The sequence below is a fragment of the Eulemur rufifrons genome, chromosome 25, assembly GCF_041146395.1.
Source record: "Eulemur rufifrons isolate Redbay chromosome 25, OSU_ERuf_1, whole genome shotgun sequence".
NCBI classification, from domain to species: domain Eukaryota; kingdom Metazoa; phylum Chordata; class Mammalia; order Primates; family Lemuridae; genus Eulemur; species Eulemur rufifrons.
The window spans coordinates 149,020-290,662 of record NC_091007.1 but is presented as its reverse complement, the minus strand read 5'-3'; the positions used below and the strand labels follow the sequence as shown (position 1 = coordinate 290,662).

Genomic DNA, 141,643 nt, shown 5'->3' with positions numbered 1-141,643 from the left:
AATTAGATTTATTTAAGTTGATGAGTGATAATACGTCATTGGTGTGGGAATGGCCTCGCATATCTCCGTGTGCAAAAAAGCAATTTTGGTAAACTGGAATCATTTCTGATCCGTCCCTAAGTCTGTCCCTCATCCAGAGAGCAACGTATGCTCTCCCTTCTTCCTTGTGTCGTTAATCGATGTAATAAAGCCTTGTTCTTAATTACATCACGGCGTATTACAGCCCAGCCCTAGACGCAGGGCACCCACTTTGGTAACAGCATCGCGGGTCCGATAGACCGACTTTCTCGTTTCGATTGACAGATACAGCGGGCGTCTTTTCCCCTGCAGACCCAAGTAAGGGTTTGTGTTTTTTATTTTTATCTCCAGGGCTGTCAGCTAATAACAGAGTTGTTGCAATTACAGGCTCTACCTGAAACTGTGACCGTGCGGCTGAAAACCTCTCTCGGGAGAGCCGGGTCGTAAACGTCCAGGTTTGACAGCTGAATTTCGTCCACTTATTAGATTTATAGAACATCTTTTCTTATATATGTTGAAAGAGTGCCCTGTTGTCTCGACAAGAGCTCTATAAAGCAAGAAGTCAGGGGAGAGAGCGAGAGGGAGAAATGAACGAGAAGGAAATGAGGCTACTTGAGGCTACTTTTCACCTGAATTTGCTCACTGTCATCTCGGGAAATGAACAGAGGCCAAAAACTAAGATGGACAGAGGGCAAGTTCAGGAGGGAGGACCCCGGGGAGGGTGTGGACCTTGAGCCGCTTTCTTCTGCGTAGACCTGGATGAAGCTCTTGGATTCTGCAGCTCGGGGAAGAGGCCTAGAGTACAGGACGGGGCAGAGAGAGGGACGTGGGGTCCGACGGACGGGCCGGGCGCCCACCCTGCCAGCTCTCTGAGGGGCTGGAGCTCAGAAAATGGAGCCCACACGTGGCACTGTGGACGGTGAGCTCAAAACGCGTGGGAGAAGGGACAGCATATCCCATATAAAAATAAATAAAAATCAACTGAAACACAACGATGATAGCACCGATCAAGATAAAAATTCTTTTTTTTTTATTTTTTTTTATTTTTTTAGTTTTGCAAGTACCCTCTGGAAGTCCAGTTTCCATTTTCCGAGAAAGGGAGTCTCTAGGCCTCTCGTCTCTGCCGGGACCTGCCTCCCTGGGGGCTTCTGCTATCCCTGGTCCTTCCAGAACTTCCCGCCGGGGTGCCGGGCCCCCTCCCGGCCGGGTCAGCCCTCTCATTTCGCCCCTGCGGGTCCTCTCCCGCCAGGACACCCCGTCTGCCACCCGTGGCCGCGACGACTCCGCGCCGCAGCTGTACCTGTCACTCAGCGCCATCCACGCTGCCGATAGCACCGTTCCCATGGCAACTAATGTACTTCATCCAGGGGACACGGAGGGTTCTCAAGTCTAAGTAGAGTGAAAATTGGAGAAAATGAGGAGTGAAACCAAACGCAGGTGACAGGCTGTGCTCGTGGAGGAGGGAGGTCTCGTATTTAGCATAAGGGACACTTTGAAGGGCAGCTCCGAAGGCTTGTCCCGTTGCGGCTGTCACTTCCCAGGTCAGCCCTGTCGCTGCCACCGTCACCGTCACCGAGTGCACGCAAGGACTTAGCTGAGTCCCGGGACAATTGTTCTCTCCAGATATTTTTCTCTTTCCAGATTAAGACAATCATTATAAAACCTCTGCAAAGTTTTAATCTTGTGATATGCAAATTACTGAGGGTGATACAACAGAGGGCCGAAAAATAACTGTCGTGCTCAATGATCCATTGTGTCTCCAGAAAATATAGAGAAAGAACAAGAAAGTCGCTACAGCTCACGGTAGGCTGACGTGTGACACAGAAGTGTCACCTGAAGTGACAACACTTAAACGCAAGGAACTGACTCCACGGCAGGGGCAAGTAGGAAAACCCGGCATCTGAACCACCCACTGGAGTGTCCGCAGGACGTGTTTCTTTACAACGGCCTTTGTGCACCTGTCTACCCTGCAGGGGGAAATAATTACAATTTAGAGCATCCATTATTCAGACAAATCACAGAAGCGCAGGTTCGGTGGAGACCTTGGAAGACCATCCCATTCTGTCCCCTCCTCTGGGCGGGATTGTGTCAGGGTGTCCAGGACAGACTGGCTTCTGTCGGGATCCATCGAGATCAATCACCCATCGGAACAGATACCCAAACACCCTTCTGGGTCCCCGGGAACCGTTCAGTCCGTTCTCACTTCTTAAAATTTTGATCCAGATGTTTGTTTTGTTTTAAACATAATCCCAGCCTCTGTGAATTCTTTGCCAAAATCTTGTGATGGTCTTTCCTGCCGCATTTTAACTCAACACTTTCTTCTTTTATTCTCAGAAATGTGGGTAGTTTCTGCACATCGGTTTTTGCCCATCACGTCACGTATCTGCAGGGATCATGGAGTCTCCACGGTTCATGTAAAACATCGTTTTATGACAAAGGAAAATATCCACAACATGTGGTTAACTGAAAAAAAAATAAACTCAAAAAAAAAAAAAAAGAACCTTAGCCCAACCTAAACTTACACTGTATAAAAAGTTAATTCAAAATGGATCATTAATTTAAATGTAAAGCTATAAAACTTTCAGAAGTAAAAGTAAAAGGCAGTCTTCAGGAACTAAATCTGAGCAAAGAGTTCAGAGACATGACACACATGAACCAAAAGAAGAAAACTGATAAAGTAGGACTCATCAAAATTGAAAATTTTGTATTCTGAAAGTCCATGTTGAGAGGACAACACTCATACTACGGGCTGGGAGTTACTAGTTGCAAACGTCACATTGGACAAAGGACTTGTACATGTAAATATATACGAAGAACTCACAAATCTCAATAGTAAAGAAACAACCCACTTAGGAAACAGTTCACTGCAGAGGAGCTAGGATAGTAGTAACCACATGGAAAGACGTTCAACACTACTGGCCACTAGAGATGTGCAAATTAAAAAGCACAATGAGATATCACTACTCCCCCATTAGGACATTTAAAATAAAAATAGTCATAACACCAAATGCTGGTGAGGATGTGGAGAAACTGAATCACTCGTACACGACTGCTGGGAATGAAAATGGTGCAGCTACTCTGGAAAACAGGTTGGCGTTTTCTTGCAACACTGAACAGGTGCCTCCCAGGTAACCTAGCAAGTGCACTTACTCTGTGGCATTTATGCCAGAGAAGCGGAAACTCATCCACTAAAAAAACTGTCCTTGAATGCTTAAAGTGGATTTCTTCATAACAGCAAAAACTGGAACAGCATAAATTTCCTTCAGTGGGTGAAGGCTGTACAAATCGTGGTTCATCCGTAGAACAGACTGCTCCGTAGCAACAGAAAGGAAAAAACTTGTGACACAGCCCTCCCGGTTCATGGTCTCCAAGTTTCTGAAAGATGGAAAATATTAAGAAACGAACAAATGTGTTTATTTAAAAACACATATGGGTAGCTGGGGGGTTTGGGGGGGGTCTGTCTGTGCAGGCTCCCAAAGCCCACCTGAGGTTTCTCTGGAACCCGAGGACATGAGGTGACGCGAGAGTCCCCGAGAACAGCGGCTGGAGAACGCACCTGCCTTGGTTCTAGGGCATGTCTGTCTTCTCCGGCCCTGTCTCTGGCTCTCCTGGGGGGCTGGTGGGGGGTCTCTTGCTCAAACCGGGGGCTCTGGCGCTGTGCTCTCAGCTGCGACCCCACTGCAGCGGCTCCCTCCATCCATCCCGCCATATGACAGCCAGCACCCACCCTGCCACACGGGCCACACAGGCCACAGGACCCCATGCATAAATAACCTTCCTGTTCAGAGCTGTGTCACTCCTGGCAAGGGACAAATGGCATGTTTTCCACTAAGTGCACAAATATCGTCAGCGTTGCAGACATTTTCTGCGGGGAGACCAGTGGCAGAAAAGGCACACAAATGATACCCAGAGACTCTCTTGTGAGACGTGCTCTGAGAACCAACGCTCTCTTCCTGTCATGTTTGCACGTGGCTCTTTTTTTTTTTCTTTTTTTTCTTTTTCTTTTTTTTTTTTTTTAATTTCTTTTCTTTTTTTTTTTTTTGAGACAGAGTGTCACTTTATTGCCCTGGCTAGAGTGAGTGCCGTGGCGTCAGCCTAGCTCACAGCAACCTCAAACTCCTGGGCTTAAGCGATCCTCCTGCCTCAGCCTCCCGAGTAGCTGGGACTACAGGCATGCACCACCATGCCCGGCTAATTTTTTCTATATATATTTTTTAGCTGGCCAGATAATTTCTTTCTATTTTTTTTAGTAGAGACGGGGTCTCGCTCTTGCTCAGGCTGGTCTCGAACTCCTGACCTGGAGCCATCCACCCACCTCAGCCTCCCAGAGTGCTAGGATTACAGGCATGAGCCACTGTGCCCAGCCTGCACGTGGTTCTTAGAAATACGTTGTCACTGTGGCTACTGCTACTGAACTCATCGGCAAAGCAACCAGGCGAGGGTCCCACCTCGGGTGACCCGCAAGGACAGGCCAGGGACGGGACTGGAATGAAAACACCAGCTTGTGCAGAGGGTCCTTTGGTTGCAGAAGGATTAAAAGAACCACAGAGCAACGTCTTAGAGCTAAATTTCTCTCTTGCAAGCGGTGGCTTTCAGAAAATACGTGTCTGAAATCCTTCAATGGAGAACAACAAAGCAGATTTGCTCTGATCTACCAGGAAGAGCCTGTCGGTAGCTCACATAGACGCTGCCCAGCACTTCCCAGCACCACGCAGCTGTGATCACCTTCTGTGCAAGGCAGCCCTTGGAAACGCAGTCGCCGCGGAGCGGAGAGCACCACCAGACAGCCATATGGCGCCCCCTCTCCCACTGCGGTATTTTTATTCAGAAATTTCCGGGCAGGCCCTGGTTTTTGGCTCTCGGATTCCTGAATCTGTCTTGTGGGGCCTCCTTGCCCATGGTGGAGCTTGGGAGCTGCCTTTGGATACAGGGAAAAATGATTCATAATTGAACCAAAGAGATTCTTTTAATGAACTTGCCCCAGGGGATACCGGGCTCTTTTTATGAGCAAATTTAATGAATCATAATGAATTTCATCCCGTGAAAATGATGTGTATACACCATAAAGGAGACACAGAGAGGACCAGCCCAGACGCACATCAGCAAGGAACACATATGGGCACAAAATGTGAAAGGTAAGTACTTTACGTGGATCTTAAATATTCATAATGAGGTTCGTAAATACAACACACGTGATCTCCAAAGTCATTTTCAGCAGCAAAATGATAGGTACAAATTATCACAGGACTTTTCTGTAAGAGCTCACAAAGCTTTTTATCAAGCTTTGCTTTTGAGAGGAAAGGATTTCGTTCCTATAGGATGTTAGTCCAGTGTGGACTCCCCGATGACGCCTCCTCCAGTCCCCTCACTGGGCTCTCCCGTCTAGAGTCCCCAGCTCGTCTGTCTCTGCTGTCACAGCGGAGCACGCGTCCCTAAAATCAGGGACATCCCAAGTGCAGCGAGAGCGCGGTGGGGTCTCCCTCCCCGGCTCCTGCGGTGGTGGCCCCAGTGTGTCCCCCTCCCCCGGTTACCTAGACCTCATGCACACCTGGCTCAGTCCCTCCATGGCGTCCCTGGGACACACAGCTTTGGTGGGTGCCTGGTTCCACGGGGTGGGCGGGACATGAGATGAGCCCGAGAAAGGGGTGTGTCAGGCTTCGGGAAGGGCTCCGGGGTCGGACCCAGAGCCAAAGGGAGGACGGGAAGATTTGGGGAGAGGGCGGAGACACAGAGCTGGGGAGATGTGGTGGCATCTGACAGCGCAGAGCCCACCCTGGGGCCGGGGCCGCTGCTCCACGCCCCCACCTTCGGAACGAGCCCGAGACGGGCGGTCAGTGACTCAGGTCTGTTTCCCCACAGACGGAACCGGGGGTGCGGGTCCCGGGCGGCGGCTCAGGAAGCAGACAGCATCCTCGAGTGGGGACGTGGTTCAGGGACCCTCACCTGACACTGCTGTGACCCGCGCAGACCGATCGCGCTGTGGCATTTCTACGATGCCCTGTTCTGCTCGTTCAGGCCGACCTCAGGCCGCGCCAGCCACGCCGATGGCATTCGTCGGTGACCAGAGAAAGGGGGCAAATGCTTTGCTGAATCTAAGGACACGGACACGGCAAAATGAAGATGTATAAGTCGGTAATTTTGTGACTGTTCGTGTAGTAAATAGCTTGTTTTATACGGAAGAGCCGATCATATTTGATTTTAAAAGAAAACAACAGTTTCTCGCTTTGCCCATTAAATAAATGTTGATTTGAAAGGAGATAGGTTGGAAGGGTTACGAATTGCAGGCGTAAGTGGGACCCTTGAATACCTCCTGCCAATCCTGCTAAAAGCAAAGGGAACCCACTGGAGTGTTTTAGGAAATGGATTGATGAGGGCAAATCTTAATTTTAGGACGACGGCTGTGACTCCCTGAGGGGAAGGGTGTGCGTTTAGTCGAGCTGGCCAGGACACAGCAAATATCTCCACCACAGCATGCAACCGCTCTCCCCAAAACCAGCGCCAAGGACCTCCCAGCTAGTAAGTTGTCACCTTCTGGCCAGCCTAGCGGTGTGCCTGGTGCTTAGCGAGCGTTCAGTAAATGTCTGCTGAATAAATGCACGTACATCTCCGAAGAGATGCAAGTATTAGGAACAGGAAGCAGAAAGAAACAGTAAACAGCACGTGTTTGGGGTGGGATGCTGTCGTGACAGCTGCGCTCACGGGGAACTGTGTACCACACCTTAGCCAAGATCACATGTGGGGCTGGGCGCGGTGGCTCACACCTGTAATCTAGCACTTTGGGAGGCTGAGGTGGGAGGATCGCTTGAGGCCAGGAGCTTGAGACCAGCCTGAGCAAGAGCGAGACCCCGTTTCTACTAAAACCAGAAAATATTAGCTGGGTGTGGTAGCACACACCTGTAGTCCCAGCTACTCGGGAGGCTGAGGCAGGAGGATGGCTTGAGCCCAGGAGTTGGAGGTTACAGGGATCTATGATCACACCACTGCCCTCCAACCTGGGCAACAGAGCAAGACTGTGTCTCAAAAAAAAAAAAATAAATAATAATACATAAACCATATGTGGACTGATGTGATGTGGGGAACTAGAGGTGTTTGCTGTATACCTCATTAAATAAAATAGCTATTAAAAAGACAAATAAACAGAAACTCTTAACATCATTTTAGACCTCCGTGTACAGCTACCTCTTCACAAACTCATGGCCTCCACCTGCCTTGGAGAACAGATATCCAACAATTACCGGTGGTAGCAACACAGCGTCCTTTGTACCAAGAGTGCCGTGCAGGACACGTAGCTACACGTTCCAGACAGGATCAGCGAACTCGAGGAAAGTAACTTTGACTTATCCTGAGCCACGCTGTCCCCACAGGGGCCACGCACGTCCACGGAGTCCTGCTAATCAGCATCTGAGCGTGTTTTTGGAGCCGTGAGGAGCATCTTGGAGAACAGGTGAAGGCTCAGTCCTTGCCCACTGGGAGCTTAGGATCTGCGGCTTAAACTACTCCCATTTGTTTGGCGACTGACTGTTTCTCTGACTTTTGCCAAATGCATCTACACGTGGAGCGGATGTGACAAGTGGAGTGTCAGGCCCTTTCTAAACAGCCAGGGAGAAAAGCCGAGCAGGAAACCACGGAGCAGGTGCCATAGCGACCTGCCGTAGCGACCTGCTGGGGACCGCGGCGCGCTCCAGCCCAGGTTTCCATCCATCAAAAGCCCGGCAGGTGCTCCGAGCCACCTGTGTGTTTCTTCCTTTCCCTATAATGTCACCAGCCGAAGTAATTGTAAATGAGTAATGAAATCAAAAGGTTTGCAACCGGGCACCCCCTAGGAAGGGAGTCTCTGCAAATCTGCTCCCCTCCCGCACTCGTCCTTGATTCCACACAAGCTGCTTTGAAATGTGAGTCCCTGTGAATGTCACATTTATCAAGAGAGAAATTCGGGAAAGGGAGTTATTTTGGGAGTAAATTTTGCTCAAGAGAAAGGCTGTCGTATAAAGTCTGCTCGTATCAAAGACAAGATTCATGTCAGGACTTTGTTCTGTCTGCGGCTGGAGGGACCAGGTACAAGGACATCTTGAAGGGCTGCCTTGCCCGCTCCTTGCCGCCCGTGTCTGGCTTGCAGGCATTAGTGTTTCTGTACTGAGCGCCCCAAAGCTCAGCTCGCAGGACGCCCCTTCTCTATGGAGAATTATTCCGAGCATCACAGCAAATACAGAAAACTACATAATAAAGATGCATAATCTAGTATCATTAAAAACAGTAATCGGCGTCATTGCTTCAGTTCTTGTTATTCTGAAGGAATAAATCGGTATAGTTACAGCCTAAAACTCCCATATACACCTCCCCAATTCTTTCTATTTTACCCTTCCTGAAAGATAGCTGTTATCGTGGATTTGGTACATAATTAGTGCCAATAATGCTCTGATGTTTGCAGCGTCTGTGGACGTATATACCCATGAATAGTAAATTAAGCTTTATGTAGTTGGCAGAATACTATAAGTGTCATTTTGTAGCTCGTATTTTTCATTCAACTTTTTTTGTGATTTATCCACATTGATACGTTCAGCTCTAATTCACTCATTTTAACGACTGAAAAAAAAACGCCATTATAAAAATGTACCAAAATGTTAGTATTCATCCTGCCCGTAAACACGTATTTCCAGCATCTCTCCATGACAAGCAGAGCTGCAGTGACTATTCTTATGTGCGTGGGGGTTTCTCTAGGGGACATTCCCACAGGTGCAAGTCCGGGGTGGTGAAGCGTGCACCGTTACTGTATTCAATATTGCCAAGTTGCTCTCCAGAGAAGGGAAGGACCCGGCAGTAAGCTCTCAGTAAACAGCTGTCAGGCTGACTTGTGCCCCGAGCAAGCAGACACCTCTAACTCCAGCCTGGGCAGGTGGCAATTCTGACTTAATCCATGATCTTTGCCGACCTCTGCCCCCAGAAGGAGACTCTGACCTGAGGCTAGAATATACTTAGCATTGCCTGAGAGGAAATGTTTAATCCCAGTCTACACGACGTGGCAGACGAGTGATTAACCGGCTGATGTGTATCAAAAACTAATCTATCTGAAAGTCGGCCCACCTTGTCACACAGTTGCGCTGCATTCTGTAAAGTTTAATTCGATTGTCACTGGCCAGCCTCTGGAGTTTTATTAATTTAATGACGTTTACCAATTTAGTGACAAAATTAGATGGCCCTGGCTGTCTTGGAACAAGAGCATCACGCTTTTGAGTGCAGCCCCCAGAGACCCACCTGGCCGTCCTGGACCCTCCCGGGCAAGAGCTCACATTCCGCGCAGAGCCATGCGGGACGCAGAGCCATGCGGGACAGAGGGCAGGTACTCTGAGGGGGCCGGGGACGGGGTGGGGGGCAGGGGACAGGCGCCGTCCTGACACCCTGGGATGAGGCTCAGAGCCCTGGCACGGAGCAGGGCGAGTCCCCCTTCCGCCGCACAAACGCCACCCCGCGATTGCCACTCTCTGTGCCCTGTGGAGCAGCTATGTGACCTCTTTAGGCCTTGGTGTCCCCGTCTGTGAGATGGGGACACAATAATACTGACTTCACGGTGTGTTGTGAGAACCAGGCGGGCCGGGTGCTCATGGCTGTGCCTGGCACAGGGCACCTGCTCTCCCGTGTTTTGCTCCACACAGATGTTTTTATCTGGACCGATTGAAAGTTATTCTAAAGCGAAATCCTGGACCAATCTCTGCCTCTGTGGTGCCCAACAGATCTTCTATGTTCCCTTGTCAAACACGTACCGCCTGGCATCAGCTCCCGCGTTATCCGGAAGTTTTCATATTTTGCCATTTGAATGCTCACGTGTTTATGAAGGACCGAACCCCTGGGAACAAGGGCGTGTGCGGTAATTGCTCAAAGTCCTCTGTAGCCCTGAGCGGAGTCCCCGGCGTGCGGAGGGACTTACCGACTGTGTTGATGTTAAGATCCAGAGGATTCTTAGGAAGTGTTTACGGATGAGCACAGGTTGGCAGGTTATTTCAAGACAAAGACGTGTAAAATTTGCTCAGTCTCATTTTTAAGGAGAGAAGAACATTTTTAACAGGAAAAGAAGAAAATGAGTTAATTTCACTTTTTAAAAAACAGAGGCGAGTTTGTGTGTGTGCACACTCGCCTCTCTGATATTGTTATTTATCAACATAGCACAACCTTAGGCTGGAACCGGATAGTCGAGCGTTGCCAACGGTGAAAGGTGGTAACATCATTGAAATTTTTGATGTCAAAATGTTCCCCCTTTATTTAATGCGGGGTAAGCCAACAGCCCTTATTACGGGCCATAAACAATAGCAACAACAACAACAAAAAAAAACTATAAAAATTAAATTGTGAAAACTAAATTATTTATGTGATTTCATCTGTGGGATGTATTTTGCGCCACGGAGCCTAGCTTCTTTCCAATGTCCAAAGACTATTAGGGACTGTAATATTCTTCAGGGGCTGTAAGATTTATCAACTTTTGCAGAACAGGATGGGAGCCAAGGAAGGAGATTAAGGGAAACTGGTGAAATTAATCAGGGTTTTCTCTGTGTCCTGGCCAAGAGAAGGCAGTCGGTTATTAGTCCAGCATTTTACACAGTAGGAGCACAGTCTGACCACGACCATATGTTGAATTTAAAATTACACGTTAGTCTTTTCCAAAAACAATCCCATAAAAATGTCAATGGCTTTATCCACTAAAAAGGGGGCTTTACGCACAGAGAGCGAAGGCGTGTTGGTATTCACGAGCTCCCTGGGAGACGTTACGCTCCAACCCTGCCGCAGAAGCCAGACTGCCGCTCTGCAAACCAGCAGTGATGGAGCGATGAGGGGGAAGGGTCCCCAATACCTCGCTGCTCCCTTCCCGCAAGAAGAGCCGGCACCTGCCCCGTGCAGAGTGTGGAGGGCCCCGTCAGCGGCTGTGAGATATGCACCTTTGCTCTTCAGCTGAGGCAATATCAAAGTTTTCTGGAACAGAGAGAAGCCATCATTCCGGTCCTAATGCAAAACAAAAGCATCATTGTGGGAGCAATTTTGAAAATGTATGAACTTCATAAAATGCTCCATTTTCCACGTTGTGAGTCCAGTTGCACAATCGGAACTTCACAGCTCAGGAAAACTACCCATTAAGTCCTCAACCATTGACGCCTACTTCTGCAATACCAGCAGAGAATAAAGTGTCTGCCCCGCAGAATGTTCACCGACAATGAATGGAGATAAATATGTCACGTACGTGCCGTGAAAATCCAGGGGATGAGGTAGCCAGCAGGTTCAGAGGTATTTCCCATGAAGCTGTTACACGTTTACGTTTGTTGCTAAAACCATGTTTTAAATTTCCACATGATGAGGTTTAAAAAGAGTCTCCATTAGGGCTGCATTCAAAGAGACCGTCTTATATCAGTTAAAAACAAAAAGGAATATAAGTTTGCTGGTTAAGGGTTTATTTATTTTTTATTTTATTTATTTATTTATTTAATTTTTTTTTTACAGAATGACTCAGTAGCTCCAATGCACTTCAAAGGAAAATAAACATTAACAATAAAATGACACCATAAACTACTGTGGTGAGCTACAGATGGTGGATCTCCCAGCCTTTTATTCAGGTTTCTGCATGGAATAAATGTGGGTGGCTTGAAAGGAAAACCAGGCTTTGCTGAAAGACACTCGCTGACCAAGAGCCCTACTTGTTTCTCCGGACAGCCGGAAGGACTCCAGTGGTCTCGCTCGAGGACACAGCTCAGGAAAGAGTCCTTGACCACGCGGTTCGACGCCTTCTATTCGTGAAACCTCTTGGCGGTGAGGGAAATCTGTGTGAGACAACAACAAACGGTGATGAAAAATCGCTGGTTTCCATTGTAACTCGAACGCTGGGAAGACTTTGTGCATTGACTCCTCCCTGTAAAATCCTTAGTGGTGACAACATCACTTACACAGCACATAACTATCAGAGGGAACAAATTCACTGCTCTTGACGGGCAGTTGGTGGCTCCAACCTTTCGGCTTCTGTGACTAACGCTTCCATGAACATGCGCGTGCAAATACCTCTTTGAGGTCTTGCTTTAAATTCTTCTGGGTATATATTCGGAAGTGGAGTTGCTGTATCATATGGTAACTTTACATTTAATTTTTTTTGTGGAATCTTGATACATATTTTTAAGGAAGGAAAGTTAGTTTCAAAAATGTGTGTGTGATTGCATTTTTGGCAAGACGTGTTAAAATATTATGAACAAATATACACGTGCAGCATGCAAACGGTTTCCGTGGGGACACAGTCTCCAGCGCCGGCTCAGGAGAGAGGCCGCGTGGTCCCCTCACCTGCGGCCGTGCACACCTGACCCGGTCGCCGGCTACCCAGCCCAGCGCCGCACCCACGGTTTATCTCTGGTGGCCTCTCTCGCCACCGTCCCTGGGGTGTGAGTCACAAGAGGACCTGCTTGTCCTCTGCACCCCAATATCTGCAGCGGCTCTTGAGGCGGGAATTCCTTAATCACTGCTGAAGGAACGAGCAAATATTTACAATGGTTATATCAGGTCAAAAACAAACAGGAAATTAAGGAAATGGAACTTATTGCCTTTCACTTTTAATTCTATGATGTTTGATTTTTGACATCTATAGCAAGTATATCATAATTTTTGAAACTTTAAAAATGACAAATCGTAGATGTCAGTAACCCCTTAATCCAAAAGGTGAACCCGTATTAGGGTCTTTCGGGCACTCTCAGGCAGCTCGGGGAGCTCCGAGCTGTGCCCCCAAATCCCTTACACTTCTTGAAAATATGTGTAGCCCGGGCTGTGCGGGTCCTGACCTAGGCTGGGGCTCACCTTCCCCCGACTGCGGGAAGGAGAGAGAGGAGGGAGGAGGGACTGCAGTGTGTGCTCCCAGACACATCCCTAGGTCCCTGCCCTGGCTCCCTGAGGCTCTCAGGACCACCTGTGTGACCACAGACAGATGCTAATGACGCTGCGAGGTGGTGTCAACAGCCACAGGGCAGGCGGGCAGCAGGCGGCTGCTGACAGGTAGAAACTTCCTTTATGTGTCCAGAAATGGCTGGCAATAGGAAGGCAGCCTGCACAAAATGTGCTATGTACCATTCATTGAGTCGAGGTCCATTTTAATTTACCCTGTGTCTAGAAAGCTGACTTTGCCTGACCGTGGAGAACCGGGTTGTATGGGTTGGTTCTGTTGGGAAAAGCTCTGTAGGGGAAGAACAAGGGTTGAAATTTTTAACAAAGGAAAGGTTCTGAGAAAGGCCAGGATGACATCCTGTTGTTCTGGGATCCCCCAAAAAGAACACGGTGCCGGCCCTGCCGGAGGCCCGGGTGGTTGCTCGTGAAAATCGGAGCTGTCAGAGGAAGCAATTAGACCAGCGGGTCAGGGCAGGGGGCGCCTCCGCCCGCCAGGCACTTCTGGGTCATGTGTCACAGCCGCAAGTTGCAAAACAGGAAAAAAAGATTGGCAAATGGCAGAAGTAAGGCAGAAGTCACGCTCAGCTCCCTGGAAGGCAACAAAACGAACAGCCACGGGACCGAATAACTTCCATTTTTTGGAGGGACAGATCTGAAAAGCAAACAAACAGAAACAGGGACTTGGCAAGTGGGGAGCTGGGGATTGGATACTCGGCCAGGGTCACCTCGGAAGACTGCAGTGTGCCGACAGCCTGACCTTGCTGGACCGGCGTGAAAACTGAGCCCCGGGGTTCCCTGGCAGTGGGGGGGCTTCTCGGCGTTGACTTCTTGAGACCAAGGACTGGAAGGTGCCTCCTCCCCGCCGGGCAGGTGTCCCTGGTGGGCCCGGGTCACACATCCCGCCAGAATCACAGAGGCCACCGTCTGCCCACGAGGCCACAGACCACCCTCTGCCGCTGGTGCCCGTCATTTCCCTGACGGGCTCTGAGTGCTTCAGGGAGGCTATTCTCTTGTCAGGAGTAGCCTGTGGAAGCTTCCAGAACACCAGGGCCGGGCAGTGCACGTGAGCACACACCTGCACTCACAGGGAGCGAGGCAGGAGCGTGTCCAGGAAGGGGACACCCCCCTCCACCTCACCACAGAACGAATCGAGGGTCTGCTCTCCACGAAAGTCCATCCCCTGTGCGTGGTGGGTGGCCCGTGCGTGGTGGCCGGGTGGCTTTGAGAACAGGCTGGTTGGTGTCGGTTGGTTCTTCTCTTCCTCTGGGCCGGCCGGCGCTCTCCACCTCCCTGCAGGGTCTCTCTGGGCGTGTGTGCTTCCCTGGGGACACAGCTTTCCTCTGGCTGGCCAGGCTGCTGAAGGACAGTCCGTGCGGGTTTAGAATCACGTGGCATTCGTGTACAAGACACCACACTGGGTCTTGGGGAGAGGGTCGAGGGGAACGTCCCTCACCAACACGGTTTCTTAGACCAGGCCATGGTGTGACCATCTTCCTTGAGATTCAGCTCCCGTTTCCAAACATGGGATGTGGCCAGCAAGCGGGAGGTGAGCTGATCCACCAGCCTGATTAGGTGCGTTCTGGCTTATTTGAAGAGGTGTCTGTTTCATCTCAGCCCTTAAAACACACAAGAGCAGATGGACAACATAGCAAGACCCCATCTCTGAAAAAAATAGAAACATTAGCCGGGCGTAGTTGTGCACATCTGTACCCCCAGCTGTTTGGGAGGCAGAAGCAAGAGGATCGCCTGAGCCCAGGGGTTTGAGGCTGCGGTGAGCTGTGATTGTGTCACTGCATTCCAGCCTGGGTGACACAGCGAGACCCTGTCTCAAAAACACAAACAAATAAACAAAACCACACACACAGAGACACACACAGGAGTTCCCCACTTGCTGAAGATCAGCTGCTCGGAGCTGGACCGTGTTCCTGCGACTTTGTTTCCAGCCGGTGCACAAAGGAAGCGTGCAAGAGAGACAGCTCCTTCCAGGGGCTGCTTTTCTCTTTAGATAATTATTGCAAAAAAAACCCCTCTCCATAGCCTCTCCACTGAAGAGCACTTTGATACACATCTTTCCATGTGCAAACTTTTGTCTGAGCCGTCACAGTCTCCACCTAAGCAGGTCTCCAGGTATTGTGTGCGCGGCTGAACGCATCTGATACGGAGCACACTGGAGTTATCACCGCGGGCTCTGAGTTGGCATCCAAGAAATGACATTTGGAGTGAAGACGAACCGTCCCCTGAGCTGACGTCTAACGATGGTTCTGATAAGGTCTGGAATCGTCTCGCCCTCCCTGTGTGCAGAAATGTTTGTGTAAAATCAGATCAAATAAAAGGTCTCTCCCGGTTCCCTCGGCCAAATCATCTTTCACTTAGCGTAGTTAAACAAATATTGTCCTGGCCGGGTAGGATTTAACCTTTTTAAATGTGCACGGAGAGTGTATCTGTCCTTTGTTGGAAAGAGAACGGCACTTCTGCATTCGGAGTTCTGCCTCTCCGAGGGCTCCGCGCTTCCCTGCCAGTCTTCGCGAGAGAGACCTCCGTGTCCCCGTCCCGTGGTTTAGGTTTGGGTGGAAAATTAGGCAAAGACAAGCGGATCACTTCCCCAGGTTGCCTGAAGCGCACCCGCAGTGTTGAAATCTCTCTCACAGAGGAAACCGCCAGAACGCTCTCCGGTTTGGAGCTGGACCAAAACGTGCCAAACAGGACCTCAGGAGCCATCTGGCCGGGACACGAGATTCGAGGTGACCTTGGTTCCATCCTGCACGAGAGGCCTTGGCCGGGGAAAATAAAGGTGGGAGGAGGAATGTCCTCACCTAAAGAGGCTGTGAAAATGAAATACGATAATGAAGTTTAAGGGCTCACCCCGGTGCAGGGACCCCTGGACGCAGACCCTAGGTTTTCAGGCCCCAGAAGCACACCCCGTTCGTCTCTGGTCCGGACTGGCAGCCGGTCCTTTCTGTGCACCATCCTACTCCTATAATTAGAGACTTGGGTGTTTTCATTTATCCAAAAAGTACCTTATTGGCACATTATCATACGATCCCACTTATTTGAGGTCCCCGGCATAGTCAAATTCACAGAGAGGAAGCAGCGTGGGGGGGTCGCCCCCGGCCTGGGCCGGGCGGAAGGGGGTTAGTGTCCGCCGGGGCCGGTTCAGTTTCGGAAGATGAGAAGGTTCTGCAGGGGGGTGGTCGTGACGGCCGCACAACGTGAACGTTCCCAACACCACTGAACTGCGCACTCACAGATGGCTGAGACGATAAGTGTTACACTGTGCGTATTTTACCATAATTGTAAAGTACTTTATTGGTTCACTGAAAGGTCTTTACGCCCACTAGATCGTAAGCCCCGGGAGAGGGGGCAGAGTCTGGCTCATCACAGAGCATGCAGACGTTGCTTAAATGTATTCACTGTGTGAATTGGTAATGGGCGTGTAATTGTTTAAACCTAAATCTGACACCTTCTCCAAACCGGGGCTCCTTCCCCACCCACAGAGGGCAAAATGCGCTTTTCTGTCCCAGCCCTTCCTGTCCCTGCCCGGGACTTTCAGACCAAGTCACTCAGAGGGACCGGCTCAGATGCAAACCCAGGTGTTGGGGGCGTCTCCAGGAAGCGTTAAGGGAACAAATTTCGGGAGCACGGTAGCGCCGCCCAGCCCTGCTGGAAGTACCTAAAGCGGACATGTTCTCTGTTCCCCTCCAGGAGCTTGTGGCATAGCAGAAACCGGCTGTGGAGGGACGACTTGGGCTTTGCCGTGGGAGCCCGGGGCGGGGACCCCGGCTTCACGCTCTCTGCGGGGCGACCTGCTGGCGGCCCTGCCGGGGTTTATCCGTCTCGAGCAAGCGAGGGGTAGCGATGCCGCCCAGCTCACCACCGTGGAGAACCGTGTGGTTTAACCAGCGGGAAATCAGGACACGGTGTCACGCCTGGAGTGTTGTCAGCACCAGGTCGTGGTGACTGTGCACATGCACATACGTGTGCGATTACAATGGAAAATACCGGAAGGAAAAGAACCAGCCTCGAAGAGAGTGGCTGCTTGTGGGTCTCGGTGCCCACCTGTCCCTGGCAGCCCCTGAGTCCCGGGGAATCGCTGAGTTACTTTAATTGAATGATGAAGGGCATGGCTGAGAATGGGTTTTACAGCCAGTTAGGGCCAAGGCAAGGATCGCACAGGAAAGAGAGTCTTTTTAGTGCAGATTTATGATGCACTCAAGACACATAACTTATAACAGGACTGGGAACCTCAGCTGAGTCGCTTCCTTCGGAAACCTCTGGTCCCCCAAACGGGTTTGCATTGAGCAAGGAGGCCGTGGGTCAGACAGACCAGCCCAGACCACGTCCGCGAAGACGGATTCGGGGTTCCCCTTCACTGATTCGCTCTGCAAACCTCGAGATGGCCTCAGCCTCTCTGTTCTCAGCTGTTCTGATGTAGAAGCCACGCCAGCTGGCCCCGGCTGTCTGCAGAGAGAATCCCTTCGAACTCCGAGCACACAGTTCACTTGTTCTCTTAGGGACGCTGATCGGACTGCACAGTGACGTGTGGTGGCGGGAATGGCGAGTTGGGGCCACCGGCCAACCGCGAACCCGGAGAGGCCGGGCGTGTCCTTCCTCACGCCCAGCTGCATGCATCCGGCCTGTGTGCTGCAGAGTCCCCGGGACAGAGAGAGAGAGAGAGACCCCGTCTGCCGGCACGTGAGGAAGGGACTGAGGTGAGTAAACAAGGAGGAAAGCCTCGTGCTCCATGAGCCACGCGGCTGGGATGGGAGCCCAGGCCGGGCCAGGGAGGCATCTCTGGCCCGAAATGGCACATCCCTGTCACAGACAGCTGGGACAGTGGGCAGCGATCACACCCTGGTCTCTTCCCTCCCCACACACTTGATTGTAAGTTATTCTGGCAAAAGCCAGGCTGCGGATAGGGTCTCTCCCTTCCCCCCCACGAAGATGTAACTTCAACGGACACATCTCAACCCCTCTGAGAAGGTGCTGACCTCACCGAAGTCCCAACCCGAAGGCAGAGCCCGGAGGCCAAGAGGGTTTTGTCGAGTTGGGGGCAGGATTCCTTTGCCCGTCCTTCACTCATAAGGACAATGAGTGAAATAGACATTAAAATGGTCTCTCCCATGTCCCTATGTCACCAGACACAGGGTGACCATAGCGACAGGGGGCCTGGAAAAGTTGGGGGGTGAGGAAGGCCGGAAAGAGAACCCTCAGCCCTGGGGCCGGGACGTCGAGGCTGAGTTAACTGTTTCAGGGAGCATTTGTGGAATCCAATCAAATAAAGGACAGCATCATCCTCTCCTCCTCACCGGCTAGGAAACAGCGTCCCTTACAAATTCTAGAATTGCAATGGCAAACCTTATTTTGCCCTTTTTTGGTAAAGTATCTTGCTCTGGGACTCTTCTATAGTGAGATGAGAAGATAAATTGAATTAAAGAATTGTATAAGAGGCCGGGCGCGGTGGCTCACGCCTGTAATCCTAGCACTCTGGGAGGCCGAGGCGGGTGGATCGCTCAAGGTCAGGAGTTCGAGACCAGCCTGAGCAAGAGCGAGACCCCGTCTCTACTAAAAATAGAAAGAAATTATATGGTCAACTAAAAATATATAGAGAAAAAATTAGCCAGGCATGGTGGTGCATGCCTGTAGTCCCAGCCTCTCGGGAGGCTGAGACAGCAGGATTGCTTAAGCCCAGGAGTTTGAGGTTGCTGTGAGCTAGGCTGACGCCACGGCACTCACTCTAGCCCGGGCAACAAAGTGAGACTCTGTCTCAAAAAAAAAAAATAAATAAATAAATAAATAAAAAGAATTGTATAAGAAAACATTAGTTCCTCTTGCTGGATCTTAATTTTGAAACAAAACACTGAATCCGTGGGACGTGAACACTGTTTTTCCTCCAAGCAACCGCTGAAGTCCAACAATTCCAAACCCACACTGAGCCGGTGGGTCTCCGCATTTGGGCGCCACACCTACCCTGTCATCTTTTCCAGGACTCTCCCCGGTTTCTGTGAAAACAGACAGATGCCCGCGACGATCACAGAACAGAAACCGCAGGAAGGACAAGCTGAGTCAGAGACCCCTTCGCCATCCTCCGGGATTGCTGCTTACTCACCGGGAGAGAGAGAACCAGGGAGCACAAATCTTTGCAAACTGCCCTAATCACAAGCTCGTGTCAAGCAGATACATTGTGAAATGGCTTCTTTCTTAGAGTAGGAATAGATTTACAGCCATCGTTGGAATGAATACACTGGAAAAATACAATGTAACCTGGCCCGGGCAACACAGCATGGAGCTGAAAGGTCATTCATCCACCGACTCAACAGCTCAGAGTCATGAGACGGAGCAGAGGAGACTGAACCCAATATTCCCTTTCTCCAGCGCCCGACTTCCTTCCTTCTCTCTGCTATATTGTTCATTTTGTCTTATTTGCGATAGGTACAGCACAGCCTGCATGCTTTCCAGGTAGGAAAACGCCCACTGGGCGGGTACACGTTAGCTCTGCTTTTAATTATTAAAAACACTACTCATGTGAGAGCTAAATATTTATTAAAAAGATAGAAAAGGAACGAACAATGAACAAATGAGTGAACAGATGAATGTAGTTGATGAAAAACATCCTGTTTGATATTCTAAGAGGCGACTGAAATTAACATAAATCTTAATACATATTTTGGCACAATGAGATATCATCTTACCCCAGTCAGAATGGCCATTATTAAAAAGTCAGAAAATTACAGAGAGTGGCCAGGATGCAGAGAAAAGGGAACACTGTTGGTGGGAACGTAAATCAGTACAACTTCTGTGGAAAACAACGTGGAGATTTCTCAAAGAACTAAAAGGAGAGCTACCATTTGACCCACCAAGCCCACTGCTGGGTGTCTACCCAAAGGCAAAGAAGTCATTGCAGCGAAAGATGCCCACACGCATGTGTTTATGCAGCACTATGCACAATAGCAAAGATACGGAATCAATCTAAATGCCATTGAAGGACGACCGGATAAAGAAAATGTGTTATATGCATCTACATGTGCATGCATGTGTATGAGCACACACACGCACACACACGCACACACATGCACACACATGCACACACAATGGAATATTCTTCAGCCAATAAAAAGAATGAAATCATGTCTTTTGCAGCAACAAGGATGGAACTGGAGTCCATTACCTTAAGCAAAATAACTCAGACACAGAGAGTCAAATGCCACTTGTGAGATGTGGAATAACAGACATTGGAGACTCGGGGGCGTGTGAGGGTGGGAGGAGGTGGAGGGTGAGAAATTACTTAACGGATACAACGTGCGCTATTCAGGTGGTGCTCACAGTAAACGCCCATGCGTCACTGCTGGGCGATATATCCATGTAACAAAACTGCACTTGTATCTCTTACACTGATACAAATAAAATAAAAAGAACTGTGATTCAATCCCTTCTTATTTTTAGGACAGAAAAATCCAGATGTGGGAGCCCACATAGGTGTTGCGTGGAATATATCAACATTGCATTGCGCCAATGGCTCTCAGGCCCTTTTCACTAGGCTTGACGTCACGAGCAGGCACAGGCACACGCAGAAGTCCCTGAGATGACGCCTCCTTACGTGCCTGGCACTTAAATGCTTTCTATTCAGTTCCTTCCTTCCTCCTCCTCACTGCTAGTACAGGCCCACTGAACTGACTTCACGAGCCCCGTGGGTCAGGACCCACGATTTGAGAAACATTCCTCGAGGTGACAATGCTGACCTGCGGGTGGCCACAGACACAGCCAGCCGCAGCTGTGGTGGCCCGTTCACCAGCAGGGAGGCACGAGGCCCCCTTGACGCCGATGTCTGGTCTGAGCTGGAGTGGACCGGGAGTGTCCAGTTCATGCGGGGAGGGGACAGGAAATGAGGAAGAAGATGACAGGGATGGACGTTTGTTGAGGCCGCCATGGCTCCCTGGACACCCAGGAGAGGCTCAGGGTGGGGACAGACTGTTTCAGACCACGCAGGGCTGACGTGGGCCACTGGAACTCGGGCAAGTCCCAAGACAGCCGGCATCTGCAGGGCTCTCCTGGGCCCCGTCTCTGCCCCAGCAGAGGTCAGTGGGCTCACGTGACTACAGCCACCGTCCTCAGTAAGTCTCTGCCTCGTTTGTGTCAAGTTCAGAAATCGGCCCTTGCCTTTCGTCGGAAAAACCACATTGGGGCGTTAGGAGACGCTTCGTTCTGCCCTGAGACTCCCGAGCCATTGAGACCCCGGACGTGCCTCTCCCTCTTGCTCTGTGACGGGAAGTCGAGAGGGACCCCTGGGAACGAGGACAGGCTGGAGCCACGGGCCACGCCTTGAGGACCAGGAGTCTCTCTAGGGAGGCGAGGGCCACCCTGCTCACCTGTGCATACACGCAGCGGCCACTCTGTGGATGCAGACGTCGCCGGGAGGCTGCTGTTTTGAACCACCAATTTCTGTGCTCTCGCTCCGGGTCGGAATGCTCAGAAGGAAGACAATTTGGCGTGTCTTGCTGTTTATATTCCTGTGCAAACCATGTGGAGGACGACACTTTGACAATTTCTTGATCAGATCACTAAGAATTGAGACCAGGAAAAACGTTTCTAGCTTCCACAAGAGCCCTAGTTTTAGGAGCTTAAATTCAGTGTTGATTCGAGGTAAGTAAATCGTGGACACTTTCCGAAGGTGCGTTCGCTCCGTCACGGTTCCCAGCTGCTCAGGCAAAACCAGGCGGCAGCGGCAGGGAGGCCACGGTCAGAGGCCAGCGCCAGCTCCCGGCGGTCACCCGGCGGGGGGACAAGGACATCGCCAGCTTCTGTTCCTCATCTGGGCTGCAGTAATCAGACTTCTGAACTTTATTTATTGGATTTACTGAACACCTCGGTGAACAATAAAACTCTCTTTTACATTTGAAAGGTTAAACAGAGATTAAGCGAGTGAGAGAGACGTGTAAGAACATCCCTGTAACTCTGGTCCCAGACCACGCATGTTCTCTGTCACTCGAGACTCAGCGGATAAAGCCGGAGACCTTCATCTATTTGCTAAATTAGTGTATTCATTAAAAATAGCGAAGCTGTGATCTGTGTGCACTGCACTCCCATGTACCTTACCGCACTGTGTCGTCTCTCCTACCGTGTCTTACGTCAGGGTCTCACACACCGACCCCTCTCCCTGGCGTGAAGCCCCCCTCGGGGCAGGAAGATGCTCTGCTTCCCTCCCCGCAGACCTGGGCCCAGAATGTTCGATAACTTGGTTTATTGTTTTTAAAGGAAGGGGCTGCGTAGTCCCAGCTCTTTCACAAAATCTTTCTTTTAATTTCTTCATCGGCTATTGGGTGAATTTCCATAACAGAAGGAAAACAGAAATCCGGGCAACGTTAGCTCTTGGGACTTGTTCCAGGTGGCAGGTATTTTATTAATGAACGCACGTCAGAATCAAACTTCCTGCACAGATTGCGGCCTCTGCGAGCTCAGGGCTGTTGGACGCCAGTCACCTGAGGTTGAAATACTGGCCAGCGTTAACTGGAGTAATGACTTAGCTGCAAGGATAGGAGAAAGCCAGTTGGCCCGAGTGACTGTGTGGGCGCCTCATCCGCACTCCGTGTGCTGAGGAGCTGTCAGGGCCCAGGACCCCGAGGCCGCCCAGCCACTGTCCTCGTGCCGCTGGCGTTTTGTCGTTACTCACTTCCCAGGGAGGCAGGACTCGTGTGCCAGGTTGGAGCATCCTATGCAGTCGCCCCTGGACTCACCTTCGCACTGCTGGGCAATTCCTGTATGTGGGGACCAGACGGCCCAGCAAACTCATAAAGGACACGGTTGGCTCTGACTGCAGGTATGAGCCACACGTGTCCCCAGGCCCTCCCAAGGCACCCAGACTCCTGCAGGCCTTACCGCCCCTCTCACACCCGCCTTCCCCCAGGGCCGTGACCACCCTCCTGCCGCAATCCTCAAAGCCAGGTGGGCGGATTGCACTCGGCTGTGTGTGGCAGTGGGTCCCCGGTGACCTCTTATGCTGTGACATGTTTAGCCCCTGACTTGCCCATGGCTTTGGCCACTGCCTTGGAATCACTGTACCGTTGGTGACCTCATCTGCTGGACACATCCTCACTGATGCCCTTTGATGATGAAACCCCGGCTTCCCCCAGGACTCCGGGCTCCCGGGCTTGGGGAGCTGGGCTGCTTCTCCCTGGCCTTCCCATCACCCAGTGATAAGTTGGGACTCCCTCCTGCCACCTCCGAGCCTTAGAAGCCCTGGTTGACCTCCATGGGGGAGAGAGACATGATCCCACCGCCCAGGGGGGCTGCTGTTTGGAGCAAGTCGTCTGTGCACACAGAGCGGCTCTTAAAGATGGAATGTTTTGGTTCAAAGGACAGAATGGACCAACTGGTGGGGCTGTGCGGCCCCACACGAGGAGGAGAACATGTTTGCACGTAGATTTCCAGCACCTATCACAGTTGGCCTCGTGGACACTTGTCACCTCTTGGTACATCGGAGGTTGGCTCTATAGCACTCAGGACTTCTGAGGCTAAAAGTCCATCTTATTAAAATAAGAACACAGGAGAATTTGGTCCACTAGTGCAAAAGCTCTGCAAAGCTAAGTGGCTGCAATGACCTCTGTCCGAGCATCACAACACACAAGACAAAAAGGCAGAAAAAATTTCTAGTCTGGGACCTCAGGGACCGACAGACACCTCATCAGGATTCTTCCAGTGAAGGATTTTATTTATCATGGAATGTGAGGGACACACCACTGACTACATTGCAGATTAAGGCTACTAAGAAAATTTGCTAAAATACACAAAGAACAGGCGTCCTGCAGCAATGGTGAAATCCCCGCTAATCACTGAGTAGAATCACCTGAAGAGCCACGAAGCCGGTCAGCACCTCCCTGGCATGAAGTGCCCGCAGGTGACGATGCAACCAAAGTAAAGACAGGGCACAGCTGCGGTCAGACATGAAAGGCAGTAATGACAAGTGTGTGTGAACATGAGTCCTCGTTAAACAAAGGAAGATGATTAACCCGGGAGCTTGGTGCTCGAAACGGCTTTTGTTAAATCCTCATGGCGGTTTCAGCGACCACCCTGAGAACAGCAGACCCCAGGCTTAGAGAACAGGAGCCTGCGCCCCAGAGGGTCGGGTGATGGCCCAGGAACACCCCTTCTTGTGCTGGGACCCCCTATCTCCGCAATCTCAGCCTGGGGGGCTTCGAGCTACCTTCTCACTTGAAAGTCTTTATCTGTGAGCAAGGACGTCGCAGTTTACAAAGACCAGAGCTCATCCTGCTCTGAACACTGTCTCCCGTGAAAAAGGTAAGGAATTCTGTGGCCAAGAACAAGGAATAGCACATTTAACCCACACAAGGGGCGGGGGGCTGTGGTTTTGGCTTGAGGCCCCCATCAGCAGCAGATCTGGTGTGTATTTGGGGACGGGCTGGGAGCCGGGTGCCATCGTGGGGGCGTCCTGGGGGAAAGTGAGGCATTGAAGCTAGAGCTTTGAAAGTCTGCGTGTTGAGACGTTTGGTATTGAGCAGACAGAAACATCTGTATCTGGGATGTACATTTTCTGTTTGCATCCAAAATATTATCGACAGGCACAGCTGCGCTCTGCCACCTTAGGAAATAATCTAATTTCTCCAGCTTTCATTGTCATATATTTCCCTCTTAGTTTATGAACTCTAAAAGACAACAGTGTCCTCACGGATCACCGGAACCTGTGAGCATTTTAGGTATTTTGTCAGCTTCTTGAGACTTCGGAGCCACCAGGGACGAAATCATTCTCGCTTTCCGTGGTTCACTTGGCGGCACCGCAGGTGGGGGCAGAAATACCTGGGAGGTCACGGGATTCTTCAACGTGTGTTTCCAGTACGATTGTATGAACGTCCTAGCAAACACGGCTCTCCCTGCTCACTCAGCCCCACGGGTGTGTGAGGTTGGTGCCAAGGAATGAAGCCCGTGGTACTTGGCGTCACCGGGTGAAGGGACTTAGTGACTACAGGTTTCCAGGGGACAGCTGCCACCCCGCCTGCAAAGACCCACCGTGAGACGGGGAGAGCCGGCCTGGGGGGAGGTCACCGGGTCGGTACCTGGACACGCCTCCTCCAAACCAGCCTAACCCAGCCCACTGGGAATCCAGAATCCCTCCCCGAGCCCTTTCTGCCCCGGGAAGGCTGGCACTGGTGGAAAGTCGGCCAGGAAATAGTCTAAGCTTTGGGCTCCGAAAATGAAATTCGGGGCATGGGAGGGAAGGCGGCCCGAGAGCAAAGGATCCCTGACGCGTGTGGGTGCGTCCACCAGGTGTCGTCCGTGAGCAGCTCGCCCTCCTGCGCCTCCGCCTCCCTCCCTCTCTCCATCGCGTCCTCAACGTGCACACAGCACACACAGACACAGATGCAGACCGCACGCATACACAAAGACACACACACAACACACACCACACACACACAGACACACCCACTTCGAGAATTCTTCACACCGAGCCTCCGTGGCTTCTCAGGGTGCCGGGGGCGTGACGGAGCTGCAGAAGCGCAGCCACGCGGAGAAGCAGGTCCTCGGCCAGAGTGACCGCCTGGCTCTCTCCCGCCACGAAGCTCCTCCACACCTGACTCTTCGCTTCCTTTTCTCTCCCCGGATGGCCGGTGCGTTGTGTCACTCTCTTTTCCTGACGCAGCCAGACATGGCTCACAGCACAGGGCTGTCCCAGGTAAGCCTACCTGTTCTCACACAGACCTGTGTGTGTGCACAGGTGCGTGTGTCCATGTGTGCATTTGTGTGTGGTCTGTACACATGTGTGTGTGTGCATGTGTGTACGTGTGCGTGCAAGCATGTGTGTGCACAGGTGCGTGTGTCCATGTGTGCATTTGTGTGTGTCTGTACACATGTGTGTGTGTGCATGTGTGTACGTGTGCGTGCAAGCATGTGTGTGCACAGGTGCGTGTGTCCATGTGTGCATTTGTGTGTGTCTGTACACATGTGTGTGTGTGCATGTGTGTACAAGTGCCTGCAAGCATGTGTGTGTACATGCATTTGCCTGAGTGCCCCATCTCACACGCACACCCCTGGGGCAGTGGCCGCGTGTGCAGAGCGTGGACTGTCCTGCTTCAGTGCTGACGCCGTGTGGACGGGCAGTAGGTTGACGTAACGGCGGAGCCCGGTCACCCTCAGCAGCGCAGCCCGAACGTGCCCGATTTGGTTCAGGGTGGACGATGTGCGCTGGGAGGGTCTCCGAGTGAATCGGGCCTTCATGGGGACCTGGCTGCTCCCAGAAGCACCCAGGCAGCCTGACGGGACATAATGTCATTGTCACAGTAACATGGATACTCGCTACCGGATCACAAGTGCATGTCACCAATTCAGTGCTCGAGCAAACGCGCAGCACCACCCCGTCTACGGAGGCCGGGCTGTGGTTCCTAGAAGGGCCCGGGAGCAGGGCCGAGTTGCAGAAAAGCGCCGCGGAGAGCAGCCCCCTTTGAGCTGGGCTTTGAAAAAGTAGCAAAATCGCTCCAAGCCCCCGTTTTCTCGTCAGTGAAATAGGGAAAGCTTGCGTGAGAAGCGGCTGAGGCTGCCCGCACCTGCCCTCACCTGCCCGCACCTGCGAGACCCCCTAACCCCGGCTCACCTGCAGACCCTCCACTCCCCCAGCCGTGTCGGTTTTATTCTGTTCCACGTGGGATCTTCCCCTACGCCTCCCAGAAGAGTCCACGGGGGTCTGCACGGGAGGGTGACCCTGGACGTGGCCCCAGAGGACGCAGGAGGAAGCTGCAGGGGACAGGGGTGTGGCCTCAGGCACGGCTGCCAGGCAAGGCAGCGCTACGCCTCGCTCCCTGAATGAGCTTTAAAAAAGACATTTTTCTGTAGTTGAGAATCAGGGTTTCACTAAACGGTGAAATAATTTTATGCCATTTCCCCTACTAATTACCATCTCATTATTATTAGAGAAGATGGTTTCCTTGAAACCTAAAAAATTTCGTTCTAGTCCCTTCCAAGGGTACAGGAGGGAGCGCGGTTTCCATGCCGAGGACGACGGCGACACCTAGTGACCGCTCGGTGCAGGTGCGACCGACCGCTCACCTGCGCGGCTGGACCAGGTGCTGGGCGGGCAGCGCGTTCTTGGGCTTTGCGTGACCTTGGGCTCTTTTCACCGCGGCAGGTTAACATCTTGATGAAAATGTGCAGATCGGAGAGAAAAATAAACACCCGGGGTCTTTGACACGTCGAAATTCCACAGGGCGCACGGCCTCAACGAGCCGCGCGCTGAACGTGGAGGATCCTGGAGGTGATGGGGGGTGGTCGGGTCACCCGGGTCCCCGACACAGCCTGGGCGTCACCACCCCTCTCACGTCCAATAAACCCTTTTTCCTTCATCCAAAAAAGAAAAAACAAAAGAGGGAAAAGAGATGAAAGAGAGATAAGAGGACTCAGGTGGGATGATGTGCTGGGCGGCTGGAGAGGCGGCGGCGTGTTTGGTTACTGTGAGAAAGTGACCAAGGGGATCTCGGGGTGACCGAGCAGAGAAACCACGCCCTCCGGGGCCTTCCCAGGGCCAGCCGGGTGTCCTCACAGCGGCATCTGCTCTGCTCTAAGATCCCCTCGGAGATTTCCTGCTGGCCCCTCTGCCCCACCCCCGTCTCCCACTGCAGGGCTGGGCAGCCTGGATCCAGGTCCTCTGGCTGGACGGACACTGCCCGAGCCCCTGTCCCCACAGGTCCTGAGCACCAGGTGGCCTTTGGGGGCCGTAGGGTCGGCGCTGTGCATGGGACCCCTGCGAGTGACCCTCACTTGCATCTCGGAGCCACTGTGCTCGCGTGCAAATGAGCCTGGAGCCCCAGACGCCGGCTAGGAGGTAGAGGACCTCGCCTCCGGCTGCCGGGGACTGTCCCAGGTGCTGGGGTGCCGCACCCACGGGGCAGAGGCAGGGAACTGACTTTGCAAACACATTCCCTACTCTAAGGCGGAGGCTCCACTTCCAGACCAAAGCAGGGGTTTTCCTGGCGTCTCCTTCTCTGCCGCGGGAGCCGCCTGTCGGTCCGGTCTCCACGTCTCTATGTGGCCTGTGGAGGGCAGAGCGCGCACACGGCCACGCCAGCCCCACGGCCCTGCCCAGGGCGGACGCTCCGCTGCTGCCCCCTCTGCAAACCTCACAGACAGGCTGCGCCCGAGGCAGCCGGGACGTGCCCGGCTTGTCCATCGTCTCAGAAACGGTGGCTGGAAACCCTGGGACCAGGCTGGCATTCCGGCCCATCCTAGGGTCGCAGGTGTCGATTGGATGTGTCCGTTTCTCCTTAATTCTCTAATTGAGCTGATAAGTGTGCAAGGGTCAGCCACCACCTGCCCCATGGGAGGCTGTGTGCGGGGAGTTCAGTCCTAAAGCAAAGCAGAGACAGAGCATCATGGTCTCAAGGCACAAAGTCCCCCCCACATGCTCCTAAGGCCTCCCCGGGGGTGGGGGTGAGGCCCCCACGTGGACCCCGGCTCTGCCCCACCTCTGCCCTGGGCCCCCATCTGACCCAAGGGGTCCCCTCTGCTCTAACCCTTGCCTCTTCCGGACAAATGCCGGTGGTAGTAATCCCAGTGGCGGCTGCAGGCAGCGGAGTGGCTGGGGCAGGCAGGTCTGTACCCACGGCTGCCACCGCTGGGAACGGGCTGGGAAGGTGGGGAGACCCCTGGTGACACCTGACGGGACAGCGTCGCCTCTCCCAGCACCTCAGGTCACACGGCCACCCTGGCGTGCGTATGAGCCTGGAGAGGTGAACCAGACACAGAGGGGCAGCCCTGGCTCACGTCCCGGGCTGGCTGAGACCCGCTCCCGGTGAGGACACGGGGCCGAGCGCGCGTTGCGCGTGCCCGTTCTCAAGCGCACAGGACGGACGTCCTGAAACATCAACAGGGTTTCCAGCCAGTCCAGGGCACTTGTCTGAAATGTAATTCAGCCGGCAGCCTGGGGACTGTCATTTTGCAAAAAGGATTCTGTGCTATAAATAACTGTCCCTCAGACCCAGGAGTGGGAAGGCTCGTGAATAACGCATGAGCTGTGCGCGGCTCTGCCCTTTGCATCGGAGAACATGTGTTCGCCGACTCGGGGGGCGCGGAGGAAGCCTTCTTTCCGGCCCCCCTGAAAATCCTTGGCTGGGAACGAGCCCAGCCCCTCCCGGGGTGATCCCACCCTGCCCTCCTCGGGGTCTCCTCGCCGTTGTCTTCCTCCTTTGCGAGTTTCACCTCCCCCATCCCACGATGACGAGCCTGTTTCCCACGAGGCCCTGGATGTTCCCGCCACAGGGAGTAACCACAGGCCGAAATGGAAAGTGAGGTCCCGTGTTGTGCCTTAAGTCGCGAATGGGAAACTGTTACCGGGTCGTATAAGATCGAAAAGGGACGTCCCTTCCACAAAAGTCTTGGAATAAATAATACAGCAGGCCTTGAAAGATACATGCTTGGGATAAGATAGTAAACAGAGAGGGAATCAACCCGAATGCCGCTCATGATAGCCTCAATTCCCAGCCCCCTGCACACACACCCAGGTCCAGGTGCACCTGGCGGGGTTACCTGTCCCTTGTCCTGCCTGCTCTGACATTCCCGGCTGCTGTCACCAAGCCTTTCCCACACGTCCTAGACAGACTCGCACACAGAGCCGAGGGGTCCGCTGAAGCGAGGGTGGGGCACACATTAGCCAAGTGCTCAGCTGCCCCGACGGTGCACCCCCCGCCAAGGACAGAGCCCTGGGAGGAAGCCCTGGAGTCCAGCCCCGCAGGGACGTCACCCCAGGGCACCAGAGAGAGACGGTGCTGGCCACCTGCGGGCTCCGGGGCCCGGGGGAGTGGAGACATCAGCGCCTCCCTGCTCAGAGCACTCTGAGCCCGATGAGATAAAGGTGCTATTTTATATCACAAAAATTATCATTTTTTGATGGAGTAAGACTCTCTCCTCAAGGATTACGGCTGACCCCAGGAGGACTTTCGCCAGGGACTGCAGAGCGGAGGGAGATTGTTGTACCATCATGATTATTAAGGCCGTTCCTAGCGAAGTGCTGGAAATTGTGATGGAGAAAGTATCAACCTTGCTCCGCCTGCGAAGGAAAATTCTTATTGCTACTGAATATATGAATCGCAAAACACCATCACACAAAGATTTTTAATGCATTTCTGTCATATGGAGGGAGAGTAGAAGTTGCTTGAATTTATTTAAATATTGTTGACAGGAAACTGCTGTCTGTAGAAGCCCAGCCATGGGTTAAGATTCATATATATATACATATATGCAAATTAAAATGTTGATAAAGAGACACTTGTCAACATAACCTTCAGAAAACCAAGAAAATCTTATAACCTAGAGCACAATCATGGGCGAAAAGGCAGAAATGGCCTGAAAGGGAAAATTCACACACACCTCGTTGGACTTGCACCTACGGGAGCCGCGTGTCAGGTGATATCATTCTGGCAACACTTTTAAACAAACTGTTAGGTAGATGGAATGGAGAGTGGGCGATGTTAGTAGATAGTTGGGATCTCCGGCTCTTCTAGGGCGAGGGTGCCCTGCTTTGGTCTGTCCCGAGCAGCTGCCCCACCTGGGAAGGATAAGGGCGGGTGCTCCACTGTGGTGCTGCCCCGCCCTTAATCCCATCCCAGCAGCCGCTACACCTGGGGAAGGAGGGAACGCTTCATCTCTCCAGGAATTCCCCGCCCAGGCAGGATGGGATTTAGAAGGGACCTAGAGTAATCTAAGGGCAACTAATATGCCATCAGCTTGAATCTGCATTGCAGTTCACCTCCCCCAGGTGGGCTTCCTTAGCGGGAGCCCGGGGTACATGCAGCTGGAATTTTGAGGACACCTGTGGATCATTTGCGACCATCCCGCACCTCGTGAGAGCCGCCCCCGCACTGGGCCAGTAAAAGGAAACAGCCTGGGCGGAAGGCGAGCGTGTGGGTCTGTCTCTCTCCACTCGAGGAGACCATGAAGCGCTGCTCCCTGCCTGGGGTTACTCCGTCGCGTTGGCCCTGCTGGTGACTTTTCCACGGAAGGAGTCAGAGGACCAGGATCATAGTGTGGTCACTCTTCAGCCAGGAGCACACCAGGAACTGAGGGCCCTGCCCCCGGCATCTTTGGTGCCCAAACCCAGGATTCTGACATCTTTGGTGCTGTGACTCGGATTTCCCTGATAAAAGGGACGAAGGAAAGGTAATATTTAAAGGGAAAAAGATTCTGCAAATATGCAGATGTTGGCATAGGGTGGAGAGAAGGACAGAAAAATTAGAAACAGAATATTCGTTGTGCTCATGTACAAAGAAGCACATAAAAACTCTGATATATTGTAATATGACATAAACTGTCATAAACGAAGGGTGGAGCTGCAGTGCTTGGCCTGAGAATTTTGTCCCTTTGTGAAGACAGCGGAGAGGTGACCCCGAGTCTGAGACACCTGAGAACACACCGGCTCCCCCGAGAGTGGAGAGTGCAGAGACTCGGTGCACTTGGACACAGAGAGGTAGGAGCTCACGGCGGGTGGGCAGGGCAGAGGCAGAGGAGGGGTCCTCGCCTGTGGCCCCAGCCCTGGGGTTGAGCGAGGGGAAAACCGGTTGACCAGCTGTATAGACCAGTGTTTGGTTTCCATAAACTCCTTTCATCCTTTTTCTGTTAGGGAGTTCAGTTTGCCTAGCAAAAAAAAATATCTCCCCCGCAACAATGAGACAAGCACATTTTTCAGTTTCATCTCCAAAGAGAGAGGTTTATTTAAGTTGTTAGTAATGTGTGACTTTGTTTAAAGGAAAATGCCAAAAGCAATTACAGTAGCACCAGACCTGACCTATTTTAAGGCTGATTTGACGTAGGAATGATCTATTGTTTTCCAAAACTATTGGTATCTTAGCAGGAAATTTTGAAATAATAAACAGTCCTGAAGCTACCTTCAAAAGCTGACACAGAAACCATAATTTTGGCCCCAATTTCTAGCCGGGGGTGTGGTGGGGTTTACCTCGGCGATGACAGCGTCTGTGGGCTGAGCACAAGGGCAAAAATAAACATGGGGAATCGCGCAGATTTGCCAAAAGAGAGAATTAAGGGAAAATTTGCTCTCCAAATAGAAGATGCATGACTAGTTCAACCATTTCAAATCGTTTAATGATAACCGTCTCCAAGTTGTAAAAGGTCAAGAGCTTACTCAGCGGATCCGACTTGGGGATGCAGTTTTGCGTGGTGCGCCGGGGAAGGCGGGGTCCTCCCTGCGCTCAGGGGAGGCTCTCGCCTTGGGGCTGGGGGGCACGGCGGGGGGGGGAGTCCTGGCATCTCCTCCTGCAACGGCGGCTCTTCCCCCAGGCCTGTGAGGTTCAGGGGAGGGGTGACGGGCACCCCCACCCCCAGAAATATACTCCACGTGGAGCCAGTCGGGGACCCCAACAGCCCCCCACCTCCTCTCTGCCTCTCATCCTATCAGAAGCCACCCCCTTCTGTGCATTTGACAAGCTTTTCTGAGTGTCCACGGGTGCCTGTGCCAGGTGCTGAGGCTGTAGGGTCATTCACCCTCACATTCACCTCACTCCTGTCCGGTATGTAAAAATACACGTTCAGTGAAATGTGTCAAAGTGTCACTAGGTGCAAGGAGCAAGGTGGCCGAAGTGAGCAGGCTGGCAAAGCTCAGATGTCCCTCCCACAGGTGGCCATTGCTCCCCAGCCCTCGGACCCCACGGTGGGGTGCAGACCGCACCAGGTGAGCTCTGAGCCAGCCTCTGCAGACGGACGGACTATTCGCGAAGCCCCCAGCTGTGCTCTTCCTGGGGCGTTTCTCCCAGGGGCTGAGGTCCACGCACCCCCAAACCCCCAAACACGGAGGCCTCGCCTCCTTCCCTGGCATCCGGGCAGCTGCACACCTGGGCTTCCGTATCTGAAGTTTATTGTCTCAGTCGACAGCAGACACTTCAGCAAAACAGATGATTAAACACGTTGCCCGTAATGCAGTGACTGATAAAACCCCAACACAGGGGAATCGCATCACCTTACCCTGATTAGGCAAAGCCAGGCCCGCCCTGCTGACGCCTTCGAACGCCACTCCCAGTAGAATCTGTCCCGCCCTCTGTGTGGCTCACTTACAGCTTTAGCACAGTTTCAAAATCTCAGCAAAGTCGTTGGTGGGAAAGAAGAAAGCTGGTTATTTGCTCAAAGAAAAAACAAAGTCATGAAAATAAATCCGGTTATTTGCTAAGTGTGGCATGTGTTGAAGGCACCCAGTTAATTCAGACGTCTGAGCTGCACAGGTGGGAACTTCTTCAGGTCAGTGATATCTTTATGCACCCGTCTTACAGAAATCGCTTGTTAGAATGTGATTTTTCCTTCCTTTGCCCCTTTTCCTTTGGAAGGAGTCCCATGAGGTCTCACAGGAGACCGTGGAAGCTCCCTCCTGGCCACCCCAGCCCGTCCCCTGTACCTAGGGTCGCCTTAGAGCCAGCGACTCTCACTTAATAGAGCCGGAGGCAGCCCCAGGTACCCTGGCCCAAACACTCCTGTTTATAGACGAGAATCCCCAACCCCTGAGCCTGGAAAACTTCTGTTTCCTCTTAATCCCGTTGCCTCCGACCTTACGTTAAGCCATCCTGTCTCTGTTCTCACCCCCGGCCCCTCCCAGGACGGCCCCCCCATAAGGTCTCTGCAGGGAGACCAGCTGGCCAGCGGCACTGAGTGAGCCCTTGGCACGACTTTTCCCTGCTCTGGTACCGTTGGGCTCTGTTATCCTGGTTATTGCCAGAGCCCAGAAGTTAATCATCCCCTCTCTGGAAGGGATTTCAGTGGGTTGACTGGTCAGAGCAGAAAACCCCAAGGGATTAACGTGGAGAAGACGTAGAACCAGGAGTCCTTCCAAGCCAACATTAGTCTCTCTGGAGTCACAGCCCAATGAGTGTGGGTGCAGCAGGCTCTTCCTCCTCCAAACACTCGCCTTCCTCCTCCTCCCTCCCTCTTTCTCTCTCTGTGCATGGGGCCTCCCACCTAAGTCTCTCTGGATGATTCCAACCATCTTTAAATAGTTCCTGGCAGTGGTGAGCAGTATGGGTCCCCCTGCCAATGTAGCATCGTGACAAGCTCCCACAACATCTGGATCTGTGACTGCTCCAGACAGACGTCCAAGGAAATATTTTGTTACCTGACGGCAGGAGCTGGAATTAATTAGTTAAGTTCCTGGAAGCTGCCTTGCAGAGAAAGTTTGTTAATTCGTAATTGACTTCACGTCTCATCGTCTGCGTTTCATTTGACGTACCGTTATTAACGAAAGACTGATTGAGAGAGCATTAATGTGATTGAAATCTGAATTAATGTATTTTAATTTATTGTTTTTATAATTCCAAGACAATAGGATCGGCAGGGTGGACCTCGTGTTCTTAGACCGATGGAATTCAAAATGAAAAACCCGTGTTACCTTCACTCCCACATAAATCTCGCAGGGAAAATTTGCTTGCCCAACTACAATAATTTTCCTCGGTGGTGACAAGTAGGTGAATTTTCTAGCTCTAGTGATGGAGCTGTGTTTTTCTAAGTCTGCACACCTGTCCTTTGGTGCTAGGAATAACAATGCATGTATCCAATGCACCTGTGAGGCTGTAATTCAGTCTTGAGACTCTGGCCAGAGGTGTGAACTCTCTCTTGGTTCACAAGGGCAGCAAATCCTCAACTGAATTATGTTTTCAATCTGACCACGGCAGCTGCCCTGTGTATTTCTCCAATATAGGCAGCATTGAGAGTGGGCTGGATGTATTCACCTCTGTCGCTGTTCCATAAAACATCTGTCTTGCTTTTCTTTGTAAACAGATGGAAGCTGCACAAAATGAAATTAGAAGAATAATCCTAGGAGAATCAAGTTCGATTATCATTTTAATAATACATTGAGTGTTGAAAAATCTACATAAGTATGTTGAGGACCATGGACTGAAGTTTGCACGTGGACAGGTTTTTAACTTTAGTCAAATGCACTTCGTTTTAAATTATCTGATTTGAGCATTTTTACATGTCAGCAGCTATAATAATTTAATTCACCTAAAATGCATTAAGTTTGTGTAAAGCTTGTGTAAGACACTCCCATGGAAAACTGGAAAATTAAACTACAAGCACTTTCACGATGAGAAGATGGGTTTAGTTTCTTCAACATATACATGTGAGGCCGGGCGCGGTGGCTCACGCCTGTAATCCTAGCACTCTGGGAGGCCGAGGTGGGCGGATCGTTTGAGCTCAGGAGTTCGAGACCAGCCTGAGCAAGAGCGAGACCCCATCTCTACTAAAAATAGAAAGAAATTATATGGACAGCTAAAAATATATATAGAAAAAATTAGCCGGGCATGGTGGTGCATGCTTGTAGTCCCAGCTACTCGGGAGGCTGAGACAGGAGGATCCCTTGAGCTCAGGAGTTTGAGGTTGCTGTGAGCTAGGCTGACGCCACGGCACTCACTCTAGCCTGGGCAACAGAGTGAGACTCTGTCTCAAAAAAAAAAAAAAAAAAAAAAAAAACATATACATGTGAGACCTTGTCCGTTGTATATGTTAAAATACTCACAACAATTGCTTAAAAACAGACCCACCATTCAATCACTCAGCATATGGTGAGTTGTTTTGGTGACATGATGCCAAATCACAATTATACCATTTGTGCCTCTTCTTGAATGATTGAAATAGATTGGTCATACCTTTTGACCCAAATGGTGACTGTAGTTAATAATACTATATCGTATGCTTGAAATTTGATGAGAGTAGATCTTAAATGTTCTCATGACCAAAAAAAAAATGTTAACTATGAGGTGATGGATATGTTAATTAGCTTTAATATGGCAGTCATTTCATAGTGTATATGTAAACCAAAACATCACACTGCACACCTTAAATATATACAATTTTTATCATGTATGTCTCAGTAAAGCTGGGAAAATAGGTAGGTAGGTAGATAGCTGATAGGATGGGTGGGTGGATGGTGGGATGATAGAATGGGTGGAGGGAAAGATGGGTGGACAGACAGACAATAGTCATTTGCCTTAGATGGACACAAAACTATACCAGATTATTATCCACGAGACTTTCACAATCACAGAAGTCTGAACTGCAAACCCACACAGGCACAGAGAACTTGGAGGTATACAAAAGAAAGTCAAAAACATAATGAATGGCTTTTAAAACAAGCCTGTTTTTAATGCTTCTTTTCATTTTTCTTAAATTTGTCACTGCATGGTCTATGAGTATCATCTTTCTTTCACATGTGCTTTTGTGGGTTTTTTCTTTTATGCTAATGTGAAATTTTTATATTTTGTTTTTAGTTCTTTTACTGGATTTTATAAACTTTGTATAATATACTCAATCCTCCCTCCCTCTCTCTCTCTCTGACAGTATCTCTAGACTTCCTTTCATGAATCCGTATGGGATTAGTATATTTCTAACTTCTCACCTCCTTTTTCCTGCCTGCAGTAATTTTAGTTTATTATTTTATTATTCGTATTTCTTCCAATGCTTTATGCCTTCTGCTAAGTGTGATTTGTCAGTTTTAAACTCCGGACCAGATCAGAATAGCGGCTCATCCCGCCTCCAGCCGCACCGCCCCTCCTCCACCCCCGCTGTCGTTCCTGGGTGGGTCCCGCAGGGTCTGGCGTATGACGTGCGCCGTGACGATATTCTCCCGTTTACCGTAATCCTCGGGGTAGGGTCTGTCTCGGTGCCACACAGAGGCTTCAGTGCTCACTGCTGGCTTTGTGTTTCTGTCTCTGTTCATGTCACAGTCATGTTCCGGAAGGGTCTTCAAGAGGGGCTCCCAGAGCTGCTCCCCGGGCCTTGCAGGGTTCAGATGCCCTCGTGACTGCAGAGCACGTGGAATTAGAACGCGTGGAATTAAATGCTGTCTGGAAGCACCGGGGCAGCTGGCTGGTCCCTTTAGAAATAGCTTGTTCTTGGCCTGAAAACCTAAATAAACGTCCCTTTGTCTTTAAATACACGTATCTGCAGCTCACACCTTGTCCATTTTCCCTTAGTGTCTGGCATGTTGTTGCATCTTGGAGATCACACTCTGGTTTTATTTCTGCATCAGTTTGATTTACGTCTTCGCCTCTGGCTACTGTCCACTTCTCGATCTCGACGTCATTTGTTCCCTCCCTGCTCTAGGGGTCCGTCCTGCGTCTTCACCCTCCTTTCTTCTCGCTGCTGCCTCCGCCGCTGGCCTTGTTCCTGAGACAGTATCGGTTCTCCCTCCTACTTCCTTGCTGAGCGGTGCCGCTGGGTTCTATCTCCCTGTCTCATTTGAACTCTCCTCGCTGGAGCTCCTGGCCCTGTGGGAGCCTTTGGGAAGCTGATTTCGCTGAGCTCCATGAGTGCACGGGCTCGTCTCTGCTCGTGTGTGGGCTTCATCGTCCACCGTTTTTCCTCTTCGTTTCCCCCTTATTCTCACGTCTAATGGGGCCCAGGCTCTTTCCATTTCTTACTAAATTCTTTTCATAAATCGAGTCTTTTCTGGGTCAGCTATTCACATGAGGTGCAAATGCGGGAGAGGCCAGGTTGGAGTTTTCCCAGCTCGTAGCAAAGCTGTGACTCAGGGTCTGTGTGCATGTGTGTGTGTGTGTGTGTATATAGATCTGTGTGCATGTGTGTGTGCTTGTATGTGAGTGCATGTATAGATGTGTGTGCATGTGTGTGCATGTATATGTGAATGTGTATAGATGTGTGTGCATGTATATGAGTATGCATGTATAGGTGTGTGTGCTTGTCTGTGTGTGAATAGATTTGTGTGTGTGTGTGTGTGTGTGTGTGTGTGCGTGTGTGTAGGGGCAAGACCCGGGAGCCCCTAAAGGTTCACTGAAAAATCACTGCCATGAGGCAGCTTGATTAATAGGAGAAAAGGCATAAAACGTATTTAAGCAGGTTTGCACGGGAGCCTTCAGAATGAAGACCCAAGACCCAGGGGAATTGTCCATTTTACTCTGAGGTTCAGCACAGTGTAGACAGCGGTACAGAAACACGATGGGACGGAGGGTGTGAGCTGACGCTGGTAGACCCTGTGGGCAAACCCAGCAAGGCCCACCTGCCTGCTCAGCTCTGGGGTCGCGTGACCTGCAGTCATGATGTGCTCGGCATAGCGCCTGGTGTGTGGCAAATGCCCCAAATGCGTGGGTTTGTTTTCCTTTGTGCAATGGTATCTCCTGCTCCTCGTGGTGCCCGAGGAATGTTCCACAGCTTCCTTGTGTCAGCCCCCCTGTCCCCAGCAAGGCCTGTCGTTGCAGCATCACTTTGGGAACTTGGCAAGGGGCTGGCTGTGCCCCCTCCCCCCGCAGACGGCCCCTCTCCCAGGCCCCGTCGGACCCTCCCCACATCCGACGCCTTTTCACGCACGCTGTGTAGCCCACAGCTGAGCCGCAGGCTCCGTGCAAGGCTGAGTTTGCTCTCTGGCTTTTGTTCTCATTCTCCGGAGACAACTTTAGACAGGAGAAGAAAACAGAGATGTCTTTGCCCTGCTGTCTTAAAAGGAAGACAGGCAGTAGGATGGTGCGACCGGGCTGAGGACGGGAGGGAGCTGGTGCTTAACGGGGTGGAGTTTCCGTTCAGGAAGGTGAAAAGTTCTGGAGATGGACGGCGGATGCTTGTATGACAATGTGCATGTGCTTAGCCCCACGCTCTGTGCTTACAAATGGTAAATTTGTGATATGTGTATTTTTACAATTAAAATTAAGTGTAAGTAGATAGGTTAGTAAAAAGATAGGTAGAAGATAAATAGACAAATACATGACTGACGGATAGACTCGCCCGACGCCCGCAGCACCCACGTCCCTGGGGGCGGCTCTTGCCACTGAGCTGACGCGGTGGTTCCCAGACGCCGCCTCTCCTTTGGGAACCTCAACATTTCCATCACTGAAACAGACGATGGGACTGACAGTCTCCAGGTTTTGTGACATTCTAGGGCTTTACGACCCTTACAGTGGCCATAAATACGACAAAGTTGTGATGGCAACACCCAGGGATTGTCACACACAGGTCCCTGCACGCATGGGGAGCTCTGTGCGCACAGACGCGACCCCATTGGGGAGGGCGGCGTTTGGGAAATGCATGAGGCTGCCGCCCCATGGGCGCCTGCAGGGCCACCCCCAGCCTTAACCCCCAGGGGCAACACTGACTCTGCAGAAGTCAGAGCAGCTTAATTCCCAAAAGCGCCACCCTGGGCTCTGCTCTGGAGACAGAGAATGACAAGGTACCGGGAGCCCATAAACATGCCACGGGCGGCCGCCTGGCCCTACGATGCTGGAACCACAGCCGGGAACAGGATGAAGGATGAGTCTGGGAGGCGGTTTTAAAATGACCAAACTCCTAGTAATTTACATCACTTTTTGGCCTAAGCTCTTGGCTCTGACGGGAGGTTTTATTTCTGTTTTACGAAGCCCTCCCCTGAAAGGCTTTTCTCTCTGATCACAAATAGATTTTTATTAGTGTTTTGGAAAAGAAAGAGGAGGAAAGGAGGGAGGTCAGGGTCCCATTTCGGTTTGGCTCAGCTTCAGATGGTTATTACTCATGAAATTTAAAATAAATAGTTCATCATCTGGAAAGAGAAGAAAACAACAAAACAGCACAGGCTCTGTGTCCCTTGGCTGCCAACTGGGGTCCCACGTGTGTGCCCTGCACCTGCGGAGCTGGGCTCTCAGGATCTCGGAGGTCCCTCGGTAGGGAGACCCCAGCCCCAGGCATGAGACGCCCCCACTCCAACCCAGAGCCTCTGCTCCGTGCATGGAGGGACGGACGGTGGCCTGGCTCTGTGTCCCCTCCGCCTGCAGCAAGCGGAGCAGACTTGTCCCACGATGTCCTGAGATCTCTTGGCCTCAGTTTTCCCAGGCATACAGTGGGAACCATCCGTCATCCGTAGCTACTTGGTGAGATATGCTGGTGTTTTGTGAGGGTTAAATGCAATCGCACACGGGAGAACCCAGAGAAATCATGAATCCCACTCTCTTCAAGGTACCCGACGGGCTGTCGGCGGGTTAGGCCAAAGCACTTTTGTCACCTAGTGGAATTCCTGTCCCAAACTCCTCCACGCAGCTTTCAAGACTCAGAATCCAGGCCGAGCTTACCTGTCCAGCCCTCCTCCCTGCGCCCACCTCCCGGAATATTCTGGATGCAGCCGTGGAGACCTGCTGTTCCCCATGTCTGGGCCCCTCCTTCCTCTGAGTTCTGAGCGTCCCTCTCAAACGTCACTTTCTGGTTCCGCCTAACAGCCTGCCACAGACCTGGGCCTGAACGATGCCGGGGGTTGGCACCAAGTCAGAGGCTGGGGAGGGCTCCCCTGGGTTCTCTGTGGGGGTCACACGGCCAAGAGCGCAGTGTCAGCCAGGCTGCACTTGGGGAGAAAGTCCACCCTGAAGCTCCTTGAGGTTGCGGCTGTGACGTTGAGTTCCCTGTGCCAGCTTGGCTGGGCCGCGGGTGCCCAAACCGCGAGTCACACGTTCTTCTGGGTGTTTCTGTGGGGTGTCGTGCGAGACGGACTTTGAGTGAATCGGCCTGGGCAGTCGAGGGGTTCGGGAGAACAAAGAGACCGAGGCGGCGTGATCGGGTGGAGAAGGCAGGAAATCATCATTCTTTGCTCAGTTAAATTCTGCTAAATTGATTGGTCTGAAGTTTTTCTTTCCACACAAGTCAGGCTGAACGGACAGCCCTCGTACCCAGGGTCTCCGGCGTCACCACGGTTTGCGCTGGGACCGAAGGTCGACTTGGCCACCGCAGTCCCAAACCTCTACGTGGGTCAGGGGAGCCCCTGTGAGGCCGGCAGGGCTGGGACGTCCTTCGAATGCCACACGCCCCCCCATGGCCGGGTCTCCCGGGACAAACCCCAGCCTATTCCCAGGTTCCTGAGAGCTGTCTGAGCCGGTTGGGGAACCGCTTGCCACCTGCTTGGTGTGTAGACAGGATACGCGGGCGGGTTCCGGTTTCAGACATTGGCCTCTCCGCTAATGTTTCGTGGGAAACGGGGAAGGAAACAGCAGGAGAGAGAAGTGCAAAGAGGAGAATGCTCTGCAGAGTGCTTGGGATGCTCTGCCCTTTCCAAGGACTGCAGTAGCTGAGAACACGGACTATTCAAATACTTAAGTCAACACTGATTGGCTGTTTCTTCCAGACAGAGGAAGGCTTTAATTTTGTATTTTGGCATAACTAGATCTCGTGCAGTGCCTGGCATTTTAGTAGGTGCTCTGTCAGGATTTTTAAATAAGCTTTCCACACTGTAAGTCAATAGGAACATTTGAGACATCATTGCACTGATATATTAGTCACCTTAGTGAAAAAGCGGTGAAAATTCAAGTGTCCAATAAACAAAACCCTATGGAGACTGCACTAGCAACACTTGGGAAGCATGATTTGGTGAGGGTAAAGCTCTCTGTGGACAATATGTCTAGGAATAAATGTGCTATTTTTAAAGCAAAAATTGTTTGCATACATGAAACCATTAGAAATTTAAAATGAGTTGAGGAACAGGAAAATAAGATTAAAGGGGAAGATTCTGTTCCTGATTTCATAGACCATATACAACTGCTAAAATGAAGCCACGTGTATCAGCCTGAAAGTTCACTTCACAAATGGAAATGTCTCCTAGAGGAAATAGGAGCAGGTGTGCTGGACACCTGACCAGGTATGGTGGACACCTGACCAGGTGTGCCGGACACCTGACCGGTTATGCTTTACCCTGACGGACAGGAGGTCATTCCCTGGAGTCACTATTCCGGCTCAGGGCTGATTCCCTGGCAAAGCATTTAAATTCTATTTCCAAGTTGACAAGATATTTTCCATGTGACTTCAGAAAAATCTAAAATGATAACAATGGCTATTGCTTACTAAGTATTCACTATGTGCCTCGCTCTGAGCTAAATGTTTAACATACGCTCTTTCACTTGGTGCTCGTAATACGTGTATGAGATACTTTTTTACAAATGAGGAAACAGCTTGAATATGGTAAAACAACTGCTCAAAGGTCCATGACTAATGATCGGTTGATCTGAGCCGAGGTCTGCCCCACTCTGGCTCTCAGTGGTGTCACCTCCTGTCCCAGCAAAAGTACCGGTGTGACTTTACATCTGTGTAACGAGGCCACAGATAAGAATGTCATGAAACACACAACAGAAGCGATTTGGGGGCTGGAGGAAGCAGTTCTACAGAAACTCGGAGCTCAGACACAATACTCATTGGTGGCATCGTGACACAAATATTTAAATGTTTTGTAAATTTTTCACTTAATTGAAAAAGCAGTATTCTCAGTTTTAATCTCACATGCATATCTCTGTAGATCAATATATGTCCTGTCAGTGGCACAACCAGTCCAAACTGTTTTAATAAAACGCAAACACTGAACACATTTGTGGGGCTGGGTTGTACATCCCTCTTCATGAGCAAAACTTAGGATATTTTTTTCTCTTTAGTGCTTAAGGCAAGCTTGAAATACAAGTTAATGGGACCCAAAGTATCTCTATTTTATGTTATTAAAGGTAATCTTCTTTAATTAACATAATCAGAGGAAAATAATATACTTTGGAGGCCAAAAAAAAGTGGCATAATCTTAGATCCAAGATTTTTCCTGTTGATTGTGTTTGATTATCTTTTAAAAACATGCATCCTAAGAGTTTCTAGAACGTAGTAATTTTATTTCTGACTTTATTTACTTTATACACCACTAATTCTGACTTTTAAATTATAAGACAATTGTGTCTTTTTATAATGTTGATAACATAGAAGGGGAAAATTGTATACTTTCTTAATTTTTATGAATACGATTATTTCTAGAACTGTAATTACCATTTCTGAGCAGCTTTTTGAGAGCATAGCCTGCCACTCACCGGCCCCCCGGCCCCTGGAGCCTTCCTAGCCCCACCGAGGGGAGGATGAAACGAAAGTGCTGAGCCCCACGCGTGTGGTGCACATGTATGTGTGTTTCGGAGAGCAGAAGGCTGATTTAGTCAGGACTTTGCATGTAGCCTGGGGAAGGTCTGTTGAACGAGGCCGTTCTACAGGTGGTGCAAAGAAGCCCTTGTTAAAGTAAATGTGTGTTTTTTGAGGCTGTAGTTTCAGTTATTGATATCTTTGTTTTTAATAAAACTCAATAAAACATATCATCTCAGCACCTCCGTAGGATATTATATTATAATTTGCTACATTTGGTTTCTTAATGGTTTTTTTGTGGGCTGGAAGAGTAAAGTCATCTATTAGCAGAAAGAAATGAGACAGATAAATATCTGCCTTGCTGGAGGTTCTGTGGATCTATCTTCGGTAATCACTGCCGTGTTAATCTCGCCTGACTCCTTATCTCTCCCGAAGTTGTATCTTCTCAGGGTTTTTCCTGTGGTCCGAGGTTTCCAGATGTTCTATTGTTCTTATCCAGAAGAAACAGATTCTCATCATCATACTTGACTTGGGACACAGAACCGTGAAAAATTTTAGAAAGGAAGAAATCTGAGAGACGATCAGTTCCTTCGTCTTTTTGTTTGGCAAACTCTTTAGTGGCCATTTGCAGCCATGGTGTCTGCAGAGGTGACAGGAACTCGGGGGGAAATAAACAAGCTCCTGAGAGGCAGGTGGCATCCGGGATGTGACGCAGAGGGGTTGGCGCTGTGTGTCTTTGGAGAAGCTTTGGGATGTCCCTCGGGGGCCCCTGCGTCCTCCAGCTCCCTTCGCGTGTCCTGTAATTATCTGCGAGGACTGAGGTGGTCATTTGGGCTGTTTCCTTGGAACCCTTTGAAAGGCAAAGCGTTATTGCAGTTCAATATTCCATGGCAAGTGTTTTCAAAAGTAATGCGTAGGTTCACCTGCGCTCACGTATCGGGTATTTTGTGCACACCTTGGGTTGAACACTTGCCGGGCAATAGCTGAGTAAGAATCGCAGGAGGAGTGTGTGCAGGGTGCCTGGGAGGCGTGGAGGGTGGCCACGCGATGTTTGACGACTGCTCTGACGCTCTCTAAGACGAGGCCACTCCCCGTTCCTTACGTGGAACAGTTGAGATGTGGCTTCCTGTGAAACGGCCACCGCTGCTTGAATTATAGTCACCCACATGCCCAAGCTCATCGGCATGGGGCTTCCGTAGGAGTTTCAGCTTCCAGTTCTTTCTCTGCATTAATCACCTCTGGTGTCCCGATCGCTTCACACGTGTGTCGTGTAGCAGCAGCCACAGGGCCTCGTCATCGTCACCTTTCACAAAGCACCGACCATCTCCTGCTGGCACTAACGCTGCTCCGGCGTGGGAACTAACTTATTCACTAACACGTCTGTATTTTCAGAGCCCAGTACATGGCTTGGCCCCACTATGTCCTAAGTAAATGTTTATTGAATAAATGAATGAATGAAATGTCAACGACTTACTGGGGTTCAAATATCACGTCTGCCACGTGTACTTCATGTAAGTTTTCGAGGTGGGGACGGCTCGTGAGACAGTCTACTTTTCATGCCTCGGCTGACATGGGACGACCCACCTGCCCTCCAGGAACCTGCGTGTAGCCCGGAGTTTGAGTTTCGTGCTTGTCTATGTAACTGCTTCTATGTATGACACGACCCCTGCCCTCGTCCCCCCCCCCCCAGGCGTTCCTCCTCCCAGTCCCACGAGGACACCAGCCCCAGCTTGAGGGTCTTGCTGGGAAAACCCCACAAACTAACACACTCTGATCTGTTAACTGCAGACTTGAGTGACTCAGGTACGCTCAGCCCGGCCACGGGGGCCCCAGGTATTCACCTGCCACACAAACCACCACCGAGGACACCTGCCTTCAGGTCCCACCTCTGCAGTTAGTTTCAAATGCAGTCGCTCCCCTCCGGCCCCCCAGAAAGAACGTCCTCTTGAATTAATGCATTTTTTTAGAAGATCCCATTGAAAATGCTGAGCCACAGTTGCTCAAAGATGTGATGGGGAGGGTCCCCGCTGTGTCACGAACGAATGCCACGGTCAGCAGGTGCACCCGTCCTCCACTCGCGGGCCTGTCACCAGGGGCTGGAACAACAGGGACCTGAGGAGTCCCCAGGGGTTCCTCGCAGTCCCCTGGACCTCTCCTCCCCCCTCCAGGGTCCTGAACTGGAGGCCTGCAGATGCTATTGTAGGAAGCCGGGGTGCAGGGTGTCCCCAGAATTCCTCGGCTTCTGCTAAAGGGATGCATGGGACGAAAGCAAACTGTACCCTCCTCCTCATTCCTCCTTCCTCCCAATACGTTTGCTCTTTGGCAAAACCCAGAAGAAATGAACCCAAAAAAGCAGCCTGCAAGGTGAGAGGCCCGGAAAGGAAGCCTTAGAATAAAGTGATAGTCGTTCCTTTATTGTCCATATGGTGGCGCCATTGCATTAGCACATCCAAGGACACCCCCCTGGGTCTGCAGTGAGGATCCAGCTGCACTGCCCAGCTCCACCTGGGGCCAACACAGCACCCCAGGCCTGAGTGTGCACGGGTGGTCCCCAGGGTGCACTGTCAGCATAAGGGGACAAAACGCCCTGGCGTTTCCTGGGACGGCTCTTTGAAGAGCACCAGAGAGTTGAGGAATATGGCGGAGACCACGCTGAGACTGGAAGTCCCTGCCCACATTTCTCCAAACTGCGACAACGTCATAGGAAGCTGAGACAGAAACAAGAGGCACAACCACAGCTCTTTAGCAAGATCACAAACCGAAACCGGTTCTCAGTCCAGCCTGATGGGCCTCACTCTGCAGAAATGCAAGGCACACCTCGAGGGCAGAGCAGGCCACACGGAGCTCTTGCCGACCAGAAATGCCATGGCTGCTCTGGCAGGGTAGACCCAGGATGCCAACTGGTGTTCTCGCCAGAGTTGGGGAGCCTGAGGGCCATCTCTGAGCAGCTGGGAGACCACAGATATGGGTGCCCTCCAGGCCTGGCATGGAATGTCATCTGTGTACCTCAAAAATGTGGCCTTCAAGAATGGAATGTCGGCGGGATGTGGTGGCTCACACCTCTAATCCCAGCAATTCGGGAGGCTGAGGTGGGAGGCTCACTTGAGGTCAGGAGTTGAGACCAGCCTGGGCAACATAGTGAGACCCTCAACTCTACAAAAAAAATTAAAAATTAGCCGGTATGGTGGTGCACACCTATAGTCCCAGCTACTTGGAAGGCTGAGGCAGGGAGATGGCTTGAGCCCAGGAGTTTCAGGCTGCAGTGAGCTGTGATCAGCCCACCGCGCTCCAGCCTGGCAATAGAAGCCTTGTCTCTTAAGAACAAAAAGAAAAGAAATGTCATACCCTAGAATTATGTATTCATCCTGTGGCCTGACTTTGGGTAAATTGGTTTCAAAGAAACAATAAGTACGTGCATTTAGCAAATTGACTCTTGGCAAACTAGACACTGCAGAAAGCGGTGTCCAGCGGATTGGTCTTGGGGGGCGGCCAGCGTCTGAACTGGAAGCCAGCGTCAGCGTCCAGGTGGGCAGAATTCACTTCTCGGCTCCAACCAGCATCGTTGCTCCAAAGTGACAGCCGCCAGGAGCAACAGAGAATGGCCGTCGGTGGGAAAGGCGTCCAGGCAGCGCTTGGGTGGCAACTCGCAGGAAGGAGGAAACAGGAAGGGAGCTCAGATGCTGCCCTGAGGAGCCTGGGAGTCCCACTCCCTGCGGGAATTTACCCAGGAGGAGGGAAAGGTGCCTCTAGCAACCGCCAGGAAACGGGACCATATTTGCAGTAGCAGACATTGATACTGTAGTAGCAGACATTGATACCCTACGCTGCGCCAGGCACTTTGCATATTATGTGTTCGCCCCTTAACCCTCATGACAGCCCTAGGCTGGGAGCTCTTACGACCACCCTCGTGTGTAGAGGAGGAAACTGAGGCACGGGGGTGCCGTGACTTGCCCGCGTTCTGCAGTTCCAAGGGGTGGAGCTGGGCTCAAACCCAGGGCCTGGCTCCGGAGCCCTCGCTCATATTCCCCGGCGAATCCTGGTCTCTGTGCTGCCTCCTGCCGAAGCTCGGATCTGGAAGCCCAGGGCCACCACGGGCAGAGGGAAGGGAGGCGGGTGCGGCCCTGCTGCTGGACAAGAGACCCTGCGCTCGATGTTCCCCACAGCTGACGAGGACTCGCTCCCAGCCCGGCCGCAGGTTCTCCAAGGCTGGTGTGGGCAGAGGCTGGGAGCCGAGCCAGGGCGGGACACGGGGTCTGTCCCGGGTGGGCAGAGGCTGCCGTGCGGGGACTCAGACCAGCACTCGGTGTCTGCTGGCTCCCGGGTCCCCGTGTCCTGCTACCCGGGACACGATCGGTCAGGTTTCCACTCTCTTCCCTGCCAGAGTCTGTGCAGCCACGGGGACCCCGTCCCCACCCACTGGACCCTCCGGGACCTGCAGGAAGAGGACCGAGCACCGAGCCACAGTGGGGACAAACAGAGCAAAAAGTAAAAGGGACAAATTAAATTCATTGTTCCCTTTGTTTCCCCGGACAGGATTCTTGAGCTTCTCAAATCTCATGAGTCCTCTTGCATTTTAGGTTTATTTTTAAAGTGGGTTAAATTGGACTACAGTTATTTGGAAGAGATTTGCCTTTTTTTTTTTTTTTTTTTTTTCTGTTTTAACATATTTTCTAATAGGGCGTCATCTATCAATACTGAGCAATGTGCTCGTCGGTAGAAACAAGATGCTTGTTTCTGGGAAATTGGAACACAGGTGGTGGCGTTCCGGGGCCAGCCAGGGACAAGGCCCTCCACAGGTGAAAGACATGTTTTCGGCCTCTCCACTCCCGTTTCTTGGGGAGTCTTCGCTGCTTTCAGGGAGCACTGTGTGGTTACGGCGGCGCAAGGAAACATTCGTACGTAAACCTCTGTCAAACGACAGCCCTCTGGTTGGACGCGATGTCACAGAGTTTACTCCTGTGAGGCTGGTGGCGGTGGGCACCCCTCCCCCAGAAATTTCCATAGCAAACCTTTAGGCCACACCTTTTGAAAACCATTGAAAGATGGATTAACAGTTTTCCGAACAGTCTATAACAATTAGAACTCTTGCCGTAATGAGTGAAAAAACTCAATTCATAGTATTCTAGTTCTAGTGATCTTCTATATGATGCTTGTTAGGTTAGCGTCTGAGTCTTAAGAATGCTCGAGACTGTGATTTGCAGATTAGTAGAGATCGGTTAAGCCTCTGGCTGTGCACCTCCTCGCCTGTTTATGGGTACTGTGTATGACTAGAATGCAGAATAGGTCTTAGTGAACCTTGATGTTCAAGATATTAGAACTTGCCTACTGCTCAAGCTTGGCCAAATGGATACACGGAGAACTATTCATGGATTAGGAAACTCGGAAATGCAAATCTAGTGGGGAAAACAATGGGTTTTATTTTGGCCTAGATAACTAAATGGAAATGCTGAGAGGTTAGTGGGATATGTAGGTCTGAAACTGAGGAGAAACAGGGTTGGAGTGACCGCCATAGATAATGCTTGAAGCCATGGCAGTGGATGAGATTATTGAGGGAAAACATGTTGGGTGAGACAGGAAGAGAGCCCCCAACAGAACCCTAAAAAATACCAACATTTAAAGGATCGAAAAAGAAAGACAATCCACAAAGAAAGCTAAGACAGAGGGGTCCAAAAGACAGGAGAAAACCTAAAGGATGGCCAGGTGCAGTGGCTCACGCCTGTAATCCTAGCACTTTGGGAGGCTGAGGCAGGAGGATTGTTGCCACCAGCCTTACCACGGAGACCATGTCCCAGAGGTACGCCAAGAAATGATCATCTGCACAGGACACACCAGGGACCTCAAACACACAAAGCCAGGAAAGGTTACCGGAGGGGTGGCATTGCTAGCAACAAAGCTTTAAACTGAAAAGATCCCAAACTCTAAAGTAATTTAATGAGGTTTATTCTGAGCCAAACATGTGTGATTGTGACCCAGAGAGCCACACCCAGGAAACCCTGAGCGAGTGGTCTCCCCGTGGCTGGGTTACAGTGTGGTTCCATACATTTCAGGGAGACAGGAATTGCACGTAAAGTCATTCATCAATACATGGAAGGCATACATCAGTTTGGTCTTAAGAAGTTGGTCATTTTTAAGCAGGAGATTACAGGTTAAATATTTGATTTGTCATTTGTTTAAAGAAATGAAGTTTTGCCTAAAGGCTTGGAATGTTTTAAGATAAGGAAGTCTGTGAATCAGCAACAAACCACCCTCTATTCAAACTCAAGTGACCTGTTACATACATTGGGGACCTGCAGGAGTGGTTGAAGCTTTGTCTTGCATGGCCTCAGGCCTGGCAGTGGCCTCAGGCCTGGCAATACGTTAGGAAGGACGTCTCCAAGAGGGGAAGGGGACAGGAAAAGGCGTTGGACCTCCCTTCTTGTGGCCAGCAACTCGGCTTTGAGGTATTTATGGGGTCCCCTTGGCCAAGAGGGGGTTCGTTCAATCATCCTGGGATGAACTAAAATAAAATCCTTAAGATTTTATTTTAGTCCACAAAGTGGTTCATCCAAAATGGTAGCTGATGCATAGTCAAGTCAGAATATAAACAAATGCTATTTGCCTTTGTTTCTTCCCGAGTTTGGGTTGCAAGTAAAAGACATCAGCTTAAAGCTCTAAACTGGGAAGAGCCCAGAGCAGAGAGGGTCCAGGCGAGGGTGGGTGTCGGGGGCTGACCCTGCTCCGACCCTGCCTTGCTCTCTGCAACTTCATTTCGGAGGGGCTGAGTCTGTCCTCTCAGAAACCCATGTGAAGAATGAAAATATCTTTCCTAAGGGTCCCCAAAGAGGTTCTAGAATTGAGCTTTGACTGACTTGGCTTGAGCCATTTGTTTATTCCTTAGCCATTACCACAACCCAGAGAGATAAAAGGCTCTGCCTGGCCAGGCTCGGGGCAAAGAGATCATCCGGCTACCTAAATCCCAGGAATGAGATCACAAATTCTGGGGAGGGAGTGGGAAAAGGTTCTCACCCGGCAGGCAACGAATGCCGAGAAAGTACAGCCAGTGCCTGGCCACTGCAGACCCCAGCCCAGCACTTCTGCCCTGTGCCCTGTGCAATGTGGTGCTGAGCCTTGATTCTCACGCGGGAAGGTGGAGCCACGGCGCACAGCGGCAAGTCCCTACCTGCTGTGAAACTCACCACTGCTTTTCGTTTATTCGCAGTGACAATTGCTTTGTTCCACTTATCCTGTTGGAAATGCGAGCCTAGCAGTATGAAGCGGTTGTAAGTTTGAATAACTGTCACGAGAGCAATGTGAGTAAAGATAAATAAACCATGCGAAGGACAATTTGCTCCAATGCAGAATCCCTGCCAAGGAAATCGTAAAATTTAAAAGAAGAGGCAGCCATCTAGTGGCTCTGTCCTGTTATACTGCTGCTAAACACCAAATCAAAGGGTTTGGGAATACAACTCTACTTAAGGGAAAATTATTTTATCAGTGAGAGGAGATGAAATGACTAAGGAATTGCATTATTTGCTCCCTAAAATACAACAAAAATGTATTACTAGGAAATAAAATAGACATAACATAGGAGCCTCATATTTTAAATCTTGGATTTAAAGAAATAACATTTTTGTTAAAGTGTAACAGAAGTCTCTAAGCTTTCTAAATTCAATTTCTATGCTTAATTTTCTCAGCATCTAAACTCTTAGTTTCAGAACTGTAACTTCTCAACTCTCAGTTCTTGAACTCCACCTCCTGGTAGCCCAGCAAAAAGCTGTGCCTGGACCATGTGAAGAGCACAGGTCTGGGGCAGCCCTGAGCCGTGACACAAGCGTGGCCACATGGGTGAGAGCTTTGCTGCTGGACCCTGGTGGGCTCACTTCCACGAAGGTTACGCTTTTATACGTTTGTGTTTTATACTATTAGAGACCAGGTCAAGTGAATGACAATAAATCAAAATGTGGAGACCCAATTTCATTTCACATAGTGATTGCTCATGAACAAGCAATTGAATCCTAACCAGGCTTTTCAATTAAGTAAATTTATCTATAAATCCACTGCGTGTTGATTTGCAAGCTAGATCTTTCCACGGCAATGAATGAACTCAGTGGGAACTCGTGGAGAAGGTCACGAGCCAATTAATCAGATCACCAATTAGTTGATCACCAAATCAATTATATTGGCAACCGAGACAACCCAGCTAGGTTCATGGATGACATCGTATTTTCTCTGAATATTAGGTTCAGTATTCCTATTGTTCATGAAAAAAAATCACAAAATCCCAATAATTTATTTCTTTGGGTTACTTGAAACTGTCTCTAACTATTAATTTCAAATTTAAGTATTTCTAAAAGAAGAAACATTTTATTTTTTAATTAATACTGTGAAGAAACAACAGATTATAAACTGTTGTGCACTGTTCTTATACATTGTAAAATGACATTTCTTTACTAAGGAGTACACCGTTTAAAAAATCTGTTAGGAGTAAGTTAGAAGATTGTTAAAATGACTATTATGGTTACAATGGTAATTGGTAATATCAGCTTTCGAGCTTTTACACTACCATTTATTCAGTTCGTATTATGTAAAAGATACTACACTAGGTACTTTACATATTCTATGAGATGGGACATATTATCCCTATTTTACAAAACACTAAAGTATTCAGGTAAAGTCACGAAGGTCAAATGGCCCCTAAGTAGAGAAGCTGAGATCCAAACCCAAATCTTTCTGACTACAAAACTTTATTTAATATAACTACTTCCTCTCAATTTAAAGAATAATCCTGAGCAATTTGGTAGAAATTATATTTTATGCATATTGTAAAGAGAGAGTAGTCAGAGGAAGAAGTCTTACGGGGAATCGAGGCCAAATGAAGGACTTCAGGCATGAAGATGCAGAGCGTCTAGTACCTGCTTTTCCGTCTTGAAACAGGCAAGAGAAGGGGAGGGGAGGAAGGAGGAGGAGGAGCAGAAGGGAAGAGAGGAAAAAGAAAAAGACAGAGATTGAGATTGAGAAGGGGAACGTCATTCTCCCTTCTGCAAAGCAAAGGGTGTAGAGTTGGGGAATGGATCCATGCTGACGTTTTCAGGGATTGGCGAGAACAGTCAGCCAACAGCCAACACACGATGCCTTCTACACACTGGAAATGGTGCTAGGAATGGCGGCACTGTGGCCGCTCGGAAAACAATACCCCGGAATATGGCGCTTTGACCTGCTGGACTAAAGAAGCAGCCTCAAAGTGTCTCTGACCTTCCCCATCCCCCGCCACCCCCAACCCTGCATCTCTCAGTCCCCCCATTCTGCCAAAGCACACGATGACGCTGATCTCTGGCCATTCCCTCATCTGCCTTCAGACTGGACGCACCAAGGAGAGCAAGCTGCCATCCGCCCCTCCCTGAACCTCATTGTCTGTGGAAGAAAAGATAGAGAAGTGCAATCACACCTGGACGGACTTTTTTGCAAGATAGTGTCTGTCTCTCGGACTAGGATCATTCACAAGATAATCGCTGCCTCCCACACCGACTCATCTCTCCTAAAATCATTTGCTCCCAAACCCCATCTCTCCTTCCCCTGAGACGAAAGGTATTGACCATTGACAAGATTGGCCACCTTGTCACATCGGCACGTGTAGTTCTGCCCCACGGTCACTATAAGAGGTATTGAAGGCAGTTTTCTGTTTTTTTTTTTTCTTAGAATCTGCTAAAGCGAGGGGAGGGACGGAGTGAGAAGAGGTTAGTCACTGCACCAGAGTGCATGTCCCACGTCAGGGGGCTGAGAGGGCCCTTGGCGGGGATTCTCAAGACCTCACACTCTCTCTTCCACTTGGAGTATCGGTGGAGCCCCCCACCCCCCACCCAGCACAGTGGGGCCCTTCCCGATCCCTGGGCTTGGCTGGAGCCCCAAGGTAGAGAGGGAGGGCTGTGAACTCAAGTCATGACCTGGAGTAAGGTGCATGGGGACATACTATCGTAGTGTCTGAAAGAGACTAGAAAGTATAGCCTCTCTGTGGGTTGGGGACGAGAGATGGAGAAGGCCGAGGACAGTGGCTAGAACAGAAAACCGCTCCGTGATTGGACTTCACAGAGCTCAGGCCTTCCCCACTTTATATCTCTAAACTCAGCTGTCCCCAAGACCCTCACATTGCACACAGGGACCCCCTTCCTCTTCCCACTGTAGACCAGCTGTCGGGGGATAATAAGCCCAAGTTCTTGCCCACCAGGACCCTTTCTTTGGCACAGATTTTTTTGGCTTCTAACCTAAAGAAGCCTCACTGTTGCCCCAAGAAGGGTGTTTCAACATCACCCATAGAGCTGTAATTTTAATGATTAGAATGTTGGGAGAGGTGTTAAAATGTATCTACTTTAATGATATATGTTGCCTGAACCAGAAAAGTATCAATTGAGAAGTCATAAAACTAGTTCTCCCCTCCCCCCCCCCCCCCAGCTTTCTATCTTATAAATATGCCATTGCCCCTGGCTGGCTTCCCCTGGAAAGGCATTTCACTAATGAATATTTATCTCACTGCGGCAAACAATAACGCAGAAAAACAGTGCATAAATGCTATCGGGGGCATTCTTTTCCTTCCCCCTTCCTCTCATACACACCCATTTGTTCTTTCTGTAACTGACAGGTATTTGTTTCAAAGCTCCAAAAAGTGATGTTTGAAAATTAAATTATAATAGTCATTTCCTTCCTTCTAGTTCTGACATATCGAAATTCCTCCTTCATGCAAATAAGCTAGATTATTGTAGAAGATTTTGCTGAAATGCCAACGATTTGCAATAGAACCTTCACATTTAATCTATGCAATAATGATGTTGAGCACTTAAATGAAACTAAGAAAGAAACAGGGGAAAACCTTAAAAAAAATAATGAATTGATATCAATAGACTACCTTTTCTTAGGAATATAAATTGAACAATTTTATTCTAAAACATCAACAAAAGATTAGTAAGACATTGTGTTTTATATGCAACCAAATATTTTATGTTTAAAGTTTCTTCTATTTCATAAAACAAGATTTTAACATTGTGGTAGGCAGAATAATGCCCCCCAGATACGTCTATGTTCTAACCCTAGAACCTGTGACCATGTTATGATGACGGACATGGAGAAATTGAGGTTGCTAATCAGATAGCCTTAAAATAAGGAGATTATCCTGGATTTGAGGGTGGGCCCAGTGTAATTACAGTGATCCTTAAATAGAGAAGAGGGAGGCAGAAGTATCAGATCCAGAGAAATGGGGTCAGGACGAAGACTTGCCCGGCCACAGCCAGCTCAGAGGATGGAAGGTGGGGCGTGGTCCGGGGATGCCAGAAATGGCAAAGAAACAGATTCTCCCCTAGAGATTCCAGTAGAGAAACAGCCCCTCCGACACCTTGATTTTAGCCCAATGAAACCCAAGTGGGCTTCTGACCCCCAGAACAGGAAGATATTAATAATAAATCTGTGTTGTTTTAAGCTACCATGTTTCTAGTAATTTGTTACAGTTGCAGTAGGAACTCATACACATGTTATGCTGTTGGAAACTCACCATTTTTGGAAAGGTCTCATCTGTCCCTTTCTCCAGGAAGTCTTTTCTGAGCTAGGATTTTGTGACAGGATCTTCGCTCCTGTGGGACGTGTTAGACTGCACAATAATTTTCCATTTATTTTTCCATAACCTATGCTAGACCAAGGGTTCCATAAATGTAGGCACCACGTGTTTAATCTCTGCCTGAAGTACTAGTTTCAAAACTTTTACCTGAAATTTAGCAGCAGCAAACTATGTAACCTATACAGGAAGCTTAATAAATATTTACTCAATCAAAGAGGGACTACTATGAGTCTATCTGCACTCTTATTTTTGAAACCAATGATCAAAGAAAGTATCCTGAAGTGTTGCAACTGTTACCAAATGGCCTGCCACATAAAGAACGAAATCCCTGGCCATACAACAGAAACAGGGTTGAATAGGGAACCTAAAACTTAATAGCACTGTTTTGTAACCAACTGAGTCAACTGCGGTGCAGTTATACAAGCTTTCAAGTCGTTCACAATGGAAACAGTAGCGTTCTGAGTCTCTAACAGTGAAAAGTCTGTTACTTTTTAACAGTAAGAGTCTAAACATCGGAAACAAATGTTGTCTTCGTAAATTCCCAGCCTTTACTTTTCCTCTCCACTTGATCATCTGCATTCGCCGGGGGTGTGCCCTTTTACCGCTTCCTCAGATACTTGCTACATCTTTTTCTTTTCATTAATTTTCCTTGGAGCATCATTCACTCTTAATGTGAATTTAAGTAAATGGATACTTGCATTTTAAGCATTTTGCTCGATTTGGAACACACACTTTTTTCCTCAAGTTAAAGTATTTCAGGCATCAGCATAAGGATGAAACACATGTCGAGGCAGGCAGAGGCCCCTTCCCTGTCCACACTCCACCCCAAACATTGTGCTTGTAGTCGGGGGTTCCATCTAATGATTTATTCTGAGGCCATTCTAATCTTGAGCCCTTTTTCTGTTACAGAAAGCAGAAACAAAGTTCAAACCATGTGTTTTAAAAGCATGAATGAAAAAAGTAAGCATTCTGATTTCTAGAAGAAATAGAAGATGGTATCAGCATGGCCTCGGTGGGTAGAGGGGGATTTGAAGCAGCAATTCCATTTTCTCCCATGGACGTTACAACATTGAGTGTGTTCTCTGGTGACCTACACATACGTGTGTCTCCTCCACGGAGGGCGTCTGCTTCTGTCTTCTCTGTTCTTCATTTAGCCTCTTTGCCTCTCTCTTTCTGCCAATGTCATGCTGTCTTATTTATGATAGCTTTATAAGACTTAATATGCCTTTTAAAATGAGTCTATAATAAGAAGGCTTGCTTTAATAGCTGGTGGAATAAGTCTTCTATATTGACTTGCCTGTTCTAGAATCTTTCCTCCGCCTCATGTATTTTGGGGTCGCTTTGTGCTCCTAATCTGTTGGGATTTTTACTGGAATTGCATTGCATTTTTAGAGAGTACTGACATCTTTATCATACTGAGTTTCCTATCTATGAACATAGAATGTTTTGCCATTTATTTAGGTTTTTGTAAGTGTCTTTCGCTAAAGTGTTATGCTAGGATCACATTTGAAATCTCCTTTGGACATTTCCCATTCAAAAGGGAGGATTTTTTCCCCACTCGGGTGAGAGCTTCAGCTTGCATCTAGCATCTAGTTACCGCTGCTGCTTACTAATTTATAGTCTATGTATGCCTATATGAAAAATGATATATATTACTATTTTTAGTATCTGCCTAGCATTTAAGTATGTGAATATGTTACATTTAATTTAAGAAAACTCCTCCTGATAGACTTTTATGTTGTTCTATATTTGTTGTAGTAAAAAAAAAAAATGGTTCAGGGAACATTTATTTATACATCGTTGTGCCCTTGTAAGAATATAGCTGTAGGATCAGTTTCATGAAGAGAAATTTCTGGTGAAAAAGTATATGTATTTAAAATTTGTATAAATAATGCTAAAGTGCTTTTAGAAAGGCAAAAATAAAATACATAGTGTTACACAGTATGCAGAGTATGAAAATACCCAATCCCTATAATTTCACAAACCTCATAAGCCTTTGTTATATGAAGCAGTTACATCTGATAGATAAAATAATAAATATCCCATTGTTACTGTGCCCTTTTTTGAAGTTATGAGTAATCCTGGCCTTTTTTCATGTATGTACATATAAAGTTCTAAAGTTTAAAAAAATTATTAATATCAGCCAAGAGGAATCTTAACAACATCCTAGATTTCCTAAAACAACAACTTAAAATGCCCACAATCAAACTAAATTCAGGGGAAGAACTGATCTCCATGGAAAGCAGATATCAGGGAACATACCTAGAAGCAGAAATGAAATCAAAATCAGCAAAAAAAAAATTGAATTTCTTTTTTTTTTTTTTTTCTTTATTTTTATTTGAGACAGAGTCTTGCTCTGTTGTTTGGGGCTAGAGTGCCATAGTGTCAGCCTAGCTCACAGCAACCTCAAACTCCTGGGCTCAAATGATCCTCCTGCCTCAGCCTCCCAGGTAGCTGGTACTACAGGCACATGCCACCACACCTGGCTAATTTTTTCTATTTTTAAGAGGGACGGTGTCTCGCTCTCGCCCAGGCTGGTCTCGAACTTCTGAGCTCTAGTGATCCTCCCGCCTCGGCCTCCCAGAGTGCTAGGATTACAGGCGTGAGCCACTGCACTCAGCCACAATTGAATTTCTTAATGGGTCATTTTAAACAGAAAATAAATTGAAGGCTAAGGTCACTGCTGTGGTCAATGTCACAGGACCCAAGATAATAAAACTATGGAATTTTAGGGTTGACAGTAAACTTGAAGAAACTCTGGTCTCCTATCTTTTTATAGGTGAGCCAAATTTTTACAAGTTAAACAGAATGTTTTATTCAAGTTCATGAGTAGCAACATTCAGTGGCTGGCAAATAGGTGACACAATAACTATTTGTTGAGTGAAAAGAAAGAAAGAATGAACAAGTGAGTAGTGCTAGGATTGGAGGCTAGGTTTTCTGAGAAGTATGGGACTCTTTCTTCTTATACTGCACTATTAGTACTGAGTTTGCCAACATTTTATACATTTCTGTAATCCTAAATTTGGAGGCACTGAGCTAATACCTTATTTTTAATTACCAACAATCACCACTTTGGGTTTATGATGGATTCAGAAATAAAGGATTTCCAAAAGCATGTGTTATGTCGATGACATGCAATCCTGGAAAACAACACGTTTGATTTTAAATCACTTTCATATTTTTCTTTCAGAGGTAGAAGGACCTTGACTTCTCTGTATTTGTTTGCTGAGGCTGCGGTAGCAGAAGTACCCCCAACTGGGTAGCTCAGAGCAACAGAGGTTCTTGTCTCACAGTTCTGCAGGCTGGAAGCCCAAGATCCAGGTGTCAGCAGGGTGGTTCCTCCTGAGGCTCTGAGACAGAGTCTGTTCCGCTCCTTCCCCAGCTTTTGGTGATTTGCTGGCAATCCTGGAGTTCCTGGGCTTGTAGAAGAATCACCCGGATCCTTTCTCTCTGCCTTTATCTTCGCACTGTTTGTGTAGGTATGTATGCCGTCACATCCACATTTTCCCTTTTTATAAGGACGCTAGTCGTATTGGAGCAGAATCGACCCTCCTGACCTCATTTCAGCTCGATCATCTCTGTGAAGACCCTGTCTCCATGTAAGTCGCTTTCTGGGGTATTGGGGGTTAAGACTCCACCATATCTTTTTGGGGAGACATGATTCAACCTCTAACACCCCAATACTCACTCGATTGCCCTTCTAAGTCTCAGTTACAATCTATTCTGATTATTTTTTTTAAAACTCACTTGCTAATCTTACTAGAACAATGGGTTTCACTGTAATATGGGATGTGTTTTTATGACATAACAAAGTGCATAGACAATTTCTGATTTTTCATTTCTACATTACAATTTTTTGTGTTAACATAAACTGAGACTACCATATAGGTGTTAAAATTAGGTTGAATACTACTCAGAATAATTATACATGCTTGTTGTTTGTGTATATGTTTGTTTATCCATCTGTGAGATTGTATCCTATGAGAACACACTAGTAATCACTGGATTTATATAGCATCTGTTCTTCAAAGAAACACAAATACTGTAACCTACCAGTGCCTCAGTTTCCCGCACCCTCACAATAGGGTTAATAACACCCAACTGTCTTCCCCAAGATCACAGGGCTGCTGTGAGGACTCAGCCCTAGGAGCAGGTCTTATGCACACCGGAGCCCTCCTGGCGCCCTCACCTGGGAAACAACATGTTTGATTAAATCACTTCCATATTTTTCTTTCAGAGCTAGAAAGACCTTGACTTCTCTGTATTCCTTTGCTAGGGCTGCGGTAACAGACCACGCCCACAACACACCTGCACAGCCCCGCCCTCACCTGCACAGCCCCGCCCTCACCTGCACAGCCCCGCCCTCTCACAGCACAGCTGCACGGCCCCTGACCACGCCCACATCACTCCTGCACAGCCCCGCCCCTCCATGCCAGGCGTCACCCCTCGCCCGAGCACACCCCGCAACCCTGCTCCCCGCCATCATTGGTCCACATCCCGGCCCAAGATGCGCCCCCGACTTCGCCACTACGCCCCGCCCCCTCGCATCGCCCCGCCCTTCCGGCATTCCCCCCGCCCCCCGCCCTCGAGGCCCGCCCCGGCGCAGCGGGGCCCCGCCCATTTCCTCTCCAGCCTATCGGAGGCTTCGTCGCCATGGCGCTGGCCAATGGAAGTCGCGGCCGACGCGCCCCGCCCCGCGCCGTAAGTGAGGTTAAATGCTGCGCCAGCCCAGCCGCGCGCCGGTCGCACACCATGTGGCGCTGCGGCGGTCTGAGGACGCTGGGCCCGCTGCGGAGGCTGAGCCGCGGGTGAGGCGGGCGCGGCGCGGCGGGCGTTCGGCGGGAGACGGGCGGCGCCGGGGTCCTTGCCGGGCGCCCCCGAGTGCCGCCCCTGTCCGGGCGGGCGAAGCGGGAAGTTCCTGGGAAGGGGCGTCTGCCCTCTGACCCGGGTTTGTTCCGGTTTCTTTCTGTCGCCAGACTGAGCCCTTGACGGACCCGAGGGCTCCGCACGCCGCGCCCTGAGGCCGCTGCGCTCAGTAAAGCCGTAGCCTGCGGGAGTTGGACTTTTTTTGATGACTCAATTTATGGGGAAAAGATGAGGGAAAATGGCCAGTTGTCATGCTCGTGCCCCTAAACCTTACTTGACGTACGTAGTGCGGTTCAGGACTGTAATCGCAGGCGAGGAAAGACGGGGTGTCAGTCAGTGTTGGGGCGCCTTGTGGAGCGTTTGAATTTGGCAGCAGAAACGTTAATTGTATATGTAGTAGGTTACCAGAAAGTATATTGGGGGGAGCTCAGTATGGCCTCTCAGGGTTTTCGTAACAATGTATTCTTGATGATAAATAACTTCTTAAAATTCGCTATCATAATTCTAGGATTTGCTTAATCAGTAAGGAAGTATTGGCCCATTATAGCGAATCTCCATAATGTTACCAGTGCCTGAGTTGGTGTTTTTTTTTTCCTGTATTCATCTTTAAAAGAAATACGAGGGCTCTCTGAAAGTATCCAGCCACGTAATATGAAAAACAGAGACGTTTATTATGTTAACAGTAGCTGGATACTTTGTGGACAGCCCTGGTGTTTCTGTGAGATACAGTGTTAATGTAGAAAACCCCATAAAACATGTAATACAGTTCGTAGATGATAATTATTAAAAAATAAGTATCATCACCATTACCAGGCTTAAGATTGCCTGTAACTGACTGTAACTCTATCCGCCTCTTTAACCACACACCTGACTTAAATTATCGCTCACCTGAGAGAAATTATTTCCTTGCTTTTTCTTTATATTTTTGCCACCTGTATACACTCTTACAATACCTGTTTAGAATGATACTGTATCTATGCTTTGTATTGTTTTTGTTTGTTCAACATTATGTGACCCACATCTTTGTCACATAAGGTTGTGGTCCTTTCATTTTGTTGCTAACTTCATGTTATTGAATGAATAGTGCACGTTTATGCATTCTCTGTTGCTGGACCTCTGGGTTGGTCGAGTTTGGGACTGTTAGGATTAGTGCCGACATCCTTGTCCATGTGTGCTGGTGCACAAGGCCTGGAGGATCTGTGCATGAAGGGGAACGAATTTCTAATCTTCAACTTCGTCAATTAGTGACGAATGCTCTTCCAAAGTTGTTTGAGTTGGTATTCCTGGTAGCAGTGTATACGAGTTCCTAGTAATATTAAGCTTTTTATTTATTTTTTTATATTTTTATTCATTTGAGACAGAGTCTTGCTCTGTTGCCCAGGCTAGAGTGCTGTGGTGTCAGCCTCGCTCACAGCAACCTCAGACTCCTGGGCTCAAGCAATCCTCCTGCCTCAGCCTCCCAAGTAGCTGGGACTACAGGCATGCGCCACCATGCTCGGCTAATTTTTTCTATATGTTTTTAGTTGTCCAGCTAATTTCTTTTTTCTTTCTTTTTTTTTTTTTTTGGTAGAGACGGGGGTCTCACTCTTGCTCAGGCAGGTCTCGAACTCCTGAGCTCAAACGATCTGCCCACCTCCGCCTCCCAAAGTGCTGGGATTACAGGCATGAGCCACCCAGCTCCCGCCCTAAGCTTTTTAATTTTTACCAATTTGGTAGATATGTAGTGGGATTTTGTTGTAGTTTGAGTTTCTTGCTATACTGTGAAAGTCTGTGAGGATTCTGTGATGGAAATGCGGTGTTGAGAGCTGTTTTTTATACAAGGGAAATTTGTATCATTATTTGTGAACATGTACAGATAAGAGGTTTTCAACATTTAGTTAATGATATTATGAAGCTTTCACTGAGTTGAGATGAGATTGTTAAAATGGGAAGAATTTTACTAGAAGTCACTTTTCTGGAATGTGCAAGATTTTGGAAGATGCAAGATTCAGTTTTTCTTTAGTTATTATAATCTTATATGTTTCATTATGTTGCTAAGTTATGTTAGCCAAGCAGTTTTCCTATGGGTCATCTAACTTCGATGACTTTCCTTCAATACAGCAGTGCACACCACAAAGTACAGAGGTGGAACAGTAGCCCGGCTTGTGAGAGGGCTCTGCAGTACAGAGTGGGGGAGAAGATCCACGGCTTCACCGTAAACCAGGTACGGGTCCGCTCGGCACACTCTTTCCTAATCCACGTATGCGCAGATGTGGCTTCTGCTGGCACATGAGGTCCTTTGGGGCTGAGACTGTGGTTTTCAGCCTGTGTCGTGGCACAGGCTGGCACAGCTCCTGTATCATGGTAGCTGCTCAGCTGAGCAGAGCTTGCAGATGAAACGATGCCCAGTCCCTTCTCTGACCCCCTGAGGCCTGACATCTTAGTAACACTCCTACCAGGGGCTTTGTCATCAAACACACTTGTGTTTCTGCAGCCAAACCAGACGGTTCCTCTGAGTGCGGGGCATGAAGACTCGGTGCCCTACCTCTGTTCAGTCAGGTTTTGCCATCAAATAGTTTGCTCTAAACTTACACACAATCTTTGTTTTCTGAGCTATTTGGGTTTCAGAATTAGAGAAGAGATCATGGACCTGTATTTACTTAGGTTTATGTTAAAATGGATTCATTTGTTTCTTGTTTTATTGCATCAACCTTTCATATTGCACTTTAATAGAATAACCAAAAACTATGTACTTCAGGTATTTGGCCGTTGGCTTTGTGCTGTGCGTGATGCTGTAACACACAGACACACAGCTTACGATCCGGAAGGACTCGCGCAGCTGTAGCGCGAGTCCCCGAGTGATGAGCGTCACAGAAATGCCCAGGGGGTGGTGGGGAGGAGCTTGTGGAGGCCGTGGCATTGAGAGGGAAGGCAGTCTGTCCTTCAGCAGCCCGGACGGTGCCACGGGGGCTTTCAGGCAAGGTCCAGGCACGGTGAGTCATGAAGGCAGAGTCGGGGCCTTTGTAAAGTCCCCCGAAGGCCATGCCAATTAGTCTGGGTTTATAATACAAGTTACTCTTAATAGGGCCTTTTTCAGAGTGGTGGATTCTTTTCCTTTATTTTTAAAATTGTATAGAAACTTATTTTGTGATAAGCCATGATTCTTGTTTGAGAACTGGTTACTATGAAAGCTGTTATTCGACAGACATCTATCTCGCTGTATCTACTGATTTGACATACCTTGATCATCTCTTACAAAGCACAGTCACCTTGGAAACATAAATACTGTAACAGCTGTGAACTGTGCAGGCATCAGCAGACCACTTTGTGCATGTCACTGATGTGACAAGGCCACTAGATGGGGCTCACAAGGCCCGAGGCCTCAGCACTGTGGGAACTAGTTGTGTAAGCTTACCTGGGTGACTTTCATGGCACCTGCAAGAAGGGGTGACGAATGGTGTGGCCATCACGGTGACAGGGTGTGTAACTGAGGGGAAGAGGACCAGCTGACCTGGGCGGCAGACAGGACAATTTCCGGAACACCAAGGACTGTGAACCCTTACCTGGAGGCTCACCTAGGGGAAGAGACAGCCCCCTACCCTGGGAGGGAGGATTCATTCATTTTTATTGGGACACTTTTACCCTCCTGGCCCTCGCACTGTTGTAGAGGCCCTGGCTCTGATCTTCCCCCTGGGAACATGTGGCTGATGACAGCCCCAGCGACCACCGATTGCTCATCCTAAGCGAGAGGGAGCCAGGTTATTCCCAGGAGCGTCCTTCCCCTGCCCCAGGCCAGCCCGCTCCAGCACGTGCTTTCCTGCAGGGCTGTTCTGAGCAGCACGGGAGACGTGTGTTGAGGGCCGGAGGCACGCAGCGGACGTTCCGGATGAGCCGTGCTGTGCAGGTGCCGCGAGGTGGCATGCAGAAGGCGCAGGCACCAGGGAGAATCCGCTCCTGGGCAGTCTGTGCCCTTATTCCAGCACCCGAGCCTCAGTTGTCATCTGTTGGGGGGTGAGAACACCTTTCTCACAGGGTTAGGTGTGACGTGTTTAGGAAAAGCTGGCAAACAGTAAGTGCTTGGAAAAATGTGTACATTCTCATCCCTTCTTAGGTCGTGATTTCCTCGTCTGTGGGATAAGGGATTTGGACGAGATGGTTCTGTCCCTTCAGCTCCAAACTGCTGGCTTCCTGGTGGCTCTAAGGCTGAAAGGCCAATTCTCTCAGTGTATTTAGGATAGTGATTTTGAGTGCTGTTCTAAGTTTAGCTGCTCACCCTGTTCTTAACTCAGGTGACGTCTGTTCCGGAACTGTTCCTGACCGCAGTGAAGCTGAGCCATGACGACACGGGAGCGAGGTACCTGCACCTGGCCAGAGAAGACACGAACAACCTGTTCAGGTGTGGGTGCGCTGCAAGGGTTTGTGTCGGAGCATCTACCGTCCACGAGGCAGTTTAAAATCATACCTCATTAATGTTACGTTTTTATTGACAGAGCATCCTTAAAACGTCAGGGAAAGACTCCACGAGTTTGTATCTTCATCTAAATATGATACATTGTCATTTTACAGTCTGAATCAGTGATTTCATGCATTTCAGTTAGAGAACATTTTGTTGAAAGATTGTGAAAACGATTATTTCTAATTGTCCGAGGTCGTCTGTGTGGAGGCACCGTGTTGGCCAGTGCTAGGGTTAACCTTCCCCTTCTGTCTGTCCGTGTTTCTCCCCATAGTGTGCAGTTCCGCACGACCCCCATGGACAGCACGGGCGTCCCGCACATTCTGGAGCACACGGTGCTCTGTGGCTCCCAGAAGTATCCGTGCAGAGACCCTTTCTTCAAAATGTTGAACAGGTCGCTGTCCACCTTTATGAACGCCTTCACAGGTGAGACATCCTGGGCCGCAGTCACCGTTGGGTTTTCGAGACACACCCGCTGGAGTTCAGTTAGTTTCTGAGAAAACAGTGGGTATTTGGCAATGAATAAATGTGCTAGAGTAACTTTTACCAATCTCTAGTCTAGCTGAAAGGTGTTAGAAGTTTGATCCTTTAGGAAAACCACATCATAGTCAGATTACAAAAAGTGAAGTTTTAGGAAAAAAGGTATTTGAGGTTTTTTCTAGAAAGGGTCAAAACAATTTTGGGAACATCGCAGTAGCGCTGGGCCTCACGAGTGTGGACGTTGGTGGGTCTGGGGGGATGCGTGGCTGGTGGTGTGAGCCCAGCCCGCTGCGAGGGAGGGAAAGGGAAGAGCAGGTCAGACCAGCGCTCTGGGGAACGAGCTGGTCTTTCCCGGCCTGTGAAAGCCTCGGGAGGCCCTGGGGCCATACAGGTGTTCACTGAAAAATCAGCACAGGTGCCTCCTAGGTGCTGACCCTGAGTTGGGTCTGGGACAGTCGGGACTCGGGTGACGGGCTGGGAGAAAGTGAGGTGGGACCCAGAGCGTGGATCGCTGCGTCTCTGTGGCCAGCTGGCACTCAAACTCTTACGGGAAATGAGGCTTGAAAGTAAGTTAATTTCTCTAGGAATCTGTTGTATTTTAAAATTTCTCTTTTCCTTTGTACCCAGCCAGTGACTACACTCTGTATCCGTTTTCCACACAAAATCCCAGGGATTTTCAGAACCTGCTCTCGGTGTACTTGGATGCGGCCTTCTTCCCGTGCTTGCGGGAACTGGATTTCTGGTGCGTAGTGGTTAACTCCTGATTCAGACTTGGTGCTGGAACTGCTGTCACCCGATAATGATTGTCATCCTTTAGGCAGGAAGGATGGCGACTCGAACATGAGAATCCGGATGACCCCCAGAGCCCCCTGATCTTCAAAGGAGTTGTCTTTAATGAGATGAAGGGAGCGTTTGTAAGTTTCCTTCCTTTTTCGTATTGTGCTAAACTTACCTGTGCAAAATATTGAAATATAGCTGCATCCGGAAGATAGTTGACATTCTGTTATTTCGTTACATATTCCCATCTTGGGTAGTAACTTCTTGAGTTAGCTGGGGTCAGCTTGTGAGTGGAAGCCACGGGGACAGCGGGGCCAGGCTGCCGTTGGTCCCCGGACCTCTGACCAGCAGTTCTCAGTGCCGGGGACAGCCGGGTGTGGGGGTGTGATCCGCAGCATGTCTGCGAGATGACAAGGACTTGCGTCCTCCTGAGACGTCGTCGTCTTCGCTCGCTCTGGCCCACGTGTGCCGGGGGCTTTCCCGAGGCCACGGGGCGGGACGCGTGAGGCACAGCACGCTGGACACGGAAGCAGGCGGGGACCAGCCTCCCCTGCGGAGCTGGACGCTAAAGGGGTTTGCGGAAAATGCAAAACAGTCCCAGTCTTCTCAGTAGTTCTTTTGTGTTTTGTTATGAAAAGTGTTTTTCAAAAAACATTTATGGTAATATGTAATGATAGGTTGAGTTAACAAATGCAATCTGTTTTAAAAATGTCTCAGCTTTACTTTAGAATGTAGAAAAATTATATAAATATACACACACAGATACGTATATACGTACAGATACCTACAGAATCAAAAACCCCACACAGTCAGAAGCCGTTTGGGGAATGCATCCATCAATTTTTGGGAGTACCGAGGGGTCTTGAGACCATTTCTCTTTCTTTGAGGACTGCTGTCCTGGGCCAGTGTCCTCATGTCCCCTCGTGACTTTGAAGGCCTCCTGGTCTGTCCAGCGTCTCTGCTGTACGTGGGGTGACCCATACACACAGTGCTGCTCCCTCGTTCCCCCCGTTTCTTATCCTTTCATACTTAATTTGGGTGTCATTCCTTCTAAGACACTCCTGAAACTAAGTGAGGTGACAGCTTCTCCCCAAGTCCCTCGCGCCTGGTGGACAGCAGGAGGCCTCGTGCTCCGTCCTGCTTCTCCAGGCCCTCGCCCTGGCCTCTGCATAGCTGCTGCTCACCCAGTGCACGTGGAAAAGGACGTTTTCCTGCTCGCCCGAGAGAGCCAGGCCTTGGGTCCCGTGCACGGGTTATGAGTACATTGAAGGCCACCTTAAACCGCAGCACCTGCACGGATGGCGTTGTTGGCCGTGACGACAGTTTAATTTGCAAGGTGTTGCATGCTCCAGAATGAGACTAATTTGATATATTGTAACTGTGTGTGTATTATTTTACATGTATATATTTTATTTATTTACTTACTGTCTTTTAATTTCAAGACAGACAACGAGAGGATATTCTCACAGCACCTTCAGAACAGACTGCTCCCTGACCACACGTACTCGGTGGTCTCGGGCGGCGACCCGCTGTGCATCCCGGAGCTCACCTGGGAGCAGCTCAGGCAGTTTCACGCCACTCACTATCACCCGAGCAATGCTAGGTAATACTTTAAGTTCAGTGGTGGATTTTTATGAGCTGATTTGTTTGCATTTTTACACTAAGTGACATGGCTTTTTTCACATTTAGCAAAGGAACGTTTGCTTAAGAAATATGTGAGTCCAGATAAGATCTGTTGCCTGAGTTTGCCTGTCTGATTGACTGGGACGTTCACATAGACAGCTCGGTGGATTCGGTGCAGGGGCTGCAGGCAGAGTCCTGGCCCCTCCTCCTCACCTCCAGGTCCCAGCTCTGTCACAAGCAGATGGGACCGAGTGGGCGGCACCCACCTCGTAGGACGGACCGGCTCAGGACGAGCGAGGCGCTAAGCCCTGTCTTGGCGCACAGATGTACCCTGTGAACAGTGCGTGCGGTTTTCCAACCTTACATACTTAATGATGAATTTCTTGTTTTTTATATCTCTACTAATAAAACACTATAATAATTATATTTACAAACAAATGCAATATCAAGTCATATTTACATGATTATTTTGGGTAAAAAAATTTTAACTATGAAAACTTTCAAGCATGCAGAAAAGTAGAGAGACTAGAATAACAAACCCCCTGACGCTTACACATAATCTTTTTCTTTGCTCAGGATTTTTGAAGTAAATTGCAGATGTCGTCATAATCATTTACCCTAAGTACTTGAACTTGTTACCCTAAAACACGAAATATTTTCTTACATAAGATAATACCATATTCACTTTCAACAGAATAAAACATACTTTTTTAAAACCACTTATTTCTTAGTCCATATTCAAATTTTCCAGTTGTCCCCAAAATGTTTGGTCCAGATGAGGCCCACGTGTCGTGTCCTGTCAGCCCCTGGGCACCCGCTCTGGTGTGTGATCAAATGGACTGTTTGTTTATTTTATGCTCACATTGTCTCAGCTGTGGCCCATGGGGGTTCCTTTCTGCCAGTTTTTGGTCTTCAGGAACTTCTCTGGTTTCTGCACCCCGAAACATCCCCGACACCCGCACACGCAGGCTCTTCCTGCTGCAGAGGTGTCGCAGGTGGCAACTTCCGTGACTAAGCAGAGAGAGGCATTGAGAGACCAGTATCTGGACGTTAGGGGCGCTAATCGCTACTGGACTGTCTGAACCCAGAGCATAAAATGTGTGTCTGAACCCTCGAGTGTAGAATTTCTAAAAGATCTTTAAGATACTAGTTCCCCAAATCTTAACCGTACAACACAGTAAGAGAAAGATCAACCCTGTCATTGTAACTTTTCCTCTGGTTGAATAAGTATGTTAGCTTAAAATGCGTGTAACCTAAAATTTGTAGCCTAAAATTGAATTTTATGAAAAACTTTGTCATTTGAATTATCGTAGTACTGTAGCTAGAGTCATAAAGAGTTTTAACAAATAACTCGTTTGGTGTTTGTAACGCCATTACGGTGGATTTAAAATAAAAGATCCATTTTTGCTGGATTTGCATTTAATTAATTCCTTCTGCACAGTTTGTGTTTTGTTTGACCACCCATCCTGTTAAAAGGGCAAAAGCTCTTATTTGGTGTTTTTAGTGAAACTAAGTGAAAACAAAATGCATTCCTGTGCACAGTTCCCTTCAACACGGAAAGTGGCTCGTATCAGCTGCACGTGACACTGCCTTGTCTGGGGTTCAGTCCCAGCGCCCAGGGCCTGCCCGAGACCACAGGCAGTACTGAGTCCTGCGTGTGCCGTGTCTCCTATACATGCGTACCTCCCGTAGGGTGTAATTTATAAACTGGGCACAGTAAGGATTAGCAGCGATAATAAAAAAAGAACAGTTATAACACTATACTGTAATAAAAGTAATGTGAATGTAGTCTCTCTCTCTCTCTTTCTCTCAAAACTAATATTTTTGGACCTCAGTGACCAGGGGGAACCAAAACTTTGGAAAGTGAAACCTCAGATAAGGGGGAGATTCCTGTGTACTGTGTTCCCTCCATTTCATGCAAACAGCCACCACTGTTGATTTCTAATCTTTCAAACTGAAATACACTGATATATTCCCTCTATCTTAGGTTCTTCACTTACGGTAATTTTCCGTTAGAGCAGCATCTGAAACAAATTCATGAAGAAGCGCTGAGCAGGTTTCAGAAAATTGAACCACGCACCGAGGTGCCCGCTCAGAAGCCGTGGGATGAGCCCGTGAGTGCCCTGTCGTGTTTTTGTCATTCGTGTTAGTGTGCTCGGGTGTGTGCTGGTGACAGGGTTTTGAAATGCTGCCGTGGGCTGTGCAGAGTATGGAAGAGCTTTTCAGCCTAAAGATTGGTTATTTGTTTCAAAGGGAAGTTAACTTGATGAAAAGCGTGTCTCGGACCATTTTGTAAATGCAGATGACCTGTGGTAGTTCAGAACCACCCAGACTCTGTGCCTGCTGAAGGCATCGTGTCCTTTGCAGAGGGAGTTCCAGATAACGTGTGGCCCGGATTCGTTTGCTACGGATCCCTGCAAACAGACGACGGTCAGCGTTAGCTTCCTCTTGCCAGAGTAAGTGTGTGGTTAAAGCTCGTGTGAGCCGAAACCCAGTGGGAAGGTACCCAGATTAGAAGGGTAGGAGGAGAATTCTGCAATCGAGCGTAAATTAATGTACAGTTTTAGGATTCAGGAGTCAAGCAGGTTTTGAGAATAGAGAACAAAATGCCAGGGTTTTTAATGACGTTTGAAAAGGCTTTGGGGGAAAATCGCGTTCAGTAGCCATCTGGAAAAGAAGTGATTTACTTCCCTGTTGCATTTTAAAGCTTCCTTCCTACAGAGACGAGAATGACTGCTCTAGAACAGAAATTGTAACTGTTTTGAGGTCATGGGTCCCTTTGAGTATGAGAATAATACTGTGTATGAACACCTGCCTCGGAAAAACGCACCACGTGCAAAACTGTGGTTCTAGGGATGCATGAGTCCAGGTCAGAACGTGCCCTGGAGGACGTTCAGGAAGGGAAGGCGGCCGCTCTGCGCCCAGCAGCGTGGTCCGCGGCCTGGTGGCATCGCCCGTCTCCTCCCGGTTTCTTGTCCCCTTTATGGGGTTGATGCTGTCGCTGCCACTGAGGTGGTACCTGTGAAAGCACGTGGCGTGCTATCATGTGACAAGCATTGGATATGCAGTTAAACTTATTTTGGAACCCCAAAAAACCCCAGTATTTAAAAAAAAAAATTCTGTTTTGCCCATATGATTATTAAATGTTGAAATGCAAGACTTTTTAGCAGAACTCAGCTTGTTTGGAAATAAAAGTGTTAATTTAATAGTGATTTTAAATGACTTTAAAAACATGTATAAGGGCCAACCGTTTTCCCTCTCGCTCCTGCCCTCTCCCCGTCCGTTCCGATGAAGCATCACGGACACGTTTGAGGCCTTCACATTGAGTCTCCTGTCTTCACTCTTGATTGCTGGGCCCAACTCCCCCTTCTACAAAGCCCTGATCGAGTCCGGGCTTGGCACAGACTTTTCTCCTGATGTTGGGTGAGTTCTGTCACTAGACCAGATCAGTGGTTCTCAGTTGGGGACGATTTTGCTGCCCGCGTCCCGACACTCGGCCACGATGTCTGGGGCGTTTGGGGTGTTGTCGCTGCAGGGTAGAGGCCCAGGTGCTGCTGAAGGTCCCACAGTGCACAGGACGGCCCCGTCCCCAGCAGGGAGCTCTGGACACTGTCACGACTCCAGCGCCAGTTGTCTGGGGTCCCTGAAAGGACATTTGGCCACAAAAACCAATACCCAAAAAGAAAGACAGCTTTTCCAAGTTCTTAGAATGTCATGCTGTTGCTTGTTTTAAAAGTTAGGTTATCGGCCGGGCGCGGTGGCTCACGCCTGTAATCCTAGCACTCTGGGAGGCCGAGGCGGGTGGATCGCTCAAGGTCAGGAGTTCAAGACCAGCCTGAGCAAGAGCGAGACCCCGTCTCTACTAAAAATAGAAAGAAATTATATGGACAACTAAAATATATATACAAAAAAATTAGCCGGGCATGGTGGCGCATGCCTGTAGTCCCAGCTACTCGGGAGGCTGAGGCAGTAGGATCGCTTAAGCCCAGGAGTTTGAGGTTGCTGTGAGCTAGGCTAACGCCACGGCACTCACTCTAGCCTGGGCAACAGAGTGAGACTCTGTCTCAAAAAAAAAAAAAAAAAAAAAGTTAGGTTATTAAGTATTCTTGGAAATCGTAAGATTTTGTAAAACTTGGCAGTTCTCTGTTTTTAGATTTATTTTGCTACGACTGAAGTGTTTAAATTGTATTGATTCTTAGAAATATTAAGGGGACACGGTGCACACGTGACCAGTTATGTCTGAGAACACTGCTTCCTGGGCTGTGAGTGGAGGGTCTGGAGTTTAGGGTTGTCCGTCCTGATCTTTAAACCCAGCGCCTTATGAGGGGTGATGACGTCACGGGTTCCAGCGCGTCATCTGTTTCTGTATTCCAGATACAACGGCTACACCAGAGAGGCCTACTTCAGCGTGGGCCTGCAGGGCATTGCGGAGCAAGACATCGGGACAGTCAGGAGCCTCATAGACAGCACCGTGGACGAAGTCGTTGAGTAAGTCCCGCCTGCCCTGCTCCTCGGGCACGCTTGTCGCAGGGCACGGAGCCTGCAGCTAAAATGCATCTTAGTTCATATTTAGTTGGCTAATTATCTTTGCTGCCTTCTTTTTCTAAAACGTTTCTTTCTTTTCAGTGTCTTAGTTCTTAATTGTGTTTTGCAGGAAAGGATTTGAAGATGACAGAATTGAAGCTGTACTTCATAAGCTGGAAATACAAATGAAGCACCAGTCCCCCAGCTTTGGACTCGCCCTGACTTCAGTATGTGATTCCTCAGCCGCTGGGGCTCTGCTTTGGTTTTGGCTTTTTCACCTGTAGTTAGTGATTCTTGACAGCACTGAAAATATAGGTGGATGTTGATGGTGCTTTTCACGTGAACCTTGAAAGTTACATTGTTTTGGATCCCATGCAGATTTACTTTTTGGTTAGTTTTATAATACACTTTTTGGTTTTTTACTATTAATAGCTTAATTGGCTTTTTGATACCTTATTCTTTTATGTGATACAGATTTACACAGGATACTGTAAGTGGGGTAAGGATTTGTGATAACTGGAAATTTGTTGGTAAAAATATTTTCTAAAAATAATGAAAACCTGTGCTTTTTATGTTGTTAGAACAAAATAGGGCTTTCCTGAGTTTGGGTTTTTTCCTCCAACCAATGATTGACTTAATTTTTGTTATGAACAATCATCTGTGGTGTGTTTATAGAAGCTAGGCTCTTAATAAAATACGGGGTGATTCCTGGGGCCATAGACTGTGTGTGGTGCGGCAGTGTGAACGCAAAACCTCTCGTCCCAGTACATAGCCTCCTGCTGGAACCATGACGGAGACCCCGTGGAGCTCCTGCAGTTGGGAGATCTCCTGGTTAAATTCAGGCAGCGCCTGAAGGACAACCCCAAATTTTTGCAAGAAAAAGTAAAACAGTATTTTAAGGTAAGAAACTTGGAGAATTTCTGCAATTTTGGAGTTGAATTTTATAATGATGAAAAAAATGTTAGAAGTATACTCTATGTACATAAGTCAATTTCTGTTAATAGATGGGGGACATAATTTCTTATTTTCTAATTAAAAATTTAAACGCTTACGTTGACTGAAATTCTGTTTTTTAGATTCTAATGCAAGTTGGTAGTTGGTTTTTGTGTGATATGTGTGCATTTTTATTATATATGTGTGAACAAAACATCTTCATATACTTTGCTACTAATATTTTGTTAATGAAAGAATAGTGTAAGCTGTGAGAGTAGTTGCCCACACATAAGGGGTGCTCTGGTTATTTTATGATTGAATTTTTTCAGTGTCTCTCGTTGGTTTTTCTAGATTTTTAGGCATTTGTGTGTGGTTATATGTTCCTTCCTCGATACTCATTAATATGGTAGAACTTTTTAAATAGGCGTTACTGTGGTAGGTGAGATTGTCGTCTGCTTTGGACATTTGACCTACATTTTCTCTAAGTTGTAAGTTATTTTACATAAAATTTCTGTTGTATTCCAATTCTCTCACGTCTTTGTAGTATTACAAGTGAGCATTTTGTATGTGCATGTTTTTGATTATTGAAATAAGAGAAGCACATTAAATCACTTATTTATTTCTATATGAAATCAATCTCTGTTTAGTCCTAATAATTTACGAAGTATTGAATAGAAAATTTAGTTCCAGCCCTTCAGAAATTAATAGTATAATGAACACTAGATAAAAGTTAAGTTAGAAATCTCTGTTCTCTTCAACTTAGACTAAAATCAAAGATTTATAGTATTTAAAAGTACAAACCTTCTTACAACCCTAGGTTGACTGTCGATACATTTATGGTTGAGACGTAGTGATCATTAATGATAATTCTAATAACAGCATATAAAATCATATACTTAATGACATAGCAGGTGTGGTTGTAAGGATTTTATTTGGCTTATATGTTAATACTTTCATCTGCAAAACAATTCTTGAGGTGAGTTCTGTTCCCAGCATTGTTTTTAAAGTGGGTAAATGGAACAACAGGACCGAGACACACCAGCAGAGGCTGGGTCAGCACGTTCAGTTTTAGGAAAACCTTGTTTTAACTTGGCGGTTTTTCCTGCTGTGGCTGCAGAATAACCAGCATAAGCTGACTTTGTCGATGAAACCGGACGACAAGTATCACGAGAAACAAGCACAGATGGAGGCAGAAAAGCTGCGGCAAATGGTCGGTTCTCTCTCCCCAGAAGACAAGCAGCTGATCTACAAAAAAGGTCAGGTGTTTAATTTTGTGCTTAGTAACTTCTAACCACCATTTTTAGACGTGCCAGTGCCCGTGTCCATCGGGTGAGGCCCGTGGGACTCGTACGTTGCTAATGGAAAAGCAAAATGGAGCAGCCACTTAGGAAATCGGTGTTGTGATTTCTTTACGGTGTGAAACATGTACATAACACGCTCACATACACCCTCACCGCCCAAACCAGGTGGGGCTGGACCACGTGAGGCCTCATCAGGCTCCTCAGGACGTGGCGAGGACTCCAGGTGGAGAATGATTCCGTCTGACCATGCTGTGCTTGAGGTTTCGTGTCCTAGTGAACCTGGGACCCTGAGTTCTTGTGTAGACACACAGCTGTTGACAAGCTTCAGTCTTTAATCCGTATACGCAAGATAATCCTGTGCACAAGCAGCAGAAGTATGTGCGTCAGTTACCACGTATTGCGGCCCGTCCTGGGAGGTGCACTTTGTTTTAAGGAAATGGCGTATTCTGCAACCCACACCAGCGGGTTCCTGGGTGGGGCTCGTGTGACAAAGTGTGTTTCTGCTGTGCAGATTCCCTGCAGGGTCCCTTACGGTAGGACGGTGCTAGTGCAGGTGGTGGCGGTTTCAGGTCAGTAAGGCTCAAAGCGTGGACGTCAGTGTGAGGAATCGCTGTGAAGTAAAGGCCAGCCACCTGACGAACATCAGTGAAAAGGAGAATGGGAACTTGTTTAATTTATGGAAAACTTTAATCCTCAAGTTTTTGACTTCTCTGTGACACATTGAGTACTTCAGGGTAGAGCCCCTGTCATCGGGGACCTTGTGACTTGGTGAAAGAAAAAACGCTGGGTGTTCTTTATTTTGACTGTGAATGTCTTCAAAGAGAGCAGAGCGGGCAGAGTGGGGTGTGCTGGAGCAGGGGCCTGGGCTGCGGGGGCAGGTCGGTGGGGCAGGTTGGTAAGGGGAGCCTCAGGACCCGGGAAGGGGAGCCGGGCTGGTAGGTTGAGCTGGTGCCGCAGGGAGCAGAGGTGTTTGTGGGGTGACCCCACGCCCAGGCCAGTGGGGTCACAGCGCAGGGCAGGCCCCCTACTCTGACGGCCGGCAGTGCCTGTGGGGAGGGTGGTGCCACCTGAGAGGCTCTCGGTGCCCAGACTCCTCCGTCTAGGTGGGTCTTGCGCACTCAGGGAGAAGAGTGGATATGGAGGATCAGGGAAGTTTCTAGTCTTCCTTTTAAGGTCGGCTCACAGACACCAGCAATACGCTTCGAGGTGATTGTGAGTTAAAATAGTGACTCAGCACCGTGTCCCCTGGGAATCGAGTGTGACGCCGTGCCTTTGTGTGCTTGCCCAAGGGTTTTAAACTGTGAAGTCTTTTCCCACCTGCGCCCTTCAGGTCTGTCCTTAGAATCCTGCCGGGCCGTGTGGTTCTCTCCCTGCAGGCTGTGATCGGTGCCTGGTCCCCTGCGAGGGGCTGTCCCCTCTCATTGGTTGAACAGAAATGTGGCTTTTAGCGTTGCTGCAAGTTGTGAGGTTTATGTGACTACGTAAGAGTGTAGCTAAAATATGTGAAAATGCAAAATAAGGGTCAAAGTCATTAAATTTCAGCCCAGCAAGAAATGGTTTGAAAACTCTTAAAAACAAGTTTCATCTGTCTAGCATGAAATTTCGAGGGGGGAGGGGAGGCTGCACAGCCTCGGGGCGCCCAGCGAAACCGCTTTGCTGGGGTGACTGAAGTCGAGCGTTAGGAACGGGCCACCTGTGTGCGTCTGTGAGCGCGTCCAGACCCCGCCACCGGGCATGCAGACGCCGCAGAAACCGCGGTGCTGAGGGGCCGTGCGTGGTACGGGATGGCCAGCCGTGAACGCGGGTGACGGCACACAGAGAAGGTGGTGAAACCCTTCGGTTGTGGCCCTGACTGTCCCTGTCCTGGCTGTCTAGGTCTGGAGCTGCGCGCTGAGCAGAGCAAGCCCCAGGACGCCTCCTGCCTGCCGGCCTTGAAAGTTTCGGATATCGAGCCCACCACGCCCGTCACGGAGCTGCACGTCGTCCTGGCAGGTCACTGTCCTCTTCCCGGGCACTCGGTTCCTCAGTGGCATTAGATACCAGTGTCCCCAGGAGAAGCGGAGTCACGTTTTAGTTGCTTCGTGTAGAGCACCTGAGCGTCCCCATTCGTTCACACTCCTGCTCCCCTCGGGCCTCGGACGTTGCCTGATGCTCAGGGACGGTGGCCCGCGTCTGTGTCCCTGTCCCACGTGGATTGACAGGTCCTCGTCAGTTGCAGCGGTGGGATCAGACGAGGGTTTGGGCTGCGAGTGGCTGTGTGAGCGCAGCCTTGAGGACATCGGCACCCTGGGGAGCCCTGTGTCCCCTCTCTTCACCCCCAGGCAGCCTGGCGGACGGGAAGCGCCTGCGGGTGTGGCGGTTCCCTGGGGTGGGAAGGGCGAGGCGCCCCTGCCCCGTTAGGGAACTGGAGGAACAGGCCTTCCTCTTCCTTTCTCATTCTTCAGACAGCGAGCGTTACTTTAGGCATGAAGACTGTTTCAGTTTTTTATCACAATGAAGGTACAATAGGGAAATTTATGTAATCTATGGTAAGTGAATAGTATTTTTTTGCTAATACAAGTTTTAAACCTCCATCCTCGAAAAGCACTAGCATTATTTCTTAGATATTAAAGCGGCTAACATTGTACCGATAACGGTAGGAGCCATCAACTCGCTCTTGCTTTTCCAGCCGGAGACACCCCCGTGCAGTGCTGCGCGCAGCCCACCAACGGCGTGGTCTACTTCCGGGCCTTCTCCAGCCTGAACTCGCTTCCCGAGGAGCTGAGGCCCTACGTGCCGCTCTTCTGCAGCGTCCTCACCAAGTACGGCAGACACGCGCCTGTATAGCTCACGCATCTCTGTGTGTTTACTGATATACATTCTGTCTATGTCTGTATCATTTTAAGGCACTAATGGTAATTACCTTTTAGTGAATCATTTTTTCAAACTTACAGTGCATGAGTAAAAGTGTACAATATATTGGTTTAGAATTTTTAATGAAGATTATGTTTTCCTACTATATTACACTAAAATACTTCTGGACCTAGAGTATAGGTAATACAGATAATCTATCTCAGTGACACTAACCTGGTAAGACTTTGGAGAAGATGGCTGACGATCAGAAAGGAGTTACCTGGGAAGTTAGGCCGGGCTGTCTTGAGCACCCGCCCTGCCCCCTCTGAGCCAGCTGAGCTGTGTGGTCACCACCGAGCCCCGCGCACAGGTGTCTGCGGGTAGATTTGGGGATACACACAGGTGCACACACAGCCTCGTGTCCCTGTCCCTCTGCCCTGTGTCTGTGCTGAGGGTGACAGGACAAGCCGTGGACAGGGCTGTGGGCTCCCCTTCCTGTTCCAGGAGCACAGTGGGCACGAGACCACACAGGAGCTGGGGGCCCTGCCCACCCCCCGAGCCCGCCGGCCTCCCTCGTGGGGACGGGGCGTCTGCTCCCTGCAGAAGGCCGTGCCGGTGCTGAGCGGGACTGGTGCTCCTCTTGGAAACGAGAAAGGCTTAGTGTTCAGATTCTCCCCCAAGACCACCAGATTTTTGAGCAGACGAAGTTCGTGTCGGAGTGTTGTGCGAGAGAGGGGTGAGAAACACTCACAGGACACCTGACACTCGGGACCGGACACCTGTGTTTTAGAATCGTATTTTTAGCGCAGACCCTGGCTGCCCAGGTGCAGGTGGCCTGGACGCTGTCAGTGGGTCCCCGAGTGAGAGAGCCTGGTCCCAGCTGGGGAGGAGGCGAGTGAACACCCTGGAGGGCTAATGCCAGTGTCGCCGCGCTTTGTAACTGCAGACTGTGAAAAGACAGATTTTAAAGCTGTGGTGATTTAATTTAAACAAGTTGTAATTCAAGATGCGTGATGTTTACCATGATGTGGCAGAGATCGCCCTGGTAACTGAGGGGACCTCTCTGCCATGTCAGGATGGGCTGCGGTGCCCTTGGCTACAGAGAGCAGGCTCAGCAGCTGGAGCTGAAGACGGGGGGCATGACCGTGTCCCCCCACGTGCTCCCCGACGACTCCCACCTGGACACGTACGAGCAGGTAGCCTTTTTTCTAGAGCACACCTGTGCTGAAAAGTTTGTTTCTCCAGTGTCTTTTTTTAAAATTATGCTGCAATTAATTTCTTTCATGTTTTTTTTTTTTTTTTCCTTCCATGATTTAGGGTGTGCTCTTTTCATCTCTCTGCCTGGATCGAAACCTGCCCGACATGATGCATCTGTGGACTGAAATATTTAACAAGTAACTTTATTTGCAAGTGACGTTAATTCCTGGGGGGGTTATGGAGATTTTAGGCTGAAGTGTTCTAAAGTAGATTGTACTTGTGTTGTTGATTCCCTAGCCTGGTCTTACTAGTGAAATTTCTGAGGTGGTTGAAATGGTCGGAAAACTTATAGTTAATAAATTTTCCGTGATAAGTGAGTAGAAGGGGATATGCTGGGGGTGCAGGAGCCCGTTCTGTTCGCTCTCTGCAGCCCGCGCTTTGAGGAAGAGGAGCACTTCAGGGTGCTGGTCAAGATGGCTGCTCAGGAGCTCGCAAACGGGGTCCCAGACTCCGGGCACCTCTACGCATCCATCAGAGCGGGCAGGACCCTGACGCCGGCGGGGGACTTGCAGGAGACCTTCGGTGGCATGGACCAGGTGGGACGTGGTGGGGGACCTGTGCTGTTCCCGCTTAGCCGGATCTTGCAGAGTCGCTGATGTTCTCTGGGAATAAGTTATTTATATCTCAAAAATGCTAACTTTCTAATCGACCACATTTCACGGGGAAATCTTATACTTTCCTCTTTGTACCCCCCAGCCCCAACCCCTGGTCCCCCAAGCTGAGGCTGTGAGGGTGTTTGGTCTCCAGTGGGGAGGTCCATGGTGGTCCCTGTCCCTGGGTTCTCTGGTCCAGGTGAGGCTGATGAAGGGGGTTGCGGAAATGGCAGACGTCACGCCCGTCCTGAGAAAGCTCCCGCGGATCAAGGAGCACCTGCTACACTGTGACAACATGAGGTGGGTTCACGGTGCCTGTGTGAACAAAGATCTCACGGCTCATTCCATTTCATTAAGTGTAGTCTGAGATGTTTTCACCTGAAGTTGCCGTCACATACACTTGTCTCCAAGACGAAAGAGTGCTTGGTAGAGGCGTAGGTCATAGAACTGATTCTGGACTTCAGATGTTCTTACAAGCTAAGAAATCATTTTCTATGGGAAAAAATAATATTTTAAGTTCCATAAAAGCAGTCTGAGGTGGGGAAGAAAGCAAGCTAATTTTATCTTGGAATTGCAAATAGACATACTTAGGGCAAATATTTAAAGTTATTTTGCTTCCAAAAGCAAATGATCCATGGAGGAGGCGTCAGTGGGGGCCTGATTTTGAGAGTGTGATAACTTCTGGGCACTTGATAAGATAATTTTCTGTGTTAGCAACCAGTTCACATTTTCAGAGTGTTGACTTCTCTTCCAAACAGTAATTCTGAAAGTTTCTGGTCTGTGATACCGTGAGTGTGAGGCCTTGTTGGCAGGTCCCAATGTTCTCCTCGCTCCCGTCACCCCCCAGGAGTGAGGGTTAGGGCGGCGCCCTCTGTGCGCCCCGGGGCTGCTGTTGGCCGGGCGCCCTGGCGTGTGGGCACCGCGAAGTCTCGAAAGCTTGGAGAGGACGACGACGGCTGTGTCCTGTCCACATTTGGCTCCTGGTGTTTCTTTTTAACGTTTTTGTGTTACTTCATACAAAAACCATGCAGTATTTAATTTTTTGTGTTATTTATAAAACAGGTTTTGTAGCAGTAATAATTTCCCACGTGCGTAATTCTGAAACAGGTGCTCCGTGAACGCCACCCCGCAGCAGATGGCGCGGGCGCAGCGGGAGGTGGAGAACTTCCTCCGCGGCCTGGGGTGCGGCCAGAAGGGCCGGGAGCCCGCGCGCCCCCACGTGGTCGAGGTGAGGCTGAGGCGCGGCGGGCGGTGCCAGGGCCGGGCCTCGTTTTGCACCTGCATTAACCCGTCCGAGGTCCCGGGGATCCCGTGAGCAGCAGGTGTCCATACCCCGCCGTACAGTGGAACGGTGAGGTTCGGGAGGATGAGTAGCCGGCCCAGTGGGGAAGTGGATTCAAATCCCGCGGTTTGGCCTTGGTCCTGTGTTCACTGACTCTTGCTCGCGCCTCGTGGTGAGCAGACTCCCGGCAGGGACACGGTGCCGTGAGAATGGACACAAACGTGGTCTGAGCCCGCCTGTCTCTGCCGCTTGTGAGGCTTTGGAGGACACAGGGTTGTCAAATCCTTCTCGCCGTGACTCTCAGTTCATGGATTTTTGTCTAGATTAATTATGTCCATGATCACCACTGATCTAGTGAACTTGATTGATGAACAAAGTGAGTGTTAATCTAATTCGCAGTGTCACCAGGGAAGCCGTACCCCTCAGGGGAGAAGGTGGCAATTTGTGGGTTTGCGGAGGGTTGTTTCTGACACACACATGTCCCTTGTCCCTTCGCGGCTCGGTCTCCCTGCCGGCCTGGGGGTGGTGCCCACACATGGGGGCCGCCTGCTCTCCAGACCCTCTGACTGGGGCCGGGTGTTGCACATGGCTTCTTGTCCGGAAGCAGTTTTATAACTAGAAATTGCAGAAGAAGGAAAAAAACCTTAAAATAAAATTTTCTTTGTGATGTACAAAGACTTCTTTCCCATAACTATCTGAAAATGTATTCAAATTTCTTTTTTAAAGCATTTAACAAATGAAAATACCTGTTATTAGAACATGTAAACACATCTGCCCTAACGCTTTTTACTAGTTCTGTGGATTATATAAAATGTGTGTCTTTTTACCTATTTCATGTGAGTTTTGGATTTTTGTCATTTTTCTTGGAAACGTTTTGTTTTCAGAAACCTGCACACAACGGCTCTGATGGAAACGCACACGTCTGTGGCTCCCAGATCGTCAGAAAGCTGATCACGGTAAGTCGTGTGACCCCCTGGCAGCCGTGTCTGGCTGTGCGTGTTCCTCGGAGCCATTCCTGGGGCTGGCGTGTCCTCAGAGCTGTGAGCTCGTTGTGTCTCTTGGTCTCGGCCACCCTGAGCCTCTCAGACAGCCGAGTGAGCGCCCTGTTCGTGGGTGAGTCTTGCTCGTGCTCTGGAGACGTTTGCTGCTCCAGGTGGTCTCTGCGGTTCAGCTTCATGTGAACGTAGCTTTGATCCGTCTTTCGCCTCAGCTCTGTGTGGAGCAGTTTGCTTTGGTTCATCGTAGCTCGTGGCAAGTTAACATGCTCCCAGAGAATCGGCTACGATATGGAATGACATGGAATGAAATGTTTTCAGTGGAATAATAAATTTTAAAGTGAGCATGTCCAGATTGGAATATGTCGTGTGAATTTTAAAGTGAGCAAAGCCCCGCAGGCCGTCCTGGCGGTGCAGCCCCCTGACCGCACCCCTGTCTCCAGGACCCCACCTTCACGCCCTGCCAGATGAAGACTCACTTCCTGCTGCCCTTCCCCGTGAACTATGTGGGCGAGTGCATCAGGACCGTCCCCTACACGGATCCGGATCATGCCAGGTGGGCTCTCCCAGCTCTGCGCCTCCGTGGCAAGGTTTGTCGAGCGTGTTAGACAGTGACGAGGCGTGTTCATCACTGACTTGAGGGCTGGACTCCGTGTCACTGCGGGGTCTGCTGTCCCCACACCGTCCCCAGCCCGCAAGAACTCACAGAGCGTCAGAGTTGGGATCCTGAGTGGTCTTTACACAACCAAGTCTTTAGGAAGCAAATGCCCGGCTTTCTAGCTACTTGTTTCTGTAGGTGGCTCATATCCCTCAGTCCTATAACAGCGCAGAAAAACAGCTGTGGCCCTAAACACAGACTCCCTGCAAATGCCCAGTCCACTCACCTCATCTGCAGGTGAAAATGGCATAAATTAGGGCTGGGATGTTCTGACAGATGGGGCAGGCTGAGCCCGTGCACTTGCGTTCGGATCCTCAGCAGCTCCCCAGAACCGCGGCCAAGGCGCAGAAGCCATAGGGAGGGAGCTGCTGGGCGTGGAGAGCCCAGGGGCCTGCAGGGGGGGGGCCTGCAGGGGGCGGGGAGGAGGCCGGGCTGTGGCAGGGCCCTGGGGGGGCAGGATTGAGATAGGCGGGGCTCTCAGAGCGGGGTGGGGCTGGGATCCGGAGCCTGTCCCAGAGCCCCTCGGAGGGGTGGGCGCCCGTCTCCCTGCTGAGTCCCTGCCCGAGTCGGGGGCTTGCAGGGGGAGGCCCTGGCTTGAGTGGCAGCAGCCACACTGAGGGGGGGCAGGGCACTCCTAGAACAGCTGGGAACTGGGGGAGTTTGCAGCCGGGCCGTGGGTGCCCCCTGACCTGTGGCTGCCACGAACCTCTGTCCGTTCCTGGGGACCCTGGCCGGGCCAGGAGGAAAGACCACAGACACGCACCCTTGGGGGTCCACCACTTGGGGGTGTGGCGTTTCCCAGGAATTCCCCTCCTGTGTCCACTGGCTCAGGCGGCCATGCCCGTGAGGGACTAAACCAAGGAGGAAGAGGTGTGGACCCGGCCCAGCAGAGCGGGGGATGGCGGGGGAAGGAGCGGCCAGTCCTGGGAGACGAGGACGGGGGCCCCAGCGTGGATGGACGGGGGAGGTGGGGAGCGCCCCGGGAGGGCGGGAAGAGCTAAGCTTTCTAGAACCATCCTTTCTCGAGAATCAGCCATCACCGTTCCCAGTGGGCGTCAGCAGAACAGGCTTTGTTGGAGCCCGTGTTTTCCTGAGGGCACCTATGGAAACCCGTCCAAGAGGTGGACTTGAGGTTTTTGGCCCATATTCTGATGTGAGACATTTACATGAATGATTGTTTGTGCATTTGCCCTTGCAGTGAAAATCAATAACTTTTTACTTCATCAGACATAAGACGTGTACTGCACGTGCTGTGACAGGCTGAGCGGAGCAGAGCGCCCTGTCTGGAGGCGGAGTCTGCTCTCCAGCCTGGACTGAAAACTGTTCTCACGTGTTGGTGGTTTTTGTTCGTTAAAAAAACACAAAACCCCTCGGTGGGACCATGATGTACAGGGTGTCACTTTACAACTCGATCTGCCGCGTGTTTGCTCCGTCAGTCACTCTCTGGACGCCTCTTCCGATCACTGTGTTGAGTAGGATGCCTTCCTGTCACGTGATGCTTCCGTGTTGTTTGTAACCTGCATCGTTTCACCACTAATTTCAGTCTTACGATCCTCTCGCGGCTGATGACGGCCAAGTTCCTGCACACGGAGATTCGGGAGAAGGGCGGCGCCTACGGCGGGGGCGCCAAGCTCAGCCGCAGCGGGGTTTTCACGCTCTACTCCTACAGGTGAGCCGCCCTCCTCTCGGGACCAGGGCCGCTGTGGTCTCCACTGGGAGGAACTGGAGACAAAGAAAAGCTGTTTCCTCCGTCCGGTTTTTCTCAGTGCTCAGGGCTCCTCCCCCCGCACGGTGCTGTGCCGAGAGGTCGGGGACGGCCGCGTGCACGGGCGGCGTTCGCCTCGGTGAGCCCTGGTTCGAGAACCAGCGTCTGCGGGGGGACGCGGGAGCCCCCTCCCCTGCAGAGCTGCCCTCTCCGCTTTCAGTTGCCCACAGTCAGCCTCTGTCTGCAAACACTGAATGGAAAATTCCAGACAGAGACAATTCGTAAGTTTAAAATCCCACACCGCTCCGAGTGGTGGGATCTGTTGCCGTCCTGTTCCATCCCGCCCAGGACAGGAATCCTCTGTGAGGGTCTCCACGCTGCCCACGCTGCCCTCGTGGTCGCTAAGCAGCCGTCTTGGTTATGAGACGGGCTGTCGGGCACAGGGCTTGCTCGAGTCGCCCTTGTCTTACTGACAGTCCCCAAGGGCCAGAGGAATGATGGCACGTTGCTACAGTCGTCTCCGTAATTACTCTACGTAATTACCGTTGTTGATCTCACTGTGCCTAACTTATGAATCAGGCTTTACCTTAGGTATGTCGCGTAGGAGAGACAGTCTGTGTGGCCTTCAGTACGGTCTGAGGTTTCAGGCATCTCCTGGGGGGGGTCTCTCCCTGGGTGGGGGGGGCTGCACAACCCGAGAGCTTTCTGTGCCCCCTGCAATGGCAGAGGCCTAATGTGATGCTGTTTCCATAGACACGAGACTGTTACTCTTGCACATACAGTAATTCTAACTTTCTGTGGCCCTGCTGCCCCAGACGACAGGTGTTCTGGTGCCTTGAGGATAAGCGGCTTGTTTGCTGTGGAGGGTGCGGCCTCCCTCTCTCCCACGGCTCCAGCCCGCAGTCTCCGGGGTGCGACGGATCTCGGATCTCGACAGAGAGTGGCTGGTTTTGCCAGGGGCCACTTGCACTGTCAAATGTTAAAACAGCCGTTAACAAACAGAAAATGTTGAAGAACCGTTACGTCAACACATGATTGTCGTTACTTTTTCCTTCAGTAAAATGCTTGAACATGTCACTCTGGTTTCCCCTCCTCAGGGATCCGAACTCCGTGGAAACGCTCCGGGCCTTCGGGAAGGCTGTGGACTGGGCTCAATCCGGGAAGTTCACGCAGCAGGACATCGACGAGGCCAAGCTGTCCGTCTTCGCCAGCGTGGACGCTCCTGTCGCACCCTCGGACAAAGGTACTGAGTAAGCAACGAGAACCGCGATGCGGCTCCCACCAGGCAGCGTTCCACACGCGCGTGTCCTGAGTCACTCAAGCCTGTGGGCCACAGGGTGGCGCCGTCGTCCCAGCTTCTTCCATCTCCCTGTCCTTTGTGACATGATTTTCATACTGGACACCCTAAACCTCCACCTTGAAAACTTCTCCTCCTTCAGGCAAGAACGTCTTAATGTGTGTGACTTCAAAAGGGTCAGATCATGTCATTTCACAGCTTGAGTGACTGAGGCCCAGGGAGGCTGGATGCCCGGCCACAGCGGCGAGATTCACTCATGGGGTCTCAGCACGACGTCTGGACACGTCACTCTGCTCTCGTGTCCCCAGCCCCGCTGGTTCTTGCCGACTCTGATCCAGACGCCCAGGCGGGGGCTGTGGGGGGGGGCCGCTGTCCCAGGCCCTTGGGCTGAAACGTGCACAGAAGTGACCGTGGGGCGTCCCCAGGGGGCAGCCGCTCCACCTGCGCTCTTGTCTTCCAGGCCTGGACCACTTCCTGTACGGCCTCTCGGACGAGATGAAGCAGGCGCACAGGGAGCGGCTCTTCGCCGTCAGCCACGACAGCCTGGTCGCCGTGAGCCACGCGTGAGTTGGGGCCCGTGCGGGGGACTCTGGGTCGCCCTTGCAGAAGGGAGTCCCGACCTCCCCCGTCTCCCCCACAGGCACCTCGGCAGCGCGAGGAGCACGCGTGGGTGGGCCATCCTGGGACCGGAGAACGCAGAGATAGCCAAGGACCCATCCTGGGTCACGCGCTAGCGCCCGGCGGTCCTGACCGCGCCCGGGAGCTCAGCCCAGCCTGCAGCGCGCGGTTCCTGAACGTTAAGTCTCTGGGCTACGTGTAATTTGAAAGGTCAGCAATGTCGCTGCTTTTTCCAAAAATCTTAACGTCATTCTTAAAATTTTGCCAAAGGTTTTATTAACTGGCAAGTCAGACGAAACCTCTTCTGTCTTAGAGGGGAAATAGAGTGACCATGGAGAAGTTGAAACAATCATGTGTTAGATGTGCAAAGATGCACAGATTAGAATTTTAAAACTTTCCAGTGATATAAATGCTTATTTTATCATAAAATATTTATTTTAAAAATTTAAAAATAAAGGGCAACTGTGGCCCGTGCTTTAGTCATTATAAGTGACATTTTGCTGACGTGTGTGTCGGAGCCTTCACCACACAACGGAGGCTTAGAACAGCCAGGCAGCCGGGAGCTCCAGCGTCCGTCTGCACCGCCCGGGGGCTGTGCCCGCCCCAGCGCCCTGTGGAAAAGCCTCCCTGGCAGGGGTGCAGAGCCGGGCGGCCCGGGAGGGTTGGGAAGGGTGAGCGCTGGCTCTGTCAGCCCGTGCCTTGCTGTGTTGTCCTCGGGTTCCCAAGCAGCACTCACCTAACACCCACCTTCCCTCCACGTGGCTTTCCCCTTCCTGAGGCCAGAGGCTGGGTCTGCGGTGGGGCTGGCACCTGGGTCACGCCCGCGTGTGTCTGCACGTGTGTGGGCTCCAGCAGCCCCAGCACCATCCAAGGTGCCCAGGTCCCACCCGGGACAGTGAGGGGCCGGGAGGAAAACTCTGGTATCAGATTCTTTTAAAACCCCCACTGGTGACTTCAATACGCAGCAGCTGGGATTGAGATAGAGCCTGTGCGTGTGGGGCTCCCGCACTGTGAGGTTCACATTCATTTCTCTCTCTCGACCTCTAAAAGGAGAGCACGAGCCTGGCCTGGCTAGAGTGACGGTCACCTGCCACAGCCCAGCCCGAGGCCCGGGCGTCCTGGCCCCGCAGCCGTTCAGCACGGCCAAGGGGGAGTTTGTGCTTACTTACCGTTAAATATTTGCCACTGGTCAGAATCCTGTCTTTGTTCTCCTTCTATGACTGTCTCCTTGCCTCGGTCAGTTATCCCTCTAGAAGTATTTTGCTAATCTCTCCCTCAAGACTGCCGAGAAACCTTCAGTAGCAGAAAACTTCCATAGCCAGAGGTTTTGAACTGCTTAAAAAACCAGCTGAGCACTGGTGGGGTCTTAGCCAAACGTTTAATCTGCTGGATGAACACACATTCTGAAGCAGGGACGTGCTACAGTAGGCAGCGCACACTGGGGAGGGGGAGAAGACACAGGGTGACGGGTGCTCTCGGGTTAGGGACTAAAGTGCCAATAAATAATGTTACAAAAAAGGACGGTCCCCGGTGCGTTCCAGGCCTCCGGGACGCGTGGTCAGATGGCGGCGGGCTCCTCGTGCGTGCCGCGGTAGTACACGTGCTCCATCTGGCCCGCGTCCGACACGTCGTAGCTCGTCTTGTACTTGGCCAGGATCTTCATGAGCGGCCGCAGCTTCAGCCACCACTGCTCCTTGGGGATCCTGTGCCTGGGGAGGAGGAAGTAGCGTGAGCTGCCGCGCTGGCCGCCTGGGGACGGCCCTGCCAGATGGTGGCCTTTCTGGGGTCGGCTAAGTAGGCTGGAGAAGAAAGCCATTTTCATAGGGAAACTGAAACAATTACCTTCATATTTCTAAGAATTCTACCCCATTTCTCAAAGTCTAGTATTTTTTCACTCGGCTTCGAGAAAGCCAGTGGCCCCTTAGGGTCCTTCGTACACCTGAGTGAGCCACAGCCCCTGCCAGGGACGCGCTGGGACCCACCTGTCCTTCCCCCCACGGGCAGCGGGACTCGGACTTAGGGTCTCGATCACTTACTCGAAGTCCGTTTCCTTCTTCAGCTCTGCTATGGGTTGAAAGAGGACGTTTCTTTTGCTTATTCCCAGCACACAGACGGAATCGTCCGTAACAAATCTTTTTCCTGTAAAAGTTAGAAAGAGGTCTGAGAACTGATCTAATGGCATCGCATCCGTGGGGCAGAGGCCAGCACGTGAAGGAAGGAAACTCGAGGGAGAAGAAAGTTCGCTAATCAGGGAGCAAAGTCACGTGGTGAGAAGAAATTAGACTCCTCAGCCCCACCCTGACCGGACCTGCGCTCAGCCGCAGCCTCCCCCTCCCCTCCCCTCCCGGGGCAGCTCTGCTCCCCCTGGGGGCTCCGGCCACCAGGGAGGAGGCATCGCAGAAAGGGGCTGTTATGTTTTCACAGCAGAGGTGAATACATATTTCACTAAATACCGAAATAGTTTAATACTAATAAATTTATGCTCATGAGTGCACATACTGAGAGGCTGAAAGTTGGCGAGAAGCATCTGTAGCTAAATTGGCAAAAGAAACTAAATCCAAAAAAAAAAAAAAAGTAGTCGATGTAGAAAAACTATTAGAATCCAAACCAGTTTTTTGAGAAAAACTAAAATCGGGTTGAAACTATTTACACTGCCATTTTTTATAGATTGTATCACTTTTATAAGTCAGACTTTGATCACAGAAACAAGAGGGGGTGAGATAAAAACAGTGGGAGAAACAGCCACTCAGGAGCAAGTAGGGACTAGAAGTGTTTCAGGCATTAAAAAGAAAAGAATATTATGAAAAATTGTGTGCCAATACATTTGAAAATTTAGATGAATTTTTCATGGAAAATGTTACTTTAAAATGTGACTTACAAAATTGATAAAAAACAGGAATAATTCTCTAAACCTGAGGAAAATTCATTCAGCAGTCCAGTTTTGAAGACGAGTTGAGGTGGTGAGGGGTGGTTTCACAGGGAGGCCCTACCGCACCTCAAGCAAAGCAGAACCCCCCGCTTGCACTGTTCCTGGGGGCCCCCTCCCTCAAACGTGACCAAGCACCTGCCAGGGATGCTGCTGGCAGGTGCTCGTGGCGGCTGACACCAGCGGCCTGCACAGAAGAGCCGCAGGTGAGTCAGTGATGACACGTTATGAGCAGGTCAGTTCACCCTGGAATTCAGGGCTGCTCTTAACGTTAGAAAGTCAGCTAAAGAAAAACTAAACGATCGCCTCATTTGATGCAAAATGCTTATAAAATACAGTATCCTTTCATGATTAAAAAATAATGAACACCTATCAAAGACCAGCGCACATTAAACTGCAGAAAGACAGATGCCAGCTCAGTATTAGTAAGAATTCCTGTTCCGGAAGCGCTGAGAGCAGGGCCTGTCCCCACGGCGGCAGAGCGAGGATGGAGTCCTGCCACCCCGCGACTGCTCGGGCTCTCTGGGGACAGGCACCGGCGCAGTGACTCGCAGCCCACGGCCGGCAGGTACAGGGGCACATGGAGAGGCTGCAACTAGAGACAAGAATGCGCCCACGGCACGGAGGTGAACGTGGGCACAAAGAACAAAATGAATCCGCAGATGAGTGCTAGCGTTCAGTGCAGAAACGTCACGGACTGAAAAACACCTGTGTGTGTTTTCTTGTATTTCTATATACGAGCAATAAGAAAGAGTTAAATACCACTTACAATGTATTTTTTAAAAAATCAAGAACCTAGAATTAAACCTGCCAAAAGATTACACAAGATCTTTATGGAAAAAATAACAAAAGGTCTAAATATAGGGAGAGGGGTACAGTGTTCACAAATCAGAATGTTCAATATTTTAAAAATGTTAATTCTTCCAAATGGTTTGATTACATGCAGCTCCCCCAACCAAAAAAAACAAAAAAGAAAAAAAAACGCAGAATTTTGGTGGCCCTTGACAGTCCGACCCTATTTCCGTGACTGCACCGAGGGCTGAGCACGACCACGACAGGAGAAGGCAGCCCAGGTGGGGCCGCCCTGTGCCACCTCAGTGATCACTCGTACAGGAACACTGGCAGGACAGGCAGTTCACTGCAGGGAACTGACTGACCTGGAAGTAGCTCCTTTATTCACAGAGACCTCATCTGCGACGGGAATTACACTGCAGTGAATTATTTTAAATAAATGGCTCCCAAGTAATTGATTATCCACCTAGAAGATGAAGTTAGACCTTAAACTTCATACCAAGTAGATTCCAGAACTAAAGAGACATGGAGAATAAACTCAACCCCTAAAGGAAAAGGTTGGAAAATGCACTGCGTTACCATTTGGACGACTTCCTTGAACAAGACAACTTAGACAAAAGGGCAAGGCAGGCCGCAAGACGGAGGGCAGTGTGTGCAATGTGTGATTGACAAGCTAAACATAACCAACCAATAGAAAAATAGTCAAAATACTCGATCAGCTCACAGTAAAACAAGAACCTCTCCAAACACGTAAGAACCTGCCGTTTCCCTCATGGCCGTGAGACCGTCTCACATGCCCAGTGAAGGTCAGGGCGTCGTGGCGAGAGCTGGGGAACAGCACAGGCCGCAGGGAGTGTGGGAACCACCCAGGGTTTGTGTAACGCGTCCCAGGAGCCCTGCGTGTGTGAGGGGAGCCTTCCCCCTGCGTGTGCCGAGGCGGCGTGTCAGCAGACACGAGGACACTCAGGCCAGGGTGGGCAGAGGGGTCACGCGCCGGCCGAGCATAAGGTAGGGGACGCGCATCAGCAAGGCACACGCAGAACCTCTGGTGTCACGGGGAAGCCGGCCACAGGCTCCGGCGCCCAGGGACAGGGCAAGAGGGAACAAGGGGTGGGGCCACGGCATTCTGAGTCGGGTGACACACAACCGAAGACAGACGTGCTTAGGTTTTGCAGGGGAGCAAGGGAGGCTAGATACCTCCTGATCTACTGTTTTTTCTGAGACCCTTGGGATAATGAGCAAGTCTGAAGTATCCTAAGTGAGAGCATCTAAGTGTTCCATGGGCCAAAAAAATAAAGATCACATCTTACAGTCCAGTGTGTGCACCACAACTTCCTGGCCAGGAAGGAGCAAGAAAGCTGTGAAATGTCTCCGTCCCTGATAAGCAGGAATGAAGCATTTCATCTTATTAATCATATTTCATCATGAGCTTCACAGTCACAGACAGCAACACTCAGTCCAGCAAGAGTAAATCGCTGCTGCCCCCCGGAGCTCGGTGCGGACCGTAAGGAAAGGGCCGGACGCCCGCCGGGCGGGCAGCGGGTGCCTCCTCCCGGCCGCAGCCATCCCGCCCCGGACCACGTACCTTTGAACTCCTTCAGTTTCGAGGTGATCCACTCCATGGCTCTGGCGGAGATCTTGGTTCCAAAGTTTCTGTCAAACGGAGAAGGTGCCCCACCCTGTTGGTGGTCAAGAGATAATCAGTTACACGACAACACTTTATTTTTAAAAATGAAGTCAGAGTCACAATGTCTAGTATTTGACAAAATTCACATTTGTAAAAGACTCCAATGTGTAAATATGGTTTTATTTTGTCTTGTTTTTGCATATTTCTATCTCTTTGCGTACAGCCAAGATAGAACAAAACAAAACAAAACAAAACTCTGTGGTCCCGGCGGCCTGAACTCAGCCTGGCGCGCAGGTATCACGGGGCTTTCCCTGGTGAGACGCAGGTTCCAGTAACCTACACGAGTCTCAACCTTAGTTATTCTAGAGTCTCTCGTGAGGGTCTCTGTACTTGCTGTGGGTGTGGCCAGGTCACAATTCCCCCACGACTCTGATAACCTGTGGACTCGCTGTCACAGAAACACACTCACCTACGTTCATCGTATGATCTCGGGATGCACGAGCCCTTGGGAATAAATCAGTGGGCCCTGGTTTAAAAACTCCCTACACGACAAGGACCAGGAGGTCACGAGGGAAAGGCACACGCGTGCGGATCAGGAGGCCGGGGACCCCCCTCCCCAGCCCTGCAGCCGCGTCTCGGGGCACACCCCAAAGCCAGACCGTGCCCCATTTTCCGTAATTGTCACGTATTGGTTGTCTGATGCTCCATTTTAAATCTTACAAAGCCCCAATATGGAATTTAATCAAGTATTTAATTTGAATTTGAATTCAAATTTGAGTAAGTATTTCCAACTCTCTGGTGTGACTATGTGCACGAAAACTGACAGTTTTCCCTAAAACCCCCACCTACCCAAACATCACCAGCGAGAAAGGACCCTAAAGCTGGTGATCGGTGGTGCGACTTACAAGGTCAGATGTTTTTTTAACTATCTTAGAATTTGCCGAGACGCTTTTACCCCGACGCCAACCCCGGCCGCCCCCGGCCGCCCGGGCGCACCTGCTGCATGTGGCCCAGCACGTTCTTCCTGCAGTCGAACACGCCCTTGCCCTCCTCCGAGTACAGCTGGTAGATGAAGTCGGTCGTGTAGTTCTCGCTGCAGCTCTCGTTTCTGCAACGGGACGGAAGTAGCCAGGCGCGTTTCCGGGGGCGGGGCCTCTGGCCGGGCATGCGCAGATGGCCCGGCACGCGCTCCCGGCTGTGGGTGACACCGCGTGCACGTGGCCGCCCCCCTGTCCTCGGGCCCTCCCGGGACCCCACATACAGCAGGGCCCCCCGGCCCAGGTTGTGCGGTTTTCAGTTACCCAGGTCAGCCGAGGTCCGAAAGTATTAAATATTGTCTATTTCTGGAATTTGTCTAAGTGTCAGTTTGTGCGCTGTTCCGAGCAGCGTGGTGACTCCGCGCTGGCCTGGCCGGTCCCACCCGGAACCCGAGTCGTCCCTCTGTCCGGCGTGTCCCCACCGTCTACACCTCCTGCCGGACCGTCCCTCAGCAGCCACCTCGGTTATCAGATCAAGGAAACGGTCCACACAGGGGGCGGTCCTGTCCGCGGCTCAGGCATCCACTGGGGGGCTTGGAACGTGTCCCCCACGGATAACGGGGGACAACTGTATTTCCCTCCTCCTTCATAAAGGTCAGGGGCTTAATTAATGAAATGACTGGGAGACACCTTTAAAAAATTACAGACTACAAAGCAAAAATAAATTTTAAAACTCCCCCTGTAATTATTTAAACGCAGGCAGGTTTTAACACAAGGCACCGTGACTCTACGTGCATATCTCTTCAGTCACCATAGTGAGAACCGTGAAATCGACTCAGAGCTTGGTCTAGGATGAAGGAAAGGTGAGAAGGGGGTTCCCGTTACCTGAGCACAAGGCCCCTCTGGATGGTGGTCTTCATCTTCTCCGTCAGGTGCTCCACGTTGGACTGCAAAAGAGCGTTTTGTTAATCAGACGGTAAACTTGGGCCAAGCACCCGTGTGCCAGGCGGTGCACGGCCGTCAGCGCTGGAGCAATGGCAGCCGTGAGGAGACACGAAGCAGCTGTTCTGCAGCTCGTGTGTTTGTGGAGACAAATAAGGAAACATCGGGTGTCGGTAAACACAACGGCAGTGACAATAAGGTGCCATGGAACTCACAAGAAACGTGTTCCAGCATGCACAGGTTCCCTCAATGCTGACTTTATGCCGGGCACTTGCCTGACGCCGGCACGTTTATCTCCTGTTCCCCACCTTCCCAGCTCTCTCCCAGGAAAAGAACCACCCGCTGCCTGACTTTGTGCAGAGCCTCATCACTGCTTAGCCAGCGTTTCCTGACCGAGAAACCCTGTATGGACTCACACACACATTTTGTAAGGAAAAAAACTGTCTTGCAAGGAGAAATGTACAACATCCCATCTCAGCTCAAGCTTGGAGGGTTACAAAGGGAGGTAATTTTCTAATGACTCAGCCTAAAAATATGGGTGTTTTTACACATGAGCAAATTTGAGTCATGATTACACCTCTTAGGCATCTACTGTGTGCCAAGAGCCATGATAAGTGCTGGTCACGTGTTATCTTGTACGGTCAGGTGTCACTTAGCGACCCAGGGTGCATCACACACCTGGATGGCAGAGCCTCCCACACCCCTGGGCTGTGTGGCGTAGCCTGTTGCTCCTGGCCACAGACCTGTACTGTGTGTCACTGCCCTGGATGCTGCAGGCCACTGTGACACAATGGTAAGTGTTTGTGTGTCTAAATGGAAAAGTACAGTAAAAATAGGGTGGGAAAGAAAAAAATGGTGCCCTGTACTGGGCAGCTGCACTGTAATCTCTTTTTTTGGAGACAGAGTCCCGCTCTGTCACCCAGGCTAGAGTACAGTGGTGTCATCACAGCTCACAGCAACCTCAAACTACCAGGCTCACTGATCCTCCTGCCTCAGCCTCCCGAATAGCTGGGACTACAGGTGCCACCACACCTGGCTAATTTTTCTATTAGTAGAGACGGGGTCTCACTCTTGCTCAGGCTGGTCTCGAATTCCTGAGCTCATGTGATCCTCCTGCCTCGGCCTCCCAGAGTGTCAGGATTACAGGCGTGAGCCACCGCGCCCGCCCTCACTATGATCTTATGAGACCATAATCATTGACCAAAACATGGTTAAATATTTAATTCACCATGATGAAGAAATTCCTGGTTCCAGTGTCCACGTCACCGGTGTAACAAGTGACCAAGTCTGGTTCATTTGGCTCAGAAACATCCTAACTTTCTAAAGGACAGTTGCTCAGGTTGCATAGTATCTGCCAACTTGTCGTCTCCCACGGAGTTCAGCAGCTTCGGGCGTTGCCGGGTCCAGGCCTGGACCCAGCTGTGCCGCCAAGCCCCCCTCGTACCTGCAGGTCTCGGATGTCGAAAGGCTCCTCGAAGATGTAGGCGGCGTCGGCCCCGGCCGCGAGGCCCCCCATGTTGGCCAGGTAACCGCAGTAGCCGCCCATGGTCTCGATGATGAACACGCGCCGCTTGGTCCCGCTGGCCGACTGCTTGATGCGGTCGCAGGTCTGGGCACAGGGAAGACGTCGGTCACTGCAGGCGCCGGCCCAGAGCCCCGCCCCAGCCCAGCACGCGGTCGAGAGCGCCGGGCACAGGTGAGGATGTGCAGCCGCCCGCTGGTGTCTGCGGCGACCCTGGGCAGGGCCTGGCCACCCCTGCTCCCTCCCCCCGGGCACCACAGAGGAGGGGACCTGGGGACCTGGGAGCTGACTCTGCTCTGGCCTTTGACCCTGTCCCCGCTACCGTCACCACCTGTGAGTTTAGGTTTTAGGGAAGCGTCACGATCCGGCTTAGCGGATGGGATTCACTGGGCCACTTCTCTTTCTCTGCCAAGCTCCCTGTGACGTCGGGGTTTGGTCACCTGCAGACCCTCCACGGGTGTCACCCCAGGCTAATGGCACCGCCACCCCACGGCAGATGGTGGCTCCTGACACAAAGGTGTCCGCCAGGGACGTGTTCTGCACACTCAGGCATCGGGGCTCCAAACGAAACGTCCACCACCCACCCCCACCGGTCCAGGCCACCAGCACCCGGCCCCGCCCGGCCCCGGCACCCACTGTGTGGCCACTGAATGACATGGACGCACCATCACTGGCCACCCCCAGCGGGTCAAGGGCGGCCATCGGGGTTCCCTGAGCTCGTCTCCGAGGTTCTCGGGCGGGGGTGTGGGGGGGAGACAGCTTGGGGGGACTCAGGGCTGTGCGGGGAGCGCAGAGGTCTGTGCAGCAAAGCTCAGCCCCCGTGCGGAGATTTTCACTGAAGTAATTCAGGTTAGATTGAAAAGAGCGCTTTGATCAACACACACAGGCTTGATTAAAATCATCCCAATCTACGCTTCCCGTTTCTTTGACGGATTCTTATCCTCCCAAAATAATTAGCTGATTTATTCAAAATCCCGTGCGTGCTGCAGTGGGCGGGCAGCGTGGCGTCCTCCCGAGCTGGGCTGGGGGCAGCGCCGGCCGCGGGCCCAGAGATCACCGTGGCGCTGACACGGGGAGAGGGCGGAGACCAGCCGAGCACCCCAAGGGCCCAGGACCGCCCGTGCCAGGGCCGGGGTGCAGGACTCTGGGGCTCCCGTTTCATCTGTGTGGGGTCTCCAGGGTGGCCCCGAGCACGTCACACCCCTACCTGAGGCCGCACTGCCCTGGAGGACGTGGGGTGGGAGCCCCCAGTGCAAACCGCCTGGGGGACTTTTCTGACCGCGCCGCCCCAGCTGCCTCCCCAGGTGGGGAAATCACTGTCGCTGACTCAGAGAACGTCACAATCGCTCAGGGCGGGACACGCCAGCGCGGCTGCTGTCGGGAGGCCACGTGTGCACGTGTGTCGCGGTCCCCAACCAGCCAGGCCACCGGCGGCGGACGAGGGAAGACCAGAGTGGGGCCCAGGCCCGGCTTTGCGTCTGCCCCGAGTCACAAACAGCGACGCTGGGCTGGGACAGTCCGTCTCTGCTCGGAGCTTAGACGCACCATTTCCAAACACTCTGCTGTCACCCAGCGGCGGCCGCAGGCTGGAGCGGTTTCTTCTGAGCAGAGCGAGCCCTTCCTGCCCCGCGTGCTCGGTCACTAAACGCAGCGCCGGCCACACTGCTGACCGGGCACGGGGCAGCTGCAGCCTGACACGCGGGCACACAGGGTCCTGCCCTCTGCCCGGCTCGGGGACAGCAGGCAGGGGCAGGCCTGACCTCTGGGCGGCGTCCCCTGGAGGCAGAGCTCCAAGCTGCAGTTCACACATCCCTTTGCTACAGGGATTTTTTAAGAAATACAAACCGAACATGCAAAGACCAGGTGGAGTTTGCCCAGCGCGAGGGCAGGAGGAAGCCCCGACTCTGGTGTGCGGACGCCTCGCCCCGCTCAGCGCTGGGAGGCCGGGTGCCCGGGGCTGCGGGTCCCCGCGGAGCCGAGCCGTCTGCAGAAGTGGGGTGACAGACAGGGCGGGGACCAGCAGCAAAGCGCAGCCCTCCAGCGGGGGCGGAGCTCATGCCCGACCCGTGAAGCGCGTGCAGAGCGTGAGGGTTCAAGCGTGTGCGTGTCAGCGAGGCGTTGAAGGAGAGGAACCGGGGGCAGGACAGGCCAGGCCTGGGTTTCCGGTGCGGGGGGTGAGCGGGGCCGGGGGCGCCTCTGGCACCCGTCGTGTCCCCGGCACGCGGCCGTGGCCGGCTCTGCCATCCAGCTACCTCGCCCAGGTGGGGTACACATGTCACCCAAAGGACCACGTGTCACATCTCACTCGTAGGCGACACGGACAGGCTCTGCTCGAGACAGAGAAGCCGGACGCGTCTGTCCCGCTCTGCCCGGCGTGCTGAAAAGCCGAGCTCCCAGGGAAACAGAGCGGGGAGTTCGGCTCACTTTCAGGGTGGGAGAAACCGTTAGACAGACGGCGCCAGGAGAGGAAGCCGCTCTTACCTCCACCACCGTGTTCAGGCTGGTGTCGGACCCGAGACTCAGGTCCGTGCCCGGGACGTTGTTGCTGATGGTAGCGGGAATCACGCAGACGGGCACGCAAAACTCCTCGTGCCGGCCTCGCGCGTCCCCGATGGTGAGCGCGGCCTGGTAAGCCTGAAGCAGCAGGGCCGGGCGGTTAGCGGTCAGCGTGGGCGCCCGGCCGGCCCCCTGCCCGGCACCGGGCGTGCGCCAGGCTCCGGGAGGTGACGGGGAGGGCCGGAGTCACCAGGGGAAGCGTTTTCATGCAGGCCCAGGGGGCCAGAGGATGCTCCAGGTCTGCACCTGGGGGCGCAGGGCAACCGCGGCCCGGGAACCGCAGGGTCAAAGCGGGTGCAGCGCACAGCAAAGCAGGCAGCAGGCAGTGGGGCCGGCGTGTTAGTCACGGGGCGGAACAGCTCGTCCTTGGCATCCCGGGGGGCGAGGAAGGCCCGTTAGCTCGGAAAGGTTAAGTGCAATGCCATTCCTGGGAGCTTCTGCGGGTAAGTAGGGGACAGAAAACATGGCTGTGACAACATCAAATGACCGACGTCACCATGCAGAGGCCACCTGCAGGCAGGCACGGGGACAGGCATGCCATCGGATTCTCAAAGAAAGCGGGACAGAGCAGCAAGACCCCAAGTGAAACTGTTGGGCTCTGACGCCACAAGGGTGAGCTGTTCCTGTGTGTGGACAGAGGCCTTCGCCATCTGTCCTGGGTGTTAGCCGAGTTAGTGGAAGGACGCAGAGTCCCCGCCCCACTGCTCCGAAACCCCAGCAGCTGCACACACGGCTGTGTCTGTCATGCACCTGGTGGCAAAGCCGACCCACTCGGTCTTTTGCTCGCCTCTCTTACCGTGAGGCTCTGCACACCTTGCTGCAGAGACAGGAGTGTGGGTGCAGGCTGGAGCCCAGGCCTCCCAGGGGTGAGACCCCGCATGCCGGCCCCGAGCCCCGCGGCCCGTGTGGCAGGGGCTGGGCAGTGGGGCGTGGACCTGCGCGGGTTAGTTCTCAGGCAGGCAGCCCACGGAGAGCACAGACAGCACGTGAGCACAACCCAGCCCCCGGCCGCCACGGCCACCCGAGCCTGGCGTGCGACCCAGCCCAGCTCTGCCTCGCGACTCTGGTTGTGGCAGTTATCACAGGACGTCACCCAAGATGACAGACTCCTGCAGGCCGGGGGCAGGATCTGGACCCAAGCGAGGCTCCTCGGGGGGCTCCTTAGGGCGGCGCTTTCACTCCCTTTACCGCGGGTGGGGGTGGGGACCCTGCCCAGGACAGGGTGAGACTCCAAAGGGGAAAAGCCCCCGGTTCCGCGGGGCTCCCGGCTCCAGGGACAGGCATTTTAAAGTCCACTGAGCCACCCCGGGCACGACGTCCTCGCTGGGAAACCGTAGCGACGGCCTTTCCTCCCTGCGGGACCCCACCCAGGGCCAGCGGCAGGGCCGTCAGTGCGCGCACTGGGCCCGCCGAGGTGTTTTGGGTCAGAGCAGAATGACGTGAGGCTCGGAAAGTTGATTCCAGGGAAAGCCCCGCAGCCAGGGCGTGGGCACTTTCCAACACCTGCTCTGAGCTGTTCATCGGCTCCGTTCTGCCCAGAAGCCCCCAGCAACCACCATACGGCACACACCGAGGTTCGAGGGACACGTCTGTGAGCTGAGCTCGAAGCCTGGCAGGGGGGAGATACTCAGTGAGGAGGAGGATGAAGTACGCCAAGAGGATGATGAATTACAGCGCGAGACCACCAGGGGACAGCGTGAGACCACCAGGGTCTTCCAAGCTCGACGCGCTGACGTCTGAGCCGGCTCTCGCTGCTGCAGGGACCGCTGAGCACACGGTGGGACATCCTGTGGCCGCTCTGGCCGCCCCCGCCAGACAGCCCCTCCCAGCTCTGACAGCCAAAAAACGGCCCTGGACTTTGCAAATATCCCCTGGGGGCAGGGATCACCCCCAGCTGAGAACCACTGAACTTTCTGAACAAAAGGACCAGCTGGCACTGGAGCTGTCCACGGATCGCAGACCTCAGTGGTCCCCGGGCCACGTTACGAACCACGGTGAACAGCGTGCCTGGACATGAGCGCAGGGACCCTCTGGGCCGTGGCCTGCAGGGGCCTGTCCGGGACACCTGTTTGGAGCTGCTGAGAAGGCGGGTGACCGCCAGGTGACCCACGTGGGTCCTCGCGGAGGGCTTCCTCACCCACCGGACGGCGACCTCGCGTCGGGTCACCGCACACGCTTGTTTCCTGAGGACGCCGCCAGCCCCTTTGCTTTTCATGGCCGGCGAGCCTCGTACAGATCCAAACCCAAACCTACTCGGAAGGACGCGGCTTTGCTCTGGCCTCACTGAACAGAAACTCAGTGAGGAGCTGGCGCCACGGCCGTGCGTATTTCAGTCCGTCCACCTCCAGGACGCACAAGGGACTCCTGGCCACTTCCCACCCCTGCCCGGCTCCCGAGAGGTCACGGCATCCGCCGAGGTTGTCCCACCCGCCCGGCGTCCCTCACCCACCACGAAACCAGAACCGCAGCCGCCGACAGGGGACCCCACTCCTCGGAGCCCCGGGGACAGCGCTGGCAGCAGGGGACACCCTTGTCCCCTTACCGAGGACGGCCGTGCCCGGGGCCAGCAGCGAGGACAGACCTGCTCGTGCCTTTTCCTTCTCGGACGTTATGATCGGCTAAGCCTAGCTTTGAGAAACTCGAATGAAAACCTGAGTTTTTAAAAATCACATCATAAATCACAAAATCCCTCCAAGGGACGTAAAAGAGAAGCGAGATTGATGTTGAGTTTTTTTCCCTATTGATTTTGGTTTTTAAATTTTTAACACTACACGTTTATAGTATATATTTATAATTTGGAAAAAAAGAGTTCTTTATCGCAGGGGACCCTGGCATTCTAGAGAGAATCTTTTCTTGGTGCCTGAAAGCGCAGGCCCACCGCCCCCAGCAGCCCAGCGCCTGCCAGGTCTCAGCTGCGAACAACAACGTCCAAACTCCCCGCCCGGACCCTGGGGCGGCTCTACTCAGGCAGCAATTAGGAAAAAGGAAATTCCGATTCCTCCTCCCAGGAGCTCAGCGTTCGTACATTCAGAATCTAGCCACGGCAGGTAAAAGCGATAAAAACCAAGGTGAGACCCATCGTGCGGAAGACGCTCACCCTTGTGTTCACGACATGAACCACCCAGAGTACAACCAGCCACGCAGCCACGACCGTCGCCGGAAGGTGCCTCGACGTCTGTGTAAGAGGTTAGTGACCCCAAGTAAGTAAGATTAAGTCCCTTCCAAACCCAGTGAACGTATAAAAAACACTGGGCAGGTTTGTTTAGTAAAAAAAAGAAAAAAAAAAAAATATAAAGAAAGTTTAAGTTCAGAAAAGCAAGACACAAGTGTTAAGCATTACTTACCATTTGAGTTGTATTTTTTTTTTCCTAAAGCTTTTTGGTTTTTATTTACCAGTACTAGAAATAATTTTGATGTCAGGGGCTTCAGAAAAAAAAAAAAAAAAAAAAAAAACAAAACCCTTAGAAAAACATTGACAAAAACTAGGTCTCACAAGGAAAATTGGAACTTGAGAATTATAAAAAATTATATAATTAAATTTTAGAAAAAGCATTCTGTGTTGGCTACTGATCCTCAAATTTCCACGTGAATTACCAAGGGTGATTGACAAATATAGGAATATGTTTCTGTTTTGTTATTGCCTCTTGGAAAAATACTAAAATTGCATCAGTATCATCCTAGATGTAATTTAATATCCCCGATTTACAAAGGGGAAAATGACTTTTACAGCCAAGACCAAATATTTAATAAATGCAAACAGTGGATTCAGGTCAATGAATAAAATTATAAAATGTCTAACTTTTACTTTTAAACATCAAGGTAGGCCGGGCGTGGTGGCTCACACCTGTAATCCTAGCACTCTGGGAGGCCGAGGTTGGAGGATCACTCGAGGTCAGGAATTCGAGACCAGCCTGAGCAAGAGCGAGACCCCGTCTCTACTAAAAATAGAAAGAAATTATATGTACAACTAAAAATACATATAGAAAAAATTAGCCGGGCGTGGTGGCACATGCCTGCAGTCCCAGCTACCTGGGAGGCTGAGGCAGGAGGATCGCTGGAGCCCAGGAGTCTGAGGTTGCTGTGAGCTATGATGACACCATGGCACTCTAGCCCGGGCAACAGAGTGAGACTCTGTCTCCAAAAACAAAAAAACAAACAAACCAAAATAGACATCAAGGTAGAGGCCCTTGGACCCAGTATTTATAATAGATGTTATAGGTCCAAAGGTAAATTTGGAGCATTGAAAGGGCAAAAAAAAAAAAAAAACAACCATCAAAAAAAATTTTAATGATTATCCAAATCAGAAAATACTCCTGGTGCTACAGCTGCTCACCGTCTCTTAAGGAGTCTTGGCAGGGGTTTGTCATCCCTGCAGCCGCACAGAAAAAGAGACGGTGAAAGTTTTGTGAGCTAGATCAGAGATTTTCAGAGCCTAAGGAACTTTTCTGGAACAAAAAGCAAAGGCTGGCTCTCACTGGGGTCTCTGTGAGGGGGACGGGCACGCGGCCCTTTCTAGTCACTGGCAGATAAAAAGGGCCTGGCCCGTGGTTAGTGTCGCCGGCGCCTGCCTTGCTGGGCACTTACGTCCGTGATCGTGTTCAGAGCCGTGTCTGCCCCGATGCTGAAATCGGAACCGGGCACGTTGTTGGAGACGGTGGCCGGAACCATGACCATGGGGACACAGAACTCCTCGTGTTTCTCCCGGGCCGCGGACAGTTCTAGGAGTCCCAGGTAGGCCTGCCAGACAAGTGCGGGAGGTCGTGGGGCCGGGAGGGGGAGGGAGGGGCGGGGGCGTCGCGGGAGGCCGCGGCACGGGGAGCACGCTGGGGACCAGAGACGCTAGAGAACCAACAGAGTGGCGTCAGGACCACAGGCCGGGACACGCAGGTCTTAAGCACAGAGGAGGAGACAGGACATCGTCACTTAGAAGGGAGATTACATCTCTTATCGGTAACAGTCTGATTATTTGAGGTCCTTCTGTTTTCTTTAAAGAAAACCAAAAGGTTGTCATAGAACTGATCTCTGTTGAATAGAAAAAAAAATGAGGACTCAATCCGATTTGTGATTTAATAAGGTCTAGACTCCCTGACTCGTGAAGCAGCCAAAGGACAGCAAATTCGAGAGTCGGCATCATGTGATCAGACTTGAGACCCACCAGCTCCCGAACAGAGGGGCCAGGCGGGGACTGTGCAGCTCTGGCTTCCTGACGGGGCTGGGCCACCGTCGCCGCGGTTACTCTGCCACGCTGCAGCCGGCCATTGGCACTGGGGTGGGGACCCCAGAATCGGGTCTTGAGGGCACCAGTGCGAGCTGAGCTCGTGGGAGCCCCCCCGCCGCCCCCGGGCAGGGCACAGGGACCTACCTCGAACCCCCCGATGATCAGCAGGGCGTGGATGTTGTGGGTGCGCATCTGCGTGGCGATCGCCTCCAGATACTTCCCGGGTAGAACCCTGAGGACAGTCCATGGGAGGTGAGGTCAGACGCCGCACGCGCCACGCAGCGCCTGACACACGTCACGCTGCAAACCCGTGGAAGCCACGCGGCCCCGCCCGGCCATGCTCCCCGTCCGTGACACCGAGGAGCCGTGAGCCGACTGTTCCCCTCCTGCCGTCGCGGGGCAGACAGCGGCAGGGCGGCGCTAGGCAGGAGTGGCCAGGAATCTCATCTCCAAAGGGAGGAATCGTACGTTTAATCTACATTAAAATATCCCATCAGCTGCAGCTACATAGCACACCGAAGCTGCCTGTGAATCAGAAAACGGCATTTTTATACCAGAATCGCCGGGCGGCAGAGCTGTTGTTCCCACCAACAGCGACCCACCGTGGACGGTGCTTTGGGCTTGTTTACGGTGCAGTGACCGAGCCTTAGTGGCACCCGTCACCCCTGTGACCTCAGGGGACCTCCTGGACCACAATTCCTTATTTTCTGGACCGAGGACGGGTAACGTCCCCAGCCGCATCCTTCAGGCACATTTCATAGGACACAGAAGTCCCAGGACACCGTGATTCTCTTCCGGGATCGGCTTGTTCCTCTTCCGAAAGAGCAGGTCGGGAGTCAGGGTTAGGAAATTACCGTTTTGTCCCAAGAATGGACCCGCCTTGGCCCGTCCAGCCGCCAACGTCTGTCCAGCCGATTTCTTTGATCTAACGAGAAACAGAGAACGAGACGGCGTAAGTGAGGAAAGAAAAGGGAGGTGGAACCGTTTACACAGGGCTCCGGCCGCTGCAGCTCCGACCGCTGCCTTCCTGTGGGGTCTGCTGGGCGCCGTGGGCTGCGAGATGCTGTCGTGGCGATGCCCAGCGTGCCGGGGCGTGCCGGGTCCCCGGCAACGACTACCCAAGAACTCCAGGGCGCCGTGCACCACGGGGGGCCCTAGAGCAGAGGCTGCCCCGTCCGTAGGGGGCCCTCATGTTGGCCGCACCACGGGGGCCTGGACGGCGGCCTGAGTGAGGCCCAGACCCCGGCACGCACCTGCCCGCGGCCCCCCGGGCCACTCACCTGGCCTTTGGCGAAGCCGTCGAAGCCGTCGTAGATGGCGAGCATCCTGTGGCCGTCGGCGATGCCCACGCGCACGGCCGCGCGCACGGCTGCGTTCATCCCCGCCGCGGGCGCGCCCACGTTGATGACAGCCACGTTGCAATTGCTCTGCAAGCAGGAGGCGGCCGTGCCGGGTCACCAGCCTGTGCGAGTCCCACACGCCGCGCCAGGCAGGGAGACGGGGCCTCGTGCCACACGGGGATGGTGGCCAGGGAGGAAGGCCCTCCAGGGGTCAGGGTGACCTTCCAGGAGCTGACACTGGGGCTGGGCCTGTGTCCCCCGGGCGGAAGGAGGGCGAGGCTGCCTACCTTTGGGATCTGGTCGTCCGGCAGCTTGATGGCCAGACGCTTGTAGGTGTTCAGGTTGCCCTCGAAGCTCCTGAAAGAGAAGGACACGGGTGGCCCAGAGTGGGAACCGTGGACGCGGCAGGAGGGGCCGCGTCGGGGGAGAAGGGGCCACGCAGAACAGCAAGCTCACTGGAGGCAGGTCTGTGACACGTGACCTCGGACCCTCACCTCGTTAGCTCCGAACAACCCCCGATCTTGCCAGAAAAAAACCAACAGATTAAAAAAAAATGTCTAACTGTCATCTAGGCCTTCAACCTGCAAAAACAGTGCCGGCGTATTGCCTTTGTTCAAGGAGCCTCACCTCCCGCGGAGCCGTACGGCGTCTTTGAACCTTCCCTCGTCCATGGCCTTCTGGACATCCTGGGTCTGTGAAAACAAACATTGACAAGAAAGAAAGAGTCAGGGCTCGGCCTTTCCACGCCTGGACCCCCCTCCACGGCCTGTGTGGGACCCTTCACTGCGCAGCCGGGAGGTCAGAGGTCGGAGCCGCGGAGGCCCCGGGAGAGGAGGCGGCAACTGCTGCTCGTGGCCACGAAACCCTGAGGCTTTTGCTCCACGACAGCAAAGCCGCAGCAAATGACCCTCCCGGGCAAGGCTCTGGAAGGTTCTCAGTCCGACTGCGGTGGGAAAACAGAACACGACACACGGCCTTGCTGGGGGGGGAGACTGAGCAAGGTCACAGCGGCCGTGGGGGGCGCAGGGGCCGGGCCGCCCGGGAGCTGCAGGGTCCTGGGCAGGTTATTCCTGTCTCTGAACTTGAGTTCCCTCGTCGTGTGATGAGGAAACCCCCCTGGCTTCACGTGACGTCTGTGGCTGCTGAGGACACGTCAGCCCCTTGGAAACCCCCGACCAACGGCAGCCCCGAGGGACCAGCCCGCTCCCGCTCGAGACACCAAAGCCCCGGGGGACGGTCGGAAGGACAAGCGGGTTGGACCTGCCACGTCCGACTCCACACCGAGACACGAGACGGGGACGTGGCCCGGAGCAAGCGCGCTGCACGCAGAGTGCCACACTGACCGCCACACCTGCAACACACACACGAGGACATCACCACCACACACGCTCCAACAGGCATGCACATGCACACACGTGTGACAGACATGGGCTTCTGGAAGTTGTTTCCAAGGTCACCTTCAACAAGCCCCTTGTCCTATTACTCAATTACTTCTCCGCCTAGGTTCTAACAGGCCCACAGCTCGGGGCCACTGCAAAACCGGATGAAACGAGAGCCATGAACTACGCTCTGGGAGATAGAAGGCGACGGTTTCTAACAGGCTGACTCCACGCCTCCCGCCTGCTGGTCAGCCGGCTGGGATTATGGCTCCTTCTCCCTCCCCCTGCCGACACTCTCGTGGTGGCACCACTGACCGACGGCTTCGGGGACGGGAGGACGGGAGGTGGCCGACCCTGGAGCCGCTGAGCCAGGCCACGCTTCCCCCTGGGACAGGGCACCGCCGGGTCTCCCCAGGGCCACTTCCCTGCGGTCTCACAGGTGCATGGTGGGGACAGGAGCCTCCTGCCACTGCCAGGGACGGTCTCACCCATTCTCAGAAAGGCCGTTCAGCCCCCCGGTCCCGGCCTGACAGCGGCGTCTGTCCCCACCGCACCTCCCACCCGGCCTCGGGGCAGCCGCGTCCCCGCTCACCATCTGCACACACTCCATCAGCGGCAGGCGCACGGCGTGGTTCCCGCTCAGCGACACGACGCAGGCCGGTGTCTCGGGGGTGGCCTCCAGCAGGGCGATGACCGCCGCCACCCCCATGCGGCTGGCCTGGGGACGACATCCGCACCGGTCACGGGCAGCCCGCGTCCTGTCCTCCCCACCACAGCAGGAGCAGCTCCTGCTTTCTCCCCCATCCCCCCTGGTCCCAGGCGGGTGCCCGCAGCCCTCCCCGCCCGGCCACTCCAGCAAAGTGACTGCAGTTCCACGAGGACCAGCAGGGCAGGGGCAGAGGGAAGGTCAGGCCACGGGGACAGAGAAGCCTTAGGAGCAGAGAACCGGCCTTGTGGCTCCTGCTGCCCCAGCCGGGCTCCATTCTCACGCTGGGGACGGTGCCATCGCCCCGGTGGCAGGTGGCAGGAGCTCTGCTCCCCGAGTCTGAGCACCCACAGGCCTCGAGACCCCCCCCCCCACGCTAGCAAGTCTCAAAGGACCATTAAGAGAAGGTCACGGGGCGCCGGCATCTCCAGGGGTGAGCGCCCAGCCAGCCTTCCCGTGGACCGGCCCCCGGGTCCCCGCAAAAACGCCCGGCCCCGCCCCCCACTCACCAGGATCCTGTCGAATGCAGAGGGCGTCCCTCCTCTCTGCACGTGTCCCAGGATGGTCACACGCGTGTCGTAGCCCAGCTGCCTGACAACAAGCTGCAAAGAAACATCCCGTCAGGAAACGGAGCCGTGACCGGGCACGGCGGCTCAGGCTGGGAAACAGGGCTGGGTGCCGAGAAAGACTTTTCTGTTCTTTCCTCAGATCCAAGCGGGAAAAATGATCAGATTTTTTTGTTTGTTTGTTTTATCTTTTTTTGAGACAGAGTCTTGCTCTGTTGCCCGGGCTAGAGTGCCGTGGTGTCAGCCTAGCTCACAGCAACCTCAGACTCCTGGGCTCAAGCGATCCTCCTGCCTCAGCCTCCCGAGTAGCTGGGACTACAGGCATGCGCCACCATGCCCGGCTAATTTTTTTTTTCAATATATTTTTAGCTGATCAGTTTTAAATTTTGCTTCCTGAAGGAATGTTTAGTTTGATATTTATAGCTACATATCTTTTAAGATAATGCTTTTATTATCAAAACAAAACCTTTATCTGCCATCCTTGCAAATGAACATAAGTAACTTGACTTTTTGAAAACAGTTTCAGTAGCTTCTATTTGAAATCTTACCTATATTTTATAAATATGTAACATTTCCCTTTAACCACCTGGCATTTGTACAGCTCTGATTTGCAAAGTACGACCCAGTAACATCAAAGTGCTCCCCTGGGCCACGCACAGGCCAGCGGTGACTTGTCCCGGCCACCTCGCCCGGGACCCCACTGGCTCCTCCATCACACCAGTGGGGCCGGGTGTATCAAAGCCACGGTTCCTCCGTGGTCCCCCGTTCCACGGTTTCATGTCATTGCAGCAGGAAAGAAACCTTTGCTCGGACTTCGCTGACTGCTTCTCACAAACACGGGCAGACGTCTTCCGCAGGATCTGTCCGTGTTTGAACACCCATGTGCAGAGCTGCTGTTGGCAGCGGCAAGACACGCGTGCTGTGGTTAACCGGCCGTAACTGAGCGTAACAAAGCAGCCGACTTGCCAAGCCGGGTCGGTGCCGACTTCTGCCCTGGCCCTCGGCCTGACCCGGAGCCGTCGGCGGCCCTGCCTGCAGCAGTCCTGGCGAGACGGGCAGGCACCCGTCTGAGGCAGCCCCGTGGCACGGAGCCTGCCGGCATCTGCCACCGCCAGGGCCGCAAGGACACGTGGAACCCGACACGGCGCCCTCCTTGTGAGTGAGAACGTGCCCAGCAGGTGCGGCAGCTGGGAGGGGGACGGGGACGGGAAGACACCACCTTTTCCACTGTCCCAGGTAGGCTGCCAAGAGCTCTGTCCTCATCTCGGAGCTGCTGACGTTTAAGAGCCACAACTTTCTAACACAAAGTCCACGTGTGACCACTCGACCAGAACACGCCTCTATTTCTGCTGGGAAGCTGTGTCTCCCACGCCGTCCGAGTCACGAGTCATCGTGAAAATGGTTTTAAACACCAGGGAGGAAAAACTGCCCAGCGATGTCGGCGGGTCCTAAGCCAGAGCCCTGCTGGGGTGGGGGGGCGGCTCCGACCCCGGGGAGAAGGCGGGGGGCGGGGGGGCTCACCTGCTTGACCTCCTCAGAGGTGATGGGCTTATTCTTCATGTCAATGGCCCCTTCGGCCACAATGATGATGTTGAGCCTTTTCTTCCGGGCACGGTTCTAAAGAGACAGAAAATGAAAGCCCTCAAATCCCTACTCTGTCGTTAACGACGACAGCAAAGACATAGGCGTTTGTGTCGAATGCAACTGGCGTCTTCGCAGGCAGAAGTCAGCGACTTCCACGGCGGGTCCCTACTCTCATCGTACCTGACGGCCCAGTTTCTCAGTCGTGGGACCCACCGAGATTGGCAGGTGAGACCACGCGGCCAAGGAAACCACCCACAAAGCTAAAGTCAGCACCTGAAATCCGAATGGCGGCCCCAACCCCGCACCTCACTGCAGACTTCCTTTCACGGGGCCCTCGTGGCTGGCACTGCTTATGCGTTTGCTGAATACAACTAACAGTAGTCCAGGCCACGGGGCTTAGCGCAGTTCACCTAGAACACTGATGGGACGATTGCAAGAACAAGGGAAGGGACACTAGCCACACACTGGGGTTTCTGCTCAAAAGCCAAGCGTGGTCCCAAATGCGACGTCTTCTGCCTTAAGCATCGGCCTCTTAGAGGGAGACTTGCCCCGAGCTCACAGCCCAGAGCGTGAAACGCAAACCCCCAACAAACTTGGACAGAAGGAAGAGAGGAGCTTGGCTCACGACAGCCAACGGCCAAGCCCCAAAACCCACCGCAGCCGAGACCTCCCAGCTGGAAGAAACGTCACGTCGCCCGACAGAAAGCAAAACACAGGCCTGTTCAAAATGAGGCACGTAGAAAAAAAAAATAGAGAACAGATTTTCTCTCCTGATTTAAGAGCTGCAATCGCAGGTGCTGGTTGAGCTGAAAGCTGGAACTGCTGCTCTGAATGCAAAACGGAACGGTGGCAGCTGCTTCTCCGCGGCGTCACTGTCACCGTCTGGGACATTAGGAAGTCGACACACACATGACTAATCAATACCCGAAGATCTCTGGGAAGAGCCTGACCTCATTTGACAGCCGGAAAGTTCTCACTTGCTTAGAGCACTGTCCAACTTGAAAATTCTAAGGCCATTACGAATCCTAAGGTGATGCAACCGTAACCAGGGTGACCGGTGGCGACAGGATGCGCGTTACCTCTGAGAGTTTGACGCACAGGTGCTCCTCCCAGTGCTCCTCGGGCGGGGATTCCGGAAGGAACACCCAGTCCGCGCCGCAGGCCAGGGCGCTCACCAGGGCCAGGTACCTACGAGGACAAAGCAATAGCGTCGACGGGAGGTTCCTACTGAGGAGGAAGCGTCCTGTGGGGCCAGCTCGGGGCAGCCGAGCTCAGTGACAAACCTGGGCAGATGCGACCCTGGACTATGAGCCAGAAATGCCAGCTCCTCCGTGAGCCCCCCGGGCGCTTCCCGATGTGGGGTGCAGGGCAGGTGAGGGGACCACACCCCGGTCCTTCCCCCACGGGGCCCGCAGATACGCACCCACAGTGCCGCCCCATGACCTCGAGAACGAAGGTCCTCTGGTGGCTGGAGGAGAAAGAAAGGGAACGTCACTTGTCACCGCTGCTAAGCGCCTCACCTGTTCCCCGACCACCACAGGCCCCTGGGCTCCCAGAGAGCGACCTGCTATCCACAAAGGCAAAGGCTACCGACGTCGCTCAAAGGGCTTGGGCAGCAGCTGTATTTCCAGTTCCGTGTTGCATCCACCTGCCTGCGCCCCCAGACACCCTCCCACCCACACGCCAGGACACTCTCCTGTCCTCTTCCCAAGGGAACCACTGAACTGGGCACGGTGACTTCGTCAAGAACCAGGGGCCGGACGTGTCCCACATAAACGATGGGTGTGAGTGTCACGGAGTCAGCTGAACGCCGGTGACTGCCATCTTTCCAGGGAATGCGAAAATCCACCTGCCCCGAGCATCCTTCCAACCCCGGAGAGCTGACGCGATTTTCCAATGGCCGCGGAGTTTGCCCTGTGGGGTGACTGTCCCACGAGGCAGCGCCGTGAGCAGGACAGACACACACGGGGATCAGGAGGCCCCACCCTCGGGGTCCCAGTTTCAATGTCCCGGGTTCAAGCTCCCACAAACTGGGAGACACCTCTTCTATCCACTATTTCAGACGATTTTGAGGAAAGGGCGTCAGAAACTCTAAGTGTCCTACAGAGTCACTGGTGATGCCCACCCTGACCTGGGACGCAATGCCGTGCTCCCCCCACGCTCTGACACGGCTGGACACGGGCAGCCAGGCCACGCGGGCCCCTGTCTCTAACGCGCGCTGGGCACAGTCCACGCCATCCCGTTCTACGTTTTGCCACTGCTTGGGGCAGGATGTTAGATAATAACTATTTTGTTTCCTTCAGTTTTCTAAGTTCTTTCCAATGAACGCACTTTTCTTTTATTAGGTTAGAAAAAAAAAAAAAGAAAGGAGCAACGTTTTAAAATCAAAAACAAAAAGCAGATCAGCGATCAATTTTCTTGCACCGGTCTCTAACGCTCAAGTTACAAGCCCTGCACCAGGACACGCCTCTGTGGAAGATTCTAGAGGCACAGGAACACCCCCGCCGGCTCCCACGGGTGTCTCGGGGTCCTCCTACCTCTGGGCGGTCGTCATGATGGCGTCCACGACCTCGATGATCCTGTGCAGGGCGGAGTCGGTGCCGATGGTCATGTCGGTGCCGCAGAAGTCGTTGTCGATGGAGCCCACCATGCCCACCACGTTGAGGTGGGAGTGCCTCTGCACGGCGTCCGCGTCGATCTGGCCTGCGGGGGCACGGCAGGTCTCAGCGCCGGGCGCCAGGCACCGCCTGTCCTCAGCTCTTTCCCTCGTTAGCATCTTACTTTCTCACGACCCTACTCGGCCTGAGTCTGTCTAATTAAGGAAAGCAGAGCCAGAGGCGGAAGTCGCCACGCAAACCATGAGCTGGCGTTTGGCACTCAGACAACAGCAGCGGATTAGAAAGACAAAACAAAGGATCCGTGTGTTGCAATCGCTGGATAAAAATCTCAGTATCACCTGGCAACAGCCACAGAGAATGACGTGACTCTGCAGAGGACAGGTCACAATCACAGAGCTAAGGACCTAAGACCCTACGTCATCTTCACGCTGATTGCTCGCGGATCTGCGGGGAGCTGGCGAGTGGTGGGCCTCTGCCTGCCACGCTCGGCACAGAGCTGGGCGGGCACTTGTGCATAAAGGAAGTCGGCGTGGCCACGGGGCAGACGTGGGCCCGGACTGCGGCCGCCTCCCCGTCCTGTGTGCAAGCGGCTGGTGTTTGGGGGGACCAAGGTGGACGAGAGGAAACCGGGAGGCCCTCGCTGCAGCCAACCTGGCAGCTGTTCTCCGCGCCCTAAGGAGATTTTTCACAAAACCTGGGGACAGCTGCTTTGTCTCAAGTTTACACCTTTCATAAAGGTCCTGCGAGTTCCAACGATATGCTTCTGCTGGTCATATCTTATATCACATTAGAATTAAATACTATCAGTTTTCTGAGATAAAAACTGCATACACACAGGGTTCTCAGAAATCCTCTCCTAGGTGGCGTCAAAAGTGATACAGGAGGAAGCAAAGGCAGATCTTTGTCATCTCAATAAATCAAAGTCTTGCAACAACTTGGGTACGAACAGTGAGCTGGGGGGCCCAGGGTGGGCACTCAAGTGGGGACCTGGACCCCCACAGAGGCCACGTGGCTTCCGCTGCAGCCTCTGAGTCCCTCATCTGTCACACGGGGACAAACTGAAGACCTGTCTTGGAGGGCTGCTGTGAGGATTCCACACAATTGCCCAGGGGAGGTCGGACGGCGCCTGCCGCGTGCTCGGGCTAAACCAACATCATTCCTATCACTGTGGCATCATTCGAGGCCCAAAACGTCCAGAGATGAACCGTGAGGCGCGCAGCAGCAGAGGCCCCCGCCACGGCCACAAGCAGAAGGCACCTGCTCCAAAGCTCCCTGAGGACAGCAAGAGACAGACGGGGGCAGAGAAAACCCGGAGACCCGCAGGCGCGGACAGGACGCACCGTTCTTGGCCAGTTCCTCCAGCAGCCCGCTCCACTCCTTCCGGAAGATGTTGGCGCCGGTGAGGCTGCCGTCGCCACCGATCACGCACAGGTTAGTGATGCCCAGCCGGACCAGGTTGCAGGCGGCCTTCAGGCGGCCCTCGCGGCTGCGGAAGTCATTGCAGCGGGCGCTGCCGATGATCGTCCCGCCCTGGGAGAGAGCAGCAAGGAGGGTCACTCAAAGCCGGACAGACCAGCACTGCACAGACCAACACCCAGACATGGGACTTTGGAATTTTCCTCATGTTCATCTTTGGAGTCAGTCAACTGTGAAAGTCTGTGATTTTTCCCATATTTGGCCCCAAACTGGAATTATTATTTTTTTAAGAGATGGGGTCTTGCTATGTTGCCCAGGTTGGTCCCAAACTCCTGGCCTCAAGTGATCCTCCCACCTCAGCCTCCCAAAGTGCTGGGATTACAGGTGTGAACCACCACACCTGGCCCATTTGTTTATCCCCAAACTAGAATTCTGTGGTCAAAGACACACTCATCACACCCAGGAGGGTCACATAGGGTGTGAAAACAGTCCCGTGGCAGCCAGCAGCTAAGCACTGACAGCGCTGACCCGTTTGCCGGGCCACAGCAGTGGTCTCCCAGGGCCTGGGGACGCTGTCCTGATGCCGGCCAGGTGAGCTCAACAGGTGTGCAGGAAGCCAGAGACAGCCACCCCGGCAGCGGCGGGGAGACAGCTCCGCCACCAGCCCCCGCAGAGCTGGAACCTGGGCCTCGAGGGGTTTGTTTTGTGCTGTGTCCCCGTCCCTTTCTAAAGGCGAAATCTTAAGAAAATTAAATTTGATCATCCAAACTTCCAGAAGAGAGAACTCATGATTTGTCACACTTGGTTTTTCAAAATCTAAGAATTGTTTGTGGTACTTAGAAAAATGCAGGAATCCCTTAAATAAATCCTGAATGCACTTGTGAGGCTCCAATTTGCACTCGGGCCCCGCAGGGCTCACAGGGTGTGGAGAGGAACCCCGTGGGCAGCGCCCGACAGCCTGGAGTTTGCGTGTAGAGTTCGCTTAGACACACGGGCGGGTGCATGGCTCCTCTGGGCGTAAGGCCACTGATTCAAACCAGAAAAATTCACTTGTTTTCATGCAAAAATTACCACCATTTAATGGGTCAAAACGCTATAAAAAAGTTACTAATAGAAGCAAAGTTCTTCCAGCACCATCCTGCCAACAAGGATCCCGTGTCACCGTCACAAGTACCAAGTGTGGCCGGGACAACACTCCGACCTGGCCCAGCAGCAGCCTGGGCTGGAGCCACCGCGCTGCCCACCGGGACCCAACGGGGCAGCGGCTCCACCTGGAGCGGGGGACGGCACCCAGGGGGCCACCGAGGGAGGACGCTGGACTCAGGAAGGACACGGGGCGAGGGGAGCTGCCGAGGACAGGGCGTCCTGCACGGGATCCCACACTCACGGCACGGAGGTGCAGCATGGAGACACACACGTGCACACTCCCGTGCACAGCACGGACACACACACACACTCACACATGTACACACTCCTTTACACAAAGCAGACACACATGCACACCCCTCAGAGACACACAGCACACAGTACATCACAGACACAGCAGACACACCCCACACGCAGCCCCAGACACACTACACAGATACACACCCCTATACACACGCACCCCCTCCACACACATACACACACCCCACACATTCATAGGACACACACACAAGCCATACACCACACACTCATAAAACACTCAACACATTCACAGACCTACACACCACACACACCACACAGACACTCATATTCAATAACACACCACACACAGACACGCACTCAAGACACACACACTCACATTCTTCCACCGCACACACGTCTCCTTGTCTTCCTGTCTCCGGCCCAGCAGCCGACTGCAAATGCTCTTCCGCCTGGAATCCGGCCAACACGCCCCAGCGCTTTGCCAACGTCGCTGCCCCTGGCGGCTGTCGGGCTCCCGCCACCGTCTGTGCCGCGCAGAACGTGGGAGGCTCCCGGTGCCGAGTCTGAGACCCCCGGCATCTCCCAGGGGAACCCACCAACTTGGTTTCTTTCCATTAGAAAGTTGCTCAAAACAAGTCACAGATTAATAGACACATCTCAAAAGATGGAACCACAAGAGCTTTTCGTGACGCCCATTCTCCCCACACCGTCTCCATTTCTCAGCCGATTTGGAGCCTTCACTCCCCTGAGGTGCTCTGGGCATTCACGAGACATAAAATCTCTGCGCTCAAAGAACACGGCCTAAGGATTTTAAAAACTGCCTGTTCCACCCGCAGTGGTAAACACCTTATGTTTTGCACACAAGATCAGCCCTGATTCGGACCAGAACGGGGACGTTGTGTCCCCATTAAATTCCCAGCCCTCAGAGGCTGCCAGGTGGAATCGTTCCCAGGCTTTGTTGTATTAACATCAATACTTTATGCCCAGGGATGTGCAAGAACCCAGCAGACACGGAAATTCGCAGCTGAACACACAGCACAGACAAACCAGAGTGGCCTCAACACTGTTAGTCTGGTCCAAAACACAAAAACCCCCTAGAAGTTCCAGAATGAACCACAGCCGTCACACATACCTTTTTATTGCAAGGATCATTTTACAGTTTACATCACGTGAAGCTTTTCATTTAAAAAAAAAAACTTGAATTAAATGAGAAATTAAAAGTGTTTTCTTTCCACGCAAATAGGTAAGAATAAGCCCATTAATCTGTTTTAAGTGCTACTAAAGCACAAGTATAAAAGGTTTCAGACTAAAGAGTTACTAGTTGACAGAAACAAACAGCAACACGGTACCCACCACTTGGAGGATGCTCGAGACGCTCTCCCAGTTGGCCTCCACGATATTAGTACCTCCATCGACCATGCCTTGGTAGCCCTAGGTGGGACGATAAAAACACGAGTTAGACTGTATTAGAATGTTAATTGATCCTTAGATGATAGACAATGGAAATACAAATGACAACGAATAGAACATTAAGTCCCTAAGTATCCAGTAGTTAGAAGTCACAGCACCATACAGGTGCTGGGTAGAAATATTAAATGATGAGAAAGCCTCTTAAATTTAATCTCTACTGGTGGGAATTTCCACCCAGACTTATCCAGGGAGCACAATAAGGAATCCAGTGGTTTGCCTCTGGCCCAGGGGTTCCCGAGAGACTGCAAAGGGACATGTTTACCCTGCGTGTTTACAACTTAACACCGACTCACACACACACTGTGTTCTCAACCACATCACAAACACGAAAGCATTTTGTCGGGGGCTCCACCCGCCAAGGCGATCCAGGCTACTTTAGCTAGATGTTAAATGTTTTTAAACAGCACAACTTAATAATTGAGTCAGCTTTACCTGCCAGTTAATGACATTTTACTGCATTGGTGACTTAGGTATCAATGCACCTTTGCACAGAAGCCCAGGGACGGCGACCTTTCAACTCTGATAGCATCGCACCCCCCACCTTCAAAAAACACACGAGATCAAGAAATGCAGAAAGGCCCACTTGCATCTTCGTCTACGGAACTTACTTTCCACAACATGGAACCTTAAAAAGGAAGAGCTATTAGGCATTTATAAAAGCTGATCATAGTATATTATTGTGATCATATATTCATATTGTGTTCATATATTGTGATCATATTACTGTGGTTCATACCCCACCTAGTGAAGGTCTAGAGGAAAGGAAGAAGGAAAAAAGGTTTCTAAAAATGAAATGGCTCATTGATTATGGAGCTTTGTGGATAAATCAATCAATAGCAGGTATCTTTATGGTTGATCAGTTTGTGTACTTATATTTATAAATGTAAATTTTTATGAAAAAATGTTATGTGTGTGTGTGTGTGTGTGTGTAATCTAGTCATGTATGTGACAAACAGGAAAGGAGAAAGCAGCGTGGAAGGGAACAGAGACAGGACAGCCAGAGCAGGTTCACTTTCATGCTGGCAAGCGTGACCTGCACGGTCCCAGGGCCCCCGGTCCCCAGACTGCTCACTCGTCACCGTCCTCTCGGCCCCCAGGCTGCCACAGGGACCACCCAGAGTGGCCCCCTCCGCAGCGAAGCCACAGAGCGTCTTCTAAACACACCCCGGTCTAACTCTAGGGACCACTTATCTTTTTATTACAGTCTCCCTCTTTCTGAAAACCTTACAGAGAACAGACTTTAGTAGATTCCCCTTAAAGTGTGGAGCATGGTGCAACCGTCCCCGTGGAGGGCGAGAGTGTCACGCAGGAATGAGACCGATCCGGGTCCCCTCTGGTCAGAGCCACTGTCTGCATCCGGTCCTGGTGCTCACGGTCTGCCCACAGCAGGGGCCGCATCAGGCACAAGTCACCACCCACACAGGCACACCCTCCTCACCCTACGGGGCTCCCGGGGGTCTTATTCCTACAGAATATTAAAGTGGGTGGGTGGGGGAGGGATCATAGTTAGCCAAGCCCGAGGGCTGCGCCTCGAATTCTCTCCACCGCCCCCAGCTCCCAGGCTTCTGCTAAGAATCACGCTTCACTCTGTGTGCGCCACGACACGCCATTCTCGAGACACGAGCACGACACTGAAGCATCTACCGCAGGTGGCCGCCCTGACTCTGCAGGCTCATCTCCAGCAAGCTTGAGAGGCAGGGGGACCACGTGGGTCTAGGAGCCAGACGCCACCCCTGTGCTGAGAGGGACCCCAGCTGGAGGGAGGCGTCTGAGAAAGAGGCGGGGGCGGCAGCCACAGACGGGGACCCGCCCGCACAGGCAGGACGCAGACAGACCCCCTGAGCTCGCACAGTGACAGCCCAGTGACAGCCCAGTGACAGCCGGCAGCAGCTCCTGTGCGTCATTAGGTTGTCAGGTAAATAGAGGCTGCCGGGAAGGGAGCTGTCGGCTGCCCCACCCAAGAGGAGACCGAGCGGGCTAAAGCATCCCACAGCCTGGGGGCTGCGCCAGCCGCACCCAACAGCAGCAACTTCCAGACCATTCCGGGGGCGTGTGCCACCCCAGACGCCGCTCCGCGGTCAGCGGCCGCATGCCATCTTGGCTGCTTGCGGTATTAGCAGGGAACAGAACTTCCTTCCTCCTTATTCGCAGGGTTTAAATACTGATCTAATAAAACGTTGCCTTTCCTTTCTACAATTCTCCCTGCTTCTCGAGCAATAACATGGAGATGTTCTACAAACCGTAACAAACATTGTGAAAAGCAAAATGTTTTCTAGAAATAATTGGATTATTTTGTGGAGCGTAGAGGCGAGGGAAGCATTTGAAAACCTAAAAAGGAAGACTTTCTTAGCGCTGCGCTCGGAGCTCTCCTTATGACACACATGTGCTGAGCTGCTAGGAAATGACTCATTCTTTAATTTGCAAAGTCATTACAGCCATGTTACATTGGAACAGTAACTACCAACGGCAGCTCTAAGCTGTCTCTTACTAACAAGGAAGATGGGGCTAAATTAGGAGGACTAATTTTACCCAAATGTACTATAATGTTTAAGCTCAGCTGAGTTTTTTTTTTTTTTTTTCCTCCTATGGAAGTCTCCTTGGAAGGCTGAACACTTATTATAATACAGCCAAAGCCAAAACATTTTCTAAAATTCCCTTTTGGAATTTGCCTTCTAAACCAGTGTTATGACTCACATAAGAAAACAAACCATAAAGCCTTTAAATTTACGCTCAGCTTTTGACAAAAATAACACCGTCTGCCTTGTTGATCCTAATTTCCAACAGGAACCTAGGAGCTCCTCACCGGGCTGTGTCAGACCCACCGTCCAGCAGAAGTTTTTACATAGAGTCATCTGATCTCATCTACGAACAAGCCACAGGCTCTGAGGTCATTTCAGCGTCTTGTTTGAAATTGCCTTGAACAATGTCAAAAAAGCATAACAGCCTCCTAATTGATTACGCCGGAGACAGCACTAGATTTAGGGGTGGTTCTGCCCAGACTTTCAGGCATCTGTTGAATCTGTTCTAAACTGGGTAAGAGCCAGTGCACCTGTCAGCAGCTCCTTCTCCCGTGAGATCCTGTACGTATTTTTTTTTTTAATTAAAGACCCAAAGGGAAGTTATAATCTCATGTTACAGCAAAGTGATATTTCTTTTAGAATGCTTCTTCCATGGGTCCATATGTCTTCTCCACTGGGTGATGCTTTTTTCCCCAATCTGATCTCCTGAATCCTTTTTTCCTTCCCCCTCATTTCTTCAGCAGCTTTTAGTAATAGCTCAGAAGATCTCTCCTGCACAGGATAATTATTGTTCTTGATAAAAATTACACTTAAGTTTGCAACTCTACAAACTTCCTGAATTCTTCAGTAGACAACTAACCGTGCAAATGGTAAACGTTCCAACTACCAGAAGGAAAACAAGCTACCAAAGGTAACACACTTTAGAAGTATTTTCTAGATCTTGTTATCAGCTACTTCTGAGGGATATAGTTACTGCGTTCAGGGGTTTATCTACGGGCTTTGCTGCTTCTGAGTAAATCAACTTTTTTTTGTTTTCCCTAGAATCCAGGTTTCCTTGGTTTATTCTGTAATAATGTAAAGCACTTCACCTACAGAGCTCAGAGCAAGTATGTAGAGCAGTCAGCTCTGAACAGCTGGTCTAGTCTTGGATTTAAAAACACCATCGTTCAAAACTAGGTGTTCGTGAAAAATGGGTGGCAGAACGTTCTGCCAATGGCTCTCCAAGGTCAGGATTTGTGACTTTATTTTGCACAGGACACTCACATGCGGAACCTGAGGTTATACAGTTCCTCCCCACACCCAGAGCCCTGCCCCCACCCGGGGACTCACCAGTCCCCCACACGAGCATGCTCACTGATTCAGTCCTTCATGGAAAATTCCCACGGAGCAGCCTAAGGATTTGTCCCTGGTGAGATGTGGTCACCTCTAAAATTCTAAGAGAGGTTAGCACATGACAAGCCATCATGGAGCCCTGCACTCGGTCCTTTGGGGCGAGAAAGGGTAAAATCAGACCGTCCCCAACACGTCACCACTGGTGCTGTGACCTGTTCTCTCCTTGTCAAGCAGTTTCACCTGCCACCATTATGCACAGATTCCAAGAACACAGACACTATCCGGATCACAAAACACCCACAGAGAAGTGACCAAGTCCCCCTTCCCCAGCCGCAGAGAGTCCAGGCTGGGGAGGGGGTGACAGCTCTTCTGCTTAGAAGGGTTGGTTTTGCTCGGTTGTTTTGTCAAAAGCGTGACATTTCTCTCTATTAACATCATGTGTGGCGGGGGAGGGGGTTCGTCCTATCCAAGAGGACAATGATGTTCCCTCTGGCTCACAGACGGCTCCCTCTATCCGGGACGGGAAAATGGTACCAATCTGTTACTGGCTACAACCGAGCTTGTTTATTGGTGTCTGAAGTCAAACCACGACGCTCAGGGGCTGAAACAAGGGAAGCCCTAAGGTGGCACCCGGACAAGCCCAGCTCGGACAGGCGGCTGGGCTGGGGACACCCGGGGACCCGCACGCCGGGGCGAGGACCACAGCATGGCGGCTGCTGCTGTCCTAGCGTCCCTCGTTCTAACACATTTAGAATTTGTTGTCGTTAATCATGAAAAGATTAGCTGCCTGCAGGAATGACCACAACTATTCCTGGTCTTTCTTCGGGGTGTGGAGGACGACAGAGACAGGCTTGATAACATTTACACAAGGACAGGCCCAAACTCTTAATTTTTTTTTTTTAAAGATGACCCTTAGTTCTATTTAAAGAGCTATAGTAGGAATGATTTTTAAATCTTTAGAATAACCTGCAACCACAAAATACTCAACCCCACCCCCCCATCAAACTAACTACAGCAGCTGCCTGTGCCCTGCAGTTCTGCTCACTGACTGACTCCCCCCACCCTGGCGCCGACCTACCCCAGCCCAGGGCCGTCTATGCCGGGCACGGCCTGTTGTATTAACTCAGAGCATTTGATGTATTTGCCGTCACCATTTCCAAGAAGCTAAAGCCATTAGGTTTCTAAGGAAAAAACCCTAGCTAAAGTGGAAAAAAACAAAGAAGCCACAATTGGCTCACCAGGTGGAAAGGAATGGGTTAACGGGCAAACCCTCCCACGTCTCCCAAACGGAGCCCAAAGGCCTGGCGGCACCAAGCGCAGGCCTGGCCCCGAGTCACAGGCGCTCAGCAGCGGCCAGATGGACACTCCGTCAAACCAAGCGCCAGGCTTTAGCAGAAATACCAGCGTTTTCACATAGATCCTACTAAAGGGGAAAACCTAATGGATGCCAACCTGCTTAGCTGTTTTGGTCTGTGGGTCGCCTGGGAAGCTCTAGGTAAACCTAGAAACTAGACTATGCAGGAACAAACATGTTGGATAAATTACTAGATGATACTTTAAAAAAAAAAATAATGAAACCAAACATGTAAATTCGAGCCCAAGTAGGTCTAGAACAGTGGCCCCCACGGAGTGATTCTGCCCCTGAGAGGACGTTTGGTGACCTCTGGAGACATCTCTGACTGCGGTGACCGCAGGGTGCAGGGTGCTCCTGGCCCCTTGGGGGGAGGGGTGCCGCCCCACATCCAACAGCGCACAGGACCCCCCAGAGCCAGAGCCCTGAGGGTAGAGGGAAGCCCCGGTCCGTGGGCACGACCCCGAGCCGGCCGGTGTCTGCAATTCGGACACGGCCACGAACACGTGGAGTCAGGTGAGGACCCTGTTCCACGCCTGGCCACGAAGCGCTGCACTTCTTGTCCTCCGCCAAACAGCCCCGTGTCCTGCCGGTGCCCGGAATTTTCCTAGCACTTCCCACCGGCGAGGCAGGAGGGCTCATGTCATTGTCATTGGTCCGACGAGGACACCGGAGTGAAAGGCTAATTTATGTATCCGCAGCCCCTGGGCTGCTCACTGTGGCTCACTCACCCAAACCCCAGGAGAGAGGCACGCAGGACTCACAGGGCTGGGGTTTGAAGCAGCCGTCTGTGTTACGGCTGAGTAACGTTCCACCGTGGATCACGGCATGGGCTCGACTGCGTGTCCATCAGCTGAGGATGGAGAGAGTGGGGTACTACTCGGCCACGAGAAGGGGGGATCCTGTCGTCCGCAGCAGCGTGGGCGGGACTGGAGGACCTCACGTTACGTGAAATAAGCCCGGCACAGGAGCTATTAACATGCGCAGGAGATTAAAAAACCGAACTAGAGACAGAACAGAATGACAGTTCCCAGAGGGTGGGAAGGGTAGGGAGGAGGCAGGGTGGGCGAGAAAGTGGGGCTGGTTAATGGGTGAAAATACAGTGAGACAGAAGGAAGAACAGCCAGTGACAGGTGGCACAAGAGGGACAGCACAAACAGCAACAATTTGTTGTGTATTTCAAACTAACTAAGAGTGGAAATGGAACGTTCCTGGCACAAAGGAACATTGAACGCTTGCGGTGGTGGAGACCCGTCACCCTGGTTTGATCGCTGCACATTGTACGCTCGTCTCTAAACATCACACCTTCCCTACAAATGTCTATTACTGTGGACCCACGATAATTAAAACTTAAAGAGCAGCCTGGACACGACTACACCCGGAACCCAGGGCTCTCTGCAGCAGGCGCACCATCAAACCTCTGCCCGGAGCCGCCACGCCGGGCGGGGTGTGTGGGTCACACGCAGCCTCACTCCGGCCCGGCCAGGGCTGGGTTGCCAAGTGAGCAGAGAGTAAACGTGCAGATTTCAGGGTGTTTGGGATTTTAAAAATCCAGATATAGGATGTTTACATCAGCAAAGGCCAGCTGATGATATCCCAGACTGATTCGATGCAGTTAGATAACACTTATCGCTACTGCTGAGCAGAGCGCCTGCTACCCGGGCAGGGTCCCGCTGTCCTGAGAGGGAGTTTATGTCTCCAGCGAGCCCCGAGGCACAGCCGATGCCGGGGGACCATCTCCCGCAGAGAGACACAGAACAGGACCCGCTCACTAGACTCTCTTGCTTTTTTGGGAGGAGGTGAGGAAGGGGTGTCGTGAGAAGTGTCCTGTCGTCACCAGACAGGTGACTTCAGTTCCAGGGAGTCGATCCCCAGGCTGCTAACATTTCCCTCCAGTGAGAGAATTCTGGGAGCCTGAAAATTCTTGGTGCCCAAAGCCATAAATACTGCAGTTGGCGATGCTTCGAGATGTCCTCGATCCAAGGTGCCACTTCCTAACAAAGCAGTGGTCGTGAGAACCAGAATAGTCCTAAAGCCCACGTGCACGCGAGGATTCATTCTGGCAACATCCCCGCGGAGGAGCTGCAGAGACTTGCGCTTCCCTCCAGGAAATGAGGCCTGATCCCTCAGGATCCCTCCAGCCCTGGGCAGCAGAGAGGGGCTCACAGTGGCCTGGAGGAAGCTCCTGCTACCTGGGGGCAGCGTGGACCTCAGGGACCCCCCTTTCCTGGTGGACGACGAGGAGAGTAAATCTGGCTGGCCTCAAAAGCAAGCCCACAGTCTCCGGTGTGGGCCCACGGGGTGTGCCGCACATCGATCCCTTAATTCTGAAACTCGCCATGTCCCAGAGGTGTGGCTCTGAAGACATCTAAGCAGCCCCAGAACACAGACGGACACAGGGACCCATGACAGCCAAAGGCACAAAACCCTCAAATCGGAGCAGGTGGTCCCGTTCCCACACGAAGATCCAGCACTCAGGCACCCCCCACCTCACCACCCCCCGCCCCTCCCCAGGGAACAGCGTTCAAACCAGACACAGGGGCAGCCCTTGGCCCAAGGCAAGCTCCTCCACCTGGGCACTGTTGGCATCTGGGGCCAGACAGCTCTTTGGGGTGGGGCCCTGCCGTCCATTGCGGGCTGCTGGGCAGCACCTCTGGGCTCCACCCCCTACGCCAGAAGCAGTTCTTCCCTCCAACAATGGGACAATGGAAAACTGTCTCCAAACCTCGGCAAACGTCCCGGGGGTGGATCACTCCTCCCATCCTGGGCTGGCAGGCAGAGGGGTTGACTCTCTTCCCAGCCCTGCCTGACCAGCTGGTTTCTTTAACTGTGAAATAACAGAAACAGCTTCCTTCCTCTCCCCCTGCACCCACGGAGCCCCCGTGAGGACTGAGGCGGTCGCTGTCCCCAAGGGGCTTCGACTCAGGGCACGACCGCCAGTGTCAGAGACACGGAGAACTGCAGTGGGCCATGAAGTCACAGCTTTCCTGGGGTTTTCTGTGAGCCACGAGTCTTCGGTGACTTCAAAAACACTTTGCTGTTAATAATTATAATGGCAAAACCTCATCTGAGGATGCTCCAGCCCCAAAGAGCTTTTTACGGCCACTTTCGCTATGGGGAACTGCCCTCAGGCTGGGGCGCAGCGGTCTTGCCCAAGTACAAGGCAGAACGCTCACCCGCCCCGCCCAAAAAAAGAGAGAGAGAGAGAGAAGGCAGAGGAAACCAACTCAGCCTGCACACACAGGCTCTGCGGCAGGGGCAGAACAAACAAACCAGCCACCGCCAGGGGCAGGTGAGAGACCCTCTCGAATGTCCGTGCAAATTCCAGAGCGGGAGGGGGACAGGGCTGCCACGTGCAGAGTCTAATGTGCACATTCCGGGTCTGCGAGCAGGGACGGCCGGGCCCAGGAATGGAAATTCACAAGGGTGATCTGACCTTACAAAGATCTGCATATTAAACGATAGAACAATAATCTGGAAATGCTCCCGTTAGACCCGTCCTTTTAAAGCTGCCCCCAGATCAGATCGATGCAAACAAAAACCACATAACCATAGTTCAAATCAAGCAAAGCAAAACACAGGGAAAAAAACCTCTTTCCAGCAAATCGTAAACACATGGGTTATACAGACAAACGAGCAAAGAATATGAGCGGCCATTTCACAAAAGGGACAATGGACTTAGGAAGCAGACAGAGGAGCCCCTGGCAGCCCCGGGAGTCAGCCGCACGCAGAGCCCGCAGGGGCGGGTGTGACACTCCTGGCTTGGCTGGGCGCAGGGCTGGAGTGGGCTGCAGCCGTCACCTAGGCAGGAACCATCCCAGCCTGTTACAACGACAGTCCCGTTTAACACGGTCCGTGCCGTATCTTGGGATAAAGGCAATGATATAAACATTGAGTAACTTTAAGTATTAATTAACACAGATCTTGCGGTGTTATGACAACTTAGAAACGGCCACAACCTCAGCAGCCCACAGACACGGGACTGGCAGAACAGACAAAGGGCGGAGGGACGAGACACCAGTGTGATGGGACACTGTGGGAACGTTCAAAGCAACATCACGGAAACTATGTAGCAAGTAGAAAACGGTCACAATGGTAAGCAGAAAACATAGTACGTAAAATACGTTTGCTATAATTTTAATAATGCACATATTTCCTCCTGTTCTTTTATATATATAAAAAATACTGGGAGGAATCAGACTAAGATGCTAACGGTGATTTTGGAGGAAGTAAGTGATTTCTAAAAATATATTCCTTTCTTCCCATTTTTAACACTATGTTGCATTTTATAAATTTAAATTTTTTTTTTCTAATAGTTTTTGAAATAAATAACGTAGTCCACACCCTGCTGGCACCTTCCCCGCCGACACCCCTCAGCCCTCGCTGCCAGGGCCTTGCGGTGGGGGATGAGGCGTGGTCGCATTTGACTACGGAGTCTCCGCTTTGAAGCCAACGCAGAACAGATGCCAGGGAGGTGGATGGATTTTACATTAACGACGAGAAGCTCAAAGTGGCTGTTTCTCCGTATTTCTCTTGATGTTTCCCCAAACTCAGCCTACACTGGAAACAAACAGGCCACTTCTATGGGAATGAGAGCTCCACGCAAACATGACGATTTGGGCTCCCTGATCCCGGCAGGCCAGGCCGGGAAGTTGACATGGAAACGGCCTTTTGGGCTCCGTCTCGTGCTTCCCCTGCACTTCCTAAGCCCGAACTCGCAGCCCAGGGGTCCGCGGAGCCCAGGGGACATGGCCTGCGTGTGAGCGCCCCTGGCCGGGGCTGCCACGGGCTGGGGGGTCGCACGCTGCCCCGCAGGACCCGGCTGTCTGCTCGCCCGGGCTGTGCTTGGCGGGAGGTCTCGGGACAGTGGCCTGTGACCGCAGGGCCCTGGGCGAGGGGGGGCAGGAGTCGGCGTCACAGCATGGAGGGACGGGAGCAGCACTGACCTCGCATATGAAGTACACCTTGGCCCCCACGTATATTCCCATGCGCACCACGGCGCGGACGGCGGCGTTCATACCTGCGAAGGGAACAGGGACAACAGTTACCGAGGAGCCTCGGGTCGTCCTGGCTCTGCCACCCCGGCCCCGTGACTGTGGGTAAAACTGCAGGACCTCCCAGCCTCAGTTTCCCCGTGTGAGAAATGGGTGCCACATGCACCTCCAGGATTGGGTGAGGATGAGGAGGAACAGCCAGGGCGGAGCGGGGTGCCCTGCGCGGCGGGGGGCCAGCCTGGGAGGGCCCGGGGGGCTTTCGGTTCAGCACGGCGCCGCCTGGATTTGGCACGGACGCGTAGGTAACGCCATCCGGTCACAATACGACACGAGGGACAGGCATTTTTAAATAGCCAAATTCTGTGTCTGTGACTTGAGAAGGAGATAAAAAATGGACTATTTCATCATCAGCTACCAGTGGGGGGGGGGGGAAATACCCTAGCCAATGGGCTTAAATATAAATCACGTGATTTTGTTAGAAGAAAACTTAAACTAAACTGGCATACTATAAATAATCATACCTAACCAAGGTAAATCAAGGAAATTTCTCCCACTTTATTTAAAAGAAATTAAGAGCAGCATTATGCAAAGTATCATCATATAGGTCTGGGAGACTCGGTTTTGCTGTCCACTGAAGTCCTCCCTGGGCAGCTGAAAACTTATTTGAACGCCGGAGCCTCGTGGAGCCACCGCGAGGGGCCCCTATCTCGGTCTGGGCTAACGCGCTGAGAGGGCCACGTCCAGGCCACGCAGAAGGACGGACTGTTTCAGGGTCTTTCACCCAACACGTCCGCCGCTGTTCCTGGTCATATTTCAGGTGTCCTGGATTAATGCATTTTGTTCTGGTAGCCTGACCTGGGAACCGAACAACTTTCCTAAGTGTTTCCGTGGAAACATGTAATCTTCCTACCAAGCAGAAATTCTAATATTTGGAAAAGAACCTCTTCATAATTTGCAAAAATCTACACCCCAGTCCTCAGGAAAGGTATAGCCTTGTTATGAGAACCAAAAATGAACTTTCAGATGGTCGGGGAGCAGTTAAATAGCAAATATGTGATCATTACTCAAAGTGCAACAGAAAAGACAGGTTGTTAAGCTATTTTCTTGATACTACCTGTTCTGCAATAGCTTCTTACTAAAGTACAGGGCAGGTAAGAAAGAGTCACAGGACAACTTCCCCCCTGAGCCCAGAGAGAAAGTTCTGGGCAGGTCTCACTGACCGATGCTCTGGGGTGGGGTTCTCGTTTGCAAACGCTTCCTGAGATTCTGTTCTGATAACACTTAAACTGCAATTGTTTTCAAAAAAACAAGGAATACACTGATGCTAATGCAATAATTTGGGTGGATCCTTTTATCTCCTGTGTTGTCTGGTGAGTGTCAAACCTCCCCCTTAACCACTTGTGACAGCCCTGAACCCCTTTCGGGCATTTTCCCAGTGCTCATAACCACTCGAGCACTAACTTCAACATCTAAATTCCCTTTGGGTAACTAAAGTCAGGTTGCTCACTGCTCATGCTGGTTCGTCAGAAAGTGAACATCAAACCCGCCCTCTCGCACTCCTGCCACTGGGGCCCTTCCTGCGGCTTCCTCTCTGGTGACCCGGGATGGGGAGGTGTAAACCCAAAGGGAATTCTGTTGGGGGCTGGCACCCCCGGTCATAGTCCTCCTGGGCCGCCCAGGCCAGGCGTCTTGGGTTGAGGTCAGGTGGAAATTGAAACAAATCTGTGAGGGGGGGGGGTCCTCCCTCAACCACGCGCCCACCTCCCCCTGCGTGAGGACTGAGCGTCCCTCTGGGCCAGCCACCACGGACAGAGCGGAACCGCGACAAGCAATTCAATCCCACCCCAGGGCAGGTCCTAAGTGCTAAGGAGAAAGTAACGGGCAGGCAGAGGGTTGGGCTGTCTCCGTCCACCTGGAGCCGGGAGCCGGCCTCCCTGAAGAAAGTGACATCGGAGGACAGGCGGGAGGAGGGGGGGAGGTTCACAAACGGACATCTGGAAAAAACACTCAGGCCAGCAGGGGCCTGAGGCCGGAGCCTGGCATAGCAGGCTGCACCTGCGGGAGCCTGGACGGTGTCGGCCCTTCGAGAACACAGACACTCACACGGGGACCCTCTAAAAATAGGCCGCAGCACGCCCGCCACCACTGTGTGACCACACTGCCCCTTAGCGTAGCCTCCGGCCACACGTGTCTCCCCCAGATGGAGGTGCGCCGTGTCTGTGTGCCAGGATTTCAAAGACTTAGTGGGGGGGGAAAAAGAATGTAAAGTATCTTATTAATAATCAATACAATAATTGATTATGTATTAAAATAGTGGGTTAAATAAAATGGGTTAATAAATAATTATATAGATAATATATATAATATATAAGAATATAAGAATAAAGTGGGTAAAATATATTTTACGTTAGTTTCACCTGTTGGTCTCACTTTTTTTTAAATGTGGTTGCTAGCTCGTTTGAAACTCCACACAGAACACAGGGCACCACGGCAGCCTGGCTCCCACCGGGCAGAGGTTCCTTTGAATCCGCTCTTCAAAACCACACTTGACGTACTGAGTACATCCTGTCCCCATGACCAACACAAAGCTCCTCGTGAAACGCTGATAAAAATCAACTCCAGATGCCACAACGGAGTTAATTTCCTGTTGAAGGTTTTTTTTGCAGGTTTTTCCACTTTTTGCTATTACCAACACTGCTATAAAGAACATCCTTCGACCAACCTACCTGTCTCTCGCTCTGCGCACGTGCTCTGCTTCGTCCGGCTGCACTGGGTGGGCTCCTACCCACCCACCCTGACCCACTCAGGGCCCCTGCCCACCCTCGGGAGGTGCCTGTGGGCACCCAGCATCCTGCAGCCCGCCGGGACCCTCCATCTGTGGCCGATCCTGCTTCTGGAGAGACCCCTCCCCTCTCCTCCCCACCCACGTCCCTTATCAGAGCGAGCCGGTAACGTCCACCTAGCCTCCCAGTTCACAGGTAGATCCAAAGTCCTCCCGTCTCCAGCTGCTGCCGGAGCAGGTCCAAGGTCCCTGACCAGGGTCTCCCCGGACCCCACCATATGACAGGGGCTCCTCTTCCCGGCCCAGCTCCTTCTCAGCTCTCAGCAGCCCAGCTGCAAGGCACAGTCACCACCCCACCCCCCGCCCCCCAGCCTGCGAGCTGCCGGAAGGAAGAGGCTCCACTGAGCGCCTAGAGCCCACCCTGGCACGCGGAAGGCAGTGAACACGTGGAAGAGTCACAGACACGGAAACGAAGTCTTACCAATGTTAAACCAGGGCTGACAAAGGAAGGATGAATGACGACCTGAGGTCACCATATTCCACCCTAATCACTTCTCATTAGAAAACTTCTGATCGGATCTATCACAGCTTTAGACAGGGGGTCCTATGTTAATGACTCTTCTCAGTTGCAGTTCTGGTCAAAGTCAGAAAACAATCACAAGGGACTGTGGGATGGTCTTATCTTGGAGAAACCTCCAAGGAGCTGATCTGCCTGGGTTTGCACACTGTCCCACGGACCCCAGCTCGGTGTGGCACACAGCCCCCCAGGGGACGGGTCCCCAGGTGGCTCCAGGCACATCAAGGACAGGGATGGGCTGGCAGGCGCCCAGGGCAGTCCTGCCTTTCCTCTCTTGCCTGGAGACTTTCCCTGAGGCTAAGTGTCCAGGAGGAGAGGAGGGAAGAGACAAGATGACTGGGTGACGCCTGAGGAAAGCCATGGGGACCCCATCAGGCCACTTGAGATAGCAGAGCCAGGAAGCAGGACCTATAAATAATCTCCGAGTCTTAGTGTTCTGTTCTGCCCTGCGCCCTGACAAGCACGATGACTGTAATTCCCAGCAAAGGGCTGGGTGGGGAGGACGCAGAGAACAGAGGAGCATGGCACACACTTTGGGGAAAAAAAAACCCACAATGCAAGACAGAGCTTGCTGAGAAGAGTAACTCCCAGAGGGACTCGACTCTCTCCTGGCACAGAGCTGTGGTTCCTTATCCAATGCACGTTTGTAACATCACTGCAATTGCAGCGGGCTTCCCACTCGGCACCGACGTCCACCATGACCGTGTGCTGCCTTGCCTGCATCTTCCTAATTTCAATTGCTCCCGGCGGCCCATCCAATTGGTAGAGCTCATTGGAATAGTCCTAATTCTCCCTAATAAAAGGTTGAAGTCCTCCATCAAAAGCTTTTGTTTTCCACAACCAAGGGGGGAAACAGGTTTTACTGGAAAGATGACAAAATCTCTAGCTGCTAAGGGTCATCTGAATATGTCACACAAAGCTATTTGCATTCATAGAAAATGGTCCAATTTCACCAGTCTACCCTTGTACACTGCAGTTACACCATAAATCTAACACGCTCCCTCCTAGACACAACGATGTTTGCTAATTATCATGTTTTAAACTGAAAAGACCCCATTAAAGAGCACAGATGCAGAGCTCCAGGCGAGAGGCGCGGTTGTTCCCAGCGTCCCTCTGCATTTATCCGGCTCTGAGGCCAGCAGAGCTCCAGGCCCTGAGGAGCCCTCGCAAGACTACCTTGGTGTTTGATAAATATTGTGAAACAGAAGCATCGGCTTAGCACCTGGGTCAGGCCTCCTGGAACCTCACGCTTCTGATTATGGTTTTAAAGTTCTAACATTGAAGCATTAACAGGTCAGCCCTATCGCTCTGAGGATGAGACTACTTTCTGAATAGGACGGCAGCTAGAACTCCTAGTCACCTGCCACTTCACCAGCGGAGATTCCAGGCGGGGGACAGTCAACAGCCATTCGAGTCCCTGCCAAGCACCCCGCATGGGCGCCGGGAACACGCTGGTGAACGCACACAGGTGCCCACGGCCCCCGGGCCTGGCCCGGCCCTGCCGCTGAGCTCTGAGAACTCAGGGAAGCCAGCTCCTCTCAGCTTCACCCGCTCGTGTGTAAAGTGGGAATAAATGATTAACGGTCCCCGGGAGCACCCAGTGCCCGCCGCGTCACCAGGGGTCCACGAACACTAGCTATTCCCACCACGACTGGAAAGACCCCTACGTCCTCGATTCCCCTGCACTTTCTGTAAACGTGAGGACACTGTCCACTCACCACACGCAAAAAGGACTCAGCTTCCAAATTGTGCCCACCCTGCGGATGCACCCTCGGCTCCGCCAGGCGCAGGCCCTGCAGAGGCCACAACCTGTGACTGAGACGATGATTCATTCTGGGCCTGGGCGTGGGCACTTAGTCACGGTAAGTCTGTCCATCCAGCCCAGCAGTGTAGAATCATTTCAGGCCAAAGTGAAAATCAATTTCAATGTGCAGACATTTCTGGTGACACTAGAAGATACCCAAGGAATGAGGAAAAATAAATAGCCTCCGATGATACTCCTCCTTAATTTGGGGGCTGGAGAGTCAGGAATACGGATAGGATATTCTCAGTTTTATTTTATAATTAAATAATATAAATTCCCTTGGGGTTAAAAAGCACTCCATCCCACCGGATCAAATGTTACACCAGTGTTGCTGCCTTGTTTGCTATCACTATAAAAAGGCGTTTTCTGTTCCACCGACAAAGCCACTGTATAATTATCGGTACAATTTTGAGCAAGTTGGGCTTTGCTCACTTTTGAGCACTAACTAGACGATACAGCCCATCCAACACGGTCTGGTGCATGGTGCAGTGTTTGGGACTAAGAGCTGGCAGAGCTTGGTTTAAATCCTGCCACAACCCGCCCGAGCTTCCTGGCTTTACCTAAGCGACACCTCCTTGGGGGTCTTTCTCCCTCCTCCAAAATGAAGAACGTGCATCGTGCAGCCGTGTCATTAGGCCTGGAGGTGGGCACTGAAAAGCTCCTAGCGCATAAAGTGTTCTCCACGAAGAGTAGCTGTAGCCGTCTGAACAGAGGATGTTGCCACAATTTCCTATCTGATTAGAAAATCACCCTAAAACTGAAGTCTTGAATTCATTCTCCTTGATCTCCAGCTACGAGCTAAATTCTATCTTTGGGGAAATCAAGTACTGAAATAACGTAGAATCAGGATAAAATGGTGAAAGATTAGGGATATGATAGACAACATCTCTACTCTACTCTAAGAGTCTGCACGGCAGCTGCGGTGGAGACCAGGCCCTCTGCTCACATCTGGACGTCAACTTCCTCAGGGAGAGACGCGTCCAAACGCTGGCACAGGCTCAGGACAGTGACCCAGCGGGGTAGGGCTGCTCACATGGAGTCAGTGGCTTCAGCCCTGTGCCAGGGACACCGCCCAGATAGGCGGCCAAGGCGCTTGCCCAGGACAGCCCCGATGGGACCCTGGTGAGCCTCGCTGGAGGGCACCTGCGGAGCTGAGAGCAGCGGTCTCTGATCCACCAGAGGCTACAGTATCCAGGCAACCTCTCCGGTAACCTTGGTTTTCAAAGTATCCTCTTCCGTGGAAGAGAGGAGGGCGTGGACCTCCCAACCTTTGACACGCGGCATCCTAACTCCTCCCAAGGGGCAGCACTGGGACAAGGAACAGAGAAACGCTGATTCTGCCAAATGCAAGGTGATCTCACCTGCCTGTACACGAACTGCCAAATATTTTAGCAAACTTTTGAACAGGGAGCTCAAAGAATGACCCAACAACCTGTTTTCAACAGATACAGCACCTTAACTCTAAAATAACCTTGACTCCCCGACCTTCAGGCCTGGCTGGCCGCCAGAGGTCAGCTCCCCTTCCCGCGCCAAAGGTTCCTTCTCCTCCGCGGCGCAGGGCGGGTCACCAAGGTGCTTCCCCAGCTCCGGAAGCCATTTGGGAAGTCACGCCCGATCCCACCCCATCCCAGAGGATCCTCTTCGTGCACGCTCGTCTTGGGGGGCAAGTTTCAGTGAGCGGGCCACGTAATTTTCATTTCACTTTCTACCTGTCCAATCCCAGCCTCATATACTCCGAGAGACCAGGACTCCACGAGGTACGTTTGCGCTGGGACCGTATTACTAGAACACTAACGCTAGAGTAACCCGGCTTCCCTGGACCGAGGCCGGCGGGCCTGCGGCGTCGGGCAGCGCAAAGGGACCCGACCAAGGTCTCCCCAGGATCCGGCAGGGCGGTTTCCCGTGCCCAGCGGTCTGCGCTGCGCTCGGGGGACCCCGCGTCGCGCACCGGAATCGGGCCCAGGTCGCATCGCGAGCGACGGGCCGGGTATCACGTACGCGCCCGTGGCAGGCGGGGCTGCGCCCAGAGCGCCCCAACCTGCCGCCCCCGCGCCGCCCCGCCTGCTCAAGGGCGACAGGAAGGTCACCGGCAGAGTGGGCAGAACTTGAGGGCATCCGGCCCACCCCGGGATCATCCCCTTACGGTGTGTGGTCCCGAAACGTGGGGAAAGGAGGCACCGGGCCCGCCAACCCATCTGGGGCAGCGGGAAGAGGCAAGAATCAAAATCCAACCCAGCTCAGCTGGGGGACGCGTCTCCAGCCCGAGCGCTGCATAAGGCTCCGAGGCCGAGAGTGCCTGCGAAGCGCGGTCCCCTGCCCAGTGGTTGGCCCTGCCCTAACCCGGGATTTACACCGACCGGGAAACGCCACCGTCTGCGAACCCCGGCGCCCCTACGTGCACCCAGGGCTGCAGCCGAGGCACCCCCTCTTCTAAAGTTTAAATATTCTCCTGGCGCGTCCGCGGGCGCCGGCTTGGGCCCCCCCTCCTCCTGGATATCAGCCCCGCGTTGCGGGGGCAGGGGGAGCCCAGAGTCCGCGCGCGGGCGCCGGTGACGTCCCGGAGGCTGGCGGGGAGGGGCTGCTGACCCGTTTTCGGTTTTGTCACGAGCCGGAAGGCGACAGGAGGAAGAGTGGAGGAAAGCCTCTTTCAAACCTCCCAGCGGAAACGCGAGGCGCTGCCGGGCCGCCAGGGCAGCCCGGGACGGGGACCCGGCGCACCGGATCCCGCGCCCCGCGGTGCAGGCAGCAGCCAGGACCTGCTCGCGCCGCGCGGGGGACGCGAGTAGGCGGGAGGCGCCGCGGGGACCCAGCCGTTTTTTCTACGACATTTCAGGGGCGGGGCGGGAAGACCGGGCTGGGACTGCGGCCTCGGAAGTGGCCGCGCGGTACCTAAACCTGGAGCCGCCTCGCCTGGGGTTCGGGTGCCAGACGGTCTCCGAGCGCGCTCCAGGTGACCCCGCCGTGGGTCTCAGTTTAAAAAATAAACGTGGAGGTAGAAAACTCATTGGTCTTCCTGATGCGGAATCCTAACGCCATGTCCCTTCTCCCTCCACTCCCCCCCCACCTCGACCCCTGCGGCCCCCGATCCTCCCCGGGTCCCTCTCCGCAGCCTCGCCCCGGTTCCCGGTCCCCCCACCTCGGGCGCGCACCTTGGGCATCCCCGCCGCTGGTCAGCACGCCGATGGCTTTGCCTGCGCCGGAGAGGTTCTCCAGGAACTTCCGCAGGGAGCCCTTGGTGGTGTCGGAGGCGGCGTCGTCCATGGCGAAGAGGCCAAGGATGCCGGCTCCCCGGGGCGCGCAGCAGGCAGTGAGGACCCGGCCCGCGCGCCCGACTCGTTACCGCCGCCCGGCTGCGCCCACGCCCGGCCCCAGCGCCAATGGGCGGCGGCGGCGGGCGGGGCCGGGCGCGCGGGCGGGGCGGGGCGGGCTGCGGGGACGCGGGGGAGGCGCGGGGGGAGGGGAGGTAGCGGCGCAGGAGGGCGGGGCGCTGAGCTTGGGGGGCGCTGGAGGTGGGGTCTGCGGGGAGCTTCGCTGGGGGAGGCGCAAGCAGGCGGGATCTCGTCTGTTGGGGACGCCAGGGTGGGGTGGATGGGGGGAGTGCTGCAGGTGGGGGCTAGAGAGGGAGGCTCAGAGCCGCAGGTGGGGGGGCTAGAGAGGGAGGCCTAGAACCGCAGGTGGGGATAGAGAGGGGGAACGTGCCACAGGTTGGGGGGGACAGAGAAGGAGGCTCAGAGCCGCAGGTGGGGGCAAGTGCAGGGAACATCGCTTGCGGACGCAGGAGGGCGGGGTTTCATCAGTTGGGGTGGGGTGGACTGGGGTGCTCACAGGCGAAGGCCCGCAAAGACACCCTCTCTCCCGCGAGGCCACTCTGGCGGTTGGGGACCCAGGAGGCAGAGTCGCGCGCCCCGGCTGGGCACGGGGTTCCTCCTGGGGGCAGCTCTCTCGGAGAAGCTGTGGGGGGAGATGGGTCGGGGAGGCTCCCGGGCGGCTTCCTGCTACCTGACCACCCCCCTCGGGTTTCCCGGGAGGAAGGACGGAGAGCGGGTCCTCCAGCTCCGGGGAACAGCGGGCGCGGCCGGCTGGATGGTAACGGAGCTCTTGTTGGCTCTCCCGGCCCAGCCCCGCACTAGGGAGGCGTTGCGGTTAGGAGGGTGACGCTCGACCCTCGCAGACGCCCTAGCGCCAGGCCCGGGAGCTGGAGCAGCCGGGAGGGGCGGGCGGGGCGCGGCGGGGCGCTGGGACAGCTTTCCTGCCCGAGGACGCCCGCGCGCCTGGACCGGCAGCCGGACCTCTGGCGGCTCTGCTGGGCATCTCCAAGTCCAATATGCCGGGTGATTGACCATCCACGGCCTGTGGCCTGCTTTGCTGAAAGGGCGTGTCCCCCACCAGGAGCACGGTCCTAGCGGGCACCCAGTCCCTTCAGAGGTCATCCGAGAAAGGAGGGAGGGCGCAGGCCTGAGCCCACCTCCTGTGCAACCAGTGCTCTTAGACAAAAGACGACGACGGGAAAGGGGACTAAGCCACAGAGGTCCGCCACAGCAGCACGAAGGAGCTACCTGCTTTAGGGCAATCCTGGCGAGAGACACAAAGCTGGGTTGGGCGCGTGCCACCTCCTCCTCCGGCCCAGCGCTCTGATCATCAAACATTTATTGCAAAAGAGAAACAGCATCAGCTGTAGACAAGACCGGATGGTCTGAGCTCCACCCTGGCCAGAATTAATGGAGCAATTCCTAGCCCGCAACGGTGCTCAGAATCACCTGCACAGCCCCCGCCCCCAGCCACTCAAGCCCGGGGTCTGGGAGCGCAGCCACCCCCCCCCCCCCCTCGGTCATTCTGATGAGTCAGAGCCCGAGAGCAGTGGCGCTAATGGAAGGAGCCTGAGCATCATTGTTCTAACAAGACAGGAGAGGGCCGGGTGCTCTGGCCGCGGCACGTGGGGGCCTTTACCTTCCCGGGCTGGAGGGCAGGGCCAGGCCCCAAGAACCGCCCCCCCCCCCAGGCGGCCCACAGCCAGGATTTGCGCTGGAAAATAGGAGGGCTACCCCGTCCTGCCTTTCTGGACCAAATGACACTTTAATTTGGTGCACACAAATTTATTTTAGCCAAATCCCTTTATCTTCTTATAAAATTAGTATTTTTATAATTTAAAGTCAGGGAATTGGTCATCTGCCGTCAAATTGTAATATAGAAAATGGTACATACAAACTAACAGTTCAAACACAAGTGAAATAAATTATGAGTAAAAAGATACACTGGAATAATATCCAATTGCTGTTACAATTACGAAAATAAATATCTACTGATATGGAGATACGTTCAGGACATTTAAGTAAAAAGGCAGCTTGGGAACAACGTGTGTCTGTGTGAGTGTGTGAGTGTGTGTGTGTGAGTGTGCGTCTGGATGTAAATGCATCTGGCTATTTCCTTCCTTTTGCTTATTATGAGTAATGTATTTTTTTCTCCCATGAACAAGTATTGTTTGGGAAAAAATACGAACAACTGAACATTTCTGTAATTACCAGTGTTACATCAGAGCATAGGGGAGAGAGGTTGTTCTCCAATGAAAAATAATCGGTGCTCACCTGTTGTCCCCGCTGCTAGGCAGGCTGAGGCAGGAGGATCGCTCAGGCCCAGGAGCTGGAGGTTGCAGTGAGCCACGATGATGCCACAGCACTCTACTCAGGGTGACAGAGCAAGACTGTGTCTCAAAAAAAAAGGAGGGGTTATACATTAATTTCCCAGTTAGAAAACGAAATCATGATTTTAGCAGTGTTAGAATCAGGTAATTAAGTTATAAATTGCTATCTCTGAATATTGATTTACAGGTGTCTTCCATAGACCTGTGACCTGTGTCGGCACGTACAGGTTTGAATGAATAATTCTCGTTCTTGAAACTCCTGTGCTGCCAGCTTGGAACTGAAGAGGCTCGTGTCTGGGGCGTCCCAGGGCGAACTCGCTGACATATTTGAAACCAGAGCCCTGAACAGTCACACTCCTCTGATTCGCGGACAGGCACCCCAGGGCCGCGTCCCTGTGTTAGCAGGGCATGCCGGCATCCAGCGGGAGGCTTTGCCTTTTTTGGGTATAAACTTTGAGATTCTGATATAAGCTGCAGGGGCTCTTCCTCTGCCTAAAAGCACACACAACCATGAGTCGCGTGGTTTACAGAACTCGTGGGCCTGGGCTGAGCCCCACTGAGGGGACAGGGCCAGTCTGGCCCTCCAGGGGCACAGTGCAGGGCCAGGGGCACAGCTGTGGCCCCGAGCTGAGGGGCGGACAGCTTTGCATTCTCGGGCGGGCCCAGGATGCTCTTACCTTAAAAGTCCAAGCCCAGAGCCGGTGGTCTTCGAGCACGGGGCAGACTGACGCCCAGGGGAGGATGTCCGGCGTCCTGGCTCTGAGTGTGGGGGGCGGACCTTGCGCCTGCCCTGATTCATGCCCCCGCCCCGCAAGGCCCTATTCGAAATGTGCTCACTTCAAAGCTTCAGGTGTCTACAGTTGACCCCTGCACAACACTGGCCTGAGCCTCTGTGCCCCTGAGACGGCAAGCCCAGCCCCTCCTCTGCCTCCTCCTGAACCTTGTGTAAGCTGGAAATAAAATCCCAAGTCCCCCACCAACTGAGTGGACCCCTCTTAGCAAAGGTAACCCCAGAGGAACCCTAAAGACGGAGTTCCCGGCCACGGGGGGCAGGGCGGTGGGACACAGCTCTCGTACCCGCTCCCGTTCGGAGTGTAGACACCGCAACCGACCAGCGTTCATGTTAAAACAGAGATCGTACGACCGACAGGACAGGCTCCTTGTGGCCATACGATCCCAAGTTATAAGCGAGACCTAAGCTGTGCCCGGCAGGGGAAGCCGTGCCCGCGGCCACGGGCCTCACTGACCCGCTCCCTTTGACCCACTCTGACTAGCGTCCTCGTCTTAACTTAAACCTGCCTTTCTGCTGACTCCAAGCTGTAGACAAAGCTTCCTTCCTTTAACACATTGCAAATGAAACAACCTCTGAACCCACCTATGACTGTCGGCGTCTGCTTCAAGACACCCCGCCTTTCTGGCCGTGAACAGGCGCTGGAAGTGTCACAGCTTTTGGGCATCGTGACAGGCACCGGGCAGTTAGGGACCACGGGATATTTTGCCTTAATTCCTCCCCGTGTCGTGCTGCGGGTCCACCGCGCAGGTGAGTTTACCTGCCTCAGACTCCTGCCCGGAGAAAGGGTCCGCCTTTCCATGTGTGAGCCACCGCCAGCTGCGTCTTCGGCCTGTGCAGCACGACCCAGGTGTGACTGGTACAGACCTACTTGGATTTCATGGCACCTTCTCTAGTCTCCCAGGTAACTGTGTCCTCCAGAAACCCACGGAGTGCTTGAAGGGGCTTTTAGGATCACGGGATCCACCCTCCTCAGTTGGTAAAAAGGACAAAGGCTGGAGGAGGGTTCGCTGGCTGACGCCACACCGTGGTTGGGTCTGATCCTTGCACGGGGGAGGGGCCTTCGGACACACTTCAGTGAGAAAATTAAATGTGGGGACACTGACACCCAAGCTCACGCCGGGAGACCTCGAGAGCGTGATTCACACTGTAGGGTGCCAGGTGGGCGCTGGCGTCACCCCACCCCATTCGAACATAAACCCTTCTGAGCCCACGCTACAGCTCTGTGCGGAGAGCTTGTCACCGATCCCCAGGGCCACCAAGCCTCAGGGTCCCTGTCCCTCCATCCTTCCGGCACCAGTGCAGGAGCAGCCTGCAGACAAAACGTTCCGGGTAAGAACAGGCTTTGGTTCCTGCCAACCCTTTTTTATTGACTTCTGTTAATTCCACCCTTCAATGCCAGCTCAGTCATGCATTTAAAAAGATTTATTTTTGTAGGTTTCGTCCAGCATTTTAGTTGATTTTGTTGGGAAAGATATTAAGTGTATCTTACGTGCAGAGATGGAAGCCCTGGACACCTCGGACATCTCCGGGCTCCGTGTCCTTCTCCCCCGTCTTAGTGTTTCTGTCCACGCCTGCTCCACCGTGGGGTCCGGGCATCTGCTAGGTCCCCCGAGGTGTCCCTCCTCACACCCTTGGTCCCCCGTAGGGAGGGAGGAGACAGTATTGCTGTTAACCAGAAAGACAAAGTTATTCTGGGGGCAATGTAGTTAGTTACATGGAAATATTAAAATACCTTGGTAAGTTATTAGAATTAATGAAATTCAGTTAAATGCTACTATTCAAAATAAGCACCAACTTTCACATGCCAGCAATAACCAGACTGAGTAGAAAGAGGGTCCCCTCACAGCGGCCCGGCCCTGCGGGGCTGGGGGTCCCGGGCCCGTCAGAGTCTCCCACCGAGGCCTCAAGCGCAGTCCCGGGGCCTGGACGGGGAACGAGCCCCATGTAGGTCGGGTCCTCACTAGACCTGGCTCTTGGCGGGGACACCCGCGCCCCAGTGTCCCGCCGCCCAGCCGCACACAGAGGCCCTTGTTCCCTCCGCTCTCTGGCTGGCTCTGGGCTCGGGGACATGGCACCTCTGGGCTTCTTGGCCCCTGAGTCTTCGCTTTGGCGCCAAGATTTTGACCTCAGTTGGGGATTCACAAGCTTTCTTTTCAAACTTTCTTCTCAGATTTTGTTTTAAAGTCAGGCAAAAAAAAGGACACATATACAGTAGGTGACTCAGCTGCAGGATGGGACAGAAGACACATGGCTCGTCCCGGGCAGGGCGGCACCTGCACCCCCGGCCACACTCGTCCTGGAGCCCCCTGGGACCCAGGGCTGAAGGAGGAGGATAAAAAAGGAAAAGCTGAGACACCCCGTAAGGGCCCATTGTTTGGTTAATGAGTCTTGCAGATTTTTTTTTTTCTTAATTTCTAGGGATTTGGAGTCACAGAAAGATTCTAACAGCATCGTTTGCCAGCAGTGGGGTTTTTCCAGGTGACAATCAGAGGCAGGTGGGCGGGTGCCGGGTGAGAGCAGGGCGCCGGGTGGTCGGAAGGGGAGTTTCCACCAAGGTGTGGGGGGAGGGAGAGAAAGGGACAGAGAGGGAGACAGAGAGAGGGAGAGAGACCGAGACAGGGGCAGCCCCCACTTCCGCCCAGGGACCCAGCGCCGTTGGGGTTGGCCGGTTGGCCGTCCACGGTCTGCACCTTCCCCGAGCAGGCGTGGAGACGGCATCGCTTTGCTGCGCTGGGCCCCGCGGCTCCGGCCCGGGACACAACTGTCCACTTTCAAAACCGCAGCTCTGTGATCAGAGCGTGTTTTCATAGCTCGTCAGCTGTACCCCCTGACATTCCAGGACTGGCTTCAGCGCTGCTGGCCACGGGTCCTCACACTTCTCTCTATAATCGTGTAAGCGTCTCCATTTCTGGAACTCTTCCCTGGAGATGACTATTTCCAGATAATGTTTATAAATTCCTGAGATTCTCATTCCAAGTTAGTTGTTTTCCCCTGACTTTTGCTCATTTCTTCATAGCTGTTTGTCTCAATCTCTGCGGGTCTGGGAGCCGCCTTCTTCCGGAGCCCGCAGCGGGTTGACCTGCTTGTTTACAGGTGGCTGGGCATTGTGTGTGTGTGTGTGTGTCTGTGTGTGCGCGCGCGCATGTGTGTACGCACAGACAGGCACACACGCTATTAGATTAAGCTCACTTCAAACTGCATTTGGGTTCCTTGTGTTCTGAGCTGAACATGCACCAGGGAGGTGAGGCCCGGGGGTCTCGCCCGCTTCCCTGCCAGTGACCCCGGCTGCGGGCTGTGGACCGGCCCATTCTCCAGGGTCAGGGACAGCCCGGGCCTCCCACCCTCTCCCAGGCCCCCGCCTCCTGGACCCACCCCTGCATGTTCCACTCACCGTGTCCCTACCCGGCAGGACTCCAGCCAGCCCTGGGTGCAGCTGTCTCAAAGACCAAAGGCCCTGGGATCTGGGGAATGATAAGAAAGCTCGATAGCGGGTGGTGTGGGAGTGTGTTTGAGGGGTCAAACTGAGTCTGGGGATTAAAGCCGGCTTCCTGGAAGTGGTGGCCTGAGCAACAGGAAGGCAGGGTGTGGGGACGGGAGGCCCACGCAGGGAGACAGCAGGGCCCGCATGGGGCAGGCAGGTGAGGGGGTGGGTTTGGGCAGCAGACGGTGTCCAGGAGGGGCGAGGGCCAGCTGGGAGGGGAGGGGCAGAGGGCAGGTGGGGGGAGCAGGTGGGGGAGGAGGAGAGCGCAGGTGTGATGCCCACACATGGCCACTCCTCCATCTCCAGCCTCGGGGGACGTACTCTTTTCAGGGAGTGCAGATTTCTCCCGGGACACGGTGGAGGCCCCCGGCCTGCTGGCTAGATGAGAGGCCCATTTCCACCTGCCCTGGCAGAGCCTCCCCACCCGGCACCCAGCGCGTCCTCGGGCCTGGCCGGTCGTGCATGGCCACACAGATGAGCCCGGCCGGTGCTGCGCGGTGACGGCTGCCCTGGCCCTCCTGTGTCTGGGGCTCTGCGGGGCAGGTTCCAGAGCCGGCGGGGACCGACAGAGGGGAGAAGCCGCAGTGGCCTCAGGCTGCCCTGGCTCTGCAAGGCTGGGTCCTGTGCCGGCAAGCAGGTTGGGGGATGAATTAGCCGCTTGTGAGTGTCCCAGCCTTAGCCACTGGGTGGAAAACCCTGCTGTAGGGGGTGACCAGCATTCTTTGTTTAATGCCAGGAGGTCGAGTGGAGAATGCCCCCATGCTCCCCGTTTTGGGAGGTTAACTACTGCTTTCGGAAGCTTATTTTAGCTGCGTGTGGGTCCAATAAGAACCTTGTCTGTGTGTGATTCATGGTTTTTAAAAAATAATTTGAGTGAATTATATTTTAATAAAGGTGTTAAAAATATTTTGAAAGAGCCTTCCTGATTTAGGAAATGACACACCGGTTCCCTTTCTCTCTCCCCCTCCCCCTGCCTCCCTCCGTCTTCCCCTTCCTGCTAGGAAGCCGGGACACTCGTGTAAGCCTGGGACCAAAGGGCCCACTCTGTGTGGCACACACAGTGGGGACAGGACACTGTGTTCACACGGGGAAGCCTCACAGGGACTTGACCTCACAACAACAACAGCCTTTCTGAGTTCAGGGGCTGGGTTGTTTGCACAAGGTCCAGTAGGGACCCCCCGACCTCCCCATCCTGCCTCACCCACACGACACCCTCCACCAGCCTTAACTGAGCTGTGGGTGCGTGTCCATTTTTATTGTACCAGCAGGACTCTAGACACTTGCCTTTGCCATATTCCCCAGCTAGGTAGATACATTTGGAACGTAGAAAATATATTACATATATAAAAAGCAATTTAAATAAATAAATTTTACATACATGTTACCAGGGCTGAAATATTGAGAAGACAAACTCCTGGCCAAGCTGACTTGGGATTTCCTCAATGTCCAGACAGTCTGGTGAGCTCCGGGTCACGGGAACCAGCCGGATCCCGCAAGTTCCCGCGAGAGACACCCAGGTTCCCCGCCTACCCCAGGATGCCTCCACCCTGCTCCCACGGGGCAGCCGGAGTGATTCCCTGCAGTCAGAACACGGTGCACTTACGTGCGCGATATAATAGCACATAATTCTGTAGATTTAGCTCAAGATATTAAAATCCACCCGTAGGCATTTGTTTCCGTCTCTTTCCCACCTTTTAAGCCTGTGCTGCTCAGAGCGTGGCCCGTGGTCTGTTTCGCGCATCCCAAAGGGACATGAGAGGTGCGGAATCTGGGCCCCTCACACCTGCTGGATCAAAACTTCATTTACACAGGACTTTCGGGGTGATTCCTGTGCAGAATAGAATTTGAGAAGCACTTTAATCATTTCGGTATTAGTGATTGCAAATTGGCCAAAGCTTTTTAAGACCCTAATCCTTAGAGAACTGTGCTCACCTGTGCACACCTTCCTCCCGTCCTTTCTCTGACAGCTGCATTCTCCTCGCTCACCACACGAGGGCGCCAGAACCCCACTGACCGGCAGCAGACACAGGTGTCCTGGGTCGCTCCCTCCCTCAGTGGGCGTGATTCAAAGATGAGAAGAGAATGAGTAATTCCCCCAGAATAGATTTGCATATTCTCCCAGGGATTCTCCTTTCCACACCCCTAGGTGTTCACAGGATTAAGAACTTCATTTAAACAGGACTTTCTGGGTGATTCCTGTGCACAGTAGATTTGAGAAGTACTTTAATCATTTCGGTGTTAGTGATTGCAAATTGGCCAAAGCTTTCTAAGACCCTAATCCTTAGAGAGCTGTGCTCACCTGTGCACACCTTCCTCCTGTCCTTTCTCTGACAGGCGCCTGCAAGCCCCTGACAGCTGCATTCTCCTCCCTCACCACACGGTGGCGCCAGAACCCCACTGACCGGCAGCAGACGCAGGTGTCCTGGGTCGCTCCCTCCCTCAGTGGGCGTGATTCAAAGATGAGAAGAGAATGAATAACTCCCCCCAAGAATAGATTTGCATATTCTCCCAGGAATTCTCCTTTCCACACCTGTAGGTGTTCACAGGATTAAGAACTTCATTTAAACAGGACTTTCGGGGTGATTCCTGTGCACAGTAGATTTGAGAAGCACTTTAATCATTTCGGTATTAGTGATTGCAAATTGACCAAAGCTTTCTAAGACCCTAATCCTTAGAGAACTGTGCTCACCTGTGCACACCTTCCTCCCGTCCTTTCTCTGACAACTGCATTCTCCTCTCTCACCACACGAGGGCGCCAGAACCCCACTGACCGGCAGCAGACACAAGTGTCCTGGGTCGCTCCCTCCCTCAGTGGGCGTGATTCAAAGATGAGACGAGAA

The 141,643-nt window shown here is 52.2% G+C and overlaps 2 protein-coding genes across 8 annotated transcripts; one reads left to right on the top strand and one right to left on the bottom strand.

Annotated features, from left to right (window-relative positions):
- The first annotated feature begins 59,065 nt into the window (after positions 1-59,065).
- On the top strand, positions 59,066-84,889 carry PITRM1 (pitrilysin metallopeptidase 1). 5 transcript variants are annotated; one of them, XM_069458642.1, is made up of 27 exons: positions 59,066-59,121; positions 61,280-61,382; positions 63,448-63,554; positions 63,886-64,037; positions 64,719-64,833; positions 64,909-65,005; positions 66,311-66,471; positions 68,479-68,605; positions 68,859-68,947; positions 69,786-69,914; positions 70,866-70,979; positions 71,146-71,242; positions 71,781-71,915; positions 73,066-73,204; positions 75,125-75,241; positions 75,918-76,050; positions 77,157-77,277; positions 77,399-77,475; positions 77,709-77,874; positions 78,131-78,231; positions 79,039-79,159; positions 80,098-80,169; positions 80,652-80,764; positions 82,410-82,535; positions 83,669-83,814; positions 84,329-84,431; positions 84,509-84,889. In XM_069458642.1, exons 1-27 carry the CDS (start codon positions 59,066-59,068, stop codon positions 84,600-84,602), a joined length of 3,111 nt encoding a protein of 1,036 aa, XP_069314743.1. In that variant the 3' UTR covers positions 84,603-84,889. The 5 variants fall into 5 exon arrangements, with proteins under 5 accessions (XP_069314743.1, XP_069314745.1, XP_069314746.1 ...); XM_069458644.1 differs by having other exon boundaries at positions 77,157-77,280; XM_069458643.1 differs by lacking the exon at positions 59,066-59,121 and adding an exon at positions 59,418-59,458.
- Positions 84,890-85,935: 1,046 nt separating this feature from the next.
- Positions 85,936-132,200, bottom strand: PFKP (phosphofructokinase, platelet). 3 transcript variants are annotated; one of them, XM_069458965.1, is made up of 23 exons: positions 132,041-132,200; positions 123,681-123,754; positions 113,416-113,493; positions 110,580-110,769; positions 109,159-109,324; positions 108,045-108,089; positions 107,701-107,809; positions 106,559-106,654; positions 104,981-105,073; positions 104,358-104,483; positions 103,014-103,078; positions 102,674-102,743; positions 102,327-102,473; positions 101,901-101,971; positions 101,191-101,278; positions 100,413-100,565; positions 95,754-95,906; positions 93,195-93,359; positions 91,694-91,755; positions 90,828-90,939; positions 89,790-89,883; positions 86,523-86,625; positions 85,936-86,195 (listed from the first exon to the last, which is right to left on the bottom strand). In XM_069458965.1, exons 1-23 carry the CDS (start codon positions 132,150-132,152, stop codon positions 86,045-86,047), a joined length of 2,523 nt encoding a protein of 840 aa, XP_069315066.1. In that variant the 5' UTR covers positions 132,153-132,200; the 3' UTR covers positions 85,936-86,044. The 3 variants fall into 3 exon arrangements, with proteins under 3 accessions (XP_069315066.1, XP_069315067.1, XP_069315068.1); XM_069458966.1 differs by lacking the exon at positions 95,754-95,906; XM_069458967.1 differs by lacking the exon at positions 100,413-100,565.
- Positions 132,201-141,643: the final 9,443 nt, after the last annotated feature.

Excerpts from the sequence above, each read along its gene's own strand:
- PFKP (XM_069458965.1), bottom strand. The coding sequence starts at position 132,152 with ATGGACGACGCCGCCTCCGACACCACCAAGGGCTCCCTGCGGAAGTTC. Across the intron at positions 102,744-103,013 it reads GCCGTACGGCTCCGCGGGAG|GAGCTTCGAGGGCAACCTGA; the intron begins GTGAGGCTCCTT and ends CTTCTCTTTCAG. Across the intron at positions 102,474-102,673 it reads CGGACGACCAGATCCCAAAG|AGCAATTGCAACGTGGCTGT; the intron begins GTAGGCAGCCTC and ends TCCTGCTTGCAG.
- PITRM1 (XM_069458644.1), top strand. The coding sequence starts at position 59,066 with ATGTGGCGCTGCGGCGGTCTGAGGACGCTGGGCCCGCTGCGGAGGCTG. Across the intron at positions 65,006-66,310 it reads ATGAGATGAAGGGAGCGTTT|ACAGACAACGAGAGGATATT; the intron begins GTAAGTTTCCTT and ends TTTAATTTCAAG. Across the intron at positions 73,205-75,124 it reads GCAGCTGATCTACAAAAAAG|GTCTGGAGCTGCGCGCTGAG; the intron begins GTCAGGTGTTTA and ends CTGGCTGTCTAG.